Raw genomic sequence first — 144,179 nt, forward strand, 5'->3', positions numbered from 1 at the left:
GCCCTTGTGTTTCTGCTCTTCTACGACCAACAGCTACGTAGGCGCCGCAGACAACGGTGAGTACTGCACCTATGACATGGGGGAGGAGGAGGCAAAAGTTAGGGACACACACACCAAACACCCCCACCCTCGCATATTACAACATACACAATAATGCATTCACAAAAATCACAGTAACAACCCACAATCCCACCCGGAAGAATGAATATACAAAGCGAAAATCGGTCAAACAATGTAATGTGCCAATATAAATGTCATACAAAAATATACAGATATATATTTGAAAATCAGTTATAATTATATACAAGACGAGAAGTAGTGCAGATATGTACAGAACAATGTCCGTGCACCATCAGTCCAAAAATACATGGGCGAGGCCCACAAACGATACCTGACCACAATCGGAGAGAACACTGCCGGGGCATCAGATAGAAATTCTACAGGCACCTCAGGGGGAACGGAAGGGGAGGCACCTCAGCCGGATGACTGCAAAGCCAGATCCACAACGGGGCTCTATGCCCATTCATGCCCTCCTGGGGAGTGCAAAGCCACAGTCTCTCAAGTCTCTACAGTGGGTGGTTTGCCCACTGTGCCATCCTGGGGAGTGCAAAGCCACAGTCTCTCAAGTCTATACAGTGGGTGGTTTGCCCACTGTGCCATCCTGGGGAGTGCAAAGCCACAGTCTCTCAAGTTGCTGCAGGTCTCTACTGGTACTGGGTGGGACTGGTGCCCAGACTGGACGAGTCTCCCCGTGAAAGGTCGTGTCCTGTCACTGTCCCAGCTGCACATGGGATAAGGATGCCTGATGTGGCTGGCCATTCATTCCTACCCGGTGCATTGCCCTGTTCAGCGGTGCTTTGACATGGCGGTCTGTGCCCTGCTCAGCGGTGCTTTGCCATGGCGGTCTGTGCCCTGTTCAGCGGTGCTTTGACATGGCGGTCTGTGCCCTGTTCAGCGGTGCATTGACATGGCAGTCTTTGCCCTGTTCAGCGGTGCTTTGACATGGCGTCTTTGCCCTGTTCAGCGGTGCTTTGACATGGCGGTCTTTGCCCTGTTCAGCGGTGCATTGACATGGCGGTCTTTGCCCTGTTCAGCGGTGCTTTGCCATGGCGGTTCAGGACAGTTCAGCGGTGCTTTGCCAAGGCGGTCTGTGCCCTGTTCAGTGGTGCTTTGACATGGCGGTCTGTGCCCTGTTCAGCGGTGCTTTGCCATGGCGGTTCAGGACAGTTCAGCGGTGCTTTGACATGGCGGTTCAGGACAGTTCAGCGGTGCTTTGCCATGGCCGTCTGTGCCCTGTTCAGCGGTGCTTTGACATGGCGGTCTGTGCCCTGTTCAGCGGTGCTTTGCCATGGCGGTTCAGGACAGTTCAGCGGTGCTTTGACATGGCAGTTCAGGACAGTTCAGCGGTGCTTTGCCATGGCGGTTCTGATAAGGACATTGGTGTGTGGCATGACGTTTCATCATTGCCCAGCGGGGTTGTGGCAGCCGGAGCCCTCCAGGGCACTGACTCCGGTGGTGGCGGTGGTCTCCTGACCAGTGACGATACTTGGGCCCTCCTGGCCTGTGACTCTGGCGGTGGTCTCCTGACCAGTGACGATAGTGGGGCCCTCCTGGGCACTGACTCCGGCGGTGGCGGTGGTTTCCGGACCAGTGACGATACCTGGACCCTCCTGGGCTGTGACTCTGGCGGTGGTCTCCGGACCAGTGACGATAGTGGGGCCCTCCTGGGCTGTGACTCTGGCGGTGGTCTCTGGACCAGTGATGATAGTGGGGCCCTCCTGGGCTGTGACTCTGGTGGTGGTCTCCTGACCAGTGACGATAGTGGGGCCCTCCTGGGCTGTGACTCTGGCGGTGTCGGTGGTCTCCGGACCAGTGACGATACCTGGACCCTCCTGGGCTGTGACTCTGGCGGTGGTCTCTGGACCAGTGATGATAGTGGGGCCCTCCTGGGCTGTGACTCTGGGGGTGGTCTCCGGACCAGTGACGATACCTGGACCCTCCTGGGCTGTGACTCTGGCGGTGGTCTCCGGACCAGTGACGATAGTGGGGCCCTCCTGGGCTGTGACTCTGGCGGTGGTCTCCGGACCAGTGACGATAGTGGGGCCCTCCTGGGCTGTGACTCTGGCGGTGGTCACCGGACCAGTGACGATAGTGGGGCCCTCCTGGGCTGTGACTCTGGCGGTGGTCTCTGGACCAGTAACGACGGTGCTGGTGGTTGTGTCTCGACTGCCGGAAATGATGGTGCACTTCTCTGCCGTGACACTCACAACAGGCTGGGCAGACTTCCTCTGGCCCTTCCCCACCTTTGGTGGAGTCACAGCTGACTCTCCAATCCCCTTGGAACCCATGTCAGTTGTTTTCCCACCTGGAGTCTTAACACTGTCCCGTCGTCCACTGTCCAATTTTATTGCCTTTACAGGGGGTGGGCTGCCAGTGCCTTGGCTCCGGGTCCTACTGCCTGCCCTGGTGGCCGGTGCACTCCAAAAACCTTGAACAGGCACCACTGGTATTGGAAGCTTTTTTGCTGAGGCGCTACGACGGGACTGATGAACTGGAGGGGGTGTGGTGGGGGCAAAAAGGTCAAATTTACAGAGGGACAGTTTCTGACGAACACTGGGATGGGTAGCTGGAGGGGGTCTGGGAGTGGAGGAAGAGGAGGTGGTTGTAGGAGGTGTCACTTTAGGTGTTTTGGGTGCAGGTGCAGGTACTGGAGGCTGTCGTGAGGTGGATGGATGTTGGGTGAGTGATTGCCGGCGTTTGTGTACTTTTGGAGGGGGCGTCACAGACACACTGGGAGAGGACACAGGGGACGTGTAAATGGCAGTGGAGGTGGTGAGTGCAGGTGAGCGGGGTGTGGTGCTGGGTCTACTGGTGCGAGTCCTAATGGCTGTAGATGTAGTGCATGCAGGTGAGAGTGTAGACGACACTGGGAGGGAGGAGGGAGAAGAGGAGGAGGGGGACACAGTGGAGGCAGTGGATGTTGTTGTGTCTGTATGTGGGTGAGGCTTGCGTGAGTGCTTGTGGTGTGTGTGGTGCTTATGTTTGCTTGAGCTACTTGGGTGTGTTGACTTGTGTGCATGCTGGTCTGTAGGTGTGCTTGGGATGGGCTGGGGTACAGGAGATTGGGTCTGGGTGGAGGAAGTTGGAGGGGGGAGGCTAGACACAGGGACAATTGCTGCCATCAGTGCTGAGGCCAAAGATTGCAGGGTTCGCTGAAGGACAGCCTGACCAGAATGAATGCCCTCCAGGAATGCATTATCGTGTTGCAACTCTCGTTCTACACCCTGGATGGCATTCACAATGGTAGACTGCCCAACAGTGAGTGACCTGAGGAGGTCAATGGCCTCCTCACTGAGGGCAGCAGGGGTGACTGGGGCAGGGCCTGAAGTGCCTGGGGCTAAGGTGATGCCCACCCTCCTGGGAGAGCGGGCACGGGGCGAACGCTGAGGGGCTGCTGGGAGGGCGGTGCTGGTAGGGGAGGTGGCGGCTGTACCTGTAGAGGTGGGGGGCACAGATGGAGCCGCCACCACAAGGGAGCTCCCATCGTTGAACAAGTCTGTGTCGCTGCTTGGTGACCCGGTGGCCGACGTGAAGCTCCCCTCGCCCTCCATCCCACTGGTGCATTCAGAGTCTGTGGTGTGGCCCTCCATGGCCATGTGGGATGCAGCTCCCTTGTGCTCCGGTGCCACTGTACCTACGACTGTTGATGCTGATGTACAAAAGGACAGGGAGAGCAGACAAAGGGGGGGGAGACAGAAGAAAGAGGGTTTTAGTGCATGGCATACCGCTACCGCTGGCGGACAAGACAAACGCAGATGCCCCCTGCATTACGCTGTGCTCATGCCCTCTGCACATGCAATTTCTGGGATATGGCCTATATGGCGCACATGGATGCCACAGGGGCAACTATACCTCGACTTGGCACTCTGCTGAGGTGGGTAGAGTGCCACATGGGCTACATTACGGAGGGGCCTTGCCTACCTAACTCGCCCTGGCCTAGGGACACCCACAGCCCACCTCCCCCACCCAGACACCGCCACTGCACGCAAAGTCCGCAGAATGAGGTTGTACTCACCCCCTTGTGTCTGCTGTGATGCCCTCAAGCGCCCATCCAACTCCGGGTAGGCCACCGCCAGGATCCAGAACATCAGGGGGGGTCATTGTGCGACGGGCACCCCTCCCACGTTGGGAGGCCATCCCCAGCTGAGCCTCCGTCGTCTTCTTGCTGCAGCGGCAAATGTCCTCCCATCTCTTACGGCAGTGGGTGCCCCGTCTCTGGTGGGCCCCCAGGGTCCGGACCTCCTTGGCGATGGCACGCCAAATGTCCCTCTTCTGGTGGGTGCTGACCTACATGACATGCACAAGGAAAGAGGAACAGTCATTACCAACTGCACCGTCGTTGTGAGTGGCCCCCTCCCTACTCTGGCCATGTGGCCCATTCATTCCCATGCATTAATGTTCTATGGACTCTGCCCCCTTCCCTCTTCCTACCAGCCCTCTCCACCCAGGCCTAGCCCATACAACGTGCGCCCTGTGTACTAACCTGTTGGTCTGGAGGACCGTAGAGTAGCGTGTACTGGGGGAGGACCCCGTCTACCAGTTTCTCCAACTCCTGTGCAGTGAAGGCAGGGGCCCTTTCCCCAGATGCAGCAGCCATCGTCGCTTCCAGACCGAGGTCACAGCAGCACTTGCAGTGTAGGTCCTCTCCTGTCGAAGGTCAGGTATGTAGTGATTGAACAGATAGAAAATGGCGGTGACATCCCCGGCGGTGACATCCGCGGCGGTACGCATCATCACCGCCGGTGCACCTGTTCATTGGCTCCTGGGACCCATAGACTCCAATGTTAACCAATGCAGCATTGCGCCGCGGTCTACGACCGCCTACCGCGACGGTGTGTAACGCCAGCGCAGTTACCCCACAATCCCATTGTCCCAGTTTAGAAGTCAGGCAGCCGCCGCCATTTCAGGGGCCCACATGGCTTCATTTCATACTGCGTCACACATAGCTAGGCCTACACTCAACACACATACAGGAAGGGTTATGTGAGTGCTGTAGTCTTGTGTGTGACTGTGGGTACATACCTGGAGGACTAATGACTGGTTCTTCGCTGTTGTCCTTCGTAGGCACCGTCTGCTGGGACATATGAGAAGATGGCGGAATCCTCCGGTGTACCGACCGCTGATGGACCTGTTGACAATGGAAGAGCGACATGTCATCGTAACCTACCGGTTTGACCGTGCCACAATCCAGGAACTATGTACCCAGTTGGAGCCAGACCTGATGTCACCAATCCGCCATCCGACTGGAATCCTCCCGACGTGCAGGTGCTGTCAGTGCTCCATTTCCTTGCAAGTGGGTCATTTCAGACAACAGTGGCCATGGCATCAGGGATGTCCCAGCCTATGTTTTCCAACGTCTTGTCCAGAGTGTTGGCTGCCCTGCTGAAACATGTAAGGAGATACATCATTTTCCCTGAGGTGGAGGATTTGCCTACAGTGAAAGGTGACTTCTATGTCCTTGGACATATCCCCAACGTCATAGGTGCTATTGATGGGACCCATGTAGCTCTGGTCCCCCCCCCACAGGAGTGAACAGGTGTACAGGAACAGGAAGAGTTATCATTCCATGAATGTACAGATGGTATGTTTGGCAGACCAGTACATTTCGCAGGTAAATGCTATGTTCCCTGGCTCAGTGCATGACGCCTTCATCCTGCGGAATAGCAGCATCCCTGATATGATGGGTCAACTCCAGAGGCACCGTGTATGGGTTTTGGGGGACTCTGGTTACCCCAACCTTTCGTGGCTACTGACCCCAGTGAGGAATCCCAGGACCAGGGCAGAAGAACGCTACAATGAGGCCCATGGGCGGACTAGGAGGGTGATCGAACGCACCTTCGGCCTCCTGAAGGCCAGGTTCAGGTGCCTCCATATGACAGGTGGATTCCTATTCTACTCACCAAAGAAGGTGTGCGACATCATCATCGCCTGCTCCATGCTCCATAATTTGACATTGCGACGCCAGGTGCCTTTTCTGCAGGAGGATGATCCAGATGACGGTGTTGTAGCAGCTGTGGAGCTTGTGGAGCCTGTGGACAGTGATGAGGATGAAGCTGATGAAGAAGACAACGACAACAGGGAGTCAGTCATACAGCAATATTTCCAGTGAGACACAGGTGAGAACATTTTCATTTTTAGCATTACATTAACTTTCACACGTCTACCTCTATCCTGTTTTTCGATTTAAGTCAACATTTGGTAACTGAGTTGTACCCTTCCATTACGGTTTCACAGGTGTGGTTACCTACGTGTCAACTGCTTGCATCCTTCAAGGGCTTGTGATGTGTGACATAGGTATGTTAGCTTTAGAATGGTACACCCATTATGACACTGTCATTGATAATAAATGTTTACTAAATCACAGACTGACTCCAGATTGTTATGTGTTTCAAGGGTGTTTATTGAAGTGCTCAGATATGGGAGGGGGTTGTAAAATGAGGATGGGTGATGGTGGAGGAATGTCCATGGCAGAGTCCAGTCTATTAGTCTCACAGGTGCACTGCCCATCTGGGCATAGGAAGAGGAGCTTGGGCAGTTAAAGTATGGCCAGGGTAACAAAGTGGGACAGTGGGAGGACAATCAGGGTGGTCTCATTTCCTGGCTGGGGTCTTGCCATCTTGCTCTGTCCTGTTCCTGGATCTCAGGGACCGCTTGCGTGGTGGTTGTCCGTCTGCAGGGGGTGGGGTGCTGGTGTGTTGGTCCTGTGGCGGGGCGTCCTGTCCACTAGTGCCGGCGGAGGTGGTGGGCATTTCATCGTCCTGGCTAGTGTCTGGGGCCCCTTGGAGTGCCACGGTGTCCCTCATGGTCTGCTGTATGTCCTTCAGCACCCCAACGATGGTGCCCAGGGCGGAGCTGATGGTCCTGAGCTCCTCCCTGAACCCCAAGTACAGTTGGTCCTGCAGGCGCAGGGTCTCCTGCAACTTGTCCAGAACCGTCGCCATCGTCTCCTGGGAGTGGTGGTATGCTCCCATGATGGAGGATAGGGCCTCGTGAAGGGTGGGTTCCCTTGGCCTGTCCGCCCCCTGTCGCACAGCAGCCCTCCCAGTTCCCCTGTGTTCCTGGGCCTCCGTCCCCTGGACCGTGTGCCCACTACCACTGCCCCAGGTCCCTGTTGTTGTTGGGGTGGTGGGTTAGCCTCGGTGCCCTGTAGTGGTGGACACACCGCTGATTGACCTGTCCTGGGTAGGGAGGTTTGGGCCCGCTGGGTGGGTGCTGTGCTGGTGTTACCAGAGGGTGGAAGGTCAGTGTTGGGCTGTGCCTGTGCAAGGGGAACCGACTGTCCCGAGGCCCACGATGGTCCGGGCTGGTCATCAGGATCCAGTAGGGCAGAGCTGCTCTCGTCACTGTGGGCCTCTTCTGGGGGTGGAGTGATGTTGTCTGGACCCTCTGGTGTGGTGATGGTCCTTCGGGTTCCTGCAGGGGCATAAGAGCATGATTATTGCATGTGTGTGTGTGTAATGGTGTGCAATGGGTGGGTGTCTGTGTGCCCCAGTGCATGCATTCCTGTGTGTGAGTTTGTGTGATGATGGTTGGGGGGGTGTACTGGGTATGTGCAGTGGGCATGCTTTAGTGAGGGGTGTCCATGCTTAGTTGTGTCATGCAGGGCTTGGTGTTGGGATGGGTGGTTTGTGTCATGGGTAGATTAGTGAGGAGTTGTAGTGATAGGGGAGGGGGCGAGGGAGGGGGTGTTTGATAGCATGCAGGTAGGGTGGGGGATATGATAGTTAAGATTTGACTTACCAGTGTCCCATCCTCCACCGACTCCTGCGAGGCCCTCAGGATGCAAGATGGTCAAGACTTGCTCCTCCCATGTTGTTAGTTGTGAGGGAGGAGGTGGGGGTCCGCCGCCAGTCCGCTGTACCGCGATGTTGTGCCTGGAGACCGTTGAACGCACCTTCCCCCGTAGGTCGTTCCACCTCTTCCTGATGTCCTCCCGATTTCTTGGGTGCTGTCCCACGGCGTTCACCCTGTCCACTATTCTGCGCCATAACTCCATCTTCCTGGCTATTGATGTGTGCTGTACCTGTGAGCCAAATAGCTGTGGCTCTACCCGTACGATTTTCTCCACCATGACCCTGAGCTCCTCCTCGGAGAAGCGGGGGTGTCTTTGGCGTGCCATGGAGTGGAGTGGGTGATGTGTGGGGTGGTGTATGTGGTGATGAGTGTGGTGAGTGTAGTGGTGTGTGGTGTTTTGTGCATGGATGTTGTGTGGGTGATGGTGTTGTGTGCCTCTGTGTAGTGGGGTTGTCTATTCTGTGCTCTCTCTCTGTCGCCTTCGTGTCTACTTTTTGGTCGTAGGGGTTTGTGGGTGATGTGGGTGTGTGTTTTATATTGTGTTTGGTGTGTGGGAGTGTTATTTGTATGTGTGTTAGGTGTGTGTAATTCGAATTGTCCAATGTGGCGGTGTTTTGTAGATGTGTGTGTATTTTGAGCGCGGCGGTGTGTACCGCCAATGGAATACTGCGGTTGAAAGACCGCCGCGTGGATTCGTGGGTTATAATAGCATGGGCGTGTTTCTGTTGGCGTGGAGGTGGAGGATTTGTTTCCGCCAATTTATCACTGACCTTTGGTGTGGCGGCGTTGTGTGGGTGTCTGAATTTCGGCGGATTCCAAGATGTGTGTCATAATAGCTGTGGCGGAATGCCGCAGCCGCAGCGGTGTATTGGCGGTCTTCTGCACGGCGGTAAGCGCCTTTTACCGCCAATGTTGTAATGACCCCCTATAGGTGGTACATCCTTCTCAGCTCAAGCAGCCAAACTATGGAATTCATTACCCCCAACTATAAGATCCACAGATAACTATCTTTTCTTCAGAAGACTACTGAAGAGTTGGCTCTTTCCTTCATAACCACCAAATTCAAACAGCTATGGACTGCATATACCTGTGTTGATAAATATTTTGTATCTGATTATGTATATATTCTAGTTATGTTGAGTTCTTTAGAAAATATGTATTGCTACTATGTCATAACAATAAACTACACACATACTCTTTAAACCTGTTTCACTAATGTATATTTACTCACGGTTTAGATATGTATATGTATGTACATATATGTGTGTATATGTGTGTGTATTCATGTGTGTGTGTGTGTATATATATATATATATATATATGTGTGTGTGTGTGTGTGTGTGTGTGTATTATTCTATGCTTAACATGTTCATAGGTCATTGCATAGCTCCTAGATAAGTTGTTATATTAGATACTTATGAATCCCTGCTCTCATTTTATATCACACTGATCAAATGTTTATTATTTGGCTATTCAAAAATTGAGTAAAGATAAGTAAATGTTAGAAAAGTACACTTGTTAATTAACTTCAAATATTACAAATCTTGAAAGTCTATGTTTATACAATACTACTTTTCTTCTCATATTATACCCATTATTATTTCCCTTGGGCATATATTCCCTTACTATGTACTTACATATCTATTTATTTATTATTCTAGTCCTACTGTACTAGAGAAACAATTAAATACAAATACAATAAAATCTATAAATAAAGTTCAAATGAAAAAGAAATCTAAAATAAATATGTATATTAATAATAATAAAGAATACATTACATAAAAATAATGATAAAAAATGTGAAAATATATATATATTTATACATATATATATATTTTTTAAAAAATTATAAATAGAAAATATCAGATTTTCACTCTCTTGTAAGCTTTACTGTGTCTACCCATCGCCATATGTCTTGTCTCTATCAATCTATCCTCCATTCACACTCTGACTCATCCCAAATCCATTCTACTGCTTTCATCTCCTAAATAACCCTGTCCAAGCTCTTCCCTCCTCTTCTACATCTAACTCACCCAAACCTCAGTTTACAACAATGATCTCCCAAACAACCCTACTAAATTCTCCCTCATTTTTCTCACCTTTAACTCATCCAAAACCCCTCCTGCTACTATGATCTCCCTAACCTAACCCTTTCCACAGACTCTTCCCTCCTCCATCCCCCCTTTAATCATCCCAAGCCTAAATCCTATAACTATAAGCTCCCAGTTAACACTTCTGGATTCTTCCCTCCTCCACCCCTCCATTATTCCAGTCAACCCAACTAAAAAACTCACATATCTGTGGCTCAAATTAACTCATTAAAATACTAAAACTGTACTCATATTTCCCTATACTAATCCACCACTAAATTCCTTTTGGATTCCAGAGTAGCGTGCTACTTGCCATAAAGCACTGCAACGCCTCGTCAGGGGTAGGAAGCGCTATATAAATACTATTATAACACAATAAAGTTTGGCCTGCTTGTAAGGAGCTAGAGTAAGGCGCACACAAGTCTAGCTGGTTAATGAGACAAAAAAATGCTGTGCAGATCAAACAATGTAAGAGCTATGCACAGTATTACACAGTGATATTTCTCAAACAGTCAAAGTATAAAGAAAATCTATAAAAAGAGCAGACAAGACCCCCAAACCACAGAACTGAGATGAACGCAGCGTGTGAAGTCAGCCTGGCAACAAACCTCTTCTGCGGGGTGGTGAACACAGGTAATCAGCCTGTGTCTTCACAGGTTATAGCTGGGCATGAATGGAACCTGTTATCGAAAGAGACTGACCTTATTTTTCCTTAGAAACATGAGTCTACACCCTTTGGATAAGCACAGTAATTCAGCTAGAAGACAGCACTGGGGCTTCTCTCACATGTGCAGCTAATGCAGTCACAATGCTGTTTGCATAGCACACGGTCCCCGACTGCAATGTCTCTTAATGGTTTAATATGCGCTATACGAAAATAATTATAGGTGACGGGCGAGGTATTGTGCTCCTGTCTGATAGCAGCCAAACTCAATGCTACTCCTTTTTCTGCATTTAAAATGACAGTAGCTAGCGGTGGAGCTCCATTGGAGTTCCAAGCCCAGCAACCCCATACTTTGGTGGCATTTAAAATCGGTGATCCATGTTGTCCCAGCTGGGATGCTGGAGTGCTAGCACCAACCTTGAAGGGCTCTGCCATTCTTTATCCTTGGCAGGGGCGGCCCATCCACTATGGTGAATGAGTGTTGCCCCCCTGCTGAAATGAAGCAGGAAAATAAGATGATCATAAAAACATTTTATTATAATTTTTTTTAACTTAGGTACAGCGAGGCCAGCATACTCCGCATCAGCAGAAGGGGAGGGGTGCGCTAGGTACACTCTAAGTGCGCATATCTGTTCGGCCGGTAGACACTTCACAGCCGGGTGGAGACCAAGCCCAGGCTCCCAATCCCTCTCTGAGCAGCATTTCAGCCCACTCAGGCCAATCCTGGTGCTTCTCTCATTCCGTTACACAGCATGAGAGAAGCATCTGGATTGGGTGTGGAGGGGAACAAGGCAGAAGCACCAAGGCGGCTGGAGCAGCAGAGGCGAGGCGGCACGGCAGGTAAGTGTTATTTTCATTTTTTTTTTTATTATTATTGCCCTCCTGTCCCCTGTGTGCTGCCCCACCAGCCCTTCCTGCCAGCAGCTGCCTCTGATCCTGGGCTTTCCAACTGGCAAGTGCTCCAGTCTTAAAGAGAGCCATCTGTAACAGTGAGGAAGGCGGACGCACATCACAGCAACGACCAGGCTGTGAATGGAGTGGAGGCCTGGGGTTTCCCTAAAAAGGAAGAATCTTAACACAGGGGTTCACTCGAATGTACACATGACAGTAGCAATAAGGATACCTGTGTTGCTGGGACCAGAGTAAAGTAAGGCACACTATGCCCCCGCTGCTGCCTGGAGGTGAGCCTGTGAACTGAAGAAAGGTTGAAGGTGTTCGTGCAGGTATGGTCCCACTCACGCCACAGAGGGGGTTGGTCGCAGTCTACCTCATATTACAAGTTCCTGGTATTATTTTTCTACCGTAAATACACTTCCTGTGCACCGAGCCGTTCTGCATGACACACAGTTCAAACTTGCTACAATTTTGGTCCTTACCTTCCCATTGCGATGGCAATCTTCTGCAGGCATGATATTTGGCGATAGGACACAAAATCAAATGGAACCAAGAGGGAGGTATCTACTGGTCATCCTTGAGCTGATCTCACATTGTTTAAGGTATAGTCTACCTGCTTGTCCCAGGAGGTTTTATATGGTCTTTGATCCAGAAAGCATTGGGAGAAGCGGAATGTGAAATAATACTAGGGGACAGCTTAACACAGTTTGGGGATCATAAATGGACAGGTCACACCATTAAATGCATAGTACAGGTCCATTGACTAAGCCCCTAAAACCTATCTTCAGGCATTATTGTGTAACTGATATTTAAGGCTTTCTCCACCCCACAGATAGGGATTATTCATTCTACTCGCAAACACACAGGTCATATTCAAGGCTTTACAATTAGTTCATATCTAAGCCATCACCAATAGGCTGTTATAGTGAGATGTTTCTGAAATCTCCATTTCAGTCCACACCCATGTTATGTTTGAATGGGGGAATGTTTGGGATCCAGTGTACTCAACACTTTTAAAATTATGCTCCAACCTTTTGAGAGATCGAGCATTCACACAGAGCTGTTGCAGGTCAGTAGTCCAAGCAGCATAATATTTTTAATGTACTGCTGGGGATCACTGACAACCCTGTTTAATTCTTTTGCACAACAAATAATGCTGACCCTTCCCATTGGATATGCTATGATTATCCTTATTCTGGAACCAGGTACAAATAGCGAAGACTGGGCGTCCTGCAGGTCCCTAACTTTAGTCAATGTTGATGTGAAGATATTCACTACTGCATGCAGAAATGTACTTAATAAAAGAATGCAGTTCCTGAAGATGGCCTGATCAAAGGCCTACAGTCCAAGATAAAATACGAAAGGTGGCACACTTGATGGACAAAGCATGGAAGAAGAGATTCCAGCACTCTTAATGGGGCTTGAAGCACAGATAACTTTTAATAGGGTGAGCTGGGACAACCTAGAAAGAATTTGTCTTTAAATATGTCCAGGGAACCTAAATCATGAGTCAGGGTCAATGGCAAGCTATTGAGTCGACAGTCCTCCAAAGGGGCATGAGGCAGGGCAGCCCCTTTCTCCCATTCTTTTCACTCTGGTCATACAGTCCCTTGCCCGTAGCATCAGCTTTGCCCCCAATAAACGTACTGTGGTTTGGGCCTGAGGAACACAAGATAAGTCTGTTTTCAGACACTGTACCTTGCGGAACCGGAGGTCTCTCTTTTGCTTACTGATACCTTAAAGTGGTCCACTGAAAGAAGCAAGACCCCTGACCACCACACAATGGATTAATTGTCTTTTTCAAACTATAGCAATTGAAAACCTATGATGCAAAGTGCTCCAGTAGGGGAAGCAAACAGCAGGATTTGGGAACCGTTTGTGGAGCAACTGATGCAGATGAATGACCTACAGGACTACCCGACACAACGTTGGCCACTTCAGCTATTCGAGTAAAAGGTAAATGTGATTCCTGGAAAGTACAGCGTAGGGCAGAGACCATTTACTACATGGCAAAGTCAAATAAAGCCTGGAGGAGGTGTATCCATGAGGAGACTAGAGGGGGCAGGGGGTTAATAGTTATGTTTACCCTCTTTAGTTGTCATGCATTGATTCCTAGATGCTGAGGCCATAAACACCTGAGAGTACAGCAGCAAAATGTGTCCACTTGCAGGCTAGAGCTACACTGGAGTCTGGGTATCTTAACATTGATTATGACAGGGATGGGCTGGACTTCTGGGCTCATTGAATTTGTGACATGTACAAATGTTTCGAATACAAATTCTGAAATAAAACAATTGGGATCCATTACAGCAGATGTGTTTTCTTTTGGGGTGGCAAGTACAAATCTTCTGATAACCCTTGGACAGTTCATTGTAACATTGTACGAACTGATGTAGCATTTTCATCCTTCACAGGAAACAATGCTCATTGAGGCGGATGGATCTTTTGACCCTGCTACAGGGTGTGGAAGAACCATTAACACAATTTCAATACAACCCAATTAAATTACACACCATGACCAATGTGGTCACCGAAGGAAAACTTCAGTCAGAAAGTTAAGGGGTTTATTACTAACTCAAGCTCAAAGTCATGTAGAAAATTCACAAAACCATGTTATAAAGATACATAATCACCACAGGTTGCCCATGGCGACAAAATAAATTCATATGAATTAAAAGAAAAATAACTATGCATTCAAGAAGAACATAACAGGTCATCAATATAGAAGTCTGCGATACAGAAAATAAACAATGCTCAGAATTAAGAATGATCAGTCAAATCAATTTAGCAGAGTCATAAATTTATCTGGGCACATGAAAAACCCGACATCTAAGAAAATCTGAGAAATACATGTGTGGGGTGAAACACAGGCGGACAAAAGATAAAAAGAATAAAAAGGACAAAAATAACTTTCAAATGGAAATCTCGGGCAAAAGTACACTAAGGAGGACAAAAGATAGGTAACAAGGGAAAGCGTCAGCATATCAGAAGCTCGATCAAGAGTCTTTTGAAAGGGTTAGGGAAAATATCTAAGTCTCAAAGGGCATCTCAGAGAGGCAAGCAGAGAGGAAGCTACCTCTCTGAGGGCCTCAGCAGGCAATATTCTTCATCAGCATAGGTTCAGGAATGCAGGAGATCTGCAAGCATCAGGGGAATCTGAAAAGGAACTGGTGAAAACTCAACTAACCAAGGTTAAATCAAAGTTCATGAATCTGGTTCGCTCCAAAAAGCAGTCCACATTATGTTGAAGGGGCATCAGCCAATAGAAATTGATCACGTGACTCGAGGTTGAAACATCAAATTCCATTCCTAGGTATGCTCATGGAAACATCTTTCATCTGAGTACCTCCAGCATTTTCAATCAATTAATCATTAGAAATTCAATATTGTTTCAATATATTCTGTTAGTCTAGAGTCTAAAATACAAAATAATAGCAATTTAATTCTGTTAGCATGTGATTTAATTTAAATACCACCTAAGTCGAACTCTGAAATATAATATAACCAAATGCACATTTAAATTGTGTATCAGTGCAGCTTCTACATTCAAAATAACTAATGCTTTGATTAGCATAAGGCATAAACTGTCACATTTTGATGACTTTTGTGACATGACGGACAGCACTAAAAATTTAGACTACATCCATACTGTTGCAGAGGGCAAAAAGAAATCTGTATGTAGCACCCTAGAGCGGATTTGGTCAGAGGCTGGCCATACAACTGAGTAAATTTCATGGACTTCGTGAGTGCTGAGATGCTATTTTACGCGTGTACCGGACATAGATCACTACCTATGTCCAGCTACATAATGGTAACTCCGAACCTATGCATGTTTGGTATCAAACATGTCGGAATCATACACCAATACTGTTGCCATTATTGGAAATATGATTCCATGCACTCTTGGAGGTCCTTAGAGGATGCCCAGCATTGCTCCTACCAGCTTTCTGGCATTTTCCGGGCAGCCCAAGCTGCTTCCACCTCTCAGACAGGTTTTTGACCTCCTGCTGCTTGATCAGCTGAAGGCAGAACAAAGGATTTCCTTTGGGAGAGGGGGTAACACCCTCTCCCTTTGGAAATAGGTGTTACATGGCTTGGGAAGGGAAGCCTCCCCAAGCCACTGGTATCATTTGAAGGGCACACTTGGTACCCTCCTTGCATAAACTAGTCTGCACTGGTTCAAGGACCTCCAGTCCCTGCTCTGATGCAAAACTGGACAATGGAAAGCAGATTAACCACTCCCCTTGTCCATCACCACCACAAGGGAGGTACCCAGAGCTCCTTTAAAGGGTCCCTTAATTCTGCCATCTTGATTCCAAGGTGGGCAGAGGCCTCTGGGAGCACATGAGCAGCCAGGTAAGGCAGGTGACGTCAGAGCACCATCCTGATAGGTGGTCAACTGGCTAGGTGACCAATTTCCCCTTTCAGGGCTATTTAGGGTCTCCCTTTTGGGGTGGGTCCTCAGATTCGACTTGCAAGATTCCAGCAGGATTCCTCTGCAACCTCTACTTCTACTTCTGGCCACTGAAACTGCGACTGCACCCTCCAGGAACAGACAATCTGCATCCACAACAAAGACTCTGCTTGGAACATTGTTTCCACGGCTCCTTCCAGCTTCTGCAACATTTCCCCAGCTGTGCATTCTCTGAGGGTGGAAAGTCTTCAGTTTGCATGAGAAGGAAGATGGAATCTCCCTTGGAGTGAAGGAGTCCCTCCCCTGCATCTGCAGACACCAATTGCAATGATGACCAGTTGCGTGGATCTCCTTTCATCCTGAGCTGCGTGGATCCTGCATCATTGGTGGTTGTCTGGAGTGTTCCCCTTGGTCCTCTCTGCCAGCTGTCCAACTTTGGTGGAGGTAAGCCCTTGCTTTCCCATGCAGGACAATACCCCCATGCACCACGTCTCTTGCAGTTACTAAGGATTGTTGGCTTCTCCCCCAAGGGATCTTCAGGCTTCACGTAGCTCCAGCCCCCAGCACTCTTCCCTGCAACACACAGCCCTCTGCATGCTTCTCCTGCAGTGTGGGACCCATCTTCAGTTGTGCTGTGTGGGCTCCTCTGTGACTCCTGGGTCCTCTTCCAGTGGGACTCCTGTGGGGGCTACCTTTTTTTCTGTGGATTCTCTGTGTTGCTGACGGTCACTATTGTCTATTGTTATTGCACTGTTTTCTACTGCTGGTTATGCCTATTTCTGATTAGTAGTGTACATATTTATTGTGTATTACTTACCTCCTTGTGGAGGGATGCCTTTCTAGTACATTTGTTACTGGGTGTTTTCTTTCATGTGTGTAAGTGCTGTGTGACTACAGTGGTATTGCATGAGATTTGCACGCCTCCTAGATAAGCCTTGGCTGCTCATCCACAGCTACCTCTAGAGAGTCTGGCTTCTAGACACTGCCTACACTACACTAATAGGGGATAACTGGATCCTGGTATAAGGTGCAAATACCATAGGTACCTTCCACACACCGGCAGCTTCCTACATTGGTTGTGCAGCTGTGGGATAAGCACTTGCAATTGCCTTACCACTCTGTCACTGGGTACTTTCCACAGGAAAGATCACTTCCTTACTGTACTTAGGTGGTCATTATGACATTGGCGGTCTTTTTCGTAGACCGCTGTGTTGACGGCCGCCAACAGACTGCCTCATTATGACACACAAACACAAAACAACAGAAACCAGCCACAACAACAATTCCGCCAGACCCAACGGAGGCGATAAACTGTCAGACCCACCACAAATCTTTTACATGTCCAAGGGTACCCCAGCCAATGTCAGAGACGAGCATGTGACACGGCAACCCAGTCCCCCATCAGATGATGCCCTCAGTGATGACAGCAACTCTGGATGTCCCGATCTGTATGATCTGTATGATCTCCCTGGACCATCTTACACCACTGGTCAGTCGGACTCCACATGCCACACCCAGTCCACCACAGCCCCCCATGCTACTCCAACACCACAGCAGCCACCCAAGGTCCCCAAACCTCTGTCCCCAGGACACGTCGATCACTTGTATGCCCACCTGTACAGGGACCTGAGTCAACACCACACAGGCAAGACAATGAAGGCCCTGGTGTAAGAGGGAGAAGGCACACCATTCAGGGGACACATGCACAGGGGGCCAGGCCCAGTGGGAGGTTAGCTGTGTGCCAGGGGGAGGCCCACCCCAGGGAACCGATCGCCCAGGAGGCATTCACACATGTCCCCGGGGCATACCAACAATCCCAGGACAGGATGAGCCAGGTACTTACCATCTTGCAGGAGAACCAGCTGGTACAGAGGGTACACCACCAGAGGTCATGCAGCAGTTGCAGGGCTTAAATGCCAACATGGCCACCATTGCAGGGGTGCTGGGTGACATGGCCAACACTATGGCCCTCATTCTGACCCTGGCGGTTTGAAACCGCCAGGGCAGAGGGCCGCGGAAGCACCGCCAACAGGCTGGCGGTGCTTCATGGGCAATTCTGACCGCGGCGGTAAAGCCGCGGTCAGAAAAGGGCAACCGGCGGTTTCCCGGCGGTTTACCCCTGGCCCAGGGAATCCTCCATGGCTGCGCTGCTTGCAGCGCCGCCATGGGGATTCTGACCCCCTTCCCGCCAGCCTGTTCCTGGCGGTTTACACCGCCAGGAAGAGGCTGGCGGGAACGGGTGTCGTGGGGCATGGGCAGTGCAGGGGCCCCCTAACAGGGCCCCATAATGATTTTCAGTGTCTGCTTTGCAGACACTGAAAATCCAGACGGGTGCAACTGCACCCGTCGCACCCCTGCAAATCCGCCGGCTCCATTCGGAGCCGGCTTCCTCTTTGCAGGGGCTTTCCCGCTGGGCCGGCGGGCGATCTTCTTGAGATCGCCCGCCAGCCCAGCGGGAAAGTTAGAATCACCGCGGCGGTCATTTGACCGCGGTGCGGTGTTTGGGCGGTTTCCGCCCGGCAGGCGGCGCCCGCCGCCCGCCGGGGTCGGAATGACCCCATATGTGTGGGTACACAGCACACCAGCGGGCCTTTTCCACTAGCCAGTCTACTCACCAGCCAAAAACATCTGCTGCAGCTAGTCGACAGGAGGTCCTGCCACATTATTCACAGGCTACCAACACCCCTCCCCTGCAGAAGGTGAACCACCCCGCAAATGTTCCCTGCATCCCAGACAGACACCAGAGACTGTTGCCAAGACCCAAACCAATGCCAGGAAATAAGCCCCTCCTGAATGTCTCCCTTGTGTGCCACTGAGACATCTTGTTCACCTTGTGACTGCCATTACTCCTTTTCCAATGGCCCCATGGATACTGGACCTTTGCAACATACCAACTGGGCCACTACACTGAAGTTTACGTCCACCATCACCCCACTGTCTTGCACTATCCCATCCTTTTTGTCACTTTAATAAACACCCTTGGACACAACTGAAGTTTCTGTGATTTATCATACAACAATATGCAATGTCTTAAACTGCATTATCCTGTGCAAATGTCCTGTAATGTGTGAATCCACCTAACAAAAGTGTGTAAGCAGTCTTTAGTCATCACATCAGTACACAGTTGTGACTGCACCAACATCTGCAAAAAGGGAAAGCATAAGTGACAGTCAATTGATAAGTGAACACAACAGCCACACAGCACTTAACTGTAACGGAGGTATGAACAGAAGTACAGTCTTACCTGGGTGTCAGTGGAAGTACTGTTGTATCATATGTGTCCTGTTGTCCACATATTCCTCCTCCTCCTCACTGCCTTCAGTGTCTTCTGCTGCCACAGGTGCATTGTCTCCCCCCTCCTCCTGCAGGTAGGGCACATGGCGTCCGAGAGCCAAATTGTGCAGCATGCAGCAAGCCACCACTATCTGGCAGACCTTCTTAGGGGTGTAGAATAGTGATCCACCAGTTAGATGGAGGCATCGGAACCTGGCTTTTAGTGGCCCAAATGTATGTTCAATAACCCTCCTGGTATGTCCATGTGCTTCATTGTACCGATTTTCTGCCCCTGTCCCCAGCTGGGAGCACTATTGGTAGTGGGAAGGGAAGCCATACAAGTAGGCCACCCTTGGTGCCCAGAGGGTTGGTTGAGAGGGTAACTAGGAGTAGGGACAGATCCTTCTCTGCTCACTCTCATTTCACCTCAGTCTCTGAGGGGACACACTGCTCAACTTCAGTTGAGGATTCCCTAAATAGGGAACTCAGACAACTGAGACTGGAGGAGGCTAGGCTAAAGCTGCAACAGCTAGCCCTAGATAGGGAGGCCTTGGCAGTGGAGAGAGAGAGGCAGGGTATGGGGTTAGAACCCCTTGGTGGCAGCAGTTTTAGTTTCAGGGAGCCTAGGGTCAGGGAGGAGTCTTTTGAATCCAGAAAACTCAACAAGGTTGTTCCCCCTACACAGTGGGGGATGACATATACAAATGGTTCACTGCTCTGGAGAGGGCCTCTAAGGTACAGAGGGTCCCTCAGAAGCAGTGAGCTGCTATCGCGTGGCTCTCTTTTTATGACAAGGGTAGGGACAGACTCATAACTGTCAGAGAGGAAGAGGCAGACAACTATGCAGTTCTTAAATCTGTACTCCTAGATGGTTTGGTCTTACCACTGAACAATACAGGATTAAGTTCAGGGAGACCAAGAACGAGTCCTCCATCCCTAGTAATAGCAGTAGTGGTGTGACTACTAACAGTAGTCAGTCTATGGGTGTAGCTGGGCTCACTTTAGGGACTGTAGTGGGGGCTGGTTTAGTTAGAGACCACTGAAGCAGTGTTACTCAGATGGGGGCATTGACTTTGCCACCCTTGCAGCTTGTCCCCTTAACATGGGTAAGTACAGGCAGTATCCTATGATAAATGGTGTTGAGGCTGAGGCTTACAGGGACACAGGTGCCAGTGTCACCATGGTGACTGAAAAACTGGTGTCTCCTGAGCAACACCTACTTGGTCACCAGTACCAAGTGACTGATGCTCATAACAACACTGTGTGCCACCCCATGGCAGTTGTGGAATTCAGCTGGGTGGAGGGGGGGATTACTGGTCCTAAGAAAGTTGTTGTGTCAACAGACCTACCTGTAGAGTATCTACTAGGGAATGACTTGGAGCCTTCAGCTTGGGCTGAAGTGAAGTTAGAGGCTCATACGGCAATGCTGGGCATCCCAGGATATATATTTACCTTGACCAAAGCACAGGCCAAAAAGCAAAAAGATCAAGGAAACTTGGAGCCTGTAATAATGACCCAAGACCTTTACAAATCCAAGAGTAGAAAGGGCAAAAAGGTGACCCCCTACTCCCGCCTCCAGTGAGAATTCAACCCCAGAGGGGGAAGAATCCACTTCCTTGGCAGAACCTACACCAGAGGAGCAACAAGCTGACACACTGGAGCTCTTAAGTGCAGGAGGGCCTGCCAGGGAGGAGTTTAGTAGGGCACAAAAGACTTGTCCCACACCGGAGGACTTGAGGCAGCAAGCTGTCACTCAAGAGGCAGGGGATGGCAGTGGCACCCACAAGGTATATTGGGAAGACAACCTCCTGTACTCAGAGCCAAGGAACCCCAAACCTGGTGCCACCAGGAGATTGGTGGTCCCTTTGCAGTACAGAGAATTGTTGTGAACCCTAGCATATGATATTCCCCTCGCAGGTCACCTGGGGCAAAGCAAAACTTGGGACAGACTTGTCCCTCACTTTCACTGGCCCCATATGTCAGAAGACACAAAGGAGTGTTGTCGCTCCTGTGTCACCTGTCAAGCCAGTGGCAAGACAGGTGGCACCCCAAAGGCACCCTTAATTCCACTTCCAGTGGTTGGGGAACCCTTTGAGAGGGTTGGGTGGAGATTGATGGCCCCTAGACCCTCTCACAGCCTCTGGAAACAGGTTTATACTGGTGGTGGTGGTGGACCATGCCACCAGGTATCCAGAAGCTATTCCTCTTAAGACCACTACAGCTCCTGCAGTGGCCAAAGCACTTCTTGGAATGTTTTCAAGAGTGGCTTTTCCTAAAGAGGTGGTATCAGACAGAGGGGCAAACTTCATGTGGTGTTACTTATAAGTTCACCACCCCTTACCACCCCTAAACCAATGGTTTGATAGAGAGGTTTAATAAAACTCTCAAAGGCATGATCATTGGACTCTCTGACAAACTCAGGAGGAGACGGGATGTCCTACTACCATGCCTCCTCTCCACCTATAGGGAGGTCCCTCAGAAGGGTGTGGATTACAGCCCCTTCAAACTTCTGTTTGGGCACCCTGTTAGGGGTCCTCTTGGTCTTGTAAGAGAAGGCTGGGAGTAACCACTCAAGCCTCCCAAGCAAGACATAGTGGATGATGTCCTTGGCCTCAGATCAAGGATGGCTGAGTATATGAAGAAGGCCACTAAAAACCTTCAGGCCAACCAGGAGCTGCAAAAGCAATTGCATTACACGAAGGCTGTACTGACTGTATACCAGCCAGGATTCACAGTGTGGGTCCTGGAGCCTGTGGCTCCTAGGGCACTCCAGGACAAGTGGAGTGGCCCCACACAATAGTGGAGAAAAAGGGTGAGGTTACCTACCTGGTAGACCTAGGCAATCCCAGCAGCCCCCTCAGGGTGCTTCATGTGAACCGCCAAAAGCCCTACGATAACAGGGCTGATATGATCCTGCTCATGGCCACTGATGAGTGACCCTCTCCCTGACCTTTTCTCCCACACTGCAGCTGATGGCTCAGTTGATGGGGTAGTCCTTGCTGACTGCTTCTCTGAGTCACAAAAAGAAGACTGCAGGGATCTCCTGGGACAGTTCTCAGAACTGTTCTCATTGACACCGTGTCAGCCCACTTGGTGTGAACACACCATTGACACAGGGGACAGTTTGCCAATAAAAAGTAAAATTTACATGCAACCGACCATCTCAGAGACTGTATCAAATCTGAAGTTCAGAAGGTGCTAGATCTGGGAGTCCTTGAGCACTCAGACAGTCCCCGGGCTAGTCTAGTGGTTCTAGTCCTAAAACCTCACTCCCAAAATGGAAAGAGAGAAATTAGGTTTTGTGTTGACTATAGAGGGCACAACACTGTAACAAAAACAGATGCTCATCCTATCCCTAGGGCAGTTGAGCTAATAGAAACACTGGCATCTGCCAAGTATCTGAGCATATTTGACATGACTGCTGGATATTGACAGATCAAGCTATCAAATAATGCCAAACCCAAGACAGCATTTTCAACCATTGGAGGGCATTATCACCTTACAGTGATGCCCTTCAAACTTAAAAATGCACCTGCCACATTTCATAGGCTGGTGAATACAGTCCTCCAAGGATTGTAAGCCTATGGTGCAGCTTATCTTAACGATATAGCTATCTTTAGTTCCACCTGGGAGGATCACCTGGTCCACCTATAGAATCGTTTTGAGGCTCTGCAGAAAGCAGGACTCAATATCAAGTCCTCTAAGTGCAAGATAGGGCAGGGGAAGGTTGTATACCTGGGCTACCTGGTAGGTTGAGGCCAGATTCAACCACTGCAGGGGAAGATTCAAACCATTTTGGATTGGACTCCCCTTACTAACCAGACCCAGGTTAGAGCCTTTTGGGGCCTCATTGGGTACTACAGGAGGTTCATTAAGTATTATGGCTTCATTGTAGCCCCTCCTAATGGCCTCACATCAAAAGGGAAGCCTAAGAAAGTTTTGTGGACAGATAGCTGTCAAAAAGCTTTTAAAGATATTAAACAAGCCATGTGCTCTGCACCTATTTTAAGAAGCCCTGACTACTCCAAACAGTTCATAGTTCAGACAGAAGCTTCTGAGGTAGGGGCAGTTCTGGCACAACCTAATACAGAGGGCCAGGACCAAACTAGCTTTTATGGGCTTTGAAGAAGCTGAGGCCATACTTGTTTGGCACTCACTTCCTTGTTCAGACAAACCACAAGCCCCTTCTATGGGTAAAACAGATGAAAGGTGAAAATCCCAAATTGTTGAGGTGGTCCATATCCCTACAGGGAATGGCATATACAGTGAAACATAGACCTGCGCGTAACCACTCCAATGCAGATGGACTCCCCAGATATTTCCACTTAGACAATGAAGACTCATTTGCGCTAGGTTACCCTTATTGTCTTTCGTTTGGGGAGGGGGGGTTGTGTAGCAAAGTTCCCTCTTTCTGGCATAGTTACCCCCACTTTTTGCCTGTCAGTGTGTTTTGACTGTGTTCACTGGGATCCTGCTAACCAGGACCCCAGTGGCTGTGCTCTCTCCCTTTAAATTTGGTTGCTTGGACCACCCACACCCTACATTTGGCATACTGGTGCCCCTGTATAAGTCTCTAGTATATGGTACCCAGGTATCCAGGGCATTGGGGCAGCAGGGGTCCCCCATGGGCTGCAGCATATATTATGCCACCCATGGGAAGCCCATGCAAACTGTACCTGCAGGCCTGCCATTGCAGCCTGCGTGAAAGGGTGCATGCACCCTTTTCACTATAGGTCACTGTACCAGGTCCCTGGAAGTCAGCTCTATAGTAGGCCCTCCTAGCCCAAAGGGCACGGTGCAGGTACCTATGAGTGAGGACATCCCTGCATGAGCAGAGGTGCCCCCACAAACTCCAGCTCCATTTTCATGGACTTCGTGAGTGCGGGGACGCCATTTTACACGTGTACTGGACATATGTCACTACCTATGTCCAGCTACATAATGGTAACTCCGAACCTAGGCATGTTTGGTATCAAACATGTTGGAATTATACCCCAATACTGTTGCCAGTATTGGAAGTATGATTCCATGTACTCTGGGAGCTCCTTAGAGGACACTCAACATTGCTCCTACCAGCTTTCTGGGGTTTTCCGGGCAACCCAAGCTGCTGTCACCCCTCAGACAGGTTTCTTCCCTTCTGCTGCTTGATCAGCTTAAGCCCGGAAGGCAGAACAAAGGATTCCCTTTGGGAGAGGAGGGTAACACCCTCTCCCTTTGGAAATAGGTGTTACATGGCTTGGGAAGGGTAGCCTCCACAAGCCACTGATTTGCCTTGAAGGGCACATTTGGTGCCCTCCTTGCATAATCCAGTTTGCACTGGTTCAGGAACCTGCAGTTCAGGCTGGACTGTTCCCATGGGCATCAGGGTCAAGACTGATTTGCATATGGCTGGGTTCGAACTGGGGTGGCATGGTGAGCAAAATAATTGATGGACTAAACCCAGGTCTGTGACTGGAGGTGAATGTTTGATTGGTTCCGCATTCCATCCATCCTTTGTGTTTGTTTGCTTTTGTTGTCTTAAGTGCGCCAGGTATGCCCAGACATGGGTGCCGGGCTCATTATGCCACTGGATTCAAGCTAGCCTGGCTGATTAAGGGTGATACCCTGAAACCGGTCCTAGGATGCTTGTTTCCAGTCCAGGCAAAACCTGGCCTGGCAGTTCAGGCTGGACTGTTCCCATGGGGAACAGTGTAAAGACTGATTTGCATATGGCTGGGTTCGAACTGGGGTGGCATGGTGAGCAAAATAATTGATGGATTAAACCCAGATCTGTGACTGGGGGTGAAGGTTTGATTGGTTCCACATTCCGACCACAATTTTTGTTTGTTTGCTTCTGGTGTGAAACTGGACAATGGAAAGGGGAGTAACTACTCCCCTGTCCATCACCACCCCAGGGGTGGTACCCAGAGCTCCTCCAGAGGGTCTCTTAATTCTGTCATCTTGAATCCAAGGTGGGCAAAGGCCTATGGGAGCATCTGAGTGACTAGGTCAGGCAGGTGATGTCAGAGCCCCATCCTCATAGGTGGTCACCTGGCTAGCTGACCAATCCCCTTTCCAAGGAAGAAGGAATCTCTCTTGGAGTGAAGGAGTCACTCCCCTACTTTCGCAGGCACCAATGGCAACGACGACTGGCTGTGTTGAACTCCTCTCATCCTGAGCTGCGAGGATCCTGCATCACGGGTGGTGGTCTTCTGTGGTCCCCTGGGTCTTCTCTGCCAGCTGTCCAACGTTAGTGGAGGTAAGCTTTTCCCTTCCTAAGCAGGATAGTACCCCCATACAAAACGTCTCTTACAGTTACCAAGGCTTGTTGGCATTTTGTCCAAGGGATCTTCAAACTCTGTGTAGCCCCAGCTCCCTGCACTATTCCCTGTGACGCACAGCCCTCTGCGTGCTTCTCCTGCGGCATGGGACCCTTCTTCAGTTGCGCTGTGTGGGCTCCTCTGTGACTCCTGGGTCCTCTTCCAGTGGGTCTCCTATGGGGGCTGCCTTTTCTTCTGTGGACTCTGCATCGCTTAGGGTCCTTTGAGACTACCCCTCATGGATTGAGTCCTCCTGGACCTTGTTGGTCCCAGGCAGCTCCACTTTTCCTCTACCCCAACTCTTGCCTTTTCCAAGGCCTGTTGGTGGCTTTTCCACGTCACAGACAGAGTGCAATCTTCTATCCTGCGTGGGACATCGACTGCATAATCCAGGAGCTCTTCACGGGATCCGGGGCTGCATTGCTGACCGTCTACGTCCTACCATCGACCAACTCCTGCAACCACTGATGGGTGGGTAGTGGCTCCTGCCACCACCTGACACTTCTGAAACTTCTGGACTTGGTCCCCTTCTTTTTCAGGTCTTCCTCTTCAGGAATCTACTGCTGGTTTCTTGCAGTCTTGTCTGGGTGTTGTATTATCTTCATTTTCAGTCCTTTTGGTAGTTTGTGGAAAATCCAGTAACTGAGGGCCAGATGTAGGAACCGGTTTGCATGTCGCAAACTGCGAAAAACGCAGTTTGCGCCATGCAAAACAGCCATCGCGATGCTGATTCACATTTTGCGAGTCGGTACTGATTCGCAAAATGTGAATCCGACTCGCAAATAGGAAGGGGTGTTCCCTTCCTATTTGAGACTCGCACCGCGATGCAGAATTGCTTTGTGACCGCGAAAGCGGTCGCAAAGCAATTCGCAGTTAACACCCACTTGAAGTGGGTGGTAACTCATTCGCAAACGGGAAGGGGTCCCCATCGGACCCCTTCCCCTTTGTGAATGTCGCTAAAAATAATTTTTCAGAGCAGGCAGTGGTCCAATGGACGACTGCCTACTCTGAAAAAATGAAACCAAATGGTTTCATTATTTTTTTGTATTGCAACTCGTTTTCCTTTAAGGAAAACGGGCTGCAATAAAAAATAAAAAAATGCTTTATTAAAAAAGCCGCCACAGACATGGAGGTCTGCTGTCTTCAGCAGGCCACCATCCCTGTGAATGCATGGACTCGCTATGGGGTCGCAAAATGTGACCCACCTCATTAATATTCATGAGGTGGGTCTTTGCGACCCCATAGCGAGTCGCAGAAGGTGTCTGAGACACCTTTCTGCATACAATTTTGCGAGTTGCAAATTGCGAGTCGGTCTGACTCGCAATTTGCAACTTGCAAAATTTTCTTTTGCTACATCTTACCCTTACTCCTTTGTTGCTGGTCGCTGGGGGCCACTGTGGTACTTACCTTTGGGGTTTCCTAGTTCCTCCAGCTTCTCTCTACAGATTCCAACTACCTAGGTGGTGATCAAACATTTGCATTCCATTTTTTTAGTATATGGTTTGGGCTACCCCTAGGGTCTATTGCGATTGCACTGTTTTCTACTGCCATGTATGCCTAGTTCTGATCACTAGTGTACATATTTAGTGTGTTTACTTACCCCCTCTAGTATTTTTAGTACTGTGTTACTGTAATAAAGATCCTTTATTTTCGTAACACTGAGTGTTTCCTTTCATGCGTGTAAGTGCTGTGTGACTACAGTGGTATTGCATGAGCTTTGCATGTCTCATAGATAAGCATTGGCTGCACATCCACAGCTACCTCTAGAGAGCCTGGCTTCTAGACACTGCCTACACTACACTAACAGGGGATACCTAGACCTTGTATAAGGTGTAAGTACCATAGGTACCCACCACACCAGGGCAGCTTCCTACAGGGAGATTAAGTGATTTGCCCAGAATCACAGGATGCTGAGCTGAGGCTGTGACTCGAGCCTGATTCCTCAGTTCCAAAGTCAGCAGCTCTGAAATAACGCCACATCTTCTCCCCTCCTCTACTCATACTCAGGACCTGTCTGGGGAGTGTACTCTTGAGGGTATATTTACTAAGATTTTACGCTGTGTTTGCATCACAAAAGTGATGCAAATAGATGCAAAATCTTTTTAATCTATTTACTTTCCAGCGCAAAAAGTATCCTAAATGTAACTCAAAGCAGCATAAAGCTTTGCTTTGCGTTACTTAGTGCCTAGGGGGTGTTACATGGGTGCTACATGGACATTCCCATGCAACCACCCATGCCTTTTGACACAAAATCCTATCTACAAACAATAGTAGACAGGGCTTTGTGCCAAACGTTAACACCATGTGAAAGCAGGTGTTAAGAGGAGAAATATTTTCATTTCTCCTTTCTCTTTCGACTTTGCATGTGTGCTGCACTGTGCAGCATTCATACAACGTGGGAGAAGTTTGCGTAAGCATAGTATTTTGTGCTGGCAGGCTATCCTTACATTACAAAACCTATGCTAGACTCACGCACACACCCTTGCACTATGGCTCAAAGGTGAGTATGTGGCGCTAGGGAGAGGAAAGGTGAAAGTCATATTTCTGTAAATATGGTGCTCTCCTGCTCTCTCCTTCTCATGCAGCGTAGCACAGCATTTTTTGCTGCTGCACTGCACTGTGTGGCTATTTAGTAAATCTGGGCCTTAATGTCTATTCTTACAAGAAGACTTTTTTCAAAGTGCTGCCATAATGTCAAATCAGTGAAGGAGACACATTGAAAAAACTATATGGCTAGGATCAAACAGTTGGTTAAATTATAGATCAAGGACTGCAATGCACTCCTACTTGGGGCAAATTCTATATATTTACCACAGTACTGCTATTAGGTGACTACACCATGTGACTGAGCACTTCTCTTCTCCAAGGTAATATTCAGTCCATTTTTTAAATCACTCTGGCTTGTAGTTTTTACATTGAATAACAATACTCCCAAACTTGCCAAAAAGGGAAGCAGCAGAGCAATAAGTTTAGAAAAGTGATTGTCCAAAAGCACACAATTTGGCCAAATGTGAGGCCGGGATTAAAAACTACATCTCCTGGTTCCACGTTTCCAAATAGTCCACCAGCCAACAACTGATGGATCCCAGCAGACTGTTGCAGGACAGTCACCCATGCCTCAGTCTCAAGGAAGTCCGACTACAGAAACGCCCTCTACGCCATCACCTTGACTAGAAACATAAAAAATCTACAACTCATCCAGAACACCGCTGACAAGCTCATCCTGGACCTCCCACGCCGAGAACACATCTCCCAACACCTGAGGACCCTCCCCTGGCTCCCGGTCGAGAAACAAATCACCTTCAAGCTACTCACCCACACGTACAAGGCCATGCACAACCCAGCACCAGCCCACCTGATCCACCACATATCCTTCCACACCCCCATCAGATCCCTCAACTCCGCCCAGATGGCCCTGGCCATCATCCCTCACATCTGTAAAACCACTGCAGGAGGACGATCCTTCACCTACATCACAGAAAAGAGCTGGAACAACCTCCCCCTGCACCCCAGACAAAGCCCTGTCGGTCACAATCTTCAGGAAGAACTTCAAGACGTGGCTCAGTGGCTCCCCCCCCAACGCCCCAGCGCCTTGAGACCCTCACCAGTGAGTAGCCGCGATCCACAAAAACTGACTGATTGATGGCAAGGCGAAGGGGCTGCCCCTGCCCAGCAATTGTCACTTTGTTATGGGCCCTGCTCAGCTTTAAAACACAGTGTTATTTCCATCATAAAGCTGAGATTAAACGTCAAATATACATGGCCAAAGTGTACCCAGTTGACCAGGTCCTGTGACAGAGGGTACTTACTGGACTGTATGTATGGTAAATAATGATATTTTCCACTGGAGTATCAAATCTTAAGCCAATTTAATTCCATTTCAATACCGGAGTTCATTTTCAAAATTTGCAATAGCGAGCAGTCAAGGTTTACTTCTGGAGCTGGGAAAGGGAATAGAAATAAATTATAATATGAAGAGTAATCAAGCTTGATAAACTCAATAACCAGCTGACTTATCTTTTAATATGGCCTACTTTAGAGGAAGTGATTTAGTCTAAAACCTCAAAAATCCAGTATGTGACTCATAGTTCCCCTGTTCACTAATACACATCTTCTGATGCCTCTGGCCTCACAATGTGTCTTCGCACGTATAGTGTGTTTCGAAAGGCACATACTGTCCTGTGAAGTGATAATGAAAAATTGTCCATCAAACTTGACCCTCACAGCGATGGCTGCGGAGCCTAGGGAAGGGGACATTCCCCTTCTGGGCATTGCAGCACCAGACCACAGATGTGATGGCCAGGGCAGTAGGACACATCCCATGGGCCTTGCAGCACTCAACCATAGCTGTGAGGCCAAGGGGATGGGATCAGCATTCCCTGGCCCTCGCAGCTGCAGATTGTGGTGGGGTGGTCCAGGGGAGGGAACATCCTTGCCTTGGGCTTGCATTGCTACACTTTTGCAGAAAACCCCATGGAAGAGGGTTCTCCTATTCTGGGTCCCCCTTTCCTGGGCCTCTCATCACTAGAGCATGGTTACGAGGCCTAAGTTCCTGGAGGCCCCTACCCTACGCCTCATAGCCATGGTGTAGCACTGAACGGCCTTGTGGAGGGCGCCTCGCCCCAGGGCCTGACAGCCAAGGTTCAGTGCTGTTAAGCCCATGGTGTAGTGGACTCCCTCTCCTAATTCTCCCAATGCTAAACCAGGGCTGAGAGGCCCAGGAGGTGGGTGCCACATGTGGGCCCCAACCCATGGGTCGAAGTAAATTGAATTTAGCTCACAGTGCTGTACCCTTGCCTTTGTCTGGGGCATAGCAATCGGTAGTGCAGCAGGTGCAGTGGTAATAGGCTCAGAGATATTAAGATCCCAATGTCCCAAATTATGGCTTTACTATACTGTACAGTCAGTGGACGAGATTGAGAGGGCATTTTTACTTTGCACCATGCACCAATGCTGTGCTACTTCCCTCTACATGGCCTCACAGCATGTACTAGAGCTGTGGTTGCCAGGAGAGGCCCTCCCTCCCCTGGACCTCACAGCCATGGTTGGACACTCAGGGAAGGTGGTGCCCACCCATGAGCTTAGCAGCACTGGACCATGGCTCTCAGAGGGTGTATTTGACAATAGTGCAGCAGGTGCAGTGGTACTAGGGCTCAAGGATGTTAGGGCCCATGTCTACATTACTCTGTCACTGGTTCCTTCTCCAATGCACCACACAACCCTGACCCAAAGCTGTAAAGCTCAAGCAAGGCCCATCCACCCCTAGGCCTCACAGTCATGGTTTAGTGTTGAGAGGCCAAAGGGAGCGAGTCTGCTGCCCTGGGCTTTGCAGCACAGATTCGTGGATTCCATGACCAGGGCAAGAGGTGCCCTCTGAAGGGCGTAGCTATCAATAGTGTCGAAGGTGCATTGGGACCATGGTCTTGTGGGGTTATTGGTCTAATGCACCCAAAATATGGCTGTATTTTATTGTCCCGCCAGTGACCAGAGGATAGTGGGGTGGAACAATATAACTGGCTTGTACCAGGGCCCGTGGCAGAATTGTTACACCACTGGCATCACTCTCCTGTGCCTCGCAGACAGGATCCAGTTCTGTGAAGCCCAACAGAGTCCTCCTCTACCCTAGATCTCACAGCCATGGTCCAGTGCTCCGAGGCCTTCCAAAGTAGGGTGGAAGGGTGCAGAATTGTTCTTCATTTTAGATGTTTGTCCTGGACCTTACAGCAAGCCACTGTTGGATGCCAAATGCCCAACCTTTTTTGCTTGTCAAGGGAGTGATGTAGGAAAACAGGCTGTAGGAAGTTGGCTCTGTATGAACTATTTCAAAGTAAGAAATAGCATGTACAGAGTCCAAGGGTTCCCCTTAGAGGTAAGATAGTGGCAAAAAGAGATAATTCTAATGCTCTATTTTGTGGTAGTGTGGTCGAGCAGTAGGCTTATCAGAGGGTAGTGTTAAGCATTTGTTGTACACACACAGGCAATAAATGAGGAACACACACTCAAAGACAATTCCAGGCCAATAGGTTTTTTAAATAGAAAAATATGTTTTCTTAGTTTATTTTAAGAACCACAGGTTCAAGATTTACAATCAATACTTCAAATGAAAGGTACTTTACTTAGGTATCATAGGAACTTTGAATCAGCAAAATAGCATGTACAGTTTTGGCAAAAATGGCAATAAGCTATTTTAAAACTAGACAGTGCAAATTTCAACAGTTCCTGGGGGAGGGAAGTATTTGTTAGTTTTGCAGGTAAGTAAACCACCTACAGGGTTCAAAGTTGGGTCCAAGGTAGCCCACTGTTGGGGGTTCAGGGCAACCCCAAAGTTACCACACCAGCAGCTCAGGGCCGGTCAGGTGCAGAGGTCAAAGTGGTGCCCAAAACGCATAGGCTTCAATGGAGAAGGGGGTGCCCCGGTTCCAGTCTGCCAGCAGGTAAGTACCCGTGACTTCGGAGGGCAGACCAGGGGGGTTTTATAGGGCACTGGGGGGGGGACACAAGTCAGCACAAAAAGTACACCCTCAGCGGCACTGGGGCGGCCGGGTGCAGACTGCAAACAGGCGTCGGGTTTGCAATAGGTTTCAATGGGAGACCCAGGGGTCTCTTCAGTGAAGCAGGCAGGCAAGGGGGGGCTCCTTGGGGTAGCCACCACCTGGGCAAGGGAGAGGGCCGCCTGGGGGTCGCTCCTGCACTGGAGGTCGGATCCTTCAGGTCCTGGGGGCTGCGGGTGCAGTGTGTTTCCCAGGCGTCGGGTTCTTTGAAGCAGGCAGTCGCGGTCAGGGGGAGCCTCTGGATTCCCTCTGCAGGTGTCGCTGGGGGGGCTCAGGGGGGTCAACTCTGCCTACTCACAGGGTCGCAGTCACCGGGGAGTCCTCCCTGTAGTGTTGTTTCTCCGCAGGTCGAGCCGAGGGCGTCGGGTGCAGAGTAGAAAGTCTCACGCTTCTGGCGGGAAACGTGGAGTCCTGTTAAAGTTGTTTCTTTGTTGCAAGTTTTGGTTTCTTTGGAACAGGGCTGCTGTCTTCGGGAGTTCTTGGTCCTTTTAGATGCAGGGTAGTCCTCTGAGGCTTCAGAGGTCGCTGGACTCTGGGGAGTGCGTCGCTGTTGCAGTTTCTCTCGAAGTGGGGAGACAGGCCGGTAGGGCTGGGGCCAAAGCAGTTGGTGTCTCCGTCTTCTCTGCAGGGCTTCAGGTCAGCAGTCCTTCTTCATCTTAGGTTGCAGGAATCTAGTTTCCTAGGTTCTGGGGAGCCCCTAAATACTCAATTTAGGGGTGTGTTTAGGTCTGGGGGATTAGTAGCCAATGGCTACTAGCCCTGAGGGTGGCTACACCCTCTTTGTGCCTCCTCCCTGAGGGGAGGAGGGGAACACCCCTGATCCTATTGGGGGAATCCTCCATCTGCAAGATGGAGGATTTCTAAAAGTCAGAGTCACCTCAGCTCAGGACACCTTAGGGGTTGTCCTGACTGGCCAGTGACTCCTCCTTGTTTTTCTCATTATCTCCTCCGGCCTTGCCGCCAAAAGTGGGCCCGTGGCCAGAGGGGGCGGGCATTTCTACTAGCTGGAATGCCCTGTGGTGCTGTAACAAAGGTGGTGAGCTTTTGAGGCTCACCGCCAGGTGTTACAGCTCCTGCAGGGGAAGGTGAGAAGCACCTCCACCCAGTACAGGCTTTGATACTAGCCACAGAGTGACAAAGGCACTCTCCCCATGTGGCCAGCAACATGTCTGGTGTGTGGAAGGCTGGCAAAACTAGTCAGCCCACACTGGAAGTCGGGTATGTTTTCAGGGGGCATCTCTAAGATGCCCTATGGGTGTACTTCACAATAAAATGTACACTGGCATCAGTGTGCATTTATTGTGCTGAGAAGTTTGATACCAAACTTCCCAGTTTTCAGTGTAGCCATTATGGTGCTGTGGAGTTTGTGTATGACAGACTCCCAGACCATATACTCTTATGGCTACCCTGCACTTACAATGTCTAAGGTTTTGCTTAGACACTGTAGGGGCATAGTGCTCATGCACCTATGCCCTCACCTATGGTGTAGTGCACCCTGCCTTAGGGCTGTAAGGCCTGCTAGAGGGGTGACTTATCTATGCCATGGGCAGTGTGAGGTTGGCATGGCACTCTGAGGGGAGTGCCATGTCGACTTAGTCATTTTCTCCCAACCAGCACGCACAAGCTGGCAAGCAGTGTGTCTGTGCTGAGTGAGGGGTCCCCAGGGTGGCAAAAGACATGCTGCAGCCCTTAGAGACCTTCCCTGGCATCAGAGCCCTTGGTACCAGGGGTACCAGTTACAAGGGACTTACCTGGAGGCCAGGGTGTGCCAATTGTGAAAACAAAGGGACAGTTTTAGGGAAAGAACACTGGTGCTGGGGCCTGGTTAGCAGGCCTCAGCACACTTTCAAATCATAACTTGGCATCAGCAAAGGCAAAAAGTCAGGGGGTAACCATGCCAAGGAGGCATTTCCTTACACAGGCTAATCAATAGGGGTGCAAAACAAATAGTTTAGCTGGGAAGCCTGGAGGGGCCCATCCCAGTTGGATGTCTCATACTAACTCTGGGAACAACCACTTTGAGGAGGTGGCCAGCATTTGCACACATGACACCTGGGAGGCAGGACTTGTACCACAGGAGTAATATAATGGCCCTCATTACAACCCTGGCGGTCGGTGCTAAAGTGGCGGTAATACCGCCAACAGACCAACGGTAAAAAAATGGGATCATGACCACAGCGGAAACCGCCACCACAGACAGCCACTTTAACACTCCGACCGCCGCGGCGGTAGCAACAAACACCGCGGGGTCACCGCGAACAGACAGGTGGAAGACAATGTACCACCCACCCCATCACAACCTGCCAATCGACCAGCTTTTCCGGGGCGGTACCAACACCATCAAAAGCACGGCGGAAACAGTGTTTGGAAGGGAAACCACTCACCTCTTGACACTCAACGAAGAAACAGGACGCCATGGAGCCTGAGTTACAGGTCCTGCCCATGCTGGTCTACATCCTCATCTACCAGGAATACCAAAGGCGGTGGCGACGACCATGGTGAGTACTGTACCTAGTACACAGGGGAGGGGAGAGGAAAAAGAGAGTGACACACACACACGCATCACGCAACACCCTCACCCCCACCCACAACACCACACACACAAACAAATGCAGCAACATTACATATACACCCCGTAACCCCCTGGAAGAACGCAAGGACAAAAGGAATAGAGTTAAATCATTGTTATTTTAGAAACAGGCAGATATACGTAACAATTATAAAAACAGTATCTACAAAAATATACAATATGTACATAAGGCTGTACATTGTCCTTTCCAAATGTCCGTGGGTCACTGGGCCAAAAATCACGGGCCAAGCCCACACTTGACTCCTGCCTCAATACGGAGAGAACACTGCAGGTGCATCAGGTCGAAAACACACAGGCACCTCAGGGGGATGGGGAAGGGGGGGCACCTCAGCTAGAAGATGGAATAACGCCACTGCTCCTCGAGAGGGCTCCATGCCCACAGCAATGTCCTGAGGAGTGCAAGGCCACAGTCTCTCAAGTGGGTGGTTTGCCCACTGCTTGCTCCTGGGGAGTAAAAAGCCACAGTCTCTCAAGTGGATGGTCTGCCCTCTGCTTGGTCCTGGGGAGTGCAAAGCCACAGTCTCTCAATTGGGTGGTCTGCCTACTGCTTGGTCCTGGGGAGTGCAAAGCCACAGTCTCTCAAGTGGGTGGTTTGCCCACTGCTTGCTCCTGGGGAGTGCAAAGCCACAGTCTCTCAAGTGGGTGGTCTGCCCAAAGCTTGGTCCTGGGGAGTGCAAAGCCACAGTCTCTCAATTGGGTGGTCTGTCTACTGCTTGGTCCTGGGGAGTGCAAAGCCACAGTCTCTCAAGTGGGTGGTTTGCCCACTGCTTGCTCATGGGGAGTGCAAGGCCACGGTCTCTCAAGTGGATGGCTCCTTCCACTGGTTCTGGACGGGGCTTGGTGCCCAGTGTGCTTCATCCTGCCAAGGATAGGGTGAGTGGATGCCTTTCTCCACTGGTTCTGGAGGTGCCCAGTCTGCTTTATCCTGCCAAGGATTGGATGAGTGGATGCCTTTCTCCACTGGTTCTGGAGGGGGCCTTGTGCCGAGTGATGCAGCACTTGGGTTGTGGCAGTTCACATTCCCTCATCTGGGTGTCTGAGGCATGAGATTTGCAGGGACCAGGTTGCGTGATAGTCCATGGAGACAGCGCTAGACTCCATCCTGCGGCACCTAGGGCTGCAAACTGGTGGTGGTAGGGGTGCTGCCAGTGGTGGTGGGAGGCTCCAGCCCGTCTCCTGCCGTCTCAGATGGCCGCCCACTGGGGCTGCTGGTGCTGGTAGAGGTCCTAATGTCAGTGGTGCAGATGGCGGTGCTTGCGGCGGTGGAGGTAGGCCCCAGCCCTTCTCCTGCAGCCTCGGACATCTGCCCACTGGGGATGCTGCTGCTGAAAGTAGTGGTGGCAGCGGCAGTGCAGGTGGCGGTGCAGGTGGCGGTGCTTGCGGCGGTGCTTGCGGCGGTGCTTGCGGCGGAGCCTGCGGCGGGGCCTGCGGCGGGGCTGCTGGCAGTGCTGTCCACGGTGCAGGTGGAGGGGCTGGCAGTTCTGCTGGTGGGCACCAGGCCTTCACCTGCAGCCTCCGACAGCTGAAGTGCCTTGCCTTGTGTTTTCTGCCCCTTCCTCACCTTGGCAGATGATGTTGTGACCTTGGCTCTGGCAGCTGGAGTTTTGGAGGAGGCCTTGCTGGGTGGGTCATGCTCCTTGCCCTTGCTGCATGTTGTCCCCTTCTTCACCTTGGCAGGTGGCGGAATGGTTTGGTCCTTTGCAGGGGTTGGTGGCACACTGGCTGGCCTTACGGGTGCCCCCTTTGAGCCTCTGGGAGTTGCAGGTACCACAGCGGACGCAGACTTGGTGGCTGAGATGCCGGCCTGGGTTCTGGACACCCTGGCCCGAGGGGAAGGATGAGGGGGAGGGGGAGGGAAGAGGTCAATGTTTGCCATGAAAAGCTTTTTAGACACACTGGGGCGGGAAGAGGGAGAGGGTTTGGGAGTGGAGGAAGAGGGAGTGGTGGTAGGAGATGTCTGTCTGCTGAGTTTGGGTGAAGGTGCATGTGCTGGATGCTGTTGTGAGGTGGATCGTTGTGAGGTGGATGGCTGTTGAGTGGGTGGGTGCTTGCGTTTGTGTAATTTGGGAGGAGGAGTCACAGACACACTGGGAGAGGACACAGGGGACGTGTGAATGGATGTGGGGGTGGTGACTGCCAGTGAAGGGTGAGTAGTGATGGGCGTGCTGGTGATGGAGGTAGTGGATGAGGATGTAGTGCATGCAGGTGTGAGTGGAGACGATACTGGGAGGGAGGTGGACAAAGAGGAGGAGGGGGACACAGTGGAGGCAGTGGATGTTGGTGTGTCTGCAGGGGTATGGTGCTTGTGTGAGTGCCTGTGGGATGATGTGTGGTGCTTGTGTTTGCCTGAACCACTTCTGTGTGTTGATTTGGCTGAATGTTGGTCTGAAGGTGTGCTTGGGAGAGGCTGGGGTTGAGGGGATTGGGACTGGGTAGAGGAAGTTGGAGGGGGAGACTAGAAACAAAGACCATGGCTGCCATCAGTGCGGAGGCCAGAGCCTGAAATGCTCTCTATTGGGCCGCCACGCCAGAGTGAATACCCTCAAGTTATGCATTTGTTTGTTGCAAATGCCTCTCGACACCCTAGATGGCATTCAGAATGGTTGACTGCCCAACAGTGAGGGATCTCACGAGGTCAATAGCCTCCTCACTGAGGGCAGCAGGGCTGACTGTGGCAGGGTCTGAGGTGCCTGGAGCGAAGGAGATGCCCACCCTCCTGGGTGAGCAGGCACGGGAAACACGCTAAGGGCTGCTGGGAGGGTGGCGCTGGTAGAGGGGGTGGTGGCTGTACCTGTTGTTGGGGTGGGCGCAGAGGTGTCCGCCACCGCCAGGGAGCTTCCATCGGAGGAGGAGTCGCTGTCTGTGGTCTCCCCTCCTGTCCCCGTCGTGGTGCTCTCCTTGCCCTCTGACCCACTGGTGCCCTCACCGTCGGTGGATTCGGCCTCCAGGCCCATGTGGGATGCAGCTCCCTCCGTCGCCGGAGCCTCTGCTCCTCCGCCAGATGATACTAATGCACATAAGGACAGGGTGACAAAACAAAAAGGGGGGGGAGAGACAGAGGATACACTTGGTCAATGCCAGCAACACCACTATCGTTGGCGGACACAACACACAGGGAGCAGCCCTATGCACTAGGCCATGCCCAACCAGTTACTAAGATAGTCACCAGCCCATGGGGTATAATGCCTAACGCCATCAGCTGCACACCAGAAACCCACAGGACCCTGCCCAGTACTAGATGCCCACTAACACTATTGGGGTAGGAGTGCTTCAGAGCCTGCCCAACAAGGGACCTACCCTGCCATCTTCGCCCTGGCCTAAGGGTACCCATAGCCCACATCCCCCACCCAGGTACCTCTTAACGCGCGCAAAGTCAGGAGTCAGATTCTGTACTCACCCCCTTGTGGCTGCTGTGATGCCTTCAAGCGCTCATCCAACTCCGGATAGGCCACCGCCAGGATGCGGAAAATCAGGGGCGTCATGGTGCGATGAGCACCCCTTCCTCGTTGGGAGGCCAGCCCCAGCTGGGCCTCCGCTGTCTTCTTTGACCAGCGGCGCAGGTCCTCCCACCTCTTGCAATAGTGGGTGCTCCGCCTGTCAAAGACCCCCAGGGCCCGCACCTCCTTGTTGATGGCACACCAAATACCCTTCTTCTAGTGGGCGCTGACCTGCAGGGAAAAGACAGCAGAAAAGGGAATTAGTCAACCGTCCGGACCATCAGACTCATGGCCCACCAGATCCCTCCCATCCCCTGACGCACCTACATTGTCCACCTCACATGCTGCACTCTGGCCAGGATGCCTCTGCCCCCCACTTGCATGTGGCTTACATACACAGCACTCCATACATTCATGGACCACGCATCATGCTCACAGAGTACTCACCTGTTTGTCTGGAGGACTGTAGAGTAACGTGTACTGGGGTAGGACCCCATTCACCAGTTTCTCCAACTCCTACGCAGTGAATGCAGGGGCCCTTTCCCCAGACACATGAGCCTTGGTCGGTTCCAGAAACAGGTCACAGCAGCACTTGCAGTGTAGGTCCTCTGCTGTTGAAGGTCAGGTAGCAAGTGAGTGGATCGATAGAAAATGGCGGTGACATCCGCGGCGGTGCGTACCGTCACCGAGGGCATACATCGCCATTGGCTCCTGGAACCCATAGAGCCCAATAATAACCAATGCAAAGTTTTGCGGCGGTCATCGACCGCCTACCTCAACAGCGCACAACGCCAGCGCAATTACCTCATTTCCACTTGTCCCTCCTCACAGGTCAAGCATCCGCCATTTCAGGGGGGCACAGGGCATGGCACCTAACTGTGTCACAGCAGACATTGGCATGGTAACTGATTGTCAGGTTCACATTTTGTTTCTGTAAAGTAAACAAATCATCATTAGTGCAATAGATGTGGGAATATGACCCTCTGCTCACCGTTCTCTTCCATAGGCTTCAACCGCTGAGGCTGAATAAGAGATGGTGGCATCCTCGTGTGTACAAACCCCTGGTGGACCTTGCGACAATGGAGGACAGACACATTATCTTTACATACAGACTTGATCGGGCCACCATCCAAGAACTGTGTGCCCAATTGGAGCCAGACCTGATGTCAGATATCCGCCAGCCCACAGGTATCCCCCCCCTAGTGCAGGTCCTGTCAGTGCTCCATTTTGTGGCAAGTGGTTCCTTCCAAACAACAGTGGCCATGGCATCAGGGATATCTCAGCCAATGTTCTCCAAAGTGTTGACCAGAGTGTTGTCTGCCTTGCTGAAACACATGCGCAGCTACATCGTGTTCCCCCAGGTGGAGGATTTGGCCACAGTGAAAGCTGACTTTTATGCCTTGGGTCATATTCCCAACATCATTGGTGCCACTGATGGTACACATTGGCACTTGTCCCACCCCCGGATAAATGAACACGTTTTCAGGAATAGAAAAAGCTATCACTTTATGAATGTGCAGATGGTGTGTTTGGCGGACCAGTACAAATATCCTGGTTCTGTGCACAACGCCTTTATCTTGAGGAATAGCAGCATCCCATATGTGATGGGCCAACTCCAGAGGCACCGGGTGTGGCTAATAGGTGAGTCAAAGGTCCCCACACACTATGAGTAGGTGTCTGGGTATAGGGTTGTCCCTAAGGGTTAGTGTGTGTCTAACAGTTGTCCCTCGATAATTGCAGGTGACTCTGGTTACCCCAACCTCTCATGGCTACTGACCCCAGTGCGGAATGCCAGGACAAGGGCAGAGGAACGTTACAATGAGGCACATGGGTGCACAGGGAGGATTATTGAAAGGACTTTCGGCCTCCTGAAGGCCAGGTTCCGGCACCTCCATGTGACAGGTGGCTCCCTGTACTACTCACCCAAGAAGGTGTGCCAGATCATCGTTGCATGTTGCATGTTGCACAACCTGGCCTTGAGACGCCAGGTGCCTTTTCTGCAGGAGGATGTGCCTGGAGATGATCTTGTGGCACCGGTGGAGCCTGTGGACAGTGAGGAAGAGGAGGCAGAGGAAGAAAATGTTGACAACAGAATCAATGTAATTCTGCAGTACTTCCAGTGACACACAGGTAAGACACTGTAAGTTCACTTTACATTTCAGTTATCTTTTGGACATTGTACAAGGCAGCCTCTTACCCTATGTCTATGGCCACTGACTTTACCCTTTGGCATCTCTTTTTTCAGATCTCTGTGCCCCACTCTGGCTCCTGCTATGTGTACTGCTGTCCACCAAAGGTCATTCCAAAGTATATTTCACTGTACATTTGAGTTGCAATGCTTTGATAATGTTGTACTAATACATTTGTGAATCATTTGACAGACTCCAGATTAGTATTTGTTCCAAAGGTGTTTATTTATGTGCTCATAAGTAGACAGGGATGTGCAATGGGCTGGGCTGATGGTGGAGGAAAGTCCAGGGTAGAGTCCAGTCTCTTGGTATCACAGGTGCATTGTCCAATAGGGCATAGGAAGGGGAGTCATGGCAGTTCAAGGTGGACAGGGTGACAGAGTGGGACAGAAGGGTGACAATCAGGAGAGTCTTATTTCCTGGCAGGGGTCTTGGCAATGTTCTCTGGCTTCTGCCTGGATCACAGGGACCGTTTGCGGGATTGTTCTCCTTCTGCAGGGGGTGGGGTGCTGTGGCCTGTTGTTCCTATGCCGGGGCCTCCTGTCCACTAGCGCCGGCGGAGGTGGAAGGCTGTTCATCGGTTTGGCTAGTGTCAGGTGCCCGTTGTTGTGCCACTGCCTCCCTCATGGTCTTGGCCATGTCAGCTAGCACTCCTGCAATGGTGACCAGGAAGGTGTAGATGTTTATTAGGTCATCCCTGATCCCCAGGTACTGTCCCTCCTACAGCCGCTGGGTCTCCTGCAACTGTGCCAGTATCTGGCCCATCATCACCTGGAAATGGTGGTATGCTCCCAGGATGTTGGAGAGTGCCTCGTGGAGAGTGGGTTCCCTGGGGCTGTCCTCACCCTGTCGCACAGCAGTCCTCCCAGCTTCCCTGTTGTCCTATGCCTCTGTCCCCTGAACCGTGTGCCCACTGCCACTGACCCCAGGTCCCTGATCGTCCTGTGTTTGTGTGGGTTGCTTGGGGTCCCTGTAGTGGTGGACACACTGCTGATTGATGTGTCCTGGGGACAGTGGCATGGGCCCGCTGGGTGGGTGCTGTGCTTTTGTTTCCTGAGGGGCGATGCTCTGTGGTGGGTTGTGTCAACACCAGAGCAGTACGCGCTCTATTGGCGACATAAAATGCAAAAACCCAGCACTCTCAAAACAAAGTAATTTATGCATTGTGCTGATATGTTGTGGTTTAACCTTTTGCATTGCAGAGTTCAATCCTGAAAACGTATTTTTAATATGCTTACAAATACTGTTCCTTTGCAATGTATTGCTGCAGGTTTTCAGAGTGTGTTAGGGTGTTGCCCCTTTCCAGGGTCATCCAGAGACTTTCCCTGCAACATGCCTGGGCGTGGTTCTGGGCTGGGCCAAGACTCTATAAAAGAGAGCCAGCCCAACTCCCAGTGCTCACTATTCAGAGGTCCCGGTGCAGAGCAGCAGCTTCTTCCTGAGCTCCTGTCCCGGCGGCCTATTTGGATCTTCCAGTCTTCTGCCCTTCATCCTTCATTGGTGATCATTGTTCCAGGCGGTAAGACAGTGGTTGCACTGTCCCAACACCGTTATTGAGAATTTTCATATTCTTGGTTTAATTCTTAAATGAGTAACAGATTACTTGCGCGCTACCATTTCTTGACATTTATATGGTAGTTTACAAATAGGCAAGACGCGCGATTTGTTTCATAAAGGTTTGACTTTGTTATTCAATGCGTGCTATCATTTCTTGACATTGGCATGGTGGCTTAAGAATCGGCAAGACGCGCAATTCGTTTTATGGTGTTTAAACATTGTTGTCCATTGCGCGCTACTATTTCTTGACATTTACATGATGTTTTACGAATTGGCAAAACGCGCAACTAGTTTCATGAGGATTTAACTTTGTTGTTCATTGCGCGCTACCATTTCTTGACATTTACATGGTGGCTTAAGAATCGGCAAAAGAAGCGCGATTCGTTTCATTGTATTTTGATCTTGTTATTTATTGTGAGCTGTTATTTCTTGCCATTTACATCGTGTTTTACGAATCGGCAAGACGCGCGATTCGATTAATGATGATTTGACTTTGATATTCATTGCGTGCTACCATTTCTTGCTATTTTACATGGTGACACTTGAATCAGCAAGACGCACGAATCTCTCCTCGAGTTTATTTCATGTTGTTTATTGTATGCCACTATTCTAAGATATTTATTATGTAACATTCGAGTTGACAAGTTAAGTGATTTGTTTCCTGAATCCATATTGTGTTATTCATGGTGCACAATCCTTTTATGGTGTTTACTATATATATATATATATATTTATATATATATATATATATATCTGCAATATGCGCAATTTGTGTTGAAACATTTTAAGAGTACACAGAAGGCCAGAGTTTCTAGATGTAATATTGTGTGGTGCTAGTATACATTCTCAAAACAGGATTTATATTACTGGTTTAAAACTTAGTCAGAATGTTTTTCTGATTCTCATGTAAAGGAAAGTACTTGAATAAGAAAGTTTTCATTTAATTCATCTTGATTCCCCTACAGGTATCTGGCCATCTTGAAACTTAGTCATTTTAAACTTAACTCTTAGATTGTTCATGTTTTCAGAGTGACTAGGCTTAGAATCAGAGTCTAGTATTGATTTCAGGAGATATAATTTTCATATTGTGTGTTCTAACCTTTTTCTTACTACAGGTCTCCTTCCCAGCGGTTCCCTTCCTAATCCCCTTTTCCCCTCTTGGACTCTCTCAGTCTCTGTGATTTATCTATCAGAGTCTTGGAGCTGTTCAGTGGTGGACGTGCTGGGAACGTGCACAGACCCCGAGGATCTGGTGACTCCGACAGGTTGGGAGTGTGACTGGGTACCCTACTGTCCAGAGGTCCCTGATGGGCCAGGTTGGTCATTCTGATCCAGGCGTGCAGAGCTGCTGTCGTCACTGGGGGCCTCTTCAGGGGGGGACTGGATGTAGCTGGCTCCTCCTCTCCGGTGACGTTGAGTATGGGTCCTGTGGGGATGCAAATGCAGTGGTAATGTATCTTCGTGTGCCATCTTGTGCATGGGTGTGTTTCCCTGTATGGTTGTGATTTCCCTGTCAGCTTGTCCTTGTGTGACTGGTGATTTTGTGGGCTGGGTGAGTCTTTCTACTGGGCATGCTGTGGTGATGGGTGTCCATGCAGGTCTGTGTTGGGGGTCCATGCTTTGGTGTTGCATGCAGGGCTTGGTATTGGGATGGGTGGGTTGTGATAGAGGGGTTTATGTGAGGTGTAGGAGTGATGGGTGTGAGGGTAGGGGAAGGAGTTTGTGATGGCATGCAGGTAGGGTGGGGGGATAAAGTAGTTAAGATTTGACTTACCAGAGTCCAGTCCTCCTGTGACTCCTGCGAGGCCCTCAGGATGCATAATTGCCAAGACTTGCTCCTCCCATGTTGTTAGTTGTGGGGGAATAGGTGGGGGTCCACCCCCAGTCCTCTGTACTGCTACCTGGTGTCTTCCAAACACGGAACGCACCTACCCCGTAGGTCGTTCCACCTCTTCCTGATGTCATCCCTGGTTCTTGGGTGCTGTCCCACGGCGTTGACCCTGTCCACGATTCTCCACCATAGCTCCATCTTCCTTGCAATGGATGTCTGCTGCACCTGTGATCAGAATAGCTGTGGCTCTACCCGGATGATTTCCTCCACCATGACCTTTAGCTCCTCCTCAGAAAACCCGGGGTGTCTTTGAGGTGCCATGGATGTGGTGTGTGTGATATGTGTGAGGATGTGTGGGGTGATGTGTTGGGGTGTATGCTGTGAGGTGCGTGGATGGTGTATGGGTGATGGTGTTCTGTGCCTCTGATTGAGTGGGTGCTCCTGGCTTGTGTCTCTTTGTGTTGGCAATCTTTTTCTTTCGTTGAAAGGGTTATGGATAATGTGGGTGTGTGTTTTATAGTGGTGTGAGTGTGTGGGTGTGGTGTGTGTATGTGTGTAAGGTGTGTGTAGTTTGAATAGTCCAATGTGGTGGTGTTTTGTAAATATGTGTGTATTTTGAGCACGGCGGTATGTACTGCCAAAGGATTACCGCGACTGCCGCGGTGACTTGTGGGTCGTGATACTGTGGGCGTATTCCTGTTGGCATAACGGTGTGGGTTTGGCTATTGCCAGTTTATCACTGACCTTTGGGCTGGAGTATTTGTGTGGGTGTCTGTATTGTGGCGGAATTCTCAGGGTGGGTCATAATACCCTTAGCGGAATACCACCACGGGCACAGTATGTTGGCAGCCTCAGCACGGCGGTAGGCGGCATTTACCGCCACAGTTGTAATGAGGGCCAATGTATTGCTACGCAGCAGAATTTCAAAATATATATACTTAGGGGCATATTTATACTCCATCTGCGCCGAATGTGCGTCAAAAATTTTGACGCACATTCAGCGCAAACCTTGCCCCGTATTTAAACTTTGACACCTGAGCCCGCAGACGACAAAATTCCGCCATGTGGGTCATTTTTTGGATGCGGCAACCCGCCTTGCGTTAATGATATGCAAGGTAGGCGTTCCCGTCCCAAAAATGACTTAAACGGCGTGTGTCGTATTTATGCTTTCAGGGAAAAATGACGCACGGCTGGGTAGCGGAGCCGGAAAATGACGCACAGCCCGATTTGCGTCAACATTTTACGCCTGGGTCAGGGCAGGTGTTAAATTGGGGCAAACACACCTGTATTTAATCAGAACACACAGAAGCAACAGCAGAGCAGCAGAGCAGCAAAAGGGAGACATGGAGGTGATTCTTATCCAGCGTGCATGCAGACGCAGAGCCCAGCAGCTACAACAGCAGCTACCACAACACCAGCAGGGACCCCAAAGGCAGCGCAGAAGGCAGGAGAGGATATTCCGCCCCAGAACAACCCTTCAGGGCCTCAGGGAACACGACATCATCCAGAGGTACAGGTTGAACTGGCAGGCCATTCAGCAGCTGCTGCACAACATTGAGCCGCAGTTGGCACCCACTTTGCTGACACCCCGCACCATCCCAACAGAAACCAAGCTGCTTGCCGTACTTCACATGCTGGCAAGTGCCTCTTTTCAAACAACTGGTGCCCTGGTTGCCGGAATATCACAGCCATCATTCTCTGCCTTTTTGCCCAAAGTACTGGATGCCATCATTGGACTCACACCCCGCCACATCTGCTTCCCTAACACACTGCAGAAGCAGCAGGAAACAAAACAGGGGTTTTACCTCATTAGTGGCTTCCCACACGTCCTTGGTGCAATCGACTGCACACATGTACGCCTTGTGCCACCTGCTGAAACTGAACACCTCTACCGCAACAGGAAGCACACACATTCCATCAATGTGCAGGCCATTGTCGATCACCAAGGATTGATCACCAACATCGTGGCTAAATATCCTGGGAGTGTCCATGACTCATTCATCTTCCGTCACAGCACCATCAATCAACACTTCCAGGATGGACAGCATGGCAATGGGCTACTTGTTGGTAAGTACAGAAACCTACTTATATACACACTGCATAGCAACCCTCTAGGACACACAACACATTCACCACAACAGCAACATGTCGACAGGAACACACTGAGGTTGTGACACCGCTAGCCATGTTTCTTAGGTCACCATTGAACCTGTCACACATCTGAAATTAGTGTACAGTCTAATGTTAAGACGTCAAAGATCACAACGTTTGGAGTGGGTTGCCTAAATGTCACCTTGCAAATTGTAAGTGTCTCAATGATGTTTACATTAATCCATTGCATAAGTCTAAAGGTATGGGATGTCCAGGGTACATTGATATGAATGTGTTAACAACACTGTCAATCTTAACCTGAGTATGGAACTATCATCTCACCCCCAGTGAAGACACAGGGACACCTGTATCACAAGTCACAATGCTAGGGAGGGCACACTGTACTGCAAATCCCAAAACATACTGCTGACAACCGGTTAGCAGGCAAACACTTGTTCAGCCAAGGAAACAACACAATGCAGATGGTACATCCTACACGCCTAGGATGCGACATATTAACACAAAAGAGTCACAGACAACACAAGACAACTACTGCCATGAAAGGTGATTTCAATAGGGCTAGCTACATCAAAATGATACCATTAATTTTCTCTTGCAGCTGATCAGGGGTATGGCATCCAGCCATGGATAATGACACCTTTTGGCAACCCGAGTACTGCAGCAGAGCGTGCCTACAATGACGCACAGAGGAGGACACGCACCATAGTCGAGAGGACCTTCGGCATCCTCAAGTCAAGGTTCCAGTGCCTCGACATCACTGGTGGCAGCCTCCTATATTCCCCGGAGATGGTCTGTAAGATCATCCTAACATGTGCTATTCTGCACAACATTTGCATAAAAAGGAACATTCCCCTCCTGGAACCCGAGCCACACATGCCTGAAGAGGAGGAAGAGGAGGATGGTGGCCTGCAACATGAGGGGGAACAACAGAACACGGCCGCTGGTTTACGCAGGCGGCAACATATCGTTAACAATTTATTTTAAATATAATCACCATCGCCACTTTATGAACTAATTTAAATAAACACCTATAATAATCACCCTATCATCGTTTGGCTATTCATTTTTGCACACCTTCATCTCTATCAGAATAAGAGTATTGTCTCATGGAGCATTGCTGATATACTGATTAGGACACTGAAAATCCCAGAGCAAATGTGATGCGTATCATACAATGGTCACATACACACACACACTGTAAATGACACATATCCTGTGCATTTCACCTTTGAAGGGCAATAGCAGAGGACCACACCTATTTCACACATACATGTTGAAATCATGGTTCATCGCAGCATATGGCTCACAACTAAGACACCATCACTCAATAAGGGGAAAACAAGCCTCATACATGAGGCAGTGGATGTGCTTTTGCATCAGTAATAGGAATGTCTGACCAGACCCTTGACAGCAGTAAGTCCAACTGCATCCAATATTTGCAAGGACTATCTGTGACCAGAGTTCCATAGGAGCAGTACATAGACAGCACAAGTGCCACACATATGAGCAGCATTGCGCACATGACATTCCATGTACATTTCAGCCCATTTCCTAACTCCTGACACACCCATGCACCTGGTCACAACCCACCTGTCTGAAGAGGAACCTGGAATAGTAAGATGTGTACCCTGATATTCCCTCCTCTACACACACAGCTTGTCAATAGCAATCCAGTGTGCTACACCCTTTCCTATGGTATATCATTGTCATAGAACATCTGACTGTATGGATGTCAGGTCAATTAATACACTGGCTTCTAGTTTCCAAGCCCTGTTAGCACCTGTAGATTGCTTCGCGTGTGAAAATGTCTGTTGACCATTAGAATGCAAATCTCATCTACAGGACTTGTGAGAAACAGATGCAGCCCACACCTGTGATCACCTCCATGCACACCACCCATTTCAACAAGCACTGCCCCTGCTGATGCCTGGAACAGCATAGGAGTTGCCATTTTGTCAAATACACCGTTAAGCATTGATACTAACTAAGCTGTGCAACACAGCCCTTGGGTTCATTTGTCACCTTCAAAAACACAGGACATACACAGTTTGACATGTCAACTGTCTAGTTCTTCCTCCAAACAGTCTTAGTCAGACCACTGATTATGTAACTTGTCAAATTGCTGGATCCTGATTCACCCTGAATCCTGTCAGCCTGACTGGCATCTGTCTGTGTGTCACCCTAAAGTATCTCTGTGGCTACATATATACCACACTTGCGTTAGCAAACCTCTCATTCATCAGAGGGTATTTGGGCATGTGCTTCTTCATTGCATACCCAAATACATTGTATAGCATCATCTGCCTTTTAACTGTACTATATGAGTTAAATCCTCTGTGAAAACCAAAATTCATGGCCCATCCCTTGTCTGGATCTCATTTATGCATGAATGACAAAGTGTGATAGTGTCCCAGGGCCGTATGCAGGGATTGGGTACGGGGCCTTCAGCAGAACCAGCAACCTCTGATAATGTCCATGAAAAATCCACACATGTCAGGACCCTGACAGTTCACACACAGAATTACATTGCTCACAACATATTGATGGGCCGTGTGTGGTGAATAGCTGCGAGAATAATCAGCACAGAGGCTAGGTTCCCAGATGCAGTAGGAATTGCAGAGGCTAACCTGTGTACAAATGTTGTAATGACACCTGCCGAAACATGACACCTGCGACATTATCTCACTCAGCACACCAAGGTTGCCATGTTGACTGTCTCATTACACGACTTTAGTGACAGGGTGGGACCATCCCCATGTAGGTTCTTATGTCTACATCCACTTTACTCACATTGATCAACAAAGGATACTCATTAGATACAGGAATAGCTGCCACTGACTCATGATGAGTCCTGGACCTAACTGTGACAAATTACACCCCAAAAAATATACAGGCTCAAGATTGGACCACACACATGAACAAGACACCTATGTGCAATTGATGACTGGAAATATGTGGACACGTGCTGCCTCGTCTGCTGGTCCACCACAGCCACTTGAGAGTTGTGGCTCAGTCATATGACCTCAACTGTGGCGTCATCATACATTTGTGGTTCACCTTTGTCTGTCTGGGCAAACAACATGGTACCCACTTCCTCAATGCACGTGTATGACTCACTACGGGATTCACAAACAAGTGCCTAGGAAGCTGTTACCAAAAATCTAGGATATAGGATGTTGAAAATGTGGACCATTGACATGTACAAGTGTCTGCCATCTATCTGGTGCATGCTTTGTCATATGTGGTGTCTACGGTAACCTAAATCTTGGAAGTGCACATAACGGATGTTGCTACATGTATGACTAACACATGTCCTCTCTCAGTTCCACAATGACTTGCATCTAAGGTTTGGACACATGGACTTCACATTCATACAAGCATATGTGCAATAATGCATCATGTGATGCACACACACTTGGTCAACAAATACATTAGTTGAAACAGCACACACATTGAGCCATAGGCATTTAGGTATTGTTCATATGTGCGTCACATTGCTATCCTCTCCTGATGCCAAACATGCCCAATTCGTGCAATACATATATGTAGGCCACACATATGGCCATCTAGTGCGTCAGCCAACCGTCAAAATCCTGTGAAGGAAGTAGCGGGTCATGGTCCGCTGCAGTATGATGTCACACATGTGAGCATACACCATCAACACCATAGTGGGTGCCATCAGCCTATCTCTGATGTGTCCCAAATGTAACATAACATAAAAACAGAAAAAATGCCCAAAACCAGTTCATGCACTGAAATTTTGACGTTGCTAGCGTTATGCGTCATTTTTTGTACACCAATACAGAATTTGTGTCATTTTTTTGACGCACAGGAGTGAAAATTAGGCCGCATCAAGAAAATTGTACAGACTATTTACTATTATTTGGATGCAGGCAAATTTTCACTCCTGTGCGTCGAAAATTATGACGCACAAACTGTATGTGTGAAAAAAATATGACGCAGAACGCGAAAAAGGGCAGACATTTTATTCAGGAAGTGATGTAATAGGATATCAATCAATCAATCAATCAAGTTGTAAAGTGCGCTACATACCTGTGAGGGTTTCAAGGTGCTGGGGGGGGAGGGTGCTGCTACTGCTCGAAGAGCCAAGTCTTGAGGAGTTCTCTGAAGGAAAGAAGGTCCTGGGTCTGTCGTAGATCCGGCGGGAGGGTGTTCCAGGTCTTGGCGGCGAGGTACGAGAATGATCTGCCACCGGAAGATTTGAGTCAGATGCGGGGGATGGAGGCGAGGGCGAGGTTAGCGGAGCGGAGATGCCGGGTGGGGGTGTAGAAGCTGAGTCTGTTGTTCAGGTATGTTGGTCCGGTGTTGTGGAGTGCCTTGTGTGTGTGGGTGAGGAGATTGAAGGTGATCCTCTTGTTGACGGGGAGCCAGTGAAGGTCTCTTAGGTGGGGGGTGATGTGGCAGTGGCGAGGGATGTTGAGGATGAGTCGGGCGGAGGCGTTTTGGATGCGTTGGAGGCGTTGGAGGAGTTTGGATGAGATACCGGTGTAGAGGGCATTGCCGTAGTCGAGTCTGCTGCTGACGAGGGCCTGGGTTACTGTTTTTCTTGTTTCTGTTGGGATCCATTTGTAATCTCTGCGAAGCATGCAGAGGGTGTTGTAGCAGGAGGAGGAGATGGCGCTGACCTGCTTTGACATGGAGAGTGAGGAGTCGAGGGTGAAGCCGAGGTTTCGTGCGCTGTCGGTGGGTGTCGGTGGGGGACACAGCGTGGTCGGCCACCATGAGTTGTCCCAGGCGGAGGGGGTGCGCCCAAGGATGAGGACCTCTGTTTTGTCCAAGTTCAGTTTTAGCCGGCTGTCTCTCATCCAGTCGGCAATGGCTTTTAGTCCCTCGTTGAGGTTGGTTTTGGCGGTGTGCGGGTCCTTGGTGAGGGAGCGGATGAGTTGGGTGTCGTCGTCATAGGAGATGATGTTGAGGTTGTGCTGACGGGCCACTTGTGCGAGGGGGGCCATGTAGATGTTGAACAGCGTCAGGCTGAGGGATGAGCCCTGGGGTACGCCGCAGATGATGTTGAAGGCTTTGGATTGGTATGGGGGGAGGCGGACTCTTTAGGTTCTGCCGGCAAGGAAGGATGCGGTCCATTCGAGGGCCTGGTCCTGGATTCCTGCTGCCTGGAGGCGGGATTTTAGGGTGTGGTGACAGACGGTGTCAAAGGCGGCTGATAGGTCTAGGAGGATGAGGGCTGATGGTTCTCCATTGTCGAGGTGGCTTCTGATGTCATCTGTGGTGGCGAGGAGGGCGGTTTTGGTGCTGTGGTTGCGTCTGAAGCCGGACTGGGAAGGGTCGAGGATGTTGTTGTCTTCGAGGTACCGAGTGAGCTGAGTGTTGATGATTTTCTCGATGACCTTTGCCCGGAAAGGGAGCAGAGAGATGGGCCGGAAGTTTTTCAGGTCATTGGGGTCCGCCTTTGGTTTCTTGAGAAGGGCGTTGATTTTGGCGTGTTTCCAGCTTTCCGGGAATCTTGCAGTTTCGAAGGAGATGTTGATGGCTCTCCGTTGTTGAAGATGTGGTGTGGGCAGGGGTCTGATGGTGATCCGGAGTGGATGGAGTTCATGGTCTTGCGGGTTTCGTCGTCGCTGATGCTGGTCCAGGGGGTCAGTCGGCTGGAGCGGGTGGAGTTAGTGGTGGGTGGGGTAGGAGCATCCGGAGTGTGAGGGGAGTTGAAGCTGTCGTGGATGTCCGTGATGTTTTGGTGGAAGGCCGTTGCTAGGGCGTCGCATAGTTCTTGGGATGGGGTGATGTTGTTGACCGTGGCATTTGGGTTGGAGAGTTCTTTTACGATGCTGAAAAGTTCTTTGCAGTCGTGGGCGTTGTTTTCTAGGCGGGTTTTGAAGAAGGATCTTTTTGCTAGCCTGATGAGTTGGTGGTGTTTGCGTGTGACATCCTTGAGTGCTGTGTGGTTGTCTGGAGTGCGTTCGAGTAGCCATATTTGCTTGAGTTTTCGGCAGTGGCGTTTGGAGGCTTGGAGGTCGTCGGTGAACCAGGTGGCTTTTTTGTTGATATGGTTGTTGGAGGGTTTTCTGAGTGGAGCAAGGCGGTCGGCGCAGTCGTTGATCTATAGCTTGAGGTTGTGTGCCGCGATGTCAGGGTCGGTGGGGTTGACGGGCGGTTTCTGGGCTAGGGCGTTGGTTAGTTGAAATTTGATGACTTTGCCCCATCGTCGGTGTGGTGGTTGTTCGGTGAGGTGGTGTTCTGTCTGTTTCCTGAAGGTGAAGTGGATGCAGTGGTGGTCGGTCCAGTAGAGTTCGATGGTATGGTTGAAGGTGATGTGGTTGCTTGTGGAGAAGATGGGGTCAAGGGTGTGACCGGCTGTGTGAGTGGGTGTGTTGACGAGCTGTGTGATGCCGAGGTTGGCAAGGCTTTCGGTCAGGGTGGTGGAGTTGGTGTCATTGTTGAAGGATATCCTGTTTACAGATCATGTAAAGTGGGTGTACTTTCACTTTCACATTGCAGTCTGTGATTCTTCTGGACTGTGTGGCTGTGTTGAGAGTGGTGTCCATTGATTTTGTGTTTTTGTTTCCTGTGTGCTGTCTCTATTGTCAATTTGTGAAATAAATATTGTTGGTGTACACTGTCCTACTGTTTTTTGTGTACATTTGTCCAGTTTTCTAGTGTTTTTGTTGTTTGTGGGAATCTGTTGTGGGTAGTGCTAGTTTGGGGATAGTTGGGCTCTTTTAGTTGTTAAGTTTACTTTTTTTCTGTATTTGTACCCCTACTTTCCCCCTTTTCCCCTTTCTATTTCTTTAACCCCTATTCCCTTTCTCATTTGTACAATGTCTGGTAGGCCACGTCTTGGCAGGATGGGTGAAGAGGAGTTGGGGGGCTTCATATGGCTTGTGTGCCATTTCTTGCCACTGATGATCGAGGCAGGGGGCAGGGTGATACAGGGGTATCACACTGAGGCATGCAGAATCTGGTGGGGAAAGGTGCTGCATCACCTGCAGCGTGTGTATGCCAGCCAGAGGAGTGACCACCAGCTGAAGCACCGGTGGGCTGACCTCATCACCCGGGAGCAGGATCTCTTGGACCACCTGGGAATCGTGATTGGTGGCCCTGTTGGTGAGTACTAGTCATGTAAATGTGCACGAGTAAATGCTCTGTAGTGACATCAGATGATTTGTACAATATCTGCCAGCTAACTTGCTGACCGTGTGAAATGTTGGGGAAACATACAGGGTAACTGATGCACTATGGGAAGGATCACAATTGCTAGCTGTCAGGTAGCATGTGCTCTGCAAACTTACAGGATACTTTTCCGTTAAGTAAATTGGTGCTGCCTTTGTGTCAGACAACCAAACAAAATAGGAGCCAATCATGTCTATATAGGCCACATTTGCCAGAGAAGTAAAGATGTACTAACATATTGGCTAACTTTGTTGACGCAATAGCTAGACTGACTTTAGAATCACTACATGATGCAGAAAATGAGTGCTGGCTTAACGTCAATTGATGATAGCAAAGTGGCCCAGACATCTGTCTCATGTGAGTCTGGTGAGGGTGGAAGGAAAGCGTTCACGGAAGTTCTATGAATGTTAGGGATTATTGTGGTCCTTCATCTTTTTGGATGCATGTCAGATCTGGATTTGAAAACATTTTGAAAAGGTGTAAGGTGCCCTCAGCTCACATCTTAGAATGTTTTTTTGAGTTAGTTGTGCCACATTCCAATTAGGGATGGCAGTCCAAAGGTATGCACATGGGTTCACATCTCCATGGTTGGTGCAAATCACCATAGCTGGGGCGCATCAAATGAAGAAACTGTAACAACATGAGGGCTTACAAAAGTCCCTGTCCCTCTGTACATTGTACCTATGTGTAATAAATGTGTCATGGCCACATAGGCTGTTTGACTGGTAATGCAGTCCTCAAGTAACCAGGATTTGGATGTCTTTCTTTGATGCACATGATGAGACGATTACACTCCATAATTTTTTCTGGTCACTAATGACGGGGCATGTTTGCCACCAAATGATAGTTAGGGCCACTGCATGTGTGCAGATATATGTGTAACTGTCACAGGAGACCCATGCTATGTACAAGTTGGCCGTGATATATCAGATGCAGTATCATCATGCCTGAATGGCTGCCATTTCCTTAGGCAGCCTACACATTGTATATGTCTTTGAAATTGTTGGTCAGTGCACAGATTTTTAGCACATTTCTTCCTTCCATGCCTTACAGGTGGACCGGCACCCTACACTGTGGGAGAGGTGGCTACATTTGAGGACCCCGACCACTCCAGTAAGTGTTGATATGTCTGTTATGTGTTGTGTTTGCTGGTTATGTGTGATGGACTCCTGTGTGTTGAACGCAGAGCAAGGTGTGATGCGTTGGCCAATCATTTGTCTTGTTCCATGAGTAGGATTTCAGTTTCTCAAATGTTTTGAGTTGGCCAATGCATATCCTATTGTACTATCTAGGGATTGTAGGCCATTCCTGTAGGCACCACAGTGAGTACTGGGGTGAGTCATGTGGATGACACTGGAATTCAGCTCAGATTTAGTCAGCCTGTCAGACCCACATTCTCCCAGATTGGTACAGCAAATTGTTTTCCAACAGACTTCTGCTTCCCTATTTACCAAGGTACTTACTAAACTGTAGGTAGAACTTCCTAGCAGCATGTACTTCCACATGTATGTGGAACTTGAGTGCAATGGCCTAGGTGTGCATGCTAATCATGATCATGGGTGTTCTTGCAACTCTGTGTCTGATGTAAGTGATGCCTTACTGGAAGTAGATGTTGTGTACCAAGCTCTGCATTTCCTGACATGTGTGGCGCTATGATTGGTCTAGTGTTTGCAGACTCCTAATTGTTGATAGACCTTACCTGTGGTGTGTGTGTAGAGCCAAACATGTGTGGAGTTTTCCATACACTCCTCTGTGTCCATGTTGTTTGGAATTGTTAGTTGTTTATCCACCCCCCCCCATCCTCAAACACAGGCATGGGTTTGTGAATAGGGTACCTAGGACTGATGCTACCAGTATGTTACACATACATGTGAATAAGTGACTGTTTGTTTGGAACCTAGTATACACACTCAAGTATGGCACATGGGTACTATACTGGCAAGTCCTGTTACAACTTGCAGACCATGTGGCTTTAGTTTTGCATTCCGTATACTGAAATTTGCAGCCCAGGTATTGGCGGAGGACATACAGCATGATTGTTAGCTGATAACTGGCAGAACTCAGATGGCAAGTCAATGCCAGTTGTTACCCATCTTGTAGGTTTTGGATGTGCTATGTGTGATGTGACCTTTGTAGGCTGGCCTTCCATGTACTTACTCAGGGACATTCAATGATCTGTATTGTGATATGAGCTGTTACAAGTACTGTAGATGTATTGTCTGATTGACTTCTTGTGCCATTTCACACAATGCAGTTCCTAATGTAGATTATTTGCATTTGTCTTCACAGCTGCAAACATGACTCGAGACCAGGTCCGTGAGTTCCAGCAGCGGGCCATGAGATACCAGCACATCCTGCTGGTAGAGTCGGGGTTCAGGAGGATGGCCCATGAACGGTCCTCCGGGGCATGGAGGGCCTTCCCACAGGGTGGCCCTACTTTGCCCACCACAGCCACCACCAGCACAACCACCACTTCAAGCCAGGTGGCCCCAACCACAGTTGGGACTGTTGTCCCTACATCTGCCGGACTTTCAGGCCCCAGCATTGCTACAGGTGCAGGACAGCCCACTGGCCTTGGCTCCACACACGCACAGACCTCCTCCACCGGTACCCAGACTACCCCAGCTCCATCAGTTGACCCTGCAGCATTCCACAACATGGAACGGAAGATGAACCGTGTGTTGCGAAAGTTAAGCCGTCTGAGCCGGTATGTTCGCCACATTAACAGGCATGTGAAGTCCATAAAGAGGACCCTCCGGAGGGCCGACCTCTAGACTGATGTAACAATGGACATGATTCCCTCCCCTCCCTCCTCTTTCCTTGTTCTCATACTTAGTGGGCTTAGGGGGCTTAGTGTTAGGTTAGTATAGGATGTTAGTTTAGTTAGTGTTAGTGGGTGGGGGGTCCTGAATCTTTCTATTTTTACTTATTACATGTGTGGGTGGGTGGGTGGTGGGCTATGTTGGGGTTCTTGTGTGTTTAAAAAAATATATATATATATAAAAAAAAATATTAAAAAAAATATATATTTGTTTGGGATAGCATAGTCTGTGTTTAGGTTAGTATGTGTTGTCCTCCATGTGTCCCGTCTCATAAGGGGGGGGGATGTTTAGAACGTTTCGTTACATGTGATAAGTAAGTTTAGCTTAGGTTAGTTAGGGACAGTTGTGGGTAATGAGTAGTCAGGGGAGATTAGAGTAGGTAAGACTTTTCCCTCAGTTTCCTCTTTTCCTCTTCTGTGATTCGCATTTAATAAATATATAGTTAACCCTTAACAGTATGTGTTAAATGTTACTTGATCATGGGCTTGGAATTAGTGTACATGAATGTTGTTCTATTACATTTGTGTCCTATGCTACAAACAAATCCCAACTGAGCTGTAAGATTGGCAGCTACCCCAGAGCTACCTTGCAAAGTTTCCACCATTCGTTGCAACTACCATTCACAGTTAATGTGGATCCCAATGTGTTTCTGTCAATAAGTATGTTTTCTAAGTCACAAACAGTGCTTCCAGACTTGGTATTGGGGGAACAGTTTTAGGTCTGAATGCAGTGTGATGATTAAGGACACCCTTATAAGATGAGTTCTCGTAAGCACTCTTGTATTCTTGTCTTCATGAGTCACATACATCATTTGTGACACAGTTCAGCATGATTACCTATTTGTATGTAAACTCAGACAGCTTCATTCATGCAGTTTTTGTAGTGTTTGCTTAGATTTGTGTGCACTGTTATATGTGTTAATATTGCATGGTGACAACATTTTGAGGCCACTATTTGATGACTTAGATATCCCTTGAGGAAGCATTATTCTGTCCAACACAGCATGATGGTGTATGGTTTCTCACTTCATCAGATATGTCCCTCAGGAAGGGCAGAGTATGATGCAATCATGGGCACTGTGCAGAATTATCTGACTACATAATATCAGGACAGTTGTATTGACAAGCTACGTAATTTGACAGTAGGCACATTTCAGTTATCTACTGCACAGTTGATATGTCACATTACCCAGAGACAGATTTGTTGTGTAAGTGCTATTTATTGAAAAGTTCTGTAGTGCTATATGTACATTGTCCATGATTGTGAGTCCATTATAGTGACATCTTACATTGTGATCCTACACAAGGGGTTAAGGAAATGCATTTGACATGCTGGGGTGATGTTTCCGACAGTGCAGAGGGACAGGATTTGCCAATAAGTAAGAGAGAGACAATCACTGGGCAGGCAGACAAGATATACAGTGGTAAGCAGAACAGTCATTAAGTAGAGTTGTTGTAAGACTGGCATGTTACAAAGCGCAGGACCTTGGTAATAGTTGGCCATATGGCAGGGACTAGTGCTTCCGGGTACTTTTCTGTGTGAAAGTGATCTGTTCCATGTCTTCTTCTTCTGATGTGTGTGTTGCCTCCTCTGTCCTTGTTGGTGGTGGTTGTGAAGGGGCAACACACACCTCAGTGTTAGAAGACGTGGAGTCAGACATCCCAGTCGCTGCTACCTCTGAAGGTCTTAAGGGCAGTACTGCAGCAAGGAGGATCTGCTGGTTCTTGAGAAAAGCAGCCACATCACGATGGTAGGCAGCCAGGTCAGCCCTGAGGGGTTCAGTGTTGCATTTGTGCACGCGTTGACAGGATTGCTGTTGTAGGTGTTGGGTCAACTGTATTACAGCTGTGCTGATTTCCTTCAGCCTTTTTTCTACTTCCTGCAAGATAGTTGTTCGCGCTTGCATAGCTGTTGCCTGTTCTTCAGTTGACATCATGCACGAATGCACCCCCTCAAGGCTGGCTGCCATAGTTTGCATCCCTACCCGCACCTCCTTGGCCAGCTCCCACTGGACTCTGACTACAGTTCGCTCAAAGCTGGTGCCTGTGTCGTCTGAGTCCTCAGCTGTATTGGAGCTAGCAGATCTTAGAATTGGGGTGGTGGGTGGGTCCTCTGCAATGGCTGCTTGTTCTGTGCTCCTCCTTGTGACTGAAGGTGGGGTCTGGAGGGTTCCAAGGACCTCTTGGATGGTCTCCTGGGAAATGTTTATCAGCTCGTCATCCATGTCATCAGGGTATTCTGGGACAGGCATATCCGCAGGAGATCCATCTTCCTCTGCAATGAAACGGGGTACAATTAGTGTGTCTGTGTTGTGGCATTAGTGATGTGACATGCCTGCCTTGTGATGAATTCACATTGTGATCTTGTTTCGTGTTTATTGCTCCAGTCTTTCAGATGGGCATTCTCCCAGGCCTATGGCCCACCTGCATGTCACATGTATAGTATTAATTTATTGGACTTCTCTGCATCATCTCTTCTGGTCTTGTTTTAGGCCAAATAGTGAATTGCCACTTTCTTGTCCTACTCAAGCCTCCGTCTACATCCATTCTCATGGTAAGACCTTTCACTGGCTGTGGGTGTTCTGATGGCACTGGCAGCACACTTGACAATCTGGACCTGCCCCAGTCTCTGATCTTTCACATCCACTTAAATGTAGTTGACATGTAACATATCCTATGCATAGCAATGTTATGGCACGATATGGATGTTGGCATTGGTAATGGGTACAGCTGATGTTGGGAATGTGTGGTACATTGGATTGCCCTGATAATCGTATCAGTGTCCTATTTTCTCCTCTGACTGTGCAGGTGTATTTCAGTGACCAGTTACATGTGTCCTCCCCCTCAATGCTGTTGTCTGAGGAGTATGACATTTGGGATGTTACATTGTGACCCAGGCACAGGATGGACCCTGACATATGCAGCATGGGTATGTCCTTAGTGCTGTGTAGCTCCTATTGTTGTTGACATTGGCTGATGTTTGCAACAACTATGGGCATTGACATTTGACAGTACTGGGGCCTTTGTCTTTTTTCAGGGGATTCTTGAAGTTGTCATCCTCAACCCTCTAATTTAGGTGTGTATGATCCACGGGGAGGTTACTGCCATTGGCTACTTGAGCTGCACACAGAGCGGAGGTGGTAGTGGCAACTGTTGTTGCAGTTACAATCAAGTTGTCGGTATGGCTAGAGGTTGTTAATAGGGCCCTAGTTAATGTATGGGGTATGGTGGCTGACGTGTGCCAGAATGTCAGTTTGACGTTGTGCCCTTCCCTCCTGGCGTGGCTTTCCCTTTGCTCCATCGTTGGCATGGCAGCATGCCCCCATGGGACTGTTGTTGGTGTAGTGTAATGGTGTGCCCCAGCTTCTGTCTGTGCAGGCCATGCCCCCATGCCATCCCCCTTTACCCATGCCACTCCATGTGTATGATTACTTACATGCATTGTGTAGTAGGTATTCCCCCCCCGCTGGCAGTTAACATTAGTGCATTTTAATTCCCCATGCGACTTACCCTGCATGTGCGTTGTCTCCTGATAGTCTGCGCTGTCCTGTCCTTGAATCCCTGTGACGATCTCCTCAGGGATGACGGCTGCAACCATCTCCTCCATGTGGTCCAGGGCCTCCTGGTGTGCAGGACTCCCACCTCCAGTCTGCAGTGCTGCATTCCTGTTCCTGGCCATCTTTTCCTTGGTCCTGCGCTTGCAGTCATGCCAGCATTTCTTGCACTCGATGACTGTTCTGCGTACTTCTGCCACACTGTTGATCTTGTCGACAATTTGTTGCCATATAGCCTCTCTCCTTCTAATTGGCAATTTTGAGGTGACAAACAGTTGGTGCTGGTGTTCCGTCACCTCTTCAACCAGAATTTCCTGCTCCTCTGCACTGAAGCGACACTTTCTTTTCTTCTTAAAAGTGTCCTGGTTCTTGTGTGGGTCCTCCTGGCTGGTTCCTGGTCTGTTGTCATCTTCCTGGGGTCTGCAGTGGCATCTGGGATCCATTTTGGCTCTCCTCTGCTGAAATGGCAGTGTTCGCGGGTTTTTTTGACGCTATTGCGTCAAAAAACGGCGCATATCCGGTTTGCGGGGTCGTAAATCAACCCACAGTCATTTCCGCCGCGTTAACGTCGTTTTGCTTTACGACTTGACGCTGCGGTGTGCGTCAAAATAAATGACTCCCACCTGTGGTTTGCGCCACCGAGCGTCAAAGTATAAATTTGACGCCCGCACAGCGCACCAAAATGGAGTTAGCTGGCGGTATTATTTTTGACGCACAACTGCGCCGGCGCAGTTTTGCGTCAAAAAGTATAAATATGCCCCTTATTATATTTGTTTGATATTTGTTTATATTGTTTTATTGATAGCCACACAAAGAAAGGTGCTTCATGCAAAGCTTCTCAACAATAGTTTGTTGATGGCACTTCCTGTGATGTAATTTCCTGTGATTTCACACTGTATGCAAATTAGAGGGGCCCCACACATTTCCTTTCTGCCCAGTGCCCCAAAAGTCCTAGAGCCGGCCCTGTGTAACACCCGTAAACATTGCTGTAGTGTAATGACTGAAAGGGTAAAGATGTGTGTGGTAAATCTCAGAAGCCTATCACTTCTAACTGTCCTGCCACGTTTCCCATGTCCATGCATAACTACCTGCTCCAGTGCGCTTTTTTTGCTTGAATTCTGAGATCTGCAGTATTGCCATACCATTATAAAAACGAGACTACAAGTTCCAGAATTCAAAGCAAAATCCTGGCCTGGAGCAGTTTATCACGCGTGCCCTCCAGCAATTCAATAAGTTACCGTTAATATTTCATGCGTCGAACAAATACAATAAAGTAAGAATGGTGTACACAATTTCGCCCCTCAGACTCACTCCGGAGACTGCATCATTTCTGTTTGTGTTCGTGACGTTCTTCCCCCTGGGTGCATAAAGGCTACACGTGGCGCCCTCACCTATTTCTTCCCTTGAAACATTTATTAGCGTTTTCTCGAATTAAGGTCACTGTGCGCGGAGCCGGCGGCTTGTCCCAGATTTCCCTGTGACTCAGTTTGGGACTTTTCATCAAGATGGCAGCAGTGCATCGTAGCTGCGCTTTCTTCGGGTCTTGCGATGGGCAATTTATCAAGAATTCAGTCTGTGTATTTAGGAATGTGACGCATTCACAGCATGGTGTACTGCAAGACCAGCGTCCTTATTATGTAGGGACACATTTTAAATTCAATCCTTCTGAGGATGTGTTCTCTTGCAGTAGCTCAAACAACTATATAAATAATCGTAATTGTAAACACATTTACCTTGCTTTTGTGTTAGTAAACAATCATGAGAATCGCGGAGAAATCTGTTAATTTGTAAATCCGGTTGAATTTCAATCTGCGCCATTTTTTAGAAATTTTAATTTTTTTAAGATAGCACGCTCGTTATGGATACCAGTACACCATAAAATGCTGTTTCTGTTTGCAGTTTCATACAGCGCGAGCTCGACCCCATGATACTGAAGCGATTTATGTGTGCAGGAGATTGAGTGACATGCCCAGAGTCACAGATTTTGAGCCAACGCTGAGACTCGAAACTGGTTTCAAAGTTCTAAAGTCGGAAGCGAAGTGAAGGCGGCAGAAGCCGCCGGCCTGGCTGGGACCGCCAGAATACCGCTGCGCGGTCAAAAGACCGCCGCGGGTATTCTGGGTTTCCCACTGGGCTGGCGGGCGACCGCCAGAAGGCCGCCCGCCAGCCCAGCGGGAAACACCCTTCCATGAGGATGCCGGCTCCGAATGGAGCCGGCGGAGTGGAAGGGGTGAGACGGGTGCAGTTGCACCCGTCGCGATTTTCAGTGTCTGCATGGCAGACACTGAAAATCTTTGTGGGGCCCTGTTACGGGGGCCCCTGCAGTGCACGACACCCCATACCGCCATCCTGTGCCTGGCGGCCAAAACCGCCAGGAACAGGATGGCGGTATGGGGGTCGGAATCCCCATGGCGGCGCAGCAAACTGCGCCGCCATGGAGGATTCCCCAGGGCAGTGGAAAACCGGCGCTACACCGCTGGTTTTCTGTTTCTGACCGCGGCTGTACCGCCGCGGTCAGAATGCCCAAGGGAGCACCGCCAGCCTGTTGGCGGTGCTCCCGCGGTCGTTGGCCCTGGCGGATTTTACCGCCAGGGTCAGAATGACCCCCTGTGTGCCTCACTACAACATAGTTGGACCTAGGGCCGCCAATTGTCCGACCGCCGCATAACGATCCTGGCGGTCAGACTGCTAGGGGACCATGGTCCCCACCGGACTGACGGCAGTCAGACTTGTCATCAGCCACGGCGGCGCTGAGTTCAATGCTGTCGCGCTAATCACAAATCCAGTTTCATGGCGGGGGGACCCCCCATGAAAAGGCTCGCAGAAACACAGTGCTGGGGATCACACAGGGGGGCCCGGCACTGCCCACAACCATGCCGTGGGCAGTGCAGTGGTCCCCCTACCCAGCACCCTCGGAATGTGCACTGTCTGCAGACAGTGCGCATTCCGAGGGTGCTGGTATGCTACGGTATTGGTCTCGCCTCCCTTAAGGGAGCTGAGACTAATACTGCAGCACTGTTCCTGCCGTACTGACCTGCAGGAACGTCTTAATGCAATGTTCTCACCAGTCTGCCGGTAGGAACATCCTAGTGCTGCCCCCCGCAGGCAGCAGGGTTGATTGCTGCCTCATCCCCACGAGTATAGTGGTTGGCTAGTCTGACTGCCACGCTCGTAATGAGCCCCTGAGTGTTGTCCACATCTAATTGATTGATGAAACCAATTTAGCCTCAAACAAAAGTTTGAGCCTAAATTCAGATTATAACATGTTTGGTAATATTGTGCTCTCTCATCATACAAATGTCTTTACAAAAACTGGCGAAAATGTGTGTGTGGAAAATACCACAGAGTCTGAATTTGGAGCTCGGACGGATGGAACACATGCAAAATTACTACATTATAAATCTATTTCGAGATGCATAGCCTGGGATAGGGAGCTAATACCATTACTCTAAGTACCCCACCTGGGGAGTATCTTGGTGGAGCCTGCACCCCAGGTGAAGGTGCCATTTTAGGACTGAGCATCATCCCTGATACGCTTTTCTGGTGAGTCATCATCCTAATTTTCAAGATGCCACCAATTGTTCTTCATGTAGCACACAAATGTGTTGTTAAAGGGAACATAATGTGAATACTGATATTTAAAGGCCCTTGATTGCCACAAAGCAGTGCATCTGGAGAACCAAAATCCAAAGGGCTCCTGGCTCTTCGTCACAACCCATTACTTCATCCTAATATGTGTGGCAGTGCTTGGCCATGCAGAGGGAGCCTGATAAGGCAAGCATCCAAGGAGCATCAGGCTACTACTTGTTTGTATTCATGTATGTATGTGTTGGATTTATAAGTTTAGTTATAATAGAAAGTTACAGAGTGGTTTACATAGTAATATGGTCAATCATAGTGCCAAGTTGTTCCTAGGATGGTGGGACTGACTAACACTAATGAGACAGTCCTTGTCCAGAAAAGTGGAGGGTGGGTGGTCCTTGGCAGATGTCATCTAGGATTGCATACAAGAGTTTGGGGACATAGCAATGGAAGGCTTGCTCTCTTCTTTCCTCTTTCTTTCCTCAAACTCATGATCTCCAATCTGATGTCATGATGCACAGGACACGCTTACCTTTGCACTGAACTGAAAAGAGACATATTATAACCTTTTTGAACATATGCGTCTTTAAAGTTCAAAAGGATGGAGGGATACCCAGAGCAGTGATGCTGTGAATCAGTTGTTCATGCTACCCTAAACACGAGTGAAATTAAGACATACTACATGTCTTATGGAGCAACCTGACTCTAACAAGACTTGCAAATGGTAGCAGTCATCTCAGAGGCTTAGAGTATAAGGGCCAGATGTAGCAAACAGTTTGCGAGTCGCAAATGGCGAAAATCGCCGTTTGTGAGTCGCAAACGTGTGTTTGCTATGCAGAAATGCATTTTGCGAGTCGGAACCGACTCACAAAATGCATTTCCGACTCGCAAATAGGAAGGGGTGTTCCCTTCCTATTTGCGACTCGCAGTGGTATGCAATTCCATTTGCGACCGCGTACGCAGTCGCAAATGGAGTCGCAGTTACCATCCACTTGAAGTGGATGGTAACCCACTCGCAAACTGGAAGGGGTCCCCATGGAACCTCTTCCCCTTTGTGAGTGGACCCCAAAATATTTTTTCAGAGCAGGCAGTGGTCCAAGGGACCACTACCTCCCCTGAAAAAATCCGAAACTAAAGGTTTCAGGTTTTTTTTCTAAGTGCAGCTCGTTTTCCTTTAAGGAAAACGGGCTACACTTGGAAAAAAAAAACCTGCTTTATTTAAAAGCAGTCACGGACATGGAGGTCTGCTGTTCCCAGCAGGCTTCCATCCCCGTGAGTGCCCATAGTCGCTATGGGGGCGCAAATTGCGACCTACCTCATTAATATTAATGAGGTGGGTCTTTGCGACCCCATAGCGACTCGCAGATGGTGTCTGAGACACCTTTCTGCATAGCAAATTGCGAGTTGCAATTTGAGAGTCGCTCGGACTCGCAAATTGCAAGTCGCAATTTGCCGTCTTCCTACATCTGGCCCTAAGTTTCTTGTAATTTATAGAGCCCTTGCTGAGAAATCATGATACATAGTTACTGTAGTTGGGATTTCTATGTCAAAAGCTTGGAAACCTCACAATTTGTTATTTTTGGAAGTCAATGAAAGACTGATCTGCAGTCAGATGAGAATTCTAGCACAACACTCTTGTTGAAGGATATAGACCTTACACTTGAACAATATTTCAGAAACCATTCATTGAGGATTAGAAATGCTTACATTGCACTTGCTGTTTTACAATGAGTCAACAGTTGAGGTTAGAAACTCTATATTGCATTCCTTTGATCCTACAAAAGATGTTGTAAAAACCTCATACAGCACATACTGACATATATATATATATATATATATATATATGTATGTATATATATATATATATATATATATATTAGTTATTTATAGAAGACATGGTATTAAGATATTGCTTTAGAAAAACACATGGTTGATGGTTGTGAGTGAACTATATGATTTTAACAAACACTTCTTATGTCGCACTTTAGAAACCAATTACTTTGAAAGTCATCCAAATAACATAATATTATCACATTATTCTGAAGATAGTTCTCTTTAACATATAATGCATATTGACTTCATGTTTTATACATTTTAATTGTTTCTCAGCTCAAGGTTAAACATTGAGTTTCATTCAAAAATAGAGTTGGAAATGCATAGATTGTCAAATGTATATCGTTTGTAATATCAGATGTCAGAGTCAGTATTGTAGCTTTACTAAAGTCTCCTTTTGGCTTTAGATATCAACACTTTTGCAGCACAGATCAAGCCCAAATGTGCAACTAGGCAATGCAAAGATATCCAGTGTCTCTCTTTCTCTCCTTTGTTCCACTTCCATTTCCTCAGGTCTACTTCTAACCTGTCCACAACTAACTGACATGTTGACCATGTATGGTTGGCAGTGCGTTTTGTGAAGTTTGGAGCACACATTGCTGCCCTTGGATTTTATTTGCCAGAATCTTGACACTTGCCAATCCTATTTGTATATATGGGCTCTGCTGCTCTGTAAAGTGTGTTCCATGATTTGGATGACAGATAAAGGCGGGTAGATGAGAAGAGAGGGCAGCAATAGAGTGGAAGGAGCAAGTGGGTTCAGTTTATGTCTGGGTCAGATGACAACAGGTCTCCAATGGTTATTGCTAGGACTTGGTGAGGTTGCTGGTATTCTTGGGGTCCTTTTTTGGATCTCTCAAAGGATGGATAGCTCAGTGGCATCTACAGAAGCAGTGGCGGACAAGTATCCTACTCCCATTAGGTCAGGGCCTTCTTTAGAGGAGAAGAGAGGAGATGAACAGTCACACTGAATTATCAGTCAATATTTCCTCTTCAGTCATTTCGAAGCCCCTCTTATGTGACTGCAGATTATAGGATCCAACCAGCATCCTAGCACGAACAATTGCACTGTACATTACAAAAAGAAAAAAGTTGGCGGGTCAAAAACTAATTAACTGCAGTAAAAAGATACAAAAATAAGCTGTCTACACACACAGTTACAGTAGTTCTTCTCAATACACCCTACATGATAGTACACTTGTAATCATATTGCAACTTATGAGTGCTGGGCATACCGAAGGGGGCTGAGGGATCTGATCCACGTGGATTTGTGGTGGCTTTGTTTAAGGAGGCCTTCCAGATCTTCAGAGGGCACACTGGTTCCCCTTCAATAGAACAGTTAAATCTTCAGTAGTAGGAGATATTAATCCTAGGGCTATGTTAATATCTCTCCTCAACTTCCAGGCAAGACAGGCCGTATATGACCTTACCTGTCCTGATCGCAAACGCACTGCTAGGGAGTGCAACTATTTTGTGAGGCCTGATTTTTGTCACACAACAGTGGAAAAAAGATGGGGACTTTGTCAATTATTTCAGGCCCTGCAGACTAAGGGGGCGCAGGTCTACTTGATGAATCCTGCCAAGGTAAAGGTGATAGCTGAAGGCAAAACCCAGTATTTTACATCTGAAGTAAAAGCAAAAGAGTTTATGGACAGACTTTGTGGCTGATAGGAGAGTGGATTTTTTTTCTATTCTTCCCCTTTTTTTTTCAATTGTAAAGAGACACTTGTGTTCTCCCTCTCTATTTTCTATCATGGGATACGGGAAGAAGGGTATTTAATTTTAGAATAAGTAGTATAGGATATTTTGAGGAGTGTAGGGCATACTACGGGTAAGGCTTGGGTAGGGCAGAGTGAGTCACAATTCCATCATCAAGGGACAGCGGAGTCCCATACATTTCATGAAGCAGATTATAGGGGTTGGGGGGGACTTGGGGTTTGGAGGGAGTGGGGGAAGGTAGGTGGGCAGGGGTGTGGGAGTGTGAGGATGGGGCAGGATTAGGCAAGGTAAGGTTGGTGGGTTGGGGTGTTGGGGGAAATCTCAGGTAGGCAAAGAGAACGTGAGAGATAGGGAGAAGGACATTCAGGATAAATATGCAACAGGACAAATGAGGATGTGGGAAAGGACTAATGAGAGAGATAGTATAATACAGGGGTCGTACTGTCGAAGAAGAAGATTGGACAGAGAAGATATGGCGATATCAAAGCAAGGTATACGTTTAGAAAAGAAAGAATGGCTAGTAATTTGAAGATATGCTCAATGAACATATGCAGCCTTAATGACCCCCAAAAGAGGAGAAAAGTAGCTGTAGGACTTAAACTAATTCAGGCAGATTTATATTGTTTGCAAGAGACTCACATCTCATGGGAAAGGCAAGGGCTCTCAAAAGAATTAGGGCTGGTACCCTTATCTTGCACTCAGCAGAAGGTGTCAACACGGGGAGTGGCGATATTAGCCAGAAAATCTTGCTCTCTAGTCGGTCGCTCACTGGTGGATAAGGACGGGCACTGGGTTATTCTAGAATGTCTAATAGGAACAATTAAGTTTACTCTTTGTACCATTGATGATCGAATTTTGATGAATTGATAGAATGGCCATTACCGTTGGTATTATGTGGAGATTTGAATATCCATATAGAAGTGGGAAGGAATACGGGTAATCAGGATCAGTATTGGGGATGGAAACCTAAAGTTTGGAGGGCTTTAAGAAGGTTAGTAAGGGATCATGGTCTGACAGATGTTTGGGAGAGAGCTATAGCTCCAGACCCTGGTTTACCTACAACTCCTCCTGCATGCTAAATTAGTACGACTGGACTATTTTTTTATCTCGGCTAATTTAATAAGGGATGCAAGTATAGATCCCATGCCCAGGTTTCTCTCAGATCACAATCCATTATTTCTAACTGTCTTGGTAAGGGGATTAGTAAGGCCACGCCTCGCTTGGTCAATTGATAAGAAATTATTGGCCGATCCTGGATATGTGGAACATATGAAGATATGGATTCAACAATTTTTGGAGGTTAATAGAAGCACGGCTATTATAGGGACGGTGTGGGATGCACTTAAAGCAAGCGTCAGGGGAGAAACCTTAAGTTATAGTGTGGGGTTGCAGAAGTCGAGGGCTAGAGAAGTTAAAGAGCTTCAGGCAACACTTAATTGAGTAGATCAGAAATTAATTCAAAATATAATAAACAAGGAGGATTGTAGCTCAACACAGACTCAGATATCGGTTCTGAAGATTAAAATTAATTCATATCTGAATAAGGCAGTAGCAGCTAATTATCATAGCCATAAGGTAACAAACTATGAATACGGGGCGACAACCGGTAAAGTTCTAGCAAGACGTGTAAGGCAGAAATCAGCCAAAGGAGGCATAGAGATTATCATGGATGCACAGGGGCGGAAATGTGAAAATTAGAGGAAATTATAGAGGTTTTTAAAGACTTTTATCAATAGCTGTATAGGGAAGATATAGTATATTCTGATGGGCTCCAGAGGGAGGTCACAGAACTTTTGGGAAGGTTAAAAACAGCTAGACTTTCCTTAGAGGATCAAATTATATTGGATGCACTGATTCAATCAGAAGAAATATTGGAAGCCGTGAACTCATTAGTGGCAGGAAAAGCGTCAGGACTTCACGCCTTACCATTAGCCTTTTATAAAATGTTTTATAAAGAAGTAAGGAGGGACATGCAGGAAACATTTTGTAAGGCACAACAAGGGCAGATTCCATCATCCTGGGAGTATGCTAATATCATAGTGTTTAAAAAAAAAGATAAGCCATCAAACTCTCCCGGATCATATAGACCAATCTCATTGTTAAACGTAGATGGGAAAATTTATGCAAAGGTCTTAGCAAATAGATTGGCAAAAGTTATATCCATGCTAGTCTGTAAAAGACAGCATGGGTTTATTCCGGTCCGAGGAACGGTTGACAATATCAGAAGAATAATCTCCTTATTTGATCTTGTTGAAATGTACCGGACACCTCTTGGCTTGGTGCTATTAGATGCTGAAAAGGCATTAGATCATGTGTCTTGGATTTTTTTATGGGAAACTTTGAAATGGAAGTTGGAGGGGGAGGTTACTTAACAGCTATTAGTGCCATATATAAGACCCCCCAAAGCTCGAGTTTGTGTGGGAGGGCTAGAATCAAGAATCATACCGATCTCCAGGGGTACCAGACAGGGATGTCCGTGTTCCCCTTTGCTCTTTGCATTATATATAGATCCCTTTTTGTCCAAATTGGAGAGGTGCATAAAAATCAAGCCAGTGACTTATCATGGGGAAGAATATAAGGTGTTTGCTTATGCGGATGATGTGGCAGTAATAACAATTGACTTGGAGAGGACTATGAAGGAAATTAAAGAGCTAGCTAGAAACTTTGGAGGATACTCCAGATACAAATTAAACGTGATAAGACACAGATTTTATGCTCAGTGTACACCTCGACTAAGGATAAGCGGGTAGTGGTAGAGGCTATGTATCTGCCGCTGTTAATCAGGTGGTGGAACTTAATCTAGCCCCTCTGGTAAGTAAAGTGAAGTGGGACTTGGACGGAATGTATTATCTATATTTATCACTTGAGGGTCGCTGTAATGTTTTGAAAATGATGATCTTGCCAAGAATACTGTATTTATTTTGCGCAATTCCTTTCGAGATTGCAAAAAGCTGGCTAAACAAATCAGAAACAATAAGCAGCAACTTTTTGTGGGGATATGCCAAACCAAGGAGGGCAATGAAATATATGACGCTTCCTAAATGTTGAGGAGGTTGGGCAGTTCCCAATTTTACGCTATATTATTATGCCTGTTGCCTCCAATATATGGACGAATTGATAACGGGTGAGGTCAGAGAGAGTAATCAAGAAGCACAACCTTCCTTGTATGAAATGATGCTTGGTGAGGAAGCAAAAGGTTGGCTGTCGAAATTTGAGGAACCTAGTTACTTCACAAAAGTAAGATTTAAAGCCTTACAAGCAGTTTATAAGGTTTGGATACAGTTAAAACAAAGCATGGGGTTCAGTAAGATTACCTTATATACTCCATTGAGTTCTTCAGTCATCCCCTGCTCTATTTGTAGGGTTCCTATTCTGGCAATTTGGAAACGGCAAGGGATAAGGAGGGTTGGGGGTTTATATGTAGACTCACACTGTAAATCTTTCTTGGAGTTTCAGATACAATACGGTTTACCCAGGACCCATTTTTTAAAGTTTTTACAAATACAGGATTTTCTCCATACATAGAGGTGGGTCATAAAGAAACAGATGCCCCACTGCCAACCTTTCAGTCTCTTGAATCATTGAAAGGTACAGGAACAGCTGTTCTTCTGACAGCAAAGCCTTAACTACTTATTCTGTTTAAAACCTTTCTGGCAAATACATTGCCTGCTGACCAAGGAGAAAAGCCTTAATATTGTGAGGATGGGGGGCTGCTAGAGTAGCTGAGGTGGTGCTTCCCCAACGCCAGCCAAATGACAGCTGACTTATTAGTCTCTTAATGCGTTTCTATGTCTTTTATTATGATAAGAGGAAGGGGTCATATAAATATGTTGGATCTGACATCATGAAACAGAGGTGTGATGGTGGCTCTAGATTTGGATCTTGTGATCAAGCATTTTGAATATAAACAGTACACAAACAAGAAATAGTATGATGTCCACAATCATGTGCAGCAGATTACGTTGTTGGTGAGATGGTGAGAGTGTGCAATTCCAACCATGCACTTAAAGATAAGTTTGTGTACATGGTTCCCAGATGGATCACAAGTGTAAACTAAGATTATAATACATTAGAAGATGAGTTCTATTGGAACAAGGATCGACTTCTGAGTAGAGAAGATTATTTTGTTTATTCTGATGCAAATATAAGTGGAGAAGGTGTGATGATATCATGAATGGCGGAAGCAGGAAACAAAAATGGATGAGGCAGGGAAGTGTTTCCTATCAAGTTCAAATATCATTCTATTGGGCATCTTTATCAGACCACCATTTTTGTTATATACTATTCATTTAAATGATGGTAGTTATGTAATTCATGTAGAATGCAAACATGATTTAGAATGCTAAATAAGGGTGTGTATGCTGCAATACATTTCCTGTGTTTTGCATTACAATTACTTTTTTATTTTAATTTTATTTTATTGCAAAGAAAAAACATTTACACATCATCGTATCAAAAAAGGGAAGAAGTAGTGAGAAAAGCGAGACAAAAGAAGAAAAGGAAATACAAAAAAAGAAGATAAGTTCAACAAGATCAACCCACTACTATACAGACTTTATTTCACACATAGATCTATCCCTTCCAACCATTTAGTCAATGGTGCCCAGATTCGTTCCCCCCTACGCCTCTTCTTATAACCTTTAAGTCTGTATAAGTTCAGTTCAATACTATGGACCTCTAATAATCTTAACCTCCATGCTTCAAATGTCGGGGGATCTTTTTTAATCCAGTCCGTGGTTATACACAACCGAAATATCGCCATCGCCATATATAAAAAATTTCTTTTTTTTTATTACGTGCCTCATATTTTCCTGCGGGTCTGTCACTCCTAACAAAACCATTGTTGGTGATAGTTTCACATTTCCTCCAGTTATATCACTAAGAAACAATTCTAATTCACCCAACAATGGTTTCAGCCTGGGGCATGTATAAAACATATGCAATATCTCTGCTTCCATCCCCCAACATTGATTACAGTTCCCATCAGATCCTCCCCACTTTCTCAGTTTTACTGGTGTGTAATATAGGTCGAATGCTGACTTATAATGCTGCATTTTCAAATTGTCTAAAATACAGGTTTCCTGCTAGTTGTAATGACTCTCTCAGCCCTCCCTCCTTACCCACACGATTAACCCATCTATCGTTCTGTTGTTCAAGGTCGTCTTGCTGGGCATCTATTAAAAATGCATATAGCATACCTATCTTCTCCCTGCGACATATAGCCTCTATTAATGTTATCTTATCCATTAATGGTATAACCTGTCTATGACGTCTACTCCTGTGGTAGAATGAGCCATATATCTACTTGATAATAGTTTTTTTTTCAAACCTCCACATTTAATGGCAACCGATTAGCAGTCACAAGCTATAAACTTGCTTTAATCTACCCATTCATTGTTTCTATTAGGCCTTTGATTGTATAACATAGTATGTTTGTGACCAATAGCCTTCTCTGTCGAAAATCACCTCAGACGACTATTGTCAGGCATCATCTCAAGTCATTTTGTGCCACTTATTTATTTTATTTATTTGTAAACTTCAGGTCTGCAGTTCACGTTCTCACCATCTTGATGGAGGAAATGCATTCCTTGTGAGTCTTCCTAAATTGATTGCTGTACCACTAAAGGCTGCCTTCCATGCTGCTGCCTGATTTGTCACTAGGTCAAGAAAATCTATCCATATCATGCCTTTTTTATGACTTGCCTCCTCTTGAAGCTAGGATAGAGTTGAATGTAGCATGCATAGCATGCAATGCGATCCACACTGACCTACCATCCTATCTGTCTGACACATTTTAATGTGGCCAGCGAAATGGCAGTTTTTTCTAATGATCTCTAAAGGAAGAAGAAGTAAAACAGGGATTAGAAACCTCTCATACATTGCGTGTAGGTTGTAGATCTTTTTATTAAAAAACTAGATTGAATGCCGACCTGCTCACATTCCAAAAAGAACTGAAAACTCACCAATCCACAATTCACCCTTTAATTAAATATTTTGCCCTTGCTTTTCTCCCCTAACTCTTTCCCTCCTTTCTAAGACTTTATTTATAGAGTGCTCCATTGACCTAGTGGTTAAGTTTTCACGTAACTCCTTTAATGTTAGGCCTTTCCACCAACCAGTGCTGAGCCCTTTTTTGGTCATTTAGTCCACATAAGCTATCCATGCCAAATTTGTGTCCTTTTTTCCCAACATCCTGAGGATTCTAAAGGTGCCCAGGGTTTGTGGATTCCCCTGGAGGGGACTGAGAAAATAGGAAAAATACTAAATTAGTACCACAGTTTTAGAATTTTTCCAAGAGGTAGCCTGTTTTCCTATTTTTGTTCTCTCAATCTACCTTCAGTTTATGGAAGAAACCAGTGTGAAACCCATGGGGGATCAGACAAAATTATGAATTCAGCAAGGGCTCATATGTGTAGATCCCTCAAGGATTTCCCAAGGAAAATAACTGTTGAAAAAAAGAAATATTGAAAATGAGTAGGAAAAACAGGCATTTGTGACATTTTCATCTGCACCTTTTTGCCATAAAAGCAGATTGAATGACAAAAGCAATATACCATTACGTCCGCTAGACCATTATGGTTGCAGGGATATATAGGGTTTGTAGGTTCTCCAAGAACCCAAGGTACCCAGAGCAAACAACTGGGCTGCACCACACAAAGGGGGTGATTCTCACCCTGGCGGGCGGCGGAGGCCGCCCGCCAGAGTTCCCCCCTCCAAAATACCGCTCCGCGGTCGCAAGACCGCTGAGGGTATTTTGGGTTTTGCACTGGGCTGGCGGGCGACCGCCAAAAGGCCGCCCGCCAGCCCAGTGCAAAACAGCCTTCCCACTAGGACGCCGGCTCAGAATTGAGCCGGCGGAGTGGGAAGGTGCGACGGGTGCAGTGGCACCCGTCGCGTATTTCAGTGTCTGCAGAGCAGACACTGAAATACAAAGTGGGGCCCTTTTACGGGGGCCCCTGCAGTGCCCATGCCATTGGCATGGGCACTGCAGGGGCCCCCAGGGGCCCCACGACACCCCATACCGCCATCCTGTTCCTGGTGGCAGAGCCGCCAGGAACAGGATGGCGGTATGGGGTGTCAGAATCCCCATGGCGGCGCAGCGAGCTGCGCCGCCATGGAGGATTCTACAGGGCAGCGGAAAACCGGTGGGAGACCACCGGTTTTCCCTTTCTGACCGCGGCTGAACCGCTGCGGTCAGAATGCCCTGCGGGGCACCGCCAGCTTGTTGGCGGTGCTCCCGCCAACCCTGGCCCCGGCGGTCCATGACCGCCGGGGTCAGAATGACCCCCAAAGTCTTTTCATTGAATACCAAGTATAGACCAATTCTTATATCAAAATAGGCACAGTGAAAAATGGGTATCAAGAAAACATATGTATTTCTGAAATGAGCACAAGATATAGAGTTTAGGTGCAGTGATTATTACAACATCTCTGAGTTTGTGGATACCCGCACTGTCGCATTGGCTCTCATTGTACCAGTGAGGCTGCTGGATTTGGGCAGAAGCATCATCTTAATTGCTGGGAACTGAGTCCAATCCCACACCATGTGACAACTGTCGGACAAATCCTTTTCCGGGCCAGCCAGGAGAGCCTTGTCTCTGCCCCAGAGCAGGGATGATTTGTAGCAAATCGCATGACATAATGACTTCTTAGGGAAATCGTTGTGGATCAGATCTCATCCTTTTCTCTCAGTGACATTAGTTTCACACATGCAAAGACAAACAGAGGCAGAGAATGGTTCAATAGAATTTATTGAAGAAGCTGCATCTTAGATAAAAAGGCATGAAATGCAATAATTAGAATGATGAAACACATTAGAAGCAAAATAGTAACAAGAAAAGTGAAACACAAGAAAAGTCCTACCATACTGTCACTATACACAATACAGGGGATTCTTACCTAAGCTATGTTAGAGCACAGTAGGATAAGCCCTAATCCGCCCTTCAGGACTCTCCCCTGGGAAGACATCATTCCCCATACCTGAATATGACAGTGGTGAAGATGCCTGTTGTCTATAGAGACACCGTCCCAATGTAGGCCAGAGAACTGGAGGTCTCAGCAAGCAGCTCTAACAAAGTCAGACAGCATGTGGTCGTGGTCATCTGGCTGGAACCTCCCTCTAATGTGCATGGGACAGGGAAGTGCTTTTTTAATAAAACAGCTGATGTTCTGAGAAATGTCCCTATATGAAGATACGTATGTTTCTGTGAATGTTAGAGACACACTGTACACTTGTGCCAACAATCCTGTCTCACTGCAGCCTTACGTAAAGCACAGAGTGAAAAGAATGTCGTGCTAAGAAATGTAATGCTCTCCTAGGAGAAATAACAACTAGATAAAGAAAATAAAACACTACCACAAATGTAGCAGATTCTAAAATAATAAAATAAAGCAGAATAAAATGTCACTAGGCTAAAAAGCACAAGCAGCAGGCCTAGGTGCTAAAATAAAGTGTCCAGAGACATCACTAAAACGGCTATATAGCAGTACTTTGCATATAATTTGGAGGGTATTTTTCAAAATGTAATTTTCCTATTACATTTGAAAGACACAAATGCAGGGAAATCTAATCGGCAATAACAAATTTTCTATTATTCTATGCTCCTGCAAGTCTTCAGATAAAAATGGTACCTCACTTGTGTGGGTAGACCTAGTACCCATGACAAGAAATAGCCAAAAACACAACATTGGCTCATCACATTTTTCCACCAAAAATTTACCCTCTTTTCCAATGTGGGTAGCTCTAGATTGTGGACCCTAGCTCAGCTGGCACTTAGAGAAACCTAGCCAACCTGTACTTTTTTTTAAAGTGGACACTTAGGGGAATCCAGGAGGGTGTAACCTGGGTGGATCCCATTTTCTTTTTACCCACAATGCCCTGCAAACCTCAACCTTTGCCTGAAATCATGCTTTTTCCTTACATTTCGTGATGGAAGCTTCTGGAATCCACAAAATTCCTACCACCCAGCAAACAAAGTTGGAGCAAAAACCCTTGCCCCAGGGGCTGCTTCAACTCTTCCTGGTGTCGAGTGTGTGGATTCCTGCCTGGGGATCTCCCTCCTGTGGTGATGCCCAAAGAAGGATCCACTGGTGGTGGGTACCAGTGGAAAGGGTAGATTCTATCCTTTCGGGTGACACCTCTCTTGTCTGCCTTAGTGCTTGGAGACTGAAATAGCCCCCTGAGGATCAAAGCAGTGAAAGTGAAATAAGCCGATTTGCTTATTTTACTGAAAACCAAAAACAGCCTTGGGAGCTGGGAAAGATCTTTCCCAGCTCCTGAGGCTGTTTTCAGAAATAAAGGAAATCCCTCTGCTGCTAACAGCAGACAGATTTCCAGGGCATGTGCAGAGGATGGAACAGTTCTTTCCTCAGGACATGCCCACCATGTCTGAGGATGGAACCATTCTGTCCTCAACATGGAATGGGTAAAAAACAGTTCAAATAAGTTAAGAATTCCTGCCCATATGTTTATTATGAGTCCTTCAAAAAAAGTCTACCATCATAAGATAGGTGTGCATTGAAATAATTTTGAGTAAGCTTTAAACTGAAATCTCCAACAACAATTTGCACAGCACGTTTGCAATTGGGTTGTTGGTGGAGTGGGGGTTAGCCCTGCTCAAGCAAAAGCCACAATCCCTGTCACAGTGAACGACGAGTCACTAAATTTACCTGTGCTTAAATGTATGGTAGCTTGGCCAAAAGCAGTCAGGCTTAACTTAAAGTATTTATGCAACATTCAAGCAGCAATAAAGTGAAAACAGAACACAAGAAAAATCCCACACAGATTTAGAAAATGGAGTACATTTTTATAAATTATTTGACATAAAGATCATAAAAATCCTATCAGTAGAACCAGAGGTATGTATTTTTAGAGCTTAAGTACAGATCTAGCACCTAACTGATCAAAGAAAAATTGGTTTGTTGGTTGACTGGGGTGTGAGTCCTGGTCAAGCCACAACAACAATCCCCTACAGGAAGAACCATAAAAAGTTAATAAATTCACCTGTACCTGGGTAGCTTGGCACAAGAAAGCAGTCACACTAAACTTAGAGGCAATATGTAAAGTATTTAGGCAGCACACAAACAGTAATGAAATGAAAACACAATACAAGTAAAATCCCAAACCAAATTAGAAAAATAGAGTACATTTTAATAAAATATTGGACATCAAAGCAACTGAAATCCAATTAGTAGAACCAGAGTTATGAATGTATAAAGTTAAGGTTCAAAATAGTGCCTAAAAGATAAAAGCGCATACCATGGACATCTGGTTGTGCGAGACCGGGTCAAAGTAGAAAGCTAAGGCTGACCGAGATGGAGTGCATTTCGGATACAAGAAGTAGATTGGGTCTGGTCAGTGCTTAGATTTAGACTTAGAAAAACATTTGAAGAGAAAATGTCTGAGGAGGTAGAAGTTCAGTGGGGCAAGGCTACAGGAGTGTTCAAGGAGGGAGTGTTGTTATTGGATGGGCCTGGAGCAAACCTGCAGTGAAGATTTTTACTTTTGAGCTTAGTTGCCAAAATGGGAAGTCAAAAATCTCTAGCAGGATTAAGCTGAAGTCTGTAACTGAAAACAGTTCCACAAGGTAGGAACCCCTTTGGATAAGGACCACTGAAACAGATTTGCTACTGGGGAGAAGGCCGTGGTGAGAGAAACTGCAGAGTCAATCCGACTGGTGATGCACCTATGGCAGATAGACGAGCAGGTTGGCCCAGGCCTCCTCCTTGTTCTCAGAACAGTTGTTAGCTAAATTTTGTTCAAGTCCTCAGTTTTGAAAAATGGCCATCTGGGCACCGTTAGCACCACAACCAAGAGCCCAGGAGTGGATGGAGACCTCTTGGAGGTTCAGGACTCACTCCGGCTTGGTCCAGGTGTGTGTCCCAGATGGTTGGAGCCTGTTAATTCCCTGTGGCTCTCAACAGGAGAACAGCAAACTAGCCCTTAAAGTCACTTCTGGTAGTCCTGGGTGCAGCTGTAGGTGTAAGGCTCAAGCAGCAAGGCAAACCTCTGAGGGTTCAAAGTAGGCTTCAGGCAGCAGAGTAGTGTTTCCAGGTGCAGGAAATCAGTCTTCTGAAGAACACAGCAGGCCACAGTAGTAGGCAGTCCTCTGGGAGTCTTTCCACAGGTTCAGAAAGTGAAATGAAGAGTGGATCTGAGGGCCCTATTTTTATACCTGGTGCCTCTTTTTGAAGTAGGAGACCTTGCTAGAGAATTCCCTTTGAAGTGCTTGACATTTCATGCCTCACCTGCTCTGGCTGCTAGCTGGCTGCATGAACACTGCAGGGGTGACAAGTCCTTTGTGTGAAGGCAGAGCACACCCTATTCAGTTGCCAATGGGGCTTTTCCTAGCTCTGCCTCCCCACCCTGCCACCAATGGCCCATCCAGGCACACCTAATCCTTCTGTTGTTTTGCTGTCTGTGAGGAATAAACAAAGTTAAACTGCCAACTACACCCAGTCATGTGACACAGGAATAGGCTGCAACTTAAAATCCGACTTTACCGTTAAAGTCGCATTTAAATTACAATTTCTCAAACACTAAAAATGAAATGTTTACCTGTTGCTAGTCAAACATTACCACTTATTAAATGTAATAAGGCAACCCAAATTTATCCTATGGGAGAGGTAGGCCTCACAGTAGTGGAAAACGAATTTAGGAGTTTTTTTGCCTAACTTGACTTACAAGCTCATGTCCAACCTTTTAACTACATGCACACTGCCCCGTGGCCTACCTAGGGCCTACTTTAAGGGAGACTTATGTGCAATAAAAGGGAAGTTTAAGTCTTGGCAAGGGGGTTATGTTGCTAAGTCAAATTGTCAATTTAGAGGCTGCAATGGCAGGCCTAAGACATTTTTTAAAAGGCTACTTATATGTGTGGCATAAGTACTGCAGGCCCACTAGCAGCATTTAATGTACAGGCTCTAGGTACACGTAGTACAACTTCACTAGGGAAGTATAAGTAAATTAAATATGCCATGATATGTAAGCCAAATTTAACATGTTTCATGGAGTGAGAAAAAGCATTTAAGCACTGGTAGGAATGGTAAAGGGCACAGAGTCAGTCCTGTAGCCAATAAAAAATGAATTCAGCCACAATCAGAGGGCTGAAGGCATACAGTTCGGGGGTCACCCTGCAGAGAGGGTCAAGTCCAACACAGTATAATAATAATTACATGCTAAATATTGAGCAAACTCCCTCATGTCCTCAGTAGGATTCCAGATCTGATCAAGTCTCATTGGTAGTATTTACATTTTTATGATTAGCACATATTTAATCGCTGGATCAATGTTTACAATCCTAGTCACTAATAAATTACCATTTACAAAGTCAATGATTTAACATTTATAGTCTATAGGAAATTGATCATTGTTGCCAGCACCTTGGCTTTTCTCTGACGAGAATACCATGCATAACTGTTAGGAAAAAAACATAAAATTAATCCTTAAATGTGAGCATTCCAACGCTGACTTGTGCAAGAAAATTGCATCATATAGTCTAGTATGCCCAACCCACTCTGGGCCCATAGATTTTTACCAGAAACCCAAGGTTTGCCAATGAACAAAACTCTTGTGCTCAACTCCACATCTTATTTGTTATCCTGTTGGTTGCATGGGACATTGAAGTTGGCACCAGAATGTGAGAAGGTGAGGATATGTCTGTGACCTGGTTGAATCACAGATAATGTTTGTCAGTTTATTTAGAAAAAAATAAACTCCTTGCTTGAGTAGCTGGCTAAAACAAGCTCTTCTAGCCTCGTCCAAGATATAAAGCCATTTGAAATTAGACCAAGCACTAAATCAGTCTCAGTGTTTATTTCATTATCAGCTACACCAGTCTATTTATGTCTTCACTGACCATGCCATAAACACAAATAAAGTAATTTTTAGCTGATTTTGAGGACCATGTGTCTGTAATGCACAGATATCACTGGAAACGTTTATTCTCCAGTGACCTAACAACATTCCACCCAAACCCTGCCTGTTTCTCATTCATATTTGAGAACCCCATAGGTTTGTCGACATTTAATGGCTAAAGCAGCATCACCATAAAAGTTTGTCATGAGAACTTGTGAATGTTTAAGCTCAACCTGTAATTTTGTGTTTATATGCATTACCACTTCCATCGTAGACAACTTTAAAGGCGAATATAAGTGCCTCTGACCTCTACTTTAGGCTCATAATGAAATGCCTTTTGTGCAACTCATTACACCCTTTTGTTTTTTTTGTCCTCTTTATGTAGCCCCCTTAGCGCTTATGGATTCTATCTCATCATGTTTGGGAGTCGTGACTTTTCCTATCTAGTGCTCCATTGGTATGATCTGCTTTGCAGGAACCATGAGCTATAAATGTCAGCTTAGAACGACACCTACTACGACACAAACATTGGTCAGACTGACACTGACTACACTCAATAAAGATCTGGCACCAACAGTGCGCAACAAAGATTGGTTAGATTTACATCGTCTACGTACAACACAGTTGGTCAGATTGTTCTCACTATGTACTACAAAGATCAGTAAAATTGTCACTGACTCCATACAATAACGATCGGTCAGACAGACAACAACTATGTACAGCGTGATCGGATTGACTGATACGAACTATGTACAACAATGATTGGTCAAACTGCCACCACCTATGTACAACAATGATTGGTTAGGCTGACATCAACTATGTTCACCAATGATCGATAACTTTGGCACCACCAATGTACACTTTAGACTAAATTCCCACACAAATTTCAATTCTACATATTAAAACCCTTCTTGGATAAGCTGATCCCTCTTGTCTTTCTTTCGAAAACACAATCCTTAATGGAAATCTTTCTCAGAGAGTGCACAAACAGTTCTCTTTTTATGCACTCTGCGAAGCATACATTTCCACATTACATCTCTCTGAAGCTTGATTTCGTCTAGGATATCTGGTAAAAATGCAGATGTTATTGTCCCACAGTATCTTGATAGATCTCCGGGACAAGCATATTACCTTGTCAGACTGGACGTTCAGCCTCTTGCCTCTAATTCTGGTGTTTCATCAGTGGTAAGGCTTCTGGCAATAAATTTAGAACAGTCACTCATTCCACAGAGAAAAATGCCAGAGCACCTGTCGTTTTTGTCTTGAACAAGACCATATATTTGGGGTTGGTACATGCGGACAGCTGAAAAGTAGGGAATGATGAAGCAGAAAATGAAGGTCTTACATTTATTAACGCATAAACGTAGTGCTGAAATAATCATGTGTGACTTTAACCGAACTAATAAAGATTGTACGGGGACAAAATGTGCCCTCAGAGTAGTTTGCCATCATTTATACGCGTGCTTTATATAACGTGGTGTATTAGAATTGCACTAATCTGACATAATCATAAACGTGTGCTACGATTTGCTTGTTTGAAATGCTTTAGCTTAGCATTACTTTAGCGGAGGCTTTGGCCTAGTTGCCCGGTCTCACGGTTTAGGTGCTCGTATTTTTCCACTATGCTAATAAACGTGTATTTGTGCTTGAAGCTGTACTTTTCCACAGAAACTGTTCACATGCTTATCTTAAAGTTTCGTGCCAGCCTGGCATATTTTCTCTTTAATTCAAGGTCGACTTGCAGGTGCGGACAATGGAGGCTCTGAAAGTGAGCTAATTGGTAGACAATGTTACAAGTTGCGTACCCATCTCCAAGGATAATGTATGCTTAAGTAAAAGCTTGAGAACTGTCGTTTTTGATTGGACAATTTGAAGCTAACCTATGAACCCTCCAATGGAGACCCTACAGGACTTGAACTGTTGTCTATAAAAACCAGGTGCACGAGAGGAAGCTCTCTATCATCAGACATCCCGCCATTTTGACTTCGTAGCTATTATGGCCCACTTTGCTGCGACGCCATTTTGAGAGACTTTGATTCTTTCTCTAATTCGAGAGAAAGAGACTTTAAATGATTCTTGCCCTAGAGACTTTAACTTTGATTTGATCCCTTTGCATGAAGTAGTAGTTTTACCTTGCCGCCGTGAGGCAATTGCCCCGTCCACCCCTGCCCCTTTGCCCCGTCCCATGCTGATCGAAAATGGTACCCATGTTGACCGAAGAACGGTACCTGTGAGACGAAGACTTCCTTGTATGCTGATCGTAATTGGTAAATATGAAAGGAAATTGTAAAATTGCATTGTGTTTCTTTTAGGTAACCAACTGCTGATATTTGATAAGAGCCCTAGTTAGGAGTTTTCTAAATTAATGTTGCTAAATTGTTTTTGCATGAAGTCCCACATGCAGATGCTAATTTGAGGTTAGACGAGGATTCCATATGTCGCACGATGCAATTTGAGATCTTGTTATGCTGACTAAATGTACGCGATTAGTTCATTACAGATTATCGTATTAGTGCTTTGCATTGCTATCATCGAATGCCTTGTGATTCAAATGCTACATAGATTACACCTGTTTCGACGCTATGGACAGCTATTAATGTTCATTTACGTTTATCATTTGGTGTTGAGACACATTTATATCGTGCTAGCTTTGTTAATATAGGGAAATAAATTCACTAACTTCGCAATAAACTGGTGTGGTTATTCCTGACTGAAAGGTCAGGGTTCGCCGAAATGTATTCTGGATTAATTGTTAAGTGTTATGTCGAACAAGGTGTTGCTTATGTTCGTTATTGATTATTGATTTGATGCGACCAATCGATATGAGAGTACAGAGAGTTCCCACTTAGTCAAAAGATTCATCGGCCTAAAGAGCGTCCGAACACAGGTAAAATTATCAGTACGGACCGCTCTATCAGTAGATGGTAGCAGAGGACGGTTACGTCTTTTGGGACCCCGTACCCTTAAAGTACATGGTGTTGAATTAATGGTTACGTCTTTTGGGACCCCGTACCCTTAAAGTACATGGTGTTGAATTAATGGTTTCGTCTTTTGGGACCCTGTACTCCTAGAGTACATGGTGTTGAATTAACGGTTACGCATTTTGAGACCCCACTTGACAAGTTGAATTAGATTTTTCTTGGGTAAAACAGATTGACAGAATGATGATGGGCTAGGTCCACCGCGACTTTCCCGGGATCTCGGAGCTTGCGAATGGAGAGAACGGAGGTGTGGAAACAGCGTTGGCGGTACTAGTGATGGTATGAGTGAAGTTAGGGTTTTGCGCTTGCACAGCTTATTGCCGCAGGGTGTGTGAAAAGGTTGCGAGGATTTTTTTCTTTTAGAGGATAGCGGAGGTGCGACTCCGAGTGTAGAAGTAGTGAAGTCGTCGAACTTCATAGAAACAGCGGAGGTGCGACTCCGAGTGTGAGAGTAGGGAAGTCGTCGAACTTCATGTGCGTGTGGCGCTTTGTGCATAAAAAGGTCCACGTGGTTGTTGTTGTTGAGACGGGCCCTGCGAGGTCAAGAGACTCCGGAGTATGTTGATCCATGTTGTGGTCTGGGCGGTTTAGTAGGTTGATCGGGTGTGGTCAACGAGTCGGTACGTGTGTTAGCGAATGAAAGAAACTTCGACTTCGGGCTTTGACAAGATTCTAAGTGCACTAGAATAGATCATTGTCAAGTTGAGAGTAGGTCTGCGGGTCAGATTTGCTTGCGAACGTGGGGACTGAGAAAGACGGAATAGCGGCCGAGGCTAGTGAAAGGTCCCTAAGGTCCTGAAGCGACTGTGTTACCCTTCCTGTAGTAAACCGACAGATCTGTTTTATTTTTTGATAGCTCGCGATACATGCAAAAAGTTGTTACGGGAGGAGGTGAGTGAAGGAGGACTAGCCGCGAGGCTTTGTCAGCCGCAGTGTGTGTGAGTGTGACGTCACTAGGAGCCGCGCTGGGATAGGTTGGGTGCAGAGAAGGGTCGCACACGGATTGGACGCAGTCCGTGGGACTCGATCGGAAGGGGAAAGGCAAGCGAAGAGTATTCCGGGAATTAAAGTCACCTATTGATTACAAATTTTGTGGAATTAAAGTCACCTATTGATTAAATAAAAGACGAGAAAATGAAATTCTTTAAAGCATTCAGGAGTGCGATGAAGGGGGAGTCTTACATTAAAGCGAGTGTAGGAGAGGAGACGCCACCCGAGGGTACACCAGCCTACATTGTAATGGAAGAGAAGGGGGTAGCTCCGTGCCTTTGGCTAAAGCAATGGCACAAGTTGACAGAGAAACATGGGAGCGTAGCGTTCCCGATACATGGGACATTCAATATAAGGATTCTAGAGAATTTGAGATTCACGATGTATGACATGAAGGTGCCTCCAAGGCCAGCCCAGTTTGAGGCTCTAGCAATCTGGGAATTAATGGCTAGACAGCAACAGAAAAATAAGTTTGAAACAAGGATGAGGAAGGTAGAAAAGACACTAGCGGATGCTAGGTGGGATAATGCACAGAAGGTGTGGAGATCAGATGTATTGCAGGGGATAAAATTGTTTCCAGCAATTACTAAGGAAGGAGAGGAGACAGGTAAGAAAGCTACCTGTAAGACGGACAGAAAGTGTTCCAAGGATAGAGAGGACGAGGAAAAGTTGAGAAGAGAAGAGGAGTTAGAGGATGAGGAGCTAATAATGCAATTGCTGAATGACCGTCCACCGCCTTATGCAGAGAATGGACAAGGTCCAAGTACCAGTTCTGCCCCTCCGGCATCGGTAGAGAACAGTGAAACCCAGAGTTCAGGAGCGTCATCGGGATCTAAGGACCAGAGTTTGTTGTTCACCCCGCAGATACCGCAGGTTAGGAGAATATATCCAGATGTGCCCGTGTTGAAACCAGCAGAAAATTATCAGCCGCAAATGCCAGGGTACTACAGCAGTGACAACGGTGCAGGAATGATTCTAGATCCAACCGTAAGGGGAGTACAGAATGGTCACAATCCAACAATGATACAGGCTGAATCAACTCAGTTTTTGATGCCTCAGAAGCAGATGCAGGGAGGAAACGCACATGCTCAAATGACGGGGAGTCAGATGGGCATGCCAACAATGATGACCCATGGTGTGGGAATGAACATGCCTCAGAACATGGGAAAGGGACAGAACCCAGATGCGATATCCCTACCCATTACTGTAGGTCCACCGGTACCTTTGTATAGTCAGCCTAACTTAGGTATGAGCAGTCAGGGATCAATGCTGCAGAATGGGACAGAGAGGAGGTGCATAGAAAACACCCCAGGGATAACTCCGATAGCGGCTCAGCCAACTGGGTCTGGGTCCTTGATGGAGTTTAGTCCCATATGTGCTCAGTCAACACTGGTGAGGTCGAGCCCCCCACTGATAATACCCTTAACATCGAACACTGAAAAGTTGCCCCAACCATCGATGGCAGTCGATGTGAACGCCACACTGATGGGGGTGAATGCGCAACAGCTGACACAGTGGTTCAACAGTCTAAATTCCACACAAAGTTCAGCCAGTGGGAAAGGAGAAGACTATATGAATAGGGTCAGGTTGAACATGGAAGCACAAGAATTGGTGGAAGGGACCATGGGTGTGAACAGGTTAGAGTCCTACACAGAAGAAGAGCTGAGGTATCTATGTCCCAGGATTACGAAGGAAGTGAACAAGGTACATAAGAGTCTGCAAGAAGCAGCTGATAGAAACGGGGTTGACATAGACAAGATGAAACATTTGAGCAGGAGCTACAGGTTGGATTTTGGGACCACAGATTTTGAACACATGAGGTCAGCAGGCATGAAGACACACCTTAGAGAATTGCTGCAGAGTGCACAAGTGTGGAGGTGCTTAGACAAATGGGAAAGCAGGTGGGTAAAGAGGAAGGAAAAGAGGAGGGACAGTGCTACAGAGCACAATGAGAAAAGACCGCAGAGTAGTGATACAGTAACAATGTTACCAATGAGGGAGACAGCAGGGGGAAAATTAGTACATGTACCATGGCACAGAAGTGACATTCAGTCTTTTACGGACGATTTTCCCAAACTGAGAGAGAAACCAATTGAATGGTACCAACAGACTGATAGGTTTGTGAAGCTTGCAAAGTGTCTCTGGGAAGACCTGAACACTCTCTTTGAGATTGTGGTTCCAACAGATTTGTGGGAGGATTGTAAAAGAGCTGTAGGTTGGCCGACGAGTGAACCAGAGAGAGACAGGGAGACGGGCGCACCATCCCCTATGGTAATGAGCTTGTACTATAAGGTGATTGAGCATTTGAAAACGAAGGTACCCGCGAAAAACGTGGATTGGCAGAAGATTGATCGAACTGCCCAAGAGACTAAAGAATCGATTCATAGTTACTATGAGAGGTTGTTGAAGGCGTTCAAGAATTACAGTGGCACGGAAACAATCGAGGCGAAGGACATGCTCCATTTTGTCTTCAGATTTGTGGAAGGGCTGAGGCCAGAGATAAGTCAGATGATAAAGTCGCATTTGATTTGTTGGCAATCGAAACCGATTGATGAGGTGTTGAATTATGCGAAATACTGTAGCGACGAAATCGAAGTGAAACAGAAAAGGTTGAAAGAGAAGGTGATGATGATGCAGCTTAAGGCAGCTCAAACAGGTTTGCAAGGTTTGCAGGGTTTGCAAGGGATGCAAGGGTTCCAACAGCAGGTACCGCAACCGCAGTTGCAGTTACAGGGAAACATGGCGTTTCAGCCACAGGCCAGAGGCAGAGGCAGAGGAGGTTTTGTGAATAATGGTCCGGATTTGAACACTGTTGTGACGGGTGTGCAGGCAATGAAGAAGGTGATGCCGTGTCACGTGGGCGGAATAGTAGGTCATTGGAAACGCGAGTGCCCGATGGTGGTACAGGAAGGTGCAGGTGCAGGTACAGGTGCAGGTGTTGGTCAGCAAAACAATGAAGTCAATGCATTTCAGACAATGAGGGGACCGAAACTGAGAGGTCCAAACCCAAATTTTCAGACCATAAATAAATTGCAGGGATTACAACCTATGCAGCCGCAGCAAATGCAGATGCCTCGTATTCAGCAAGTGATGGTTCCTCCACAGGTCTCGGGTCAGGTAATGAGCACAAATGGCACCGTACAACAGTTCCCATTACACAGTGAGAGTGGAATAAACAACGTATGGGAGAGTGAGAGTTCAGGAGAAGAAGGAGATTGTGTGCTTGCGGCATCCTTGGAAGTTGATCAAAGGGGTCCTTACGTAGAAGGAAGAGTAATGGGTCATCGTGTCTCGTTCTTGGTGGACACAGAAGCCACCCGTTCAACAGTTAAGAGCAGTGAAGTCCCAAATTTGCCACTCTCAGGGAGGACAGTTCAAGTGGTGGGAGTAGCAAACAGACATCTGACGAACCCAATTACAGATCCGGTACCAGTCAGCATCGGTAACTATCAAGGGGTGCATCAGTTTGTGATATGTGACTCGAGCCCAATAGCACTGTTGGGGAGAGACCTATTGTGCAAATTGGGTTGTTCGATCATGTGTTCGAACGAAGGAATAACAATTCAGACGAGCAGTGATGGGGAAGAAGAGGACAGTGTAGAGGGGGATGAGGTGGAAACTGTGGATGAAGAGTATCCTCTGATTTGTCTTTTCCCGATGATAACTGAAGAAGATATTCCAGCCGAATTACGGGAGACAGTCGGAAAAGAAGTGTGGGACATGACAGGGAAAGAGGTGGGATTGATGAAAGGAGTGGAACCAGTGAAAGTGACTGTAAAGCCCAATGCAATCTTTCCCCAGACCCCACAATACCACATGCCACAAGATACCCTCATGAAAGTTGCTCAACTTATTGACGAATTTGTAAAACAGGGGGTACTGAAAGAAGTGTTAAGCAGTCCATGTAATTCACCAATAATGGGACTAATAAAGCCGAGTGGAAAGGTCCAACTCGTGCAGGACTTGAGGAAAATAAATGACATCATAGTCAAATGCTGCCCAGTAGTACCAAATCCAGCTGTGATAATGTTTCAAATTCCCTGCGATGCCGAATGGTTCTCAGTCATCGATTTGTCACAAGCATTCTTCTCGGTGCCTCTTCATGAGGACAGCCAATTTCTCTTTTGTTTCAAATTCCTAGACAGAGTGTACAGTTGGTGTCGAATTCCTCAAGGGTTTTCTGAGTCACCGTCAATATTCAATCAGATTCTAAAGAAAGATTTGGAAGCATTAGAATTGCCATTCGAGTCAACCCTAGTACAGTACATTGATGACTTATTGGTTGCATCAAAGACGGAAAGTGGCTGCACAGCCGATACCATTGCTCTGTTGAATCATTTGGGAAGGAATGGACATAAGGTGTCTCCTTCCAAATTACAGTTCTGTCAGAAGAAAGTGAAATACTTGGGTCACCAAATAGAGAAAGGGTCACGGAGAATAATGAAGGAAAGAATTACAAGCGTACTTCAAATGAGTCCACCAAAGACAAGGAAGGAGGTGAGGAAGTTTTTGGGAATGGTGGGTTATTGTCGCCAGTGGATTCCCAACTTCTCGACTCTAGCAAAACCATTACTGAAACTGACCCAGAAGGATGCGTTGGATCAAATTGAGTTGAAAGGAGATGAGATGGATGCTTTTGTCGAATTGAAAGAATGCATGTGCAGGGCTCCAGCTTTAGGTATGCCTGATTACACAAAGCCTTTCACATTGTTTTGCCATGAACGTGATGCATGTTCTTTGTCTGTCTTGACTCAAGCCCATGGTGGTGTAAACAGACCAGTAGCGTATTTTTCAGCTACTTTGGATCCGGTCGCAGCAGCACTCCCAGGGTGTTTGCGCGCCGTAGCAGCAGTTGGTATCAGCCTCACTCAGAGTGAAGGAATAGTGATGGGACATCCAGTAACAGTCATGGTCCCTCACTCAGTCGAGATACTTTTGACCCGCTCCCGAACGCAACACATGACTGGAGCAAGACTCACAAGGTATGAAACGATTATCCTGAGCTCACCGAATGTGCAGCTGAAAAGGTGCACTACGTTGAATCCAGCAACGTTGCTCCCTGGAGAAAATGCTGAAATTGAGAACGCTGAAGACGTCGAACATGACTGCCTTCAGGTGACTGAATTTTGCACAAAACCTCGACCGGACATCAAGGATACTAAACTTGATGAAAATGACCAAATTCTTTTTGTTGATGGTTCATGTCTGAGAGATGGGATGGGGATTTTGAAAGCAGGATATGCTGTCTGTACTGTAACAAGGGTCTTGGAAGCGGGATGGATTCAAGGAGTCTATTCTGCACAAGTAGCAGAACTTGTAGCCCTTACCAGAGCATGTCAACTGTCTGCATTGATGAAAGTCACCATTTACACAGATAGTCAGTACGGGTTTGGGATTGTGCACGACTTTGGACAACTATGGTCACAGAGAGGTTTCCTGACTTCTTCAGGATCCCCAGTGAAAAACAGGGAAAGAATAAGGGAATTATTACATGCCATTCAAGTGCCAGCTGAAGTTGCAGTGGTAAAGTGTAGTGCTCACACGAAAGGACAGGACTATGTTTCTCTGGGAAATGCATATGCGGATCAAGTCGCAAGATTTTGTGCCTTGAACTGTATATTACTCAGGGATGATTGGAATACGATAAATGAGCCAGAACTCGAACCAGCTGAAGCATTTGCCTTGAAGGTCGTAGATACAATAGATGAACTAAAAGCATTACAGAATAACGTCAGGGAGGATGAAAGAGATTCCTGGATTAAATCACAATGTATAAAGAGACAAGACGAGTTATGGGTTTCACATGAGGGAAAATTTGTTTTGCCAAACAGTCTCTTATCACAGCTTGCGCGGTTCTATCATGGGCAGGCTCACCTAGGGAGAGATGCCATGATAGGATTGTTCAAAACTGATTGGTTTAACCCCAGATTTCGTCAAGCTGCAGAAGCAGTTTGTCATCGATGTGTCACTTGCCAGCAGATGAACCCAGGAAAGGGAACAGTTGTGAACGCGAGCCATATTGGTAGGGCAAGCGGGCCTTTTAGTCGTATGCAGATGGACTTCATTGAGATGCCTGTGCATGGAGGTCTGAAATATGTGTTGGTGATTGTGTGCATTTTTAGTCATTGGATAGAGGCATACCCCACACGTAGAAATGACAGCCTTACAGTTGCAAAGCTATTGTTGAGAGAATTGATACCACGTTTCGGATTCCCGATCTCTTTAGAATCAGATAGGGGAAGTCACTTCAATAACGAGGTGATAAAGTTACTTTGCGAAGCGCTGAATATTGAGCAAAAGCTGCACTGTAGCTATCGCCCTGAAGCCTCAGGACTGGTGGAGCAGATGAATGGTACACTGAAATCGAGAATGGCAAAAATATGTGCATCGACAAATTTGAAATGGCCTGACGCATTGCCCTTAGTACTAATGTCAATGAGAAATACTCCCGATAGAAAAACTGGATTGTCTCCGCACGAAATTCTCATGGGCAGGGCTATGAGACTTCCTGCAGTTCCTGCAAATGCGCTTTTGAATATTACAGATGATATGGTGTTAGACTACTGCAAAGGACTGGCTGACGTGGTTCGCTCTTTCTCTCACCAGGTGGAAGCGACCACCTTGCCACCGATCCAAGGTCCAGGACACGCACTGAAAGCAGGTGACTGGGTCGTGGTAAAGAAGCACGTGAGAAAGTTGTGTCTGGAACCCCGTTGGAAAGGCCCTTTGCAAGTGATCCTGACGACAACTACCGCTGTGAAGTGTGCGGGGGTTCCCAACTGGATTCACGCCAGTCACACAAAGAAGGTGTTGTGTCCCACAGATGAGGAAGTTTAAGCGCTGAAACTACCAGTGCCTGATAAAACAGTGCTGAGCGCTGAGACAGAACAAAACCGAACTGAAAGCGAACAGGCAGAAACTGGAGAAAAGGAGATATTCTCTGGGGACGAAGACACCAACTCGCTTGGGGGAGACCAAGGAGAAAGTTCAGACAGCGACGCAGAAGCTGAAGGTGACAAACAACCTGAAGCAGCTGAGGGTAGCAAAAAGCCTGAAGCAGCTGAAGGTGACAAGGAACCTGAAGCAGCTGAAAGTGATAAAGAGCCTGAAGAAAATAACGGTGACGAAGGGCTCGAAAAAGGTGAAAAGGCAGGAGAGCCTGATCAGAGGAGGGCTTTCCCAGAAGCAGACGATACAGAAAAAGGAAAAGAGAACGTGATTGATTCCCCAGAAAAAGGGAACGAGGCAGAACAGAACGAAAAGGTTCAAGCTTCCACAGATAAGACTGCAGGTCCATCAAATGGACACAGGGCAAAGAGAAGACTAAGTATCTCACCAATAAAAGAAAGGGGTAAAGAAAGTTTGATCGAAGGAGGAAGGCCAAAAGTGAAAGAGAAAAGAAAGGAAGTGACTGTCGTGGAACAATCGTCAGGTGAGGAAAAAGACTTGACAAAAGAGGAAAGTGCCAGCGAGGCAGAGTCGAAAAGAGAAGCAAAATTGAAAAGGAAAAGGATACCAAACAGGAGATATTCCGGTCCTGAATGGGCCTATGCAGTCAATGACGATTGGACTGACGAGTTTGTATCTCTAAGCATCGAGAACGAAGAAGAAGAAGAGATACCAATAGAAAAGAAAAGTTTCATAGACTCTGTCGATTGAAGAAATAGTAAATGATATTGCTTGCTACAATCTAACGTCAAACAGACAACCAGCTGAGACATTGCTAAACCGGATGAGACATTTGCTAAACAGATAAAGACTGTGTTATTGCCGAATTGAGACAAATGCTGCTAACCGATAAGTGACTGGCCTTTTGAAGAAGACGGTGTGAACATTGCGCTCGTTCAGCTTTGTAACTGAATTGCTAAATCGTTTCTTTTATAGGTGCTTCTAGCTCTCTGATTCTATACAGATCATGACTAGGTACGCTATGCAAAATAATAGAAAGAAATATTGTAAATATGTGTGTATAGGCTTGGTAATTACATGTGTACTAATAATAATGGCAATTGTGCTTGGAATGCATGGAAAGGGTGAGAGTGAGAATATTGAGGCTTCTACTTTTGCTCCTGTTACTGTCACTGAACTAACCCCATTGAAAAGACTAGCATTGGATGAGAGGCTCTTGCATGATAAGAAAGAGCTTTCGTATAACGTTTTCTATCGCTTGCTAACAGAGTATGTTGAGACTATGGATGCGAAAGATTGTTATGTGTGTACACAGATACCGACATCAGTAAAGGAAGGGGTAACTTATCACCACATGCCTCTTACATATGGGATTACATGTAGTATAGTAATGTCTAGATTTTATGGTCAAACTAACATACAGTATTTTTACTCGAATTATGATGTTACCTTTGCTTATGTTCCTATAATAGCGCAGCTAAGCCAGACTGCTAAAGATTGGGATGCTAAAATTATGAGGGAATTTTTCGAGCCAATGCTCCCTTTTGAAACGGCTCATGCTCATAGGGAGAACCTTACTTGCTCAGTCTCTGCTGTAGAAATAAGCTTTTTAGATCGCACAGATGATAGAAGGGCACAAATGAAGGCGAAATTAGAAAAAGAGCTACATAAAAGGACTTCAGTAGATAATTATGATTTTGCTGCAATAAAGACACAAGGGAAAATTGCTTTAGATGCTTGGCATGTAGGGAAGTTTTGTATATATCGAGGTGAATCCTATTATGACAATATTTTTGTAGGGGCGAGTGAGTGTAAACATACGTTTATTTTTAAGGCCAAATGGACATTCATGATGAACGGACTTGACCCTGTCATTCCAGGTGTATATTACATTTGTGGGTATAATGCCTATTATCGTCTTCCAAAGGGATGGTGGGGGAGATGTTATTTGGGTATAGTGTTCCCAAAGGTTTATCAGCTGGATGACGTCTCGATGATTCAAAAGACATCTGGATCCCATCGTATCCAGAAAAGAGAAACCGCAGCTGCTGTGGTAGGAGATATATTTGGAGCCATGATTCCTTCATTGGGAGTTGTGTTGAATTCCATCAAGATAAGAAAGTTGTCTACTATAGTGGATAACATGTTGACAAAGTTTTCAGGTGCTATAATCCTGATAGATGCTGAACTTGCAGCAGAAAGAGCTATGACTCTTCAAAATAGGCTTGCTTTAGACATTCTTTTAGCAAAGGATGGAGGTGTTTGCAAAATGCTTGGTGCACGTCACTGTTGTACCTATATACCTGACAATAGTGTGAAAATTAAAACTATGCTTGCTAATCTAACAAAAGAGAGTGCGGATTTGAAGGAACTGAAAGAACCAGGAGTGTGGGAGAAGGTTGGAAAAGGACTTGCTTCAGTGGGACATTGGATTGGGGGAATTTGGAATGGAATATTATTGAAAATAATAGAAGGAATATTAATAGTAATAATTTGTGTGTTTGGAATTTGGGGAATAAAAAGGGGAATAATAATGATTATGGAAAGAATTAAAAGAAGAAAAGAGGAGAAAATTATGAAAAGAATGGCAGAAGAGTACAAAGCGCAAACTAGGGGAACTAAAAGGAAAAGGGAACTGACAGAATTTTAATGGAATAAAATTTGTGGGCTTAATTTGTGTGATGACAAGTAGTCATCAGAGGAGGGATTGATGAAGCAGAAAATGAAGGTCTTACATTTATTAACGCATAAACGTAGTGCTGAAATAATCATGTGTGACTTTAACCGAACTAATAAAGATTGTACGGGGACAAAATGTGCCCTCAGAGTAGTTTGCCATCATTTATACGCGTGCTTTATATAACGTGGTGTATTAGAATTGCACTAATCTGACATAATCATAAACGTGTGCTACGATTTGCTTGTTTGAAATGCTTTAGCTTAGCATTACTTTAGCGGAGGCTTTGGCCTAGTTGCCCGGTCTCACGGTTTAGGTGCTCGTATTTTTCCACTGTGCTAATAAACGTGTATTTGTGCTTGAAGCTGTACTTTTCCACAGAAACTGTTCACATGCTTATCTTAAAGTTTCGTGCCAGCCTGGCATATTTTCTCTTTAATTCAAGGTCGACTTGCAGGTGCGGACAATGGAGGCTCTGAAAGTGAGCTAATTGGTAGACAATGTTACAACTTGCGTACCCATCTCCAAGGATAATGTATGCTTAAGTAAAAGCTTGAGAACTGTTGTTTTTGATTGGGCAATTTGAAGCTAACCTATGAACCCTCCAATGGAGACCCTACAGGACTTGAACTGTTGTCTATAAAAACCAGGTGCACGAGAGGAAGCTCTCTATCATCAGACATCCCGCCATTTTGACTTCGTAGCTATTATGGCCCACTTTGCTGCGACGCCATTTTGAGAGACTTTGATTCTTTCTCTAATTCGAGAGAAAGAGACTTTAAATGATTCTTGCCCTAGAGACTTTAACTTTGATTTGATCCCTTTGCATGAAGTAGTAGTTTTACCTTGCCGCCGTGAGGCAATTGCCCCGTCCACCCCTGCCCCTTTGCCCCGTCCCATGCTGATCGAAAATGGTACCCATGTTGACCGAAGAACGGTACCTGTGAGACGAAGACTTCCTTGTATGCTGATCGTAATTGGTAAATATGAAAGGAAATTGTAAAATTGCATTGTGTTTCTTTTAGGTAACCAACTGCTGATATTTGATAAGAGCCCTAGTTAGGAGTTTTCTAAATTAATGTTGCTAAATTGTTTTTGCATGAAGTCCCACATGCAGATGCTAATTTGAGGTTAGACGAGGATTCCATATGTCGCACGATGCAATTTGAGATCTTGTTATGCTGACTAAATGTACGCGATTAGTTCATTACAGATTATCGTATTAGTGCTTTGCATTGCTATCATCGAATGCCTTGTGATTCAAATGCTACATAGATTACACCTGTTTCGACGCTATGGACAGCTGTTAATGTTCATTTACGTTTATCATTTGGTGTTGAGACACATTTATATCGTGCTAGCTTTGTTAATATAGGGAAATAAATTCACTAACTTCGCAATAAACTGGTGTGGTTATTCCTGACTGAAAGGTCAGGGTTCGCCGAAATGTATTCTGGATTAATTGTTAAGTGTTATGTCGAACAAGGTGTTGCTTATGTTCGTTATTGATTATTGATTTGATGCGACCAATCGATATGAGAGTACAGAGAGTTCCCACTTAGTCAAAAGATTCATCGGCCTAAAGAGCGTCCGAACACAGGTAAAATTATCAGTACGGACCGCTCTATCAGGAATAAACTCTTTGTGACTGGCACAATGATGGAGTGCTTGTTTTTCTGTGGCAGCGGTGCATACATATATCGACAAAGTGAGTGATATATAGATAGTACGATTTAGGCACAAGACTTTAATTGCAGCAACCGGTACTAATGCTTTCACTCCACTTTTTTGGTACCTGCATCAAAGAGTTTGAGCGCCATTGGGAACCCGAAATTAGAATTATTAAAACTGTGTATTTAAGTTAGCATAATTAGACTACACAACTAATTTATTGGACCTTAGCCTGATTGCACTGAAAACCTGGCTTTTATAAGGTACATCGTGCACTACATTTGTTTTTGTTTATACCGTTTTTTTTCTTTTCGTCATGAAAAAGTAAAAATACATCCTGTTTTGAAGTGCTATTAATTTTTGTTGTAACAATCCATTGGCTTCAGAGGAAGCCCGCTTGCTGTCAGGGAACACTCCCATTATGTTTGTGTTCAACGTTCACATCTTCGCTAGCAGATCTGATTTGTTCGTATTTTCGAGCAGCTATTCTTTAGCAATGCATTATCACTTCCTCTGGTATGTAGGCTAAAGGTTCTAATTGTTTATTAATTTACAGTGGGTTTCTAGAGTGGGCTTGTTTTACGTAATGAAACTTCTGAACGTTGATTCCTTTAGGAGTATACCCCATGCTGCCGCTCACACAGTGCTTAGTGCCCGATTCTCTGCTACTGAACCGATATAAAAACTATTGTTTTGAAATGTGTGACAATGCTTTTATGACTTTTCCCTTACTCATGGAGACAGAGTCCACGTAAGGCTGTTGTTTGGCTATAAATGAACAATAGTTTGGGCTGTGGTTAACCTCATGTTATTTTCATGTTGATCTAAGCTGACTATTTTGCCTTGTTGCATCCTGTACTGATTCTTACTTTTAAGTCAACCTTTATGGTCTATTCGTGAACCTCGTCCTGTGTGAATGTTCCTGTGTGCGTTCTCTGAGTTTTCTTGTAATTTTGTATTTGGGCCTGGGGCTCTTGTCCTTTGGGACCTGTAAAGCACACAAATCCATGAAATCAGCCTTTTCAATGGTGAAAACACTGATAACAACTGCCGGCTCTACCCTAGAGTTTGAAGGCTCATTGGACTCAGGCATCCACTGCAGGAATCACATTCACAGGATCAAATCTATAGGGCCCACACATGCTTTTCTTCTCACAATGACAGTAAAATGGCTACCATGGAGCTGACAAAAATTAAATATCTGTTCTGTAGCATCAGGAACCCCTGTGCAGTTTACAAATACTCATATTATGTCATGGTAATTCTTGATGAACAGAGGAGTTGCACTGAAAGCCCCTGTCAAAGTGTGACCTTCCCTATTCAATTCCCAGACCTCCCCTCCTATTTACTGTGTGTGTTCTCTTTGAGACAAATCAGCTAATATATTTCAGGAAGACTGTGCATGAGGGACAGTTGAAGTCAGATCTCTGACAGATTTGTAAAGCAGATGTTAAAATCCCTCAGATACAATATGCATCTCATTGGAATAATAAAGCTGGATTAGGCACATAGTATTCCAAAAAGTTGCAAATATTCCTACAAATTGCAAATGTTGGTCACCTAAAAGAGGTGGTTCAAATCTAATTACAGATTTGTTAGTCAGACCAGCTGGCAATCAAGACAAAATTGAATTTTGAATGTATTCCTGCCACAAGCAAGTCTATTTGAAGTAGTAATGTAACTTACCTATTAATTTGGATCCCAGGCTTGGAAAACACCATCAGCATAAAAAGTACATCCTACATTTTTTCCAAACATGAGATACAAATGAATAGTGATGCAACATTTTTATTCAAAATAGACATGGTTCTGCAACCAAAGGTTACCAGTGCACAAAAGGGAGAATCTGGGGGATACTGAATCCTGCATTGGATGTCTGAGGAAACATTGTTATTAGCAAAAACGGGTCAATATATCGTATTTTGACCATTATACACCATGTTCACTTTAAAACATAAATTACCTTTAAAAATATTACATTTAAAATATATTACGTATTGAACATAAACAATTAAAACTTACAAACATAAAATAAAAATATAGGAAAATATATTTAAAATTTGTACAAACATAAGTATAAAAACCTAATAATTAATTATAATATCACTGGAAATTAACAAACTTAAAATTGTATACAATCAAAACATACATAATTAACAAAATACAAAACAAAAATATTGCACACTAAACTAATGTTTAAAATTAAAACAAAAAATAATAAAACATCTTTACACACTCTAATATAATTAGACTTGGAGAGGTAAAATTCCCTACTCCAACCTGAACAACAGTAGCTAAACTGTTGGGCTTTGAAGGAGTTTGGTTTACAATTACAACATCAATCCACATAGCAGTAGGGAAAGTGCTTGAGCCTGGAGGGGTCAGATTTAGTATTTCAACTCCAAAGTAGGGAAAGTGTTGGATTTCGGAAGGGTAATATTATTTACTATTCCTACTCCAATATGAGCAAGAGTAGGGAGAGTGAAGTCATTGAAAAGGTCAGATTTACTATTCCTGCTGCTAAATGTTTCAAATACCATTTAAATATACACCCCAAAACATATATAAAATAATAAATGTATTAACTAAACAGAAAACACATAAAATTCAATTTACAAATACACATTTACAAAAAAATACAAATATTATAAATTAAAATAGTTCTCCCATCACTACGCTAAAGACAGACACAGGCAAACAATACAAATTAATAAAAAAATAAATATAATACATATGGAATGTTTATTATATTAAAATAGTATTAAACAATTACAATTTAAACAAATAAGTATAACATGAACACAATGTATTAGTTGAACTGATCAACCAACTGAAAAGGAATTAAATATCAACTAATAATTACATTACTAATTGATCAACTAATTGTTTTACATAATTATCATTTAAGCATCCCACCCTAATCCTCTACAAACTAAACAATGTACCTGTTGCCAAATTAACAATTTGTAATTAAATATAAAAAATAAATTAATACAAAAACGTACAATCTATTATAAACAAAAAGCATAAATATTAGCACAATACAAGTAACTTATTATACTAAAATAACCAATATTTAACAGACTAACTAAAACGTATTTTACACAACTACATTAAATAAAACAATATTATGCACAACTATATTTAAAAAAAGATTAAATACTTTATGTATACTGTCTCACATTGTTTGACATCACAATATTTATGAAATTATATTTGTTAACCTCAATATTGTTTTCACAATATTTTGTGGAAAACGCTTGTACCATAGATTTTATTTCTGACAACATCAGGAAGGGTTGGCTTGGCACTCACTAACACCGGTGACGTACAAGTCAGTAATTGATTTGGCAGATTACAGTGACTGCTTAATGCTGCAAAGTGCCAGAGCACACCCACTGTAGTGGGCCCTTCACTGGAACAGGATAATCTTAACACTTTGCAGAGCCAAAGGAAGTGAGTCCCGTTTGCTGTACCTCAGAATACAGCAGAAATCGAGATTACAGGGCCACAAATAAAAAAGGCAGATTGGAAAACACAAAGATAGATTTTCTCACATAACATAGTGCCATACAAACTGCAAAAGACAGCTGCACTGTTTACATACAAGCCTCAGTATATTGTGAGCAATGACACAATGGCGATGCTGTTAAAATTATATAGCTGAGATGCAGAACGCTTAGAGCTTCAGTTCAGAGTTTGTGTGGGTGCTCACAACATGTTTGTCGTTGTTACAGGTTCCTATCTTCCCATGTTGTTATGGCCTGAACAGAGGCAAGCATTTTGATCTGCTTGTGTTTTAATTTTCTGCTACTTGTTTCTTGAAACAGTTTGCAAGCAGATTTGTTGTGGCTACTGTGTTTTTTGTTTACATCGTTCATCCTTCTCTGGGTGCCTGCCACTCTATGTACCCTTTTAAAGGGTTCCTGGTCCTCTGCAACATGAAGCTCTGCAGATCACTATTTTTTCCTGGCTCATCATGTTTCGCATACAGATCCACTTTCCCATCACTACATCATTGCCTCAGTCTAATACTTTTAAATGTAGCTGCAGAAGCCCTGTACTCAGCCAAAGGTCCGTTCTGGTACAAGTCACTCTGCATTGTGTAATCTTTTCAACCTCCTGAGGGTGTTTAAAAGGCCCACGAAACTATGCTTTTTAAACAGAAGACACATACAGGGGAGAGAGGTTTGATCCTGTAAAGCCTGAATGGAGAGGGATCACAGTGAATAATAAAACACAGAGACTGCCATTGGCTATTGATTATTTATTTTGTCACTACACAAAACAGCTGATAAATCATGTGTGCAATTATACATTTTTTTCAGATATCTTTGAATCTTGCTTATAGTGAACACAAAAAACCCTCCAATGTAAACAGATATTCACACAATAGTGATAAAAACAACAATTAAAACAGTACATTTAAAGTTTTTTGGTGACAGTCAAAGAGTGCAAACAGAAAGAAGTTAGAGGAGCATATATAAAGTTTGTATTTTTTGTCATCAAGGAAGATAAATCAAGAAGCTACCCATGTACAATAAATTCAGGGTTAGGGAAAGTTCAATAAAATCTAAAACGTTTGCTTTGAGGGGGGGAAACAGTCAAAGAGGGGTCCAATTTCCAAAGAGTATTTTGTTTATAACCTCCCAGTACTTGTTGTCACCTTCTTTTTTTGGGTTAGGGAAAAAGTCTCTCCACCTCTCTCACGCTTTAAATCATTGAAGCCTTCCAACCTCTACAATGTTGGGGACATCTTTTTGAGAGGTCATCCTCAAGGCTTAGTTCATAGTTGTCATCTGGACTAACACAGGAGTACCATTGTATAGCTTCAGGGAGAAAAGTCTGTGCTTGTGCCGTCAGGATTCCGTGCTGCGGTGCAACTAGAAGTCTCTGAACTTTTCCTCATGTCTCTGGTTAATGCCGTGTCAAATACCACTGAAGCTTCACCTTGTGCTCTCGCCATGAGAAGTTTTCTCATCAATAATTTTATTGCAAATGTTGCGGTGATAATATCAATGGCATACAGCAATAATATCAATGATGGCATAAATTATGTATTATGTGAGGTAATTAGCTGTGCATGGCAAATGCACAAGTTATGATTACCTTTAGGGCACTATGTATAGTTACTTAAAATAACTCTAACAGCTAAATTTCAGTGTTTTTTTGCATGTAAATTCTGAACCAACTATAACATCCCTCTAACCTTTATTTTTTTTTCAGTGAATTTCTATTGTTGTTTTAACACAGCGGGGTTGGTCTCAGGGCCTGGCCTGCGGCCAACCTCCCAGGCTGCTTTCATGCAGAACCTCCGGCCTACGTACAAGCCCCCCAAGTGCTGCCAACCCCACACCCCTAACGGCCTTCAGCCGCGCGCAGGGGTGTGTTGGCCGCAGGGCCTGGGCTGCAGCCAAACCCCCACATGCATCAAGTCCCATGCTGCACACAGCCTTTTGGCTTTGCATGGCCTTCAGCTGTGTGCAGCAGGAGGTAGGTCATACGGCCTGGCCTTTTTCTAGGCCCTGCAGTCAACCCCCTGCATGCTGCTAACCCCATGCCGGGTTGGTTAAGTGAGTGTGTGTATTTTTCTTTTTTTCATTGGCCTCCAGATCCACGGACCCACTGCAGACTTACATTGGAGGTCATGCTGAGCCCCACAGTCGATCCACAGTTCCTTGGATTGGCCAAAAGAAAAAACTCTGGAGCAATTCTTTTGCCCATGAGGGGCTCCCTCAAGAACCCATCGCTCTGTCCTATGGGGTTGGGATACATCTATTCTGACCCCCTATCTCTCTTTTCACTTTTATTCCCCCATGCACTGAGCCAATAAACAAAATGGTGATTGCAACTTTTACACCACATAACAAAAAGGGTGCTTTTTAGACCAAAAGCTAGCTATCTGCCAAATTTGGTGTAATTCAGCGCAGCGGTTCGGGCTGTAGTCGTGTCTAGAAAACCCTACGGAAATTGTATGGAGAAAAATTATTTTGGGACCCCCTTTTTTATCGGCCCTCACCCCGTATCTTTCAAAACAGCAGCTGAAGTGAGTGGCATCCTCGTTCGGTAAGTTTCGTGAGAATTTGTCAAACGGCATCAGAGTTATTGGCAAAACAAAAAAGGTTCTTCCTATGGAAACTAGGTTTTAACTTTAACTACCTACTGGCAACTGCAAGTAAATACATCAGACAAAAAACAGCACATGCACTGTCCCTCTCATACTAGGCTTTCTAGAAATGTCAAAATGCCCTAAAGGCCTGTCAGACCCTGCTGCAGGGCATTTAATGTACTACAAGCCCAGTTGTTTAAGTGAATCTGGATATCAGAGAGCTCAGTAGACAGTTAACAACTCTCATGCAATTAAAAGTATAGGCTCAAACTGGCTGAACTCTTTTTGAAATGTACGTCACTCTGGAAAGGCACAGTTCACATAATTTAGAGCGCTTCGGCTTTTATTTTGTTCCTGTGAAAAAGTCCTTGAAAAGGGACAGGATGCTCATCGCTCAGCTGCCAACAGGATTCATAGTTGAGATAATTATACGTACTGTTATTGAAACTGAGCACTCGGTGTAAATCAATGAGGCTTGATGAGGTACTTACACTTGTCACTGGATCTCCTTTATTCCACTGGCATGTGGGACCTCACGAAGCAAACGTGCTCCATTGCTGTGACTGTGTTGTTGACAGACAACTAGAAATCATTATTCAACCTCTTAGCCTGCAAGATCATTTTCGTGCAGCATAATTATCAGTGGGGCTGCTGCCATCTTTATTATATCACTGATGTCCTCCTAGTGATTGTGAACAATCCAGGCATTTCACACAAAAAAACAAGTATAGCAAATGAGCTATTTCCACTGAGAAGGTGCAGTTTATAGCCAGTGGTGCATTTGGGAGTATGCTAAAATACTACTAAAGCATGCTGTGGTATCAAACTGTCTTTTACAGATAAGACATTTTTTAATTGAAATGGCCACAAAATATGCAATGACATGCAGGTATACCGATAACACTGTACAGCCCACAAAGGATAATGTGTGGAAATTGGATTTCAGCAAATATTTATAATTTGCACATCACCAAGTGACTTGATTTGTTTTGACACTATTAAAATCTTTGTTTCCATCACAATTAAAAAATGTACTTCATTTGTGCTTTCCTGCTGATATATTTTGAAATATTTTAAAATATTTTCTAAACGCATGAAAAGTCTGTTTTGCAGACAGTGTGCATTCCGAGTGCTGGAAAGTGGATTATTGGTAAGGGCAGGTAGGTGCCTATATGTACCAGTAGGCCTCTAACCCCTCACTAGGTCCACTCAGGTCTCACTAAATTAACCCAAGCTCAACCCTTGGAAGCTTGGCAACGAGCAACAAGGCTTACGTGTAAAGCATTTAAATATCACAAAACAGTAATAAAATAAAACACAGCAAACAGTTGAAAAAGCTACAACCAGTTTATAAAAATAGGAAATATGTTTTATCTTTAATTTGACACCAAAACAAATAAAATTGGATAAGGGGATCCAAAGATATGAATTTATAAAGATTAAAAGTAATTCTAGCACTTAGTAGCAACTAGCGCTCAAAGGGTTAAAAAAAGGTCACACTGGACAGGGACAAAGTCCAGAGTTGAGGTCACCCATGGTGTAACATTGTTACACATGCTTTCAGAAGTGTTTCTTGATACAGGAAAGTGGTCCACAGCACCAGCCAAGGGTTCAAAGGCACTGGTTTGCCTCTTGGGGCGTGGGACTACAAACCCCACAATGCACCTCTTCAACGTACGGAGTTGTTTTCACAACTTGGTCGAAGGTTCCAGAAGCACTGAATTGCTCCTTGGGATTTGGGACTACAATTCCTAGAATGCACATGGTCGGAATCCTCAAAAGGCCACTGGACACTGGTCAACTGGGCTCTTCTTGCAGGACTTAATGCAGGGGACTCTGGAAAACTCCTCTGTACCTGTAGCTCACAGGGAGTCCACTCTTGGAGTTACAGAAGCAAGACAAAGTTATTTTCTTGTTGAAGCCCAAAGTGTGCTGCTGGTGCAGTCCTTGTGAGTGCGGTGTCCAGGTGCAGGCCAAGGGTCCATCAGGGCAGTCCACCTTCCCCAGTATCTTCTTCCAGCAGAGGTCTGAGGTGTGGGTGCAGCTCTACCATATTTATCCTTGCTCCTGGGGTGAAAAGCAGGGGGGCACGTCTCCAATCACAGCAGGCCACCACCCTCTTGGATGATCACTTCTTGGAAAATGTGTCACAAATCAATCCCAGGGAGCAACATTCTTTAAAAAATGCTAAATGGCAGAAACTACATTTTGGAGGTTAGGTCTGACTGATTCCACCTACTGGTGTGGCTAAATATCCTTAGCCCACCCATTCCTGCCCTCTCCTAATCTAATCAAGAGGGTACCTGGTTGTCTTTGTTTGCAGGAAATGAGGCAGGTCCTGACCTGCTCCAAAAGTCCTTCCCTCCTTTGAAGACCAGTTTGGCTGCTCTCTCCCAATCCTGTTTTCACCATCTGCTGAGGCAGATCTTCTCCCCCAGGCACAGTCTTTGTCTTCAGCCCAGGACACTTCACACCTCATCAAGGCAGCCTGGCCAGGCTGCCAGAAGCTGGCCAATCAGAGAAGGGCACTACAGAGCTGAAATTAGCAACTTTCTGGGAGAGTTCTAAAACTCTTTCCCTGAACTACTTAGATTACATTCAATAATAGGAAGTTGCCTTATTTATTATAACAATAAGTTTGATACCAAACTTGACATACCTAGCTCCTTTTGTGACTTTATTAATTAAAATAAATAAAAAGTCTCCCCATTTTAGCCTATGGATCTCATTCACTACAATGAGGGAAAAACACATTTGGCTATTTTTCCTCACCAGGGTTTATAAAACACTTTTTATATGGTCCCTACTTATGGTTACATAGCACCCAGCGCAAGCTGCACTTAGGGCACACCCTAGGGGTGACTTATATGTAAAAATAAGATAGTTTAAGACTTTGGAATTACGTTTAATTCCAAAGTCGAAATGTGCATGCAAATTTAGTTTAAAAGCAGCCAGCAAGGCAGGCCTAACTTTAAAATGACACAGGGCACCTCAGCAGTGCAGCCATGGGTGCACTACCTATGCTGGGGTCCCTAAATCTACATGCCCTACCCTATACTAGGGACTTATAGGTAGGTTGATCCTGCCAATTATAATTAACTTCATTTGCATATCCACTTCACAAAGTGCACTGACCCTGGGATTGGTTAGCAGTACCCAGGGCACAGCCAAGAGTCAGTAACCACCAGTATCTGTCCAAAACGTCTGGGGGAGACCAGGACAAAAAGGAGGACTTTCCTACACTGACGGTTCTGTGTGCTGTGATATTGGCCTCGGCTCCCGAGCTGAGGCCAATACCATAGCACTGTTCCCGCCGGTCAGCCTGATGGGAGCGCGTATTACAAAGTTCCAGCTGGTCAGCCCAGCTGGAACATTGTAATACGCTCTAGAGGATGCCACCGCTGTGACGGTGGCATCCTCCCCACGGCTTTGGTAGTCCAATTTTAGGACCACCAAAGTCGTGATGAGGCCCTTAGTCTTTAAAAACATTGTCATGTAGTGCTGCTTTCTCCCATTCTTCTTTGGTAATGGAAGCAAAACCTCCTTCCAACGCATCATCTACATTTGCTACCACACAATTAATTTTTTCTTCATTTATATTTTCTTCTTCTCCATCTAGTAGAGAAACAGTCTGCTTGCTAATTTTTTCTAACCTGCTACATATTCTACTTTTGTAAACTTAAATCTTGAAGAAGATGTTTGACTCAATATTCTTACCAATGGTTTATGGTTTGTTCTCAATACATAAGTAGGTAACAAAATGTTCAACTCATCACACTGCAGCCAAGGCCTCCATTTCAATTACTGTGTAATTTTGTTCTCTCTTGCTAAGGGTTTGGAAAGCAAACGCTACAGGTTTTTCTTCACCATCTTTTATTTGCGATAAAACTGCCCAAATACTATGTGCACTTGCACCAACTGTTAGGAAAGTTTTGTTCTTTGGTTCAAACAGAGCTAAGATCTCTGAATTTACTATCTCATCCTTGATTATTTCAAATACTTTCTTTTGTTTCCCTCCCCACTCAAACTATTTGCCTTTACTTAAAAATGATCCTAAAGGTTCTGTTTTGTCAGCAAAATCATCAACACACTTTGCATATATCTCTATTAAGCCCATGAATGATCTTAATTGATCCTTTCCAGTGGGAGTAGTCTTTCTGTTTGATGCCATGTTCTGAAATGGTATAATGTAAGTAATCCATTTCTTGCAATAAAAAATAGCATTTCTCTTTCCTTGAAATTAAACCAGCATCACTCAATACGTTTAGTACGTTCACCAAAGTTTTGTTGCGATCTTGTTCAGAAACTCATGTAATCATAATGTCACCCTGAGAAAAGTGAATGTTTGGTACATCACCAATTTGTTCATCATACACTGAAACACACTGGTAGCTGATGCCAGTCCAAAAGGAAGTCTTCTAAACTGAAACACACCATCCATGGTAATAAACGCAGTATATTTCTTCGAACTAGGGTGTAGATATATTTGATGGAATGTTGACTTTAAGTCAAGTTTGGTGAAAAATGTTGCATTTTTAATCTTTAGAGCCATTTCTGATATCTGAGGTAAAGGTAAACTGATACTCTGATTTAATGATCGAAAATGCACACAAAATCTCAATTTGCCATCCGCCTTCTTTGTGATCATTACTGGAGAAAGCCACTCAGACACTTCCACCAGTTCAATGACACTTTCCCTCTGCATGTCTTTCAACATTTCCCTCACTTCTCCACGAATGGCAATTAGAATTTTTCTCACTCCAAGTCTCACAGGTTTTGCATCTTCCTATACTTTTATTTCATGCACATACCTTTTAAGTCTCCCAAGTTTGTTCTTAAACACATGGGACATTTTTTCCAATATCGCCTCTAATCCCTCAACATTTTGCCCAAACAATACTTGTTTTATGGACCTGGGATCTATGACCACTGGGATCTATGACCACATGTAAATCATGTTTCTGTAACCATCCTAAAATAGCTGGACCTTCCTGTGACACACACATTTTTCCTATCGCTCTTCTTCCTTTAAACTCAAAATTTGACTCCGCCCAACTTTCAATATGAATGTTTTCACCACTATGCCCCTTAGGTTGAATGTATTTACACTGAAGTTTTGTATCAGGCCAGTTCTCAAATAAATTCTTAGGAATTATTGTATACATTGATCTAGGATCAACTATTAACTCCACTTGCACCCCGTTGAATGCGAACATAGGTCTAGGTCTCTGTAGTTTCACACTTTCCTCATTCTCAATGCAAAGTATAATATTTTGTGCACCAGTTTCTTCTTCCTCTACAAATGCTGCCTTGTTTTTAGCTAAATTCTTACATACTCTTGCCAGGTGTCCTTTTCTTTCCACACTTTCTACATTCTTTATCCCATACAAAGCACCCTCTGAAATCTTCTGCATGTCCCATACTACCCCATCTATAACATCCATTGAACTTTTTGTACCCTCGCTGTTGAACCTTACTTTAGTTTTATCCATATTTTGCTTTGCTTCGACTTTTTGTTTGCCTTTATTGTCCACATTTGCAGTACTTTTCTATCTTAATTACTACATTAACTCTTTCATCCTTCTTAGAATCCAATTGTTGCATTTCTTTCATACACATATCAGATTCTTCAACAATCGTCAGTATGGCTATCGTGTCTTGTAACATGAGATTTCTTGCTGCCCACAACCTTTCTCGCATTTTTTTTTTATTTTTACTATTTGATTTGAACTATCAATTGATCTCGGCTCATCTGATCCGTCATTGAGAGTTAGCAATCAAATGTAATTTTGGGGCAGTCTTGTTATCATTTGGTCAACACGCTCCTTCTCTCTTTGTGGTAAAGTATAAAATGTATGTCTTTAAATCACTATATTAACTCATTTACAATAGTACTTCTCCAGTTTTCTTTAAGCTTCTGTATAAGGATTTTCTATTAGCCCCCATTACCTTTGGCAAAAATGTAAACACATGTTGTCCCTCCTTTCCCAACACATTGAATAATAATGCTTTTTATGTAGATGGAGGATATCTTAAACCATCTATAACTTCAGGATAATTTTCAAAAAGTCTTATCCATTCCTCCCACTCTATTGAAGTATACTCACTCACAGGTAAAATAATTGGTGGAGGTGTTACAATTTGATAAGTTTCCAAGTTATAAAAAAATAAACTCTTCCTAAAAATAAAATTAAAGTACTTTGAACAGACCAATTTCTATTTTTCAGCTTTTCTGAGTAATAAAATAGTCTTGTCTTTTATTTTGCAGTCAAATTCCTCCTACAGGGCAGACCTTGAATTAGTGTTCCAGACGAACTCAATCTGAATGCTGCATCGCTCCAAGCTCCTGCTCACTTAACCCCTAGGGTGCCTTGGATGAGGTCACCTCGTCCTACACCCGGGAACCCCACCAACCCCCCCAAGGCAGGGATGGAAGGGGAAGCCTTTTCCCTTCCACCCCCGACCCCCCCTGGCAATCTGATGACGTCAGCACGTGTACAGCGCGCCGACGTCATCAAGTATTGCCGGGACACGCTGGAAGCCATTTGCTTCCAGCGCGTCGAGGGAAGAGGACTTCCTTTGGTAAGTCCTTCCCTTTTTGGGGGTTTTGGGGGGGGGTGAACAGACACGGGGGAAAGGAAAGGGTTTTTCCTTTCCCCCTGTGCCTGTTTTCACTGGATTCCTGCTCCACGATCGCGGGCAGGGCAGGAATCTCCATTAGACACCAGGGATTTTTTTTGTATGTTTATTTTGGGGGCGACCCCTTGGGCAAGGGTCGCCTCCCTGGGGGGTTATTTTATTTAGTATTTCACCCCCCCCACCCCCCCGGGGGCAGATCGCCGATTTTTTGGCCGATCTGCCCCCAAGGGGGGGGGGGGGGGGGGTGAAATCTACTAGACACCAGGGATTTTGTTTTGAATGTTTATTTTAGTGGCGACCCCTTGGGCAAGGGTCGCCTACCTGGGGGGCTATTTTATTTAGCATTTTGCCACCCCCCCCCCCCCCCCCCCCGGGGCAGATCACCGATTTTTCAGCCGATCTGCCCCCGGGGGTGATGAAATCCACTAGACACCAGGGATTTTGTTATAGAAGTTTATTTTGGGGGCGACCCCTTGGGCAAGGGTCACTCCCCTGGGGGGCTATTTTATTTAGTATTTCGCCCCCCCACCCCGGGGGCAGATCGGCCGATTTTTCGGCTGATCTGCCCCCAGGGGGGGCAAAACCCACTAGACACCAGGGATTTACTTTTATATATTTATTTTGGGGGTGACCCCTTGGGCAAGGGTCGCCCCCCTGGGGGGCTATTTTTTTTTTCTGTTTGGGCCCCCCCGAGGGCAGATCAGCCATGTTTTTGGACGATCTGTCCCCCGGGGGGGTCGAAGCACACTAGGCGCCAGGGATTGTGTGGTGTGTGTGTGTGTGGTGTGTGTTTGGGGGCACCCCTTGGGTAAGGGTCGCCCCCCCAAAGTGGGGAAAGTTCGTATTGGCCATCCCTGCCCCTATTTTTGTAGGCCCATCTGCCCCCAAGAAGGGCAGAAACCACCAATACGCCAGGTTTTTTTTTTTTCCCCTTTTTTTGTTTTGTGCTGGGGGTGCCCCCTTTGGGAAGGGTCGCCCCCTAAAGGGGGCACAGAGCTGTTTCCCATTTCTGCCCCCCTTGGGGGCAGATCGGCCAATTTTTTTTACGCCCTTCAGCCCACAAGGGGGGCAGAATCCACTTAGGTACCAGGGACAATTTCTAAGTTCTTGGTGGTGGGGTGTTTGTCACCTGGCGAAGTATTTGTATTTGTGATTATAACAATTTATTTCTTCTTTTTCTTCTAGTTCAAAGCTTTTGCTTCCTTTGCTGTGGATCCTTGCGGTTTTGGCAGTAGTTGTCCTGCGGTTTGCATAGTTGCATGTTTTAGGTAAGTGAAAGCAATCTACTCCTAAGGAGTATTGTTGACATGCATGAATGACATGTTTGTAGGTGTTGTACTAAATGCAGTATTGTGTGTGAAATTGTCCTTAGATTTGAGCAAAATGATATTTGTGTTGTCATATGTCTAATTAGCTTTTTTCTTTTTTCTTTTTAGTGGGATATCATTGGTGATTGCTGTGTCTGTGCAGAGTAGTTGCTTGGGCAAGTGAGTGGTATAGTTTTTTAGTACATAACTCTTTGTGATAAAGCTACACTTTGTTTATTACTTATTTTAGTGCTAGTTGTTGCTGGCAATCCATTTGTTGTTAGTGAGGATCATGGCTAGCCTCAGAGTGACCGCTCAGCAGGTTGTTGGCATGCTCTTTGAGTCGTCTTCAGACCATGATTACGAGACTGACTCTGCATCTGAGGCAGAGGAGGAAGTGAGAGATTCTGGCAGTGAGTTTTCTGTCCGAGAGTATTCTTCTGATGAGGAAGCTACTCTCAGTGCAGATGAAGGGCCTGTTGTAGAGGAGGACATTGATGTGCCAAGAGTGCAGCAGCCTGGGGCTGAAGGGTTTCCCATTAGAAGACCTGACACCTGGATTTCCCCAAACATGGAGCAGCCACAGTTACCTGCATTTACTGGTCTCTCAGGGTGTAGAGTCATTACGGAAAACTTTTTGCCTGTCCATTTCTTTCACTTGTTTATGGGCGATGTATTTTTTGAAAAGATTGTGGAGCAGACTAATTTGTATGCAGAGCAATATCTGAGGGACAACGCTGCCAGACTTAAGCCTCAGTCTAGAGCTACTCAGTGGGTTCCCACATAGCTGGAAGAGATGAAAACGTTTTTAGGTTTGACTTTTTTGATGGGGTTGATCAGGAAGCCGTCACTGGCTTCTTATTGGTCTACTAGTCCCTTGATGGCAACGGCTATATTTCCTGCAACTATGACACGTAATTGCTATTTGCTTCTTCTTCGTATGCTGCATTTTGTAGACAATGCTTTAGCCTTGCCACGAGATCACCCTGATTGTGACCGTCTTTTTAAGATTAGGCCTGTCCTTGATCATTTTGTAGATTGGTTTTCAGTGGTCTATGTTCCAGGCAAAGAGATAAGTGTGGATGAGTCTTTGTTCCTTTTCAAGGGGCGTTTAGTTTTTAAGCAGTACATTCCTAGTAAGAGGGCACGGTATGGGATTAAATTGTATATGCTGTCAGAAAGCAGTACAGGATATGTGTATAATTTCCGGGTCTACACTGGTAGGGATTCCAGTATTGACCCTCCTGGTTGTCCGGCCACTTTTGGAGTTAGAGAAAAAATTGTGTGGGAACTTGGTAGATGACTGTTTAACAAAGGTCACCATTTGTATGTAGATAATTTCTACACTGGAATGCAGATGTTCAAGGAGTTGTTTAGAGTGGACACTGTTGCTTGTGGCACAATCCGTTCTAACCGGAAAGGCTATCCAAGGGAGCTTGTCTGTAAAAAACTTGAGAGGGGACAGTGCAGTGTCTTGCGGAATAATGAGCTGCTAGCTCTGGAATTTTCAGACAGGAGGGATGTGTATATGCTGACTACCATCCATGATGAGAGTACTTCCCCTGTGACTGTTTGGGGTCAGGTTGCGGAAGTGAGCCAACCTGCGTGCATTTTGGACTACAATAGGCACATGGGTGGTGTTGATAGAGTAGATCAGAGGTTGGAACCTTACACTGCTCTTCGTAAGTCTTACGTGTGGTATAAAAAGTTGGCCCTACATTTATTTCATTTGGCAACTTTTAATTCTTTTATTGTATTCAAGGATTGTTCACCTGAGTCAAGGATGACATTTGTTAAATTTCAGGAGTCAGTGATAGAAAGCCTTATTGTGGTGGAACAAGCAAGAGTTCCTAGAGTAGAAGTGGTGGAGGATGTGGCTAGATTGAAAGATCGGCACTTTCCAGATCGCATTCCTCCCACTCCCAAAAAAGACTTGCCCACAAAGAAATGTAGAGTATGTGCCTGGAGATTAATCCGGAGGGAGAGCTGGATGTACCGCCCCGAATGCCCTTCAAAGCCTGGGCTGTGTGTGCCCAGCTGTTTTAGAAGTTACACACAAGGAAAAACGTTTGGGAAATACCGTGAGCGTAAACTGTCTATTTTATATTTTCATATGTTGAGATTCACGGTTGGCATCACTGTCATGTATTTAGTTAGAGCTTTTGTGTTTGTAGTTTTGTACTTATTTTATAATTAGTTAGTGGTTTCTTTGTTGTTTATAAACAAACAAAAAAGTGATGGCGGTGTGCGTGGGGTGGCGCTTGGCTGGCGGTGTGGGTGGGGTGGCGCTTGGCTAGCAGTGCCAGCCAAATGCCAGTCCACACACTCGTCAGCTGGTGTGATTGCTGTATCCGGCATGTGGGCGTATGAAAGTGATGGGCCCTTGACTGGCGCTGTCTGTCGATGCAAGTGTTGTAATGTGCTGGGCCCGTGGCTGGCGGCGTGAATGTTCTTGTGCATGTCATGTATGAAAGGTGTGTGAATGGACTGTAAAGCGGTTGGAGCCTTGCCATGGCTTTACAGCTCACGAGCTGTGAGTCACTGGTTCAGTTTTTTGGCCTTTCAGTTATTACCAGTGCATTTCACTTTTGTGTAATCTCTTGTCAATAAAATTTGATCTACTGAACCATCACTGACCCTCGTGCCAAATCCAACCAGTATGTGTGGTACAAATGACAAAACCTTCTCCGCTGTAATCAGGCGTCGCAGCACACTTGAGACACGCTAGGTGTCTCAGGTGGGACCCCGATGATGAAGCATGCCACCAACTTGGTTGGTGGGTGAGGGGTCTTTTTCACATAACCTAAGTGCGTTTCTTTTCACAATTTTAGTGTTTGGCACATCACAGACGTATGTGGACACATCAAAATGATATATTACAAAACTACCTGTGTTTGGGGGGGAGGGGCCACCTATGTTTTTGGTCCTGGGTGCGGCCTTCATCTAGGGAAATCTACCAAACCCAGACCTTTTATTAAACTAGACACCCCAAGGAGTGCAGGGAGATGTGGCTTGCATGGATCCCCCAACATTTTCTTATCCAGACGCCTCTGCAAACCTCAAAATTTGCTTAAAAAAGCATATTTTCCTGACTTTCGTTTGTACGATCACCGCTCCAGCACAAAATTCCTACTCCCCAGCGTTCCCCTCAGTCTCCCAAGTAAAATGACACCTCACTTGTGTGGGTCCCCAAAGCAGAGTCAGCCTAAAGATGTATAAAAGAAGAATATGTCCTTATCAACTCGCTGTGCTATCCCCTCTATCTCTACAAGTTTTTGGCCTTAATCTGTTGCAGGCACCTGGCCTACCCACACAAGTGAGGTATCATTTTTATCGGGAGACTTGGGGGAACGCTGGGTGGAAGGAAATTTGTGGCTCCTCTCAGATTCCAGAACTTTCTGTCACCAAAATGTGAGGAAAATGTGGTTTTTTAGCCAAATTTTGAGGTTTGCAAAGGATTCTGGGTAACAGAACCTGGTGAGAGACCTACAAGTCACCCCATCTTGGATTCCCCTAGGTGTCTTGTTTTAAAAAATGCACAGGTTTGGTAGGTTTCACTAGGTGTCGGCTGAGCTAGAGGCCAAAATCTACAGCTAGTCACTTTGCAAAAAACAGGTCTGTTTTCTTTGGGAAAATGTGATGTGTCCATGTTGGGTTTTGGAACACTTCCTGTCACGAGCACTACACCTACCCACACAAGTGAGGTACCATTTTTATCGGGAGACTTGGGGGAACGCTGGGTGGCAGGAAATTTGCAGATCCTCTCAGATTCCAGAACTTTCTGTCACCGAAATGTGAGGAAAAAGGTTTTTTTTTTTGCCAAATTATGAGGTTTGCAAAGGATTCTGGGTAACAGAACCTGGTGAGAGCCCCACAAGTCACCCGATCTTAGATTCCCCTAGGTGTCTAGTTTTCAAAAATGCACAGGTTTGTTAGGTTTCCATAGGTGTCGGCTGAGCTAGAGGCCAAAATCTACAGCTAGTCACTTTGCAAAAAACAGGTCTGTTTTCTTAGGTAAAATGTGATGTGTCCATGTTGTGTTTTGGGGCATTTCCTGTCGCTAGCACTAGGTCTACCCACACAAGTGAGGTATCATTTTTATCGGGAGACTTGGGGGAACGCTGGGTGGAAGGAAATTTGTGGCTCCTCTCAGATTCCAGAACTTTCTGTCACCAAAATGTGAGGAAAATGTGGTTTTTTAGCCAAATTTTGAGGTTTGCAAAGGATTCTGGGTAACAGAACCTGGTGAGAGACCTACAAGTCACCCCATCTTGGATTCCCCTAGGTGTCTTGTTTTAAAAAATGCACAGGTTTGGTAGGTTTCACTAGGTGTCGGCTGAGCTAGAGGCCAAAATCTACAGCTAGTCACTTTGCAAAAAACAGGTCTGTTTTCTTTGGGAAAATGTGATGTGTCCATGTTGGGTTTTGGAACACTTCCTGTCACGAGCACTACACCTACCCACACAAGTGAGGTACCATTTTTATCAAGAGACTTGGGGGAACGCTGGGTGGAAGGAAATTTGAGGCTTCTCTCAGATTCCAGAACTTTCTGTCACCGAAATGTGAGGAAAAAGTGTTTTTTTGCCACATTTTGAGGTTTGCAAAGGATTCTGGGTAACAGAACCTGGGAGAGCCCCATAAGTCACCCCATCTTGGATTCCCCTAGGTCTCTAGTTTTCAAAAATGCACAGGTTTGTTAGGTTTCCCTAGGTGTCGGCTGAGCTAGAGGCCAAAATCTACAGCTAGTCACTTCCCAAAAAACAGGTCTGTTTTCTTTGGGAAAATGTGATGTGTCCATGTTGTGTTCTGGGGCATTTCCTGTTGCTAGCACTAGGCCTACTCACACAAGTGAGGTACCATTTTTATTGGGAGACTTGGGGGAATGTGGGGTGGAAGGAAATTTGTGGCTCCTCTCAGATTCCAGAACTTTCTATCACCGAAATGTGAGGAAAAAGTGTTTTTTTGCCAAATTGTGAGGTTTGCAATGGATTCTGGGTAACAGAACCTGGTGAGAGCCCCACAAGTCACCCGATCTTAGATTCCCCTAGGTGTCTAGTTTTCAAAAATGCACAGGTTTGTTAGGTTTCCATAGGTGTCGGCTGAGCTAGAGGCCAAAATCTACAGCTAGTCACTTTGCAAAAAACAGGTCTGTTTTCTTAGGTAAAATGTGATGTGTCCATGTTGTGTTTTGGGGCATTTCCTGTCGCTAGCACTAGGTCTACCCACACAAGTGAGGTACCATTTTTATTGGGAGACTTGGGGAAATGCGGGGTGGAAGGAAATTTGTGGCTCCTCTGAGATTCCAGAACTTTCTGTCACCAAAATGTGAGGAAAATGTGTTTTTTTAGCCAAATTTTGAGGTTTGCAAAGGATTCTGGGTAACAGAACCTGGTGAGAGACCTACAAGTCACCCCATCTTGGATTCCCCTAGGTGTCTAGTTTTCAAAAATGCACAGGTTTGGTAGGTTTCACTAGGTGTCGGCTGAGCTAGAGGCCAAAATCTACAGCTAGTCACTTTGCAAAAAACAGGTCTGTTTTCTTTGGGAAAATGTGATGTGTCCATGTTGGGTTTTGGAACACTTCCTGTCACGAGCACTACACCTACCCACACAAGTGAGGTACCATTTTTATCGGGAGACTTGGGGGAACGCTGGGTGGCAGGAAATTTGCAGATCCTCTCAGATTCCAGAACTTTCTGTCACCGAAATGTGAGGAAAAAGGTTTTTTTTTTTGCCAAATTATGAGGTTTGCAAAGGATTCTGGGTAACAGAACCTGGTGAGAGCCCCACAAGTCACCCGATCTTAGATTCCCCTAGGTGTCTAGTTTTCAAAAATGCACAGGTTTGTTAGGTTTCCATAGGTGTCGGCTGAGCTAGAGGCCAAAATCTACAGCTAGTCACTTTGCAAAAAACAGGTCTGTTTTCTTAGGTAAAATGTGATGTGTCCATGTTGTGTTTTGGGGCATTTCCTGTCGCTAGCACTAGGTCTACCCACACAAGTGAGGTACCATTTTTATTGGGAAACTTGGGGAAATGCGGGGTGGAAGGAAATTTGTGGCTCCTCTGAGATTCCAGAACTTTCTGTCACCAAAATGTGAGGAAAATGTGTTTTTTTAGCCAAATTTTGAGGTTTGCAAAGGATTCTGGGTAACAGAACCTGGTGAGAGACCTACAAGTCACCCCATCTTGGATTCCCCTAGGTGTCTAGTTTTCAAAAATGCACAGGTTTGGTAGGTTTCACTAGGTGTCGGCTGAGCTAGAGGCCAAAATCTACAGTTAGTCACTTTGCAAAAAACAGGTCTGTTTTCTTTGGGAAAATGTGATGTGTTCATGTTGGGTTTTGGAACACTTCCTGTCACGAGCACTACACCTACCCACACAAGTGAGGTACCATTTTTATCAAGAGACTTGGGGGAACGCTGGGTGGAAGGAAATTTGAGGCTTCTCTCAGATTCCAGAACTTTCTGTCACCGAAATGTGAGGAAAAAGTGTTTTTTTGCCACATTTTGAGGTTTGCAAAGGATTCTGGGTAACAGAACCTGGGAGAGCCCCATAGGTCACCCCATCTTGGATTCCCCTAGGTCTCTAGTTTTCAAAAATGACCAGGTTTGTTAGATTTCCCTAGGTGTCGGCTGAGCTAGAGGCCAAAATCTACAGCTAGTCACTTCCCAAAAAACAGGTCTGTTTTCTTTGGGAAAATGTGATGTGTCCATGTTGTGTTCTGGGGCATTTCCTGTTGCTAGCACTAGGCCTACTCACACAAGTGAGGTACCATTTTTATTGGGAGACTTGGGGGAATGTGGGGTGGAAGGAAATTTGTGGCTCCTCTCAGATTCCAGAACTTTCTATCACCGAAATGTGAGGAAAAAGTGTTTTTTTGCCAAATTGGGAGGTTTGCAAAGGATTCTGGGTAACAGAACCTGGTGAGAGCCCCACAAGTCACCCGATCTTAGATTCCCCTAGGTGTCTAGTTTTCAAAAATGCACAGGTTTGTTAGGTTTCCATAGGTGTCGGCTAAGCTAGAGGCCAAAATCTACAGCTAGTCACTTTGCAAAAAACAGGTCTGTTTTCTTAGGTAAAATGTGATGTGTCCATGTTGTGTTTTGGGGCATTTCCTGTCGCTAGCACTAGGTCTACCCACACAAGTGAGGTACCATTTTTATTGGGAGACTTGGGGAAATGCGGGGTGGAAGGAAATTTGTGGCTCCTCTGAGATTCCAGAACTTTCTGTCACCAAAATGTGAGGAAAATGTGTTTTTTTAGCCAAATTTTGAGGTTTGCAAAGGATTCTGGGTAACAGAACCTGGTGAGAGACCTACAAGTCACCCCATCTTGGATTCCCCTAGGTGTCTAGTTTTCAAAAATGCACAGGTTTGGTAGGTTTCACTAGGTGTCGGCTGAGCTAGAGGCCAAAATCTACAGCTAGTCACTTTGCAAAAAACAGGTCTGTTTTCTTTGGGAAAATGTGATGTGTCCATGTTGGGTTTTGGAACACTTCCTGTCACGAGCACTACACCTACCCACACAAGTGAGGTACCATTTTTATCGGGAGACTTGGGGGAACGCTGGGTGGCAGGAAATTTGCAGATCCTCTCAGATTCCAGAACTTTCTGTCACCGAAATGTGAGGAAAAAGGTTTTTTTTTTTGCCAAATTATGAGGTTTGCAAAGGATTCTGGGTAACAGAACCTGGTGAGAGCCCCACAAGTCACCCGATCTTAGATTCCCCTAGGTGTCTAGTTTTCAAAAATGCACAGGTTTGTTAGGTTTCCATAGGTGTCGGCTGAGCTAGAGGCCAAAATCTACAGCTAGTCACTTTGCAAAAAACAGGTCTGTTTTCTTAGGTAAAATGTGATGTGTCCATGTTGTGTTTTGGGGCATTTCCTGTCGCTAGCACTAGGTCTACCCACACAAGTGAGGTACCATTTTTATTGGGAAACTTGGGGAAATGCGGGGTGGAAGGAAATTTGTGGCTCCTCTGAGATTCCAGAACTTTCTGTCACCAAAATGTGAGGAAAATGTGTTTTTTTAGCCAAATTTTGAGGTTTGCAAAGGATTCTGGGTAACAGAACCTGGTGAGAGACCTACAAGTCACCCCATCTTGGATTCCCCTAGGTGTCTAGTTTTCAAAAATGCACAGGTTTGGTAGGTTTCACTAGGTGTCGGCTGAGCTAGAGGCCAAAATCTACAGTTAGTCACTTTGCAAAAAACAGGTCTGTTTTCTTTGGGAAAATGTGATGTGTTCATGTTGGGTTTTGGAACACTTCCTGTCACGAGCACTACACCTACCCACACAAGTGAGGTACCATTTTTATCAAGAGACTTGGGGGAACGCTGGGTGGAAGGAAATTTGAGGCTTCTCTCAGATTCCAGAACTTTCTGTCACCGAAATGTGAGGAAAAAGTGTTTTTTTGCCACATTTTGAGGTTTGCAAAGGATTCTGGGTAACAGAACCTGGGAGAGCCCCATAGGTCACCCCATCTTGGATTCCCCTAGGTCTCTAGTTTTCAAAAATGACCAGGTTTGTTAGATTTCCCTAGGTGTCGGCTGAGCTAGAGGCCAAAATCTACAGCTAGTCACTTCCCAAAAAACAGGTCTGTTTTCTTTGGGAAAATGTGATGTGTCCATGTTGTGTTCTGGGGCATTTCCTGTTGCTAGCACTAGGCCTACTCACACAAGTGAGGTACCATTTTTATTGGGAGACTTGGGGGAATGTGGGGTGGAAGGAAATTTGTGGCTCCTCTCAGATTCCAGAACTTTCTATCACCGAAATGTGAGGAAAAAGTGTTTTTTTGCCAAATTGGGAGGTTTGCAAAGGATTCTGGGTAACAGAACCTGGTGAGAGCCCCACAAGTCACCCGATCTTAGATTCCCCTAGGTGTCTAGTTTTCAAAAATGCACAGGTTTGTTAGGTTTCCATAGGTGTCGGCTAAGCTAGAGGCCAAAATCTACAGCTAGTCACTTTGCAAAAAACAGGTCTGTTTTCTTAGGTAAAATGTGATGTGTCCATGTTGTGTTTTGGGGCATTTCCTGTCGCTAGCACTAGGTCTACCCACACAAGTGAGGTACCATTTTTATTGGGAGACTTGGGGAAATGCGGGGTGGAAGGAAATTTGTGGCTCCTCTGAGATTCCAGAACTTTCTGTCACCAAAATGTGAGGAAAATGTGTTTTTTTAGCCAAATTTTGAGGTTTGCAAAGGATTCTGGGTAACAGAACCTGGTGAGAGACCTACAAGTCACCCCATCTTGGATTCCCCTAGGTGTCTAGTTTTCAAAAATGCACAGGTTTGGTAGGTTTCACTAGGTGTCGGCTGAGCTAGAGGCCAAAATCTACAGTTAGTCACTTTGCAAAAAACAGGTCTGTTTTCTTTGGGAAAATGTGATGTGTCCATGTTGGGTTTTGGAACACTTCCTGTCACGAGCACTACACCTACCCACACAAGTGAGGTACCATTTTTATCAAGAGACTTGGGGGAACGCTGGGTGGAAGGACATTTGAGGCTTCTCTCAGATTCCAGAACTTTCTGTCACCGAAATGTGAGGAAAAAGTGTTTTTTTGCCACATTTTGAGGTTTGCAAAGGATTCTGGGTAACAGAACCTGGGAGAGCCCCATAGGTCACCCCATCTTGGATTCCCCTAGGTCTCTAGTTTTCAAAAATGCACAGGTTTGTTAGGTTTCCCTAGGTGTCGGCTGAGCTAGAGGCCAAAATCTACAGCTAGTCACTTGCCAAAAAACAGGTCTGTTTTCTTTGGGAAAATGTGATGTGTCCATGTTGTGTTCTGGGGCATTTCCTGTTGCTAGCACTAGGCCTACTCACACAAGTGAGGTACCATTTTTATTGGGAGACTTGGGGGAATGTGGGGTGGAAGGAAATTTGTGGCTCCTCTCAGATTCCAGAACTTTCTATCACCGAAATGTGAGGAAAACGTGTTTTTTTGCCAAATTGTGAGGTTTGCAAAGGATTCTGGGTAACAGAACCTGGTGAGAGCCCCACAAGTCACCCGATCTTAGATTCCCCTAGGTGTCTAGTTTTCAAAAATGCACAGGTTTGTTAGGTTTCCATAGGTGTCGGCTGAGCTAGAGGCCAAAATCTACAGCTAGTCACTTTGCAAAAAACAGGTCTGTTTTCTTAGGTAAAATGTGATGTGTCCATGTTGTGTTTTGGGGCATTTCCTGTCGCTAGCACTAGGTCTACCCACACAAGTGAGGTACCATTTTTATTGGGAGACTTGGGGAAATGCGGGCTGGAAGGAAATTTGTGGCTCCTCTCAGATTCCAGAACTTTCTGTCACCAAACTGTGAGGAAAATGTGTTTTTTTAGCCAAATTTTGAGGTTTGCAAAGGATTCTGGGTAACAGAACCTGGTCAGAGCCCCACAAGTCACCCCATCTTGGATTCCCCTAGGTCTCTAGTTTTCAGACATGCACAGGTTTGGTTGGTTTCCCTAGGTGCCGGCTGAGCTAGAGGCCAAAATCTACCGGTAGGCACTTTGCAAAAAACACCTCTGTGTTCTTTCAAAAAATGTGATGTGTCCACGTTGCGTTTTGGGGCATTTCCTGTCGCGGGCGCTAGGCCTACCCACACAAGTGAGGTATCATTTTTATCGGGAGACTTGGGGGAACGCTGGGTGGCAGGAAATTTGCGGCTCCTCTCAGATTCCAGAACTTTCTGTCACCGAAATGTGAGGAAAAAGGTTTTTTTTTTTGCCAAATTATGAGGTTTGCAAAGGATTCTGGGTAACAGAACCTGGTGAGAGACCTACAAGTCACCCCATCTTGGATTCCCCTAGGTGTCTAGTTTTCAAAAATGCACAGGTTTGGTAGGTTTCACTAGGTGTCGGCTGAGCTAGACGCCAAAATCTACAGCTAGTCACTTTGCAAAAAACGGCTCTGTATTCTTTGGGAAAATGTGATGTGTCCATGTTGTGTTTTGGAACACTTCCTGTCACGAGCACTACACCTACCCACACAAGTGAGGTACCATTTTTATCAGGAGACTTGGGGAAATGATGGGTGGAAGAAAATTTGAGGCTTCTCTCAGATTCCAGAACTTTCTGTCACCGAAATGTGAGGAAAAAGTGTTTTTTTGCCACATTTTGAGGTTTGCAAAGGATTCTGGGTAACAGAACCTGGTGAAAGCCCCATAAGTCACCCCATCTTGGATTCCCCTAGGTCTCTAGTTTTCAGAAATGCACAGGTTTGTTAGGTTTCCCTAGGTGTCGGCTGAGCTAGAGGCCAAAATCTACAGCTAGTCACTTCCCAAAAAACAGGTCTGTTTTCTTTGGGAAAATGTGATGTGTCCATGTTGTGTTCTGGGGCATTTCCTGTTGCTAGCACTAGGCCTACTCACACAAGTGAGGTATAATTTTTATTGGGAGACTTGGGGGAATGTGGGGTGTAAGGAAATTTGTGGCTCCTCTCAGATTCCAGAACTTTCTATCACCGAAATGTGAGGAAAAAGTGTTTTTTTTCCAAATTGTGAGGTTTGCAAAGGATTCTGGGTAACAGAACCTGGTGAGAGCCCCACAAGTCACCCCATCTTAGATTCCCCTAGGTGTCTAGTTTTACAAAATGCACAGGTTTGGTAGGTTTCCATAGGTGTCGGCTGAGCTAGAGGCCAAAATCTACAGCTTGTCACTTTGCAAAAAACAGGTCTGTTTTCTTTGGGAAAATGTGATGTGTCCATGTTGGGTTTTGGAACACTTCCTGTCACGAGCACTACACCTACCCACACAAGTGAGGTACCATTTTTATCAAGAGACTTGGGGGAACGCTGGGTGGAAGGAAATTTGAGGCTTCTCTAAGATTCCAGAACTTTCTGTCACCGAAATGTGAGGAAAAAGTGTTTTTTTGCCACATTTTGAGGTTTGCAAAGGATTCTGGGTAACAGAACCTGGGAGAGCCCCATAAGTCACCCCATCTTGGATTCCCCTAGGTCTCTAGTTTTCAAAAATGCACAGGTTTGTTAGGTTTCTCTAGGTGTCGGCTGAGCTAGAGGCCAAAATCTACAGCTAGTCACTTCCCAAAAAACAGGTCTGTTTTCTTTGGGAAAATGTGATGTGTCCATGTTGTGTTCTGGGGCATTTCCTGTTGCTAGCACTAGGCCTACTCACACAAGTGAGGTACCATTTTTATTGGGAGACTTGGGGGAATGTGGGGTGTAAGGAAATTTGTGGCTCCTCTCAGATTCCAGAACTTTCTATCACCGAAATGTGAGGAAAAAGTGTTTTTTTGCCAAATTGTGAGGTTTGCAAAGGATTCTGGGTAACAGAACCTGGTGAGAGCCCCACAAGTCACCCGATCTTAGATTCCCCTAGGTGTCTAGTTTTCAAAAATGCACAGGTTTGTTAGGTTTCCATAGGTGTCGGCTGAGCTAGAGGCCAAAATCTACAGCTAGTCACTTTGCAAAAAACAGGTCTGTTTTCTTAGGTAAAATGTGATGTGTCCATGTTGTGTTTTGGGGCATTTCCTGTCGCTAGCACTAGGTCTACCCACACAAGTGAGGTACCATTTTTATTGGGAGACTTGGGGAAATGTGGGGTTGAAGGAAATTTGTGGCTCCTCTCAGATTCCAGAACTTTCTGTCACCAAAATGTGAGGAAAATGTGTTTTTTTAGCCAAATTTTGAGGTTTGCAAAGGATTCTGGGTAACAGAACCTGGTCAGAGCCCCACAAGTCACCCCATCTTGGATTCCCCTAGGTCTCTAGTTTTCAGACATGCACAGGTTTGGTTGGTTTCCCTAGGTGCCGGCTGAGCTAGAGGCCAAAATCTACAGGTAGACACTTTGCAAAAAACACCTCTGTGTTCTTTCAAAAAATGTGATGTGTCCACGTTGCGTTTTGGGGCATTTCCTGTCGCGGGCGCTAGGCCTACCCACACAAGTGAGGTATCATTTTTATCGGGAGACTTGGGGGAACGCTGGGTGGCAGGAAATTTGCGGCTCCTCTCAGATTCCAGAACTTTCTGTCACCGAAATGTGAGGAAAAAGGTTTTTTTTTTGGCCAAATTATGAGGTTTGCAAAGGATTCTGGGTAACAGAACCTGGTGAGAGACCTACAAGTCACCCCATCTTGGATTCCCCTAGGTGTCTAGTTTTCAAAAATGCACAGGTTTGGTAGGTTTCACTAGGTGTCGGCTGAGCTAGAGGCCAAAATCTACAGCTAGTCACTTTGCAAAAAACAGGTCTGTTTTCTTTGGGAAAATGTGATGTGTCCATGTTGTGTTTTGGAACACTTCCTGTCACGAGCACTACACCTACCCACACAAGTGACGTACCATTTTTATCAGGAGACTTGGGGAAATGATGGGTGGAAGGAAATTTGAGGCTTCTCTCAGATTCCAGAACTTTCTGTCACCGAAATGTGAGGAAAAAGTGTTTTTTTGACACATTTTGAGGTTTGCAAAGGATTCAGGGTAACAGAACCTGGTGAAAGCCCCATAAGTCACCCCATCTTGGATTCCCCTAGGTCTCTAGTTTTCAAAAATGCACAGGTTTGTTAGGTTTCCCTAGGTGTCGGCTGAGCTAGAGGCCAAAATCTACAGCTAGTCACTTCCCAAAAAACAGGTCTGTTTTCTTTGGGAAAATGTGATGTGTCCATGTTGTGTTCTGGGGCATTTCCTGTTGCTAGCACTAGGCCTACTCACACAAGTGAGGTACCATTTTTATTGGGAGACTTGGGGGAATGTGAGGTGTAAGGAAATTTGTGGCTCCTCTCAGATTCCAGACCTTTCTATCACCGAAATGTGAGGAAAAAGTGTTTTTTTGCCAAATTGTGAGGTTTGCAAAGGATTCTGGGTAACAGAACCTGGTGAGAGCCCCACAAGTCACCCCATCTTAGATTCCCCTAGGTGTCTAGTTTTACAAAATGCACAGGTTCGGTAGGTTTCCATAGGTGTCGGCTGAGCTAGAGGCCAAAATCTACAGCTAGTCACTTTGCAAAAAACAGGTCTGTTTTCTTTGGGAAAATGTGATGTGTCCATGTTGGGTTTTGGAACACTTCCTGTCACGAGCACTACACCTACCCACACAAGTGAGGTACCATTTTTATCAAGAGACTTGGGGGAACGCTGGGTGGAAGGAAATTTGAGGCTTCTCTCAGATTCCAGAACTTTCTGTCACCGAAATGTGAGGAAAAAGTGTTTTTTTGCCACATTTTGAGGTTTGCAAAGGATTCTGGGTAACAGAACCTGGGAGAGCCCCATAAGTCACCCCATCTTGGATTCCCCTAGGTCTCTAGTTTTCAAAAATGCACAGGTTTGTTAGGTTTCCCTAGGTGTCGGCTGAGCTAGAGGCCAAAATCTACAGCTAGTCACTTCCCAAAAAACAGGTCTGTTTTCTTTGGGAAAATGTGATGTGTCCATGTTGTGTTCTGGGGCATTTCCTGTTGCTAGCACTAGGCCTACTCACACAAGTGAGGTACCATTTTTATTGGGAGACTTGGGGGAATGTGGGGTGTAAGGAAATTTGTGGCTCCTCTCAGATTCCAGAACTTTCTATCACCGAAATGTGAGGAAAAAGTGTTTTTTGCCAAATTGTGAGGTTTGCAAAGGATTCTGGGTAACAGAACCTGGTGAGAGCCCCACAAGTCACCCGATCTTAGATTCCCCTAGGTGTCTAGTTTTCAAAAATGCACAGGTTTGTTAGGTTTCCATAGGTGTCGGCTGAGCTAGAGGCCAAAATCTACAGCTAGTCACTTTGCAAAAAACAGGTCTGTTTTCTTAGGTAAAATGTGATGTGTCCATGTTGTGTTTTGGGGCATTTCCTGTCACTAGCACTAGGTCTACCCACACAAGTGAGGTACCATTTTTATTGGGAGACTTGGGGAAATGCGGGGTTGAAGGAAATTTGTGGCTCCTCTCAGATTCCAGAACTTTCTGTCACCAAAATGTGAGGAAAATGTGTTTTTTTAGCCAAATTTTGAGGTCTGCAAAGGATTCTGGGTAACAGAACCTGGTCAGAGCCCCACAAGTCACCCCATCCTGGATTCCCCTAGGTCTCTAGTTTTCAGACATGCACAGGTTTGGTTGGTTTCCCTAGGTGCCGGCTGAGCTAGAGGCCAAAATCTACAGGTAGGCACTTTGCAAAAAACACCTCTGTGTTCTTTCAAAAAATGTGATGTGTCCACGTTGCGTTTTGGGGCATTTCCTGTCGCGGGCGCTAGGCCTACCCACACAAGTGAGGTATCATTTTTTCGGGAGACTTGGGGGAACGCTGGGTGGCAGGAAATTTGCGGCTCCTCTCAGATTCCAGAACTTTCTGTCACCGAAATGTGAGGAAAAAGGTTTTTTTTTTTGCCAAATTATGAGGTTTGCAAAGGATTCTGGGTAACAGAACCTGGTGAGAGACCTACAAGTCACCCCATCTTGGATTCCCCTAGGTGTCTAGTTTTCAAAAATGCACAGGTTTGGTAGGTTTCACTAGGTGTCGGCTGAGCTAGAGGCCAAAATCTACAGCTAGTCACTTTGCAAAAAACAGGTCTGTTTTCTTTGGGAAAATGTGATGTGTCCATGTTGTGTTTTGGAACACTTCCTGTCACGAGCACTACACCTACCCACACAAGTGACGTACCATTTTTATCAGGAGACTTGGGGAAATGATGGGTGGAAGGAAATTTGAGGCTTCTCTCAGATTCCAGAACTTTCTGTCACCGAAATGTGAGGAAAAAGTGTTTTTTTGCCACATTTTGAGGTTTGCAAAGGATTCAGGGTAACAGAACCTGGTGAAAGCCCCATAAGTCACCCCATCTTGGATTCCCCTAGGTCTCTAGTTTTCAAAAATGCACAGGTTTGTTAGGTTTCCCTAGGTGTCGGCTGAGCTAGAGGCCAAAATCTACAGCTAGTCACTTCCCAAAAAACAGGTCTGTTTTCTTTGGGAAAATGTGATGTGTCCATGTTCTGTTCTGGGGCATTTCCTGTTGCTAGCACTAGGCCTACTCACACAAGTGAGGTACCATTTTTATTGGGAGACTTGGGGGAATGTGGGGTGTAAGGAAATGTGTGGCTCCTCTCAGATTCCAGAACTTTCTATCACCGAAATGTGAGGAAAAAGTGTTTTTTTGCCAAATTGTGAGGTTTGCAAAGGATTCTGGGTAACAGAACCTGGTGAGAGCCCCACAAGTCACCCCATCTTAGATTCCCCTAGGTGTCTAGTTTTACAAAATGCACAGGTTTGGTAGGTTTCCATAGGTGTCGGCTGAGCTAGAGGCCAAAATCTACAGCTAGTCACTTTGCAAAAAACAGGTCTGTTTTCTTAGGTAAAATGTGATGTGTCCATGTTTTGTTTTGGGGCATTTCCTGTCGCTAGCACTAGGCCTACCCACACAAGTGAGGTACCATTTTTATTGGGAGACTTGGGGAAATGCGGGGTGGGTGGAAATGTGTGGCTCCTCTCAGATTCCAGAACTTTCTATCACCAAAATGTGAGGAAAAAGTGTTTTTTTGCCCATTTTGAGGTTTGCAAAGGATTCTGGGTAACAGAACCTGGTGAGAGCCCCACAAGTCACCCCATCTTAGATTCCCCTAGGTGTCTAGTTTAAAAAAATGCACAGGTTTGGTAGGTTTCCATAGGTGTCGGCTGAGCTAGAGGCCAAAATCTACAGCTAGTCACTTTGCAAAAAACAGGTCTGTTTTCTTAGGTAAAATGTGATGTGTCCATGTTGTGTTTTGGGGCATTTCCTGTCGCTAGCACTAGGTCTACCCACACAAGTGAGATACCATTTTTATTGGGAGACTTGGGGAAATGCGGGGTGGAAGGAAATTTGTGGCTCCTCTCAGATTCCAGAACTTTCTGTCACCAAAATGTAAGGAAAATGTGTTTTTTTAGCCAAATTTTGAGGTTTGCAAAGGATTCTGGGTAACAGAACCTGGTCAGAGCCCCACAAGTCACCCTATCTTGGATTCCCCTTGGTCTCTAGTTTTCAGACATGCACAGGTTTGGTTGGTTTCCCTAGGTGCCGGCTGAGCTAGAGGCCAAAATCTACCGGTAGGCACTTTGCAAAAAACAACTCTGTGTTCTTTCAAAAAATGTGATGTGTCCACGTTGCGTTTTGGGGCATTTCCTGTCGCGGGCGCTAGGCCTACCCACACAAGTGAGGTATCATTTTTATCGGGAGACTTGGGGGAACGCTGGGTGGCAGGAAATTTGCAGCTCCTCTCAGATTCCAGAACTTTCTGTCACCGAAATGTGAGGAAAAAGGTTTTTTTTTTTGCCAAATTATGAGGTTTGCAAAGGATTCTGAGTAACAGAACCTGGTGAGAGACCTACAAGTCACCCCATCTTGGATTCCCCTAGGTGTCTAGTTTTCAAAAATGCACAGGTTTGGTAGGTTTCACTAGGTGTCGGCTGAGCTAGAGGCCAAAATCTACAGCTAGTCACTTCCCAAAAAACAGGTCTGTTTTCTTTGGGAAAATGTGATGTGTCCATGGTGTGTTCTGGGGCATTTCCTGTTGCTAGCACTAGGCCTACTCACACAAGTGAGGTACCATTTTTATTGGGAGACTTGGGGGAATGTGGGGTGGAAGGAAATTTGTGGCTCCTCTCAGATTCCAGAACTTTCTATCACCGAAATGTGAGGAAAAAGTGTTTTTTTGCCACATTTTGAGGTTTGCAAAGGATTCTGGGTAACAGAACCTGGTGAGAGCCCCATAAGTCACCCCATCTTGGATTCCCCTAGGTCTCTAGTTTTCAAAAATGCACAGGTTTGTTAGGTTTCCCTAGGTGTCGGCTGAGCTAGAGGCCAAAATCTACAGCTAGTCACTTCCCAAAAAACAGGTCTGTTTTCTTTGGGAAAATGTGATGTGTCCATGTTGTGTTCTGAGGCATTTCCTGTTGCTAGCACTAGGCCTACTCACACAAGTGAGGTACCATTTTTATTGGGAGACTTGGGGGAGTGTGGGGTGTAAGGAAATTTGTGGCTCCTCTCAGATTCCAGAACTTGCTATCACCGAAATGTGAGGAAAAAGTGTTTTTTTGCCAAATTGTGAGGTTTGCAAAGGATTCTGGGTAACAGAACCTGGTGAGAGCCCCACAAGTCACCCCATCTTAGATTCCCCTAGGTGTCTAGTTTTAAAAAATGCACAGGTTTGGTAGGTTTCCATAGGTGTCGGCTGAGCTAGAGGCCAAAATCTACAGCTAGTCACTTTGCAAAAACCAGTTCTGTTTTCTTAGGTAAAATGTGATGTGTCCATGTTTTGTTTTGGGGCATTTCCTGTCGCTAGCACTAGGCCTACCCACACAAGTGAGGTACCATTTTTATTGGGAGACTTGGGGAAATGCGGGGTGGGTGGAAATGTGTGGCTCCTCTCAGATTCCAGAACTTTCTATCACCAAAATGTGAGGAAAAAGTGTTTTTTTGCCACATTTTGAGGTTTGCAAAGGATTCTGGGTAACAGAACCTGGTGAGAGCCCCACAAGTCACCCCATCTTAGATTCCCCTAGGTGTCTAGTTTTAAAAAATGCACAGGTTTGGTAGGTTTCCATAGGTGTCGGCTGAGCTAGAGGCCAAAATCTACAGCTAGTCACTTTGCAAAAAACAGGTCTGTTTTCTTAGGTAAAATGTGATGTGTCCATGTTTTGTTTTGGGGCATTTCCTGTCGCTAGCACTAGGCCTACCCACACAAGTGAGGTACCATTTTTATTGGGAGACTTGGGGAAATGCGGGGTGGGTGGAAATGTGTGGCTCCTCTCAGATTCCAGAACTTTCTATCACCAAAATGTGAGGAAAAAGTGTTTTTTTGCCACATTTTGAGGTTTGCAAAGGATTCTGGGTAACAGAACCTGGTGAGAGCCCCACAAGTCACCCCATCTTAGATTCCCCTAGGTGTCTAGTTTAAAAAAATGCACAGGTTTGGTAGGTTTCCATAGGTGTCGGCTGAGCTAGAGGCCAAAATCTACAGCTAGTCACTTTGCAAAAAACAGGTCTGTTTTCTTAGGTAAAATGTGATGTGTCCATGTTGTGTTTTGGGGCATTTCCTGTCGCTAGCACTAGGTCTACCCACACAAGTGAGATACCATTTTTATTGGGAGACTTGGGGAAATGCGGGGTGGAAGGAAATTTGTGGCTCCTCTCAGATTCCAGAACTTTCTGTCACCAAAATGTAAGGAAAATGTGTTTTTTTAGCCAAATTTTGAGGTTTGCAAAGGATTCTGGGTAACAGAACCTGGTCAGAGCCCCACAAGTCACCCTATCTTGGATTCCCCTAGGTCTCTAGTTTTCAGACATGCACAGGTTTGGTTGGTTTCCCTAGGTGCCGGCTGAGCTAGAGGCCAAAATCTACCGGTAGGCACTTTGCAAAAAACAACTCTGTGTTCTTTCAAAAAATGTGATGTGTCCACGTTGCGTTTTGGGGCATTTCCTGTCGCGGGCGCTAGGCCTACCCACACAAGTGAGGTATCATTTTTATCGGGAGACTTGGGGGAACGCTGGGTGGCAGGAAATTTGCAGCTCCTCTCAGATTCCAGAACTTTCTGTCACCGAAATGTGAGGAAAAAGGTTTTTTTTTTTGCCAAATTATGAGGTTTGCAAAGGATTCTGAGTAACAGAACCTGGTGAGAGACCTACAAGTCACCCCATCTTGGATTCCCCTAGGTGTCTAGTTTTAAAAAATGCACAGGTTTGGTAGGTTTCCATAGGTGTCGGCTGAGCTAGAGGCCAAAATCTACAGCTAGTCACTTTGCAAAAACCAGTTCTGTTTTCTTAGGTAAAATGTGATGTGTCCATGTTTTGTTTTGGGGCATTTCCTGTCGCTAGCACTAGGCCTACCCACACAAGTGAGGTACCATTTTTATTGGGAGACTTGGGGAAATGCGGGGTGGGTGGAAATGTGTGGCTCCTCTCAGATTCCAGAACTTTCTATCACCAAAATGTGAGGAAAAAGTGTTTTTTTGCCACATTTTGAGGTTTGCAAAGGATTCTGGGTAACAGAACCTGGTGAGAGCCCCACAAGTCACCCCATCTTAGATTCCCCTAGGTGTCTAGTTTAAAAAAATGCACAGGTTTGGTAGGTTTCCATAGGTGTCGGCTGAGCTAGAGGCCAAAATCTACAGCTAGTCACTTTGCAAAAAACAGGTCTGTTTTCTTAGGTAAAATGTGATGTGTCCATGTTGTGTTTTGGGGCATTTCCTGTCGCTAGCACTAGGTCTACCCACACAAGTGAGATACCATTTTTATTGGGAGACTTGGGGAAATGCGGGGTGGAAGGAAATTTGTGGCTCCTCTCAGATTCCAGAACTTTCTGTCACCAAAATGTAAGGAAAATGTGTTTTTTTAGCCAAATTTTGAGGTTTGCAAAGGATTCTGGGTAACAGAACCTGGTCAGAGCCCCACAAGTCACCCTATCTTGGATTCCCCTAGGTCTCTAGTTTTCAGACATGCACAGGTTTGGTTGGTTTCCCTAGGTGCCGGCTGAGCTAGAGGCCAAAATCTACCGGTAGGCACTTTGCAAAAAACAACTCTGTGTTCTTTCAAAAAATGTGATGTGTCCACGTTGCGTTTTGGGGCATTTCCTGTCGCGGGCGCTAGGCCTACCCACACAAGTGAGGTATCATTTTTATCGGGAGACTTGGGGGAACGCTGGGTGGCAGGAAATTTGCAGCTCCTCTCAGATTCCAGAACTTTCTGTCACCGAAATGTGAGGAAAAAGGTTTTTTTTTTTGCCAAATTATGAGGTTTGCAAAGGATTCTGAGTAACAGAACCTGGTGAGAGACCTACAAGTCACCCCATCTTGGATTCCCCCAGGTGTCTAGTTTTAAAAAATGCACAGGTTTGGTAGGTTTCACTAGGTGTCGGCTGAGCTAGAGGCCAAAATCTACAGCTAGTCACTTCCCAAAAAACAGGTCTGTTTTCTTTGGGAAAATGTGATGTGTCCATGGTGTGTTCTGGGGCATTTCCTGTTGCTAGCACTAGGCCTACTCACACAAGTGAGGTACCATTTTTATTGGGAGACTTGGGGGAATGTGGGGTGGAAGGAAATTTGTGGCTCCTCTCAGATTCCAGAACTTTCTATCACCGAAATGTGAGGAAAAAGTGTTTTTTTGCCACATTTTGAGGTTTGCAAAGGATTCTGGGTAACAGAACCTGGTGAGAGCCCCATAAGTCACCCCATCTTGGATTCCCCTAGGTCTCTAGTTTTCAAAAATGCACAGGTTTGTTAGGTTTCCCTAGGTGTCGGCTGAGCTAGAGGCCAAAATCTACAGCTAGTCACTTCCCAAAAAACAGGTCTGTTTTCTTTGGGAAAATGTGATGTGTCCATGTTGTGTTCTGAGGCATTTCCTGTTGCTAGCACTAGGCCTACTCACACAAGTGAGGTACCATTTTTATTGGGAGACTTGGGGGAGTGTGGGGTGTAAGGAAATTTGTGGCTCCTCTCAGATTCCAGAACTTGCTATCACCGAAATGTGAGGAAAAAGTGTTTTTTTGCCAAATTGTGAGGTTTGCAAAGGATTCTGGGTAACAGAACCTGGTGAGAGCCCCACAAGTCACCCCATCTTAGATTCCCCTAGGTGTCTAGTTTTAAAAAATGCACAGGTTTGGTAGGTTTCCATAGGTGTCGGCTGAGCTAGAGGCCAAAATCTACAGCTAGTCACTTTGCAAAAAACAGGTCTGTTTTCTTAGGTAAAATGTGATGTGTCCATGTTTTGTTTTGGGGCATTTCCTGTCGCTAGCACTAGGCCTACCCACACAAGTGAGGTACCATTTTTATTGGGAGACTTGGGGAAATGCGGGGTGGGTGGAAATGTGTGGCTCCTCTCAGATTCCAGAACTTTCTATCACCAAAATGTGAGGAAAAAGTGTTTTTTTGCCACATTTTGAGGTTTGCAAAGGATTCTGGGTAACAGAACCTGGTGAGAGCCCCACAAGTCACCCCATCTTAGATTCCCCTAGGTGTCTAGTTTAAAAAAATGCACAGGTTTGGTAGGTTTCCATAGGTGTCGGCTGAGCTAGAGGCCAAAATCTACAGCTAGTCACTTTGCAAAAAACAGGTCTGTTTTCTTAGGTAAAATGTGATGTGTCCATGTTGTGTTTTGGGGCATTTCCTGTCGCTAGCACTAGGTCTACACACACAAGTGAGATACCATTTTTATTGGGAGACTTGGGGAAATGCGGGGTGGAAGGAAATTTGTGGCTCCTCTCAGATTCCAGAACTTTCTGTCACCAAAATGTAAGGAAAATGTGTTTTTTTAGCCAAATTTTGAGGTTTGCAAAGGATTCTGGGTAACAGAACCTGGTCAGAGCCCCACAAGTCACCCTATCTTGGATTCCCCTAGGTCTCTAGTTTTCAGACATGCACAGGTTTGGTTGGTTTCCCTAGGTGCCGGCTGAGCTAGAGGCCAAAATCTACCGGTAGGCACTTTGCAAAAAACACCTCTGTGTTCTTTCAAAAAATGTGATGTGTCCACGTTGCGTTTTGGGGCATTTCCTGTCGCGGGCGCTAGGCCTACCCACACAAGTGAGGTATCATTTTTATCGGGAGACTTGGGGGAACGCTGGGTGGCAGGAAATTTGCAGCTCCTCTCAGATTCCAGAACTTTCTGTCACCGAAATGTGAGGAAAAAGGTTTTTTTTTTTGCCAAATTATGAGGTTTGCAAAGGATTCTGAGTAACAGAACCTGGTGAGAGACCTACAAGTCACCCCATCTTGGATTCCCCTAGGTGTCTAGTTTTAAAAAATGCACAGGTTTGGTAGGTTTCACTAGGTGTCGGCTGAGCTAGAGGCCAAAATCTACAGCTAGTCACTTCCCAAAAAACAGGTCTGTTTTCTTTGGGAAAATGTGATGTGTCCATGGTGTGTTCTGGGGCATTTCCTGTTGCTAGCACTAGGCCTACTCACACAAGTGAGGTACCATTTTTATTGGGAGACTTGGGGGAATGTGGGGTGGAAGGAAATTTGTGGCTCCTCTCAGATTCCAGAACTTTCTATCACCGAAATGTGAGGAAAAAGTGTTTTTTTGCCACATTTTGAGGTTTGCAAAGGATTCTGGGTAACAGAACCTGGTGAGAGCCCCATAAGTCACCCCATCTTGGATTCCCCTAGGTCTCTAGTTTTCAAAAATGCACAGGTTTGTTAGGTTTCCCTAGGTGTCGGCTGAGCTAGAGGCCAAAATCTACAGCTAGTCACTTCCCAAAAAACAGGTCTGTTTTCTTTGGGAAAATGTGATGTGTCCATGTTGTGTTCTGAGGCATTTCCTGTTGCTAGCACTAGGCCTACTCACACAAGTGAGGTACCATTTTTATTGGGAGACTTGGGGGAGTGTGGGGTGTAAGGAAATTTGTGGCTCCTCTCAGATTCCAGAACTTGCTATCACCGAAATGTGAGGAAAAAGTGTTTTTTTGCCAAATTGTGAGGTTTGCAAAGGATTCTGGGTAACAGAACCTGGTGAGAGCCCCACAAGTCACCCCATCTTAGATTCCCCTAGGTGTCTAGTTTTAAAAAATGCACAGGTTTGGTAGGTTTCCATAGGTGTCGGCTGAGCTAGAGGCCAAAATCTACAGCTAGTCACTTTGCAAAAAACAGGTCTGTTTTCTTAGGTAAAATGTGATGTGTCCATGTTTTGTTTTGGGGCATTTCCTGTCGCTAGCACTAGGCCTACCCACACAAGTGAGGTACCATTTTTATTGGGAGACTTGGGGAAATGCGGGGTGGGTGGAAATGTGTGGCTCCTCTCAGATTCCAGAACTTTCTATCACCAAAATGTGAGGAAAAAGTGTTTTTTTGCCACATTTTGAGGTTTGCAAAGGATTCTGGGTAACAGAACCTGGTGAGAGCCCCACAAGTCACCCCATCTTAGATTCCCCTAGGTGTCTAGTTTAAAAAAATGCACAGGTTTGGTAGGTTTCCATAGGTGTCGGCTGAGCTAGAGGCCAAAATCTACAGCTAGTCACTTTGCAAAAAACAGGTCTGTTTTCTTAGGTAAAATGTGATGTGTCCATGTTGTGTTTTGGGGCATTTCCTGTCGCTAGCACTAGGTCTACCCACACAAGTGAGATACCATTTTTATTGGGAGACTTGGGGAAATGCGGGGTGGAAGGAAATTTGTGGCTCCTCTCAGATTCCAGAACTTTCTGTCACCAAAATGTAAGGAAAATGTGTTTTTTTAGCCAAATTTTGAGGTTTGCAAAGGATTCTGGGTAACAGAACCTGGTCAGAGCCCCACAAGTCACCCTATCTTGGATTCCCCTAGGTCTCTAGTTTTCAGACATGCACAGGTTTGGTTGGTTTCCCTAGGTGCCGGCTGAGCTAGAGGCCAAAATCTACCGGTAGGCACTTTGCAAAAAACAACTCTGTGTTCTTTCAAAAAATGTGATGTGTCCACGTTGCGTTTTGGGGCATTTCCTGTCGCGGGCGCTAGGCCTACCCACACAAGTGAGGTATCATTTTTATCGGGAGACTTGGGGGAACGCTGGGTGGCAGGAAATTTGCAGCTCCTCTCAGATTCCAGAACTTTCTGTCACCGAAATGTGAGGAAAAAGGTTTTTTTTTTTGCCAAATTATGAGGTTTGCAAAGGATTCTGAGTAACAGAACCTGGTGAGAGACCTACAAGTCACCCCATCTTGGATTCCCCCAGGTGTCTAGTTTTAAAAAATGCACAGGTTTGGTAGGTTTCACTAGGTGTCGGCTGAGCTAGAGGCCAAAATCTACAGCTAGTCACTTCCCAAAAAACAGGTCTGTTTTCTTTGGGAAAATGTGATGTGTCCATGGTGTGTTCTGGGGCATTTCCTGTTGCTAGCACTAGGCCTACTCACACAAGTGAGGTACCATTTTTATTGGGAGACTTGGGGGAATGTGGGGTGGAAGGAAATTTGTGGCTCCTCTCAGATTCCAGAACTTTCTATCACCGAAATGTGAGGAAAAAGTGTTTTTTTGCCACATTTTGAGGTTTGCAAAGGATTCTGGGTAACAGAACCTGGTGAGAGCCCCATAAGTCACCCCATCTTGGATTCCCCTAGGTCTCTAGTTTTCAAAAATGCACAGGTTTGTTAGGTTTCCCTAGGTGTCGGCTGAGCTAGAGGCCAAAATCTACAGCTAGTCACTTCCCAAAAAACAGGTCTGTTTTCTTTGGGAAAATGTGATGTGTCCATGTTGTGTTCTGAGGCATTTCCTGTTGCTAGCACTAGGCCTACTCACACAAGTGAGGTACCATTTTTATTGGGAGACTTGGGGGAGTGTGGGGTGTAAGGAAATTTGTGGCTCCTCTCAGATTCCAGAACTTGCTATCACCGAAATGTGAGGAAAAAGTGTTTTTTTGCCAAATTGTGAGGTTTGCAAAGGATTCTGGGTAACAGAACCTGGTGAGAGCCCCACAAGTCACCCCATCTTAGATTCCCCTAGGTGTCTAGTTTTAAAAAATGCACAGGTTTGGTAGGTTTCCATAGGTGTCGGCTGAGCTAGAGGCCAAAATCTACAGCTAGTCACTTTGCAAAAAACAGGTCTGTTTTCTTAGGTAAAATGTGATGTGTCCATGTTTTGTTTTGGGGCATTTCCTGTCGCTAGCACTAGGCCTACCCACACAAGTGAGGTACCATTTTTATTGGGAGACTTGGGGAAATGCGGGGTGGGTGGAAATGTGTGGCTCCTCTCAGATTCCAGAACTTTCTATCACCAAAATGTGAGGAAAAAGTGTTTTTTTGCCACATTTTGAGGTTTGCAAAGGATTCTGGGTAACAGAACCTGGTGAGAGCCCCACAAGTCACCCCATCTTAGATTCCCCTAGGTGTCTAGTTTAAAAAAATGCACAGGTTTGGTAGGTTTCCATAGGTGTCGGCTGAGCTAGAGGCCAAAATCTACAGCTAGTCACTTTGCAAAAAACAGGTCTGTTTTCTTAGGTAAAATGTGATGTGTCCATGTTGTGTTTTGGGGCATTTCCTGTCGCTAGCACTAGGTCTACCCACACAAGTGAGATACCATTTTTATTGGGAGACTTGGGGAAATGCGGGGTGGAAGGAAATTTGTGGCTCCTCTCAGATTCCAGAACTTTCTGTCACCAAAATGTAAGGAAAATGTGTTTTTTTAGCCAAATTTTGAGGTTTGCAAAGGATTCTGGGTAACAGAACCTGGTCAGAGCCCCACAAGTCACCCTATCTTGGATTCCCCTAGGTCTCTAGTTTTCAGACATGCACAGGTTTGGTTGGTTTCCCTAGGTGCCGGCTGAGCTAGAGGCCAAAATCTACCGGTAGGCACTTTGCAAAAAACAACTCTGTGTTCTTTCAAAAAATGTGATGTGTCCACGTTGCGTTTTGGGGCATTTCCTGTCGCGGGCGCTAGGCCTACCCACACAAGTGAGGTATCATTTTTATCGGGAGACTTGGGGGAACGCTGGGTGGCAGGAAATTTGCAGCTCCTCTCAGATTCCAGAACTTTCTGTCACCGAAATGTGAGGAAAAAGGTTTTTTTTTTTGCCAAATTATGAGGTTTGCAAAGGATTCTGAGTAACAGAACCTGGTGAGAGACCTACAAGTCACCCCATCTTGGATTCCCCTAGGTGTCTAGTTTTCAAAAATGCACAGGTTTGGTAGGTTTCACTAGGTGTCGGCTGAGCTAGAGGCCAAAATCTACAGCTAGTCACTTCCCAAAAAACAGGTCTGTTTTCTTTGGGAAAATGTGATGTGTCCATGGTGTGTTCTGGGGCATTTCCTGTTGCTAGCACTAGGCCTACTCACACAAGTGAGGTACCATTTTTATTGGGAGACTTGGGGGAATGTGGGGTGGAAGGAAATTTGTGGCTCCTCTCAGATTCCAGAACTTTCTATCACCGAAATGTGAGGAAAAAGTGTTTTTTTGCCACATTTTGAGGTTTGCAAAGGATTCTGGGTAACAGAACCTGGTGAGAGCCCCATAAGTCACCCCATCTTGGATTCCCCTAGGTCTCTAGTTTTCAAAAATGCACAGGTTTGTTAGGTTTCCCTAGGTGTCGGCTGAGCTAGAGGCCAAAATCTACAGCTAGTCACTTCCCAAAAAACAGGTCTGTTTTCTTTGGGAAAATGTGATGTGTCCATGTTGTGTTCTGAGGCATTTCCTGTTGCTAGCACTAGGCCTACTCACACAAGTGAGGTACCATTTTTATTGGGAGACTTGGGGGAGTGTGGGGTGTAAGGAAATTTGTGGCTCCTCTCAGATTCCAGAACTTGCTATCACCGAAATGTGAGGAAAAGGTGTTTTTTTGCCAAATTGTGAGGTTTGCAAAGGATTCTGGGTAACAGAACCTGGTGAGAGCCCCACAAGTCACCCCATCTTAGATTCCCCTAGGTGTCTAGTTTTAAAAAATGCACAGGTTTGGTAGGTTTCCATAGGTGTCGGCTGAGCTAGAGGCCAAAATCTACAGCTAGTCACTTTGCAAAAAACAGGTCTGTTTTCTTAGGTAAAATGTGATGTGTCCATGTTGTGTTTTGGGGCATTTCCTGTCGCTAGCACTAGGCCTACCCACACAAGTGAGGTACCATGTTTATTGGGAGACTTGGGGAAATGCGGGGTGGGTGGAAATGTGTGGCTCCTCTCAGATTCCAGAACTTTCTATCACCAAAATGTGAGGAAAAAGTGTTTTTTTGCCACATTTTGAGGTTTGCAAAGGATTCTGGGTAACAGAACCTGGTGAGAGTCCCATAAGTCACCCCATATTGGATTCCCATAGGTGTCTAATTTTAAAAAATGCACAGGTTTGGTAGGTTTCCCTAGGTGTCGGCTGAGCTAGAGGCCAAAATCTACAGCTAGTCACTTCCCAAAAAACAGGTCTGTTTTCTTTGGGAAAATGTGATGTGTCCATGTTGTGTTCTGGGGCATTTCCTGTTGCTAGCACTAGGCCTACTCACAAAAGTGAGGTACCATTTTTATTGGGAGACTTGGGGGAATGTGGGGTGGAAGGACATTTGTGGCTCCTCTCAGATTCCAGAACTTTCTATCACCGAAATGTGAGGCCAAAATCCACAGCTAGGCACTTTCTAAAAAATATGTCAGATTTCAAAGTAAAAATGTGATGTGTCCTGTCGCGGGCATTAAGCCTACCCACACAAGTGAGGTACCATTTTTATCAGGGGACTTGGGGGAACACAGAATAGCAGAACAAGTGTTATTGCCCCTTGTCTTTCTCTACATTTTTTCTTACAAATGTAAGACAGTGTGTAAAAAAGACGTAATTCACATGCTGGTATGGGGACCCCAGAATTCAGAGATGTGCAAATAACCACTGCTTCTCAACATCTCATCCTGTGCCCATTTTTGAAATACAAAGGTTTCCTTGGTTCCCTTTTTTTCACTCTTGATATTTCACCAAGTGAATTGCTGTATACCCGGACTATAATGAAAACCCATTGCAAGGTGCATCTCCTTTATTGGCTCTGGTTACCTGGAGTTCTTTATGAATCTACAAGCCCTACATATCCCTGCAACCAGAAGAGTCCAACAGATGTAACGGTATATTGCTTTAAAAAATCTGACATGGCAGAAAAAGTTACAGAGTAAAACATGGAGAAAATTGCTTTTTTTCACCTCAATTTCAATATCCTTTTATTTCAACTGGTATTTTCTGTAGGAAAACCTTATAGGATCTACACAAGTGAGCCCTTGCTGAATTCAGAATTTTGTCTAGTTTTTAGAAATGTTTAGCTGTCCGGGATCCAGCATTGGTTTCACCCCATTTCTGTCACTACCTGGAAGGAGGCTAAAAGCACAAAAAATAGCAAAAATGTGGTATGTCCCAGTAAAATGCCGAAATTATGTTGAAAAATATGTTTTTGTGATTCAAGTCTGCCTGTTCCTGAAAGCTGAGAAGATGGTGATTTTAGCACCACAAACCCTTTGTTAATGCCATTTTCAGGGGAAAAAACACAAGCCTTCTTCTGCAGCCCTTTTTTCCCTTTTTTTAAAAAAAAAATTCTAATTTTTGCGGTATTTTGCCTAATTTCTTGGTCTCCTCCAGGGGAACCCACAAACTCTGGGTGCCTCTAGAATCCCTAGGATGTTGTAAAAAAGGATGCAAATTTGGCTTGGGTAGCTTATGTGGACAAAAAAGTTATGGAGGCCTAAGCGCGACGTGCCCAAAATTGCCAAAAAAAGGCCTGGCACCTGAGGGGGGGGGAAGACCTGGCAGCAAAGGGGTTAAAGATGAAATATGCTGTCTTTACCTCTGTTAGTGTGGTCAAACTTCATAACGTGCTGGGGTGAATAACATTATCTAAAGGAAAACGGCTCATGCAGGGACTCAAATAAGTTGACTACAACCATGTGCTAAGGGGCTTTGAGTAGATGCTGAACATCAGATAAATTTAAACTGTTAACAGTTGCGAATAGAACCAGAATGCTCTGGTTATAGTTATGCGTTCGTTCTGATCCTTTGACAAACTGATTGTACTCTGTAACGCATCTCTCACCACACATACGCAGTGGCTTAAAACATTAATAGAATACCTTAAAAAATAATGGTGCCTCAATGGATAATTTCCTGATGTCTTTTCACGTGCAGATATCCTGAAAGGACATCATTTCGTAATTACCTCGCTGCGAAGTCAGTTACAGGATATTTTTGGAGCTTAAAACGAAATCCAGAAGAGTCATACTCTCACACTGGTTCACACCTCACAGTTGTTGGAGAAACGCTGAGCAGGCTCTCATGGCCAAATTGTAGTAAACCTCCACACCGTATCTTGATGTAAACATTTCTTTATTTAACTCCGACCACCATGCATTGACTCCCTGGCCTGCTCAAGCTCAACTGACAAACATCAACAACTGTCACCTTACCAGACGGTAGAATGTTGGGACATACACTTTCCACCAGTGATGTGGCCACGCTGAGAGCATGAGAGAACCATTACACCAGAGTCATTATGGGCCAGATGTAGGTAACAGTTTGCACGTCGCAAACAGCGATTTTCGCTGTTTGCGATGTGCAAACTGCACTATGCAATGCGCAAAACCCATTTTGCGATTCAGTAACCTGGTTACCGAATCGCAAAACGGGTTTGCGAGTCGCAATTAGGAAGGGGAGATCCTTCCTAATTGCGAGTCGCAGTGGAATGCCAGATTGCTTTGTGACCGCGAACGCGGTCGCAAAGCAATCACAGTTAGCACCCATTTCAAATGGGTGCCAACCCATTCTCAAAAGGGAAGGGGTCCCTATGGGACCCCTTCCCCTTTGTGAATGGCATTAAAAACATTTTTCAAGAACAGGCAGCGGTCCTATGGACCACTGCCTGCTCTGAAAAAATGAAACGTTTCATTTTTTTTGTTTTGTGATGCATCTTATTTTCCTTTAACCCCTTCGCTGCCAGGCCTTTTCCCCCTCCTGTGCCGAGCCTTTTTTTGGCTATTTGGAGCAGTTCGCGCTTAGGCCCTCATAACTTTTTGTTCACATAAGCTACCCACGCCAAATGTGCGTCCTTTTTTTCCAACATCCTAGGGATTCTAGAGGTACCCAGACTTTGTGCGTTCCCCAGAAGGAGGCCAAGAAATTAGCCAAAAAACAGTGAAAATTTCGTTTTTTTCAAAAAAATTGGGAAAATGGGCTGCAGAAGAAGGCTTGTGGTTTTTTCCCTGAAAAGGGCATCAACAAAGGGTTTGCGGTGATAAAATCACCAGCTTCCCAGCTTTCAGGAACAGGCAGCCTTGAATCAGAAAACCCAATTTTTCAACACAATTTTGGCATTTTACTGGGACATACCCCATTTTTACGATTTTTTGTGCTTTCAGCCTCCTTCCAGTCAGTGACAGAAATGGGCATGAAACCAACGCTGGATCCCAGAAACCGCAACATTTTTGAAAAGTAGACAAAAATCTGAATTCAGCAAGGGGTCATTTGTGTAGATCCTACAAGGGTTTCCTACAGAAAATAACAACTGAAAAAGAAAAATATTGAAATTGAGGTGAAAAAAACATCAATTTTTCTCTACGTTTTACTCTGTAACTTTTTCCAGCAATGTCAGATTTTCGAAATCAATATACCGTTACGTCTGCTGGACTCTTCTGGTTGCGGGGATATATAGGGCTTATAGGTTCATCAAGAACTCTAGCTACCCAGAGCCAATAAATGACCTGCACCCTGCAGTGGGTTTTCAATCTATGCCGGGTATACAGCAATTCATTTGCTGAAATATAAAGAGTAAGAAATAGCTATCAAGAAAACCTTTGTATTTCCAAAATGGGCACAAGATAAGGTGTTGAGAAGCAGTGGTAATTTGCACATCTCTGAATTCCGGGGTGCCCATACTAGCATGTGAATTACAGGGCATTTCTCAAATAGACATCTTTTTTAAACACTGTCTTACATTTGGAAGGAAAAAATGTAGAGAAAGACAAGGGGCAATAACACTTGTTTTGCTATTCTATGTTCCCCCAAGTCTCCCGATAAAAATGATACCTCACTTGTGTGGGTAGGCCTAGCGCCCGCGACAGGATATGCCCCAAAACACAACGTGGACACATCACAGAAAACAGAGGTGTTTTTTGCAAAGTGCCTACCTGTAGATTTTGGCCTGTAGCTCAGCCGCCACCTAGGGAAACCTACCAAACCTGTGCATTTCTGAAAACTAGAGACGTAGGGGAATCCAAGATGGGGTGACTTGTGTGGCTCGGACCAGGTTCTGTTACCCAGAATCCTTTGCAAACCTCAAAATGTGGCTAAAAAAACACATGTTCCTCACATTTCTGTGGCAGAAAGTTCTGGAATCTGAGAGGAGCCACGAATTTTCTTCCACCCAGCGTTCCCCCACGTCTCCCGATAAAAATGATACCTCACTTGTGTGGGTAGGCCTAGCGCCCGCGACAGGAAACGCCCCAAAGCGCAACGTGGACACAGCCAAATTGGTGAAGGAAAACAGAGGTGTTTTTTGCAAAGTGCCTACCTGTATATTTTGGCCTGTAGCTCAGCCGCCACCTAGGGAAACCTACCAAACCTGTGCATTTCTGAAAACTAGAGACCTAGGGGAATCCAAGATGGGGTGACTTGTGTGGCTCGGACCAAGTTCTGTTACCCAGAATCCTTTGCAAACCTCAAAATGTGGCTAAAAAAACACATGTTCCTCACATTTCTGTGGCAGAAAGTTCTGGAATCTGAGAGGAGCCACGAATTTCCTTCCACCCAGCGTTCCCCCACGTCTCCCGATAAAAATGATACCTCACTTGTGTGGGTAGGCCTAGCGCCCGCGACTGGAAACGCCCCAAAGCGCAACGTGGACACAGCCAAATTGGTGAAGGAAAACAGAGGTGTTTTTTGCAAAGTGCCTACCTGTAGATTTTGGCCTGTAGCTCAGCCGCCACCTAGGGAAACCTACCAAACCTGTGCATTTCTGAAAACTAGAGACCTAGGGGAATCCAAGATGGGGTGACTTGTGTGGCCCGGACCAGGTTCTGTTACCCAGAATCCTTTGCAAACCTCAAAATTTGGCTAAAAAAACACATGTTCCTCACATTTCTGTGGCAGAAAGTTCTGGAATCTGAGAGGAGCCACGAATTTCCTTCCACCCAGCGTTCCCCCACGTCTCCCGATAAAAATGATACCTCACTTGTGTGGGTAGGCCTAGCGCCCGCGACAGGAAAGGCCCCAAAGCGCAACGTGGACACAGCCAAATTGGTGAAGGAAAACAGAGGTGTTTTTTGCAAAGTGCCTACCTGTAGATTTTGGCCTGTAGCTCAGCCGCCACATAGGGAAACCTACCAAACCTGTGCATTTCTGAAAACTAGAGACCTAGGGGAATCCAAGATGGGGTGACTTGTGTGGCTCGGACCAGGTTCTGTTACCCAGAATCCTTTGCAAACCTCAAAATGTGGCTAAAAAAACACATGTTCCTCACATTTCTGTGGCAGAAAGTTCTGGAATCTGAGAGGAGCCACGAATTTTCTTCCACCCAGCGTTCCCCCACGTCTCCCGATAAAAATGATACCTCACTTGTGTGGGTAGGCCTAGCGCCCGCGACAGGAAACGCCCCAAAGCGCAACGTGGACACAGCCAAATTGGTGAAGGAAAACAGAGGTGTTTTTTGCAAAGTGCCTACCTGTAGATTTTGGCCTGTAGCTCAGCCGCCACATAGGGAAACCTACCAAACCTGTGCATTTCTGAAAACTAGAGACCTAGGGGAATCCAAGATGGGGTGACTTGTGTGGCTCGGACCAGGTTCTGTTACCCAGAATCCTTTGCAAACCTCAAAATGTGGCTAAAAAAACACATGTTCCTCACATTTCTGTGGCAGAAAGTTCTGGAATCTGAGAGGAGCCACGAATTTCCTTCCACCCAGCGTTCCCCCACGTCTCCCGATAAAAATGATACCTCACTTGTGTGGGTAGGCCTAGCGCCCGCGACTGGAAACGCCCCAAAGCGCAACGTGGACACAGCCAAATTGGTGAAGGAAAACAGAGGTGTTTTTTGCAAAGTGCCTACCTGTAGATTTTGGCCTGTAGCTCAGCCGCCACCTAGGGAAACCTACCAAACCTGTGCATTTCTGAAAACTAGAGACCTAGGGGAATCCAAGATGGGGTGACTTGTGTGGCCCGGACCAGGTTCTGTTACCCAGAATCCTTTGCAAACCTCAAAATTTGGCTAAAAAAACACATGTTCCTCACATTTCTGTGGCAGAAAGTTCTGGAATCTGAGAGGAGCCACGAATTTCCTTCCACCCAGCGTTCCCCCACGTCTCCCGATAAAAATGATACCTCACTTGTGTGGGTAGGCCTAGCGCCCGCGACAGGAAAGGCCCCAAAGCGCAACGTGGACACAGCCAAATTGGTGAAGGAAAACAGAGGTGTTTTTTGCAAAGTGCCTACCTGTAGATTTTGGCCTGTAGCTCAGCCGCCACATAGGGAAACCTACCAAACCTGTGCATTTCTGAAAACTAGAGACCTAGGGGAATCCAAGATGGGGTGACTTGTGTGGCTCGGACCAGGTTCTGTTACCCAGAATCCTTTGCAAACCTCAAAATGTGGCTAAAAAAACACATGTTCCTCACATTTCTGTGGCAGAAAGTTCTGGAATCTGAGAGGAGCCACGAATTTTCTTCCACCCAGCGTTCCCCCACGTCTCCCGATAAAAATGATACCTCACTTGTGTGGGTAGGCCTAGCGCCCGCGACAGGAAACGCCCCAAAGCGCAACGTGGACACAGCCAAATTGGTGAAGGAAAACAGAGGTGTTTTTTGCAAAGTGCCTACCTGTAGATTTTGGCCTATAGCTCAGCCGCCACATAGGGAAACCTACCAAACCTGTGCATTTCTGAAAACTAGAGACCTAGGGGAATCCAAGATGGGGTGACTTGTGTGGCTCGGACCAGGTTCTGTTACCCAGAATCCTTTGCAAACCTCAAAATGTGGCTAAAAAAACACATGTTCCTCACATTTCTGTGGCAGAAAGTTCTGGAATCTGAGAGGAGCCACGAATTTCCTTCCACCCAGCGTTCCCCCACGTCTCCCGATAAAAATGATACCTCACTTGTGTGGGTAGGCCTAGCGCCCGCGACTGGAAACGCCCCAAAGCGCAACGTGGACACAGCCAAATTGGTGAAGGAAAACAGAGGTGTTTTTTGCAAAGTGCCTACCTGTAGATTTTGGCCTGTAGCTCAGCCGCCACCTAGGGAAACCTACCAAACCTGTGCATTTCTGAAAACTAGAGACCTAGGGGAATCCAAGATGGGGTGACTTGTGTGGCCCGGACCAGGTTCTGTTACCCAGAATCCTTTGCAAACCTCAAAATTTGGCTAAAAAAACACATGTTCCTCACATTTCTGTGGCAGAAAGTTCTGGAATCTGAGAGGAGCCACGAATTTCCTTCCACCCAGCGTTCCCCCACGTCTCCCGATAAAAATGATACCTCACTTGTGTGGGTAGGCCTAGCGCCCGCGACAGGAAAGGCCCCAAAGCGCAACGTGGACACAGCCAAATTGGTGAAGGAAAACAGAGGTGTTTTTTGCAAAGTGCCTACCTGTAGATTTTGGCCTGTAGCTCAGCCGCCACCTAGGGAAACCTACCAAACCTGTGCATTTCTGAAAACTAGAGACCTAGGGGAATCCAAGATGGGGTGACTTGTGTGGCTCGGACCAGGTTCTGTTACCCAGAATCCTTTGCAAACCTCAAAATTTGGCTAAAAAAACACATGTTCCTCACATTTCTGTGGCAGAAAGTTCTGGAATCTGAGAGGAGCCACGAATTTCCTTCCACCCAGCGTTCCCCCACGTCTCCCGATAAAAATGATACCTCACTTGTGTGGGTAGGCCTAGCGCCCGCGACAGGAAAGGCCCCAAAGCGCAACGTGGACACAGCCAAATTGGTGAAGGAAAACAGAGGTATTTTTTGCAAAGTGCCTACCTGTAGATTTTGGCCTGTAGCTCAGCCGCCACCTAGGGAAACCTACCAAACCTGTACATTTCTGAAAACTAGAGACCTAGGGGAATCCAAGATGGGGTGACTTGTGTGGCTCGGACCAGGTTCTGTTACCCTTAATCCTTTGCAAACCTCAAAATGTGGCTAAAAAAACACATGTTCCTCACATTTCTGTGGCAGAAAGTTCTGGAATCTGAGAGGAGCCACGAATTTCCTTCCACCCAGCGTTCCCCCATGTCTCCCGATAAAAATGATACCTCACTTGTGTGGGTAGGCCTAGCGCCCGCGACAGGAAAGGCCCCAAAGCGCAACGTGGACACAGCCAAATTGGTGAAGGAA

The sequence above is a fragment of the Pleurodeles waltl genome, chromosome 8 (assembly GCF_031143425.1).
Source record: "Pleurodeles waltl isolate 20211129_DDA chromosome 8, aPleWal1.hap1.20221129, whole genome shotgun sequence".
NCBI classification, from domain to species: Eukaryota; Metazoa; Chordata; class Amphibia; order Caudata; family Salamandridae; genus Pleurodeles; species Pleurodeles waltl.